Consider the following 144179-nt stretch of genomic DNA (forward strand, 5'->3'; position numbering starts at 1 on the left):
TTTTGGTAATGTCCCGTGAAAGATAAATTTGGTATAGACTGCAGAGGCTACTAGCAGAGATTGAAAGCGATATTGCTTTGTTAAGAGATGCTATCTCTCCCTACAGGCATTCAATCCTGGTTGACAGTACATTTTTTAGGTGTTTGGGATATATCAATGAGCAACTCTAGCAGGAGGAGATAGAATAATAATAGAAAAATTACAGAGTATGTTAGAACATTAGTGTTACGGAGGAAAGATCATTCAAAAGTAGCTAAGGAATATGAAAGTTTATGAAATGGACCATAGATAAGGAAAGATTCGAGTCAAGATTTGAAGATGTGAAGGAGTAAGTCAGTGGTTATCTACAGGAAGAGCACTGCAGACAGGAAAAGCTAGAACAAAGGCCCTACAATGGGATGATGCTGGTATACTTGAGAAACATTAAAGAAGCTATTGTAGAGGTCTGTGCAAGGGCGTTATAATTGAGGAAGATGGAGAGATAACAGGGCCATATCTTGTAAGTCACTGTAAGCATTTTGTAATTTTTTCTGATGGAAATGGCAGCCACTGGAGTGTTTTGAGCAGGGGATGTGATTTGATAGGCTGCTATTGTGTTGTTAAAAGAAAAAACAAGTAAATGGGCAAGAGGCTATGGCCTCTTAATTCAGATGAAAGATGATGTTGGCTCACACCATAGTGGTAACAATGGGGAGAAGTTGTTCAATTCTAAATATAGGGTAAATGTGAGCAAGCAAGATTTGTTTAAGGGTTGGATATCAGGTGAGAGAGAGGGGGTTCTGGGGTGACTTTGACTCACAGGTTTTGGTCTCAAACAATTGGAAAGATGGTATTCCCATCAGCTGAGATGGGGAAAGCTGCAATTCCATCAGGTTTGTTGGGGAAGTTTGGGAGTTCAATTTTGAACATGTTGAATTTGAAGTATCTTTTAGACAAAATGATAATATTGATTAGGCACTTGGATGTTTTAGCTTGTACTGTTCTAGAGATTATATGAATTTGGTAGGTATTGCCTATACTTACATAAAACAAGAGGCAGAATAAGATCATTAAAGACCTGGGTATAGATAAAGACTGATCCACAGTGCCTTCTAACATTAAGAGTTCAAGGATAAAAGGACAGACTAGCAAAGGATGCTAAGAAGGACCAGTGGGATGGAAGGAAAAACAGAATAGTGTGGCATTACAGAAGCTGAATGAAAGTGAGTCAAAGGAAGGATGATCAATGGTTGTAGATACCATTAGCAGATGACATAATACTAGAGAATACTTGAGAATTGACTTGAACTTATCCATGTTATTGTTGATCTTGAGAAGAGAAGGGGTATTTTTGTTTGTTTTGGAGTGGTTGAATTAAGAAACTGTTGAAAAATAGAAATTGGAGACAATGAATATAGACACAACTGCTTGGAGGTGTTTGCTGCAAACTGAAGCAAAAAAAACAAACAAAAAACAGTTAATTAGTGTGGCAACAGGAATTGGAGTGTCTCCAGGACGGGAGAAGTAATAGCAGTTCTGTATGCTGGTTGGAATAATACAGATGGGGGGAATAATTCATAACAAAGAAGTGAGAATTACTAGAGCAATGACCTTATGTCAGTGAGAGGGGATAAGATTTAGCAGATGGAGGGATCATTTTGGGTATGGAGAGTTTATTCCTGGCAATAGTATGGCAGAATATGGGGTGCTGGGAAGTAAGTAGATGAGGTGGGAGAAGTTTTGTGAAGTGTTCTTCTGATTCCTTCAGTGATTCCATGAGTGTTAAGGTTAGCTGAAAATATGGGGGATGAGAAGTTTGAGGTCCAAAAGAAAAGATATGAAACATCACCAAAGTGAGATATTTAATGTGAAATATGATTGCCTAGCAACATTAAAGGGATAGAAAAAAGAAAGTACAAAGGGGCCAGTAAGCAAAAGAAATCAGGCTTAAAACTGTATTCACACAAGATCTTTTTTTTTTTTTTTAAAGATTTATTTATTTATTTGAGAGAGCGAGAATGAGAGAGAGAAAGAGTACACGAGAGGGGGGAGGGTTAGAGGGAGAAGCAGGCTCCTCGCCAAGCAGGGAGCCCGATGCGGGACTCGATCCAGGGACTCCAGGATCATGACCTGAGCCGAAGGCAGTCGCTTAACCAACTGAGCCACCCAGGCGCTCCTCACACAAGATCTTTGACATTGTAATTAAACAGTAGCAAATACTTTGAAAGCCTATTGAGTTTTTGAGGGAAATGTACTACTGTTAATGAAACCCAATCCTGGCCTGCAACAGTGTATGACTCAAATCCCCCAAACAGTTCCCAGGCTTTGGAACAAATCCATTAGGAAATGACCCACTTGTGTAATTTTTCCAAGGATATATATGAAATTGTATATTTCTAGCTATATAAGCTACTAGCAGAGATTGAAAGCAATATATGTATATATAGAGACAGCGAGCGAGCTAGGATGTACTTTCTCTTTTTTCACTTGCTTTTTAAGAATATATAAAAATTGTATATTTTAAAAACCTGCCTTGCTTTTTTCACTTACATATTTTGGCAATGATTCCAGTTGCTATTGCTGCATAACAACCACTCCAAACTTGGCTTAAGATACAATAATAGTTTATTTAGCTCACACATCTATAAAAATATGGACAAGGCTTGACAGCAACTGCTCATCTCTAATTGACATAGCCTCAGATGGGGTGGCTTGAAAGCTTGATGGCTGAAGGCTGGGATCATCTGAAGATTCACATGCTCACATGTCTGGCAGTTGATTCTGGCTGTCAACTGGACCTTAGATAGGGTGGTCAGCCAGAATACCTACATGTGATATCTCTATGTGGCTGCTTAGCATGGTGTCTTGGGTTCCAAGAATATGCCCTAAACAACAAGGTCAAAGCGCATGTAATTTTTATGATCTAGCCTCAGAAATCACATAACCTCACTTGTGTCATACTCCATTGGTTGAGGCAGTTACAGCTCTGTGAAAGAAGTGTCACATTTTAAGAAGAGCTTGTAGGATAGGATATACTGTGGCCTGTTTGGAAAATGCAATATGCCATAAAGATCTTCCATACCTAGCCTGGGAAGTTGCATAATCTCACTTCTGCCATTCTCTGTGTAGGCAGCTACATCTTGATAGGAGAGTGTCACGTTGTAAGTAGAGCATATGGGGTAGGATATACTTTGGTGGGCCTTTTTGGAAAATATATTCTGTCTCAGAGATCCTCTCCTACATGAAATTACCTCATTTTTATGGTGGCATATTGCTACAACTATATATTCTTTTAGTGATACACCATAATTTTGGCAGACTGCTAGAATTTTCAGTTTTTTCCTGGGTGCTTGGCTGCCCTGCTAGGTACCAAATTTCCCATTCTCCCTTGCCAATTGTGGCCCCATGGCTAAGTGAAACATTATCAGAAGTGATACATAATTTCCCTCTCATTTGCTCAAAAATTTCCATAAGAGTAGGGTGCCTGGGTGGCTGAGTCAGTTAAGCATCCAGCTCTTGATTTTGGCTCAGGTAATGATCTCAGAGTCGTGAGATTGAGCCTTGTGTTGAGCTCCATGCTCAGCAGAGTCTGTTTAAGATTCTCTCTCTCCCTCTCCCTTTGCCCCTCCCCTCTTTCAAATAAATAAATCTTTAAAAAAATTTCCATATGAGTATAGAAATAACTCCCAATACATTATTAATTACAGTTAGTGTAAATATTCAATGCAGCTATTAAGGATATATTTTACTTCCAGTTCTGGACCAAGATGGAGTATAAAGAAATATGAAGCTATTGTAAAAGAGTAACTATAAGATATAAAAGAACTCTGAAAAGTACCCAAAGACTGAAGGAGAGTATCCAGGGAAGGATAAATTTTGAAGATGGGCCCCATCTCTAAACCTGGGGTTCAGATTTCATCATAGAAGGTATGGTTTCAGCCCCACTGAATGGTGGAGAATTTTGATGGGGTGCCAGGGCTAGAGCTAATCTATACTTGTTGAGCAAGCAGGAAACAAACCTTTGGGACACAAATGAGTTGCAATATTAATAGTAGGGGACTTTAACACACTTAGATCAATGGATAGATTGTCCAAACAGAAAATCAATGAGGAAACAGTGACTTTGAAAGACACATTGGACCAGGTGGATCTACAGATATATTCAGAACATTCCATCCTAAAACAGCAGAATACACATTCTTTTCAAGTACACAAGGAAAATTCTCCAGAATAGATCACATATTAGGCCACAAAACAAGTCTCAACAAATTAAAAAAACATTGACATCATACTATGCATCTTTTCTGGCCACACCACTATGAAACTAGAAGTCAACCACAAGAAAAAATCTGGAAAGAGCACAAATACATGAAGGTTAAATAACATGCTACTAAACAATGAATGGGTCAACCAAGAAATTAAAGAGGAAATAAAAAATACATGGAGACAAGTGAAAATGAAAACAGCCCCAAATCTTTGAGATGCAGCAAAAGCTGTTCTAAGAGGGAAGGTTATAGCAATACACACCTACCTCAAGAAGGAAGAAAAATCTCAAACAACCTAACCTTCCACCTAAAGGAACTAGAAGAAGAACAAACAAAACTCAAAAACAGTAGAAGGAAGGAAATAATAAAGATTAGACCAGAAATAAATAGAAACTAAAACAATAGATCAATGAAACCAGGGCTTCAAACTAACACTAGTCCCTCCCATTGGTACATACCTTAGATCACAGCCCCTAGCTTCACAAATAACTTCCTGATAGGACTTCCCCAAATGGCCCTTGTAATAAACAGTTTCCCCTGCTTCCCAGAGCCCTCCCCCCTTGTGTGGCCCTTCTATAAGACCCCCATGAAGCTTATATAAACCCCACTCTTTTTTATTTGAATTAACCAATCTGGCCTTAGCATTAGAATCCTAAAACACACTACCTACAGACCCTAATGAAAGCATGTGCCCTAGGTCCTGCTGCACTTTCTGTCTGCATTCTGCCTGGACCTACCTGCGTTGTCCCTGGTGGCATGCTGTGTACTTCCTCCCGGACCGTGAGTAATAAACTCTATTTCAATTTCTTTTTGGCCTTTTGTTGAACCCCAGCTCACCAGCCAACATTGTGGCACTCTACTTCATAAATATTAATTTAACAAAGTTAAAACAGAGGTATGCTAGTAACAACTCCCTCAGCTTTTGTTTACCTGGAATATCTTAACTTCTCTTTCATTTTTGAGGTTAGTTTTGCTAGATATAGATCATCTGTCAGGGCTTTTTTCTCTTTTGGAATGTTGAATATATAATCTGATTTTCTCCTGACTTCCATGGTTTCTGATGAGTAATCAGCTGTTAATTCTATTGAAGCACCTTTGTATGTAGCAAATTGATTGCCTCCTACTGCTTTCAAGAATCTTTGTCTTTGCTTTTCAATAATTTAATTGTAACATTTCTCAGTGTTGATCCCTTTGAGTTTATCATGCTTGCAGTTGATTGAGGGTCTTGAAAATGTGTATTTCATGTCTTTATCAAGTTTGGGAAGATTTTGGCAGTCATTTCTTCAAATATTTTTTCTGCCTCCTTCTTCCTCCCTTCTGGACTCCCTATTATGCATATATTGATGTGCTTGATTGTGTCATACTCTTTTTTCATTCTTTTTGTTTCTAGTCTTCAGACTAGATCATTTCAATTGCCCTATCTTTAAGTTCACTAAGTTTTCTGCCTCCTCAGATCTGCCATTGGACTCTAGTGATTTTTTCATTTCAGCTATTGTACTTTTCAGCTCCAGAATTTCTTTTTGGTTCCTTTTTATAGTTTCTATTTTTTAATCAACATTCATTTTTTTCATATATTGTTTTCTTGATTTACTTTAGTTTTTTGTCCAGTGTTTTACTTAGCTCATTTAGCATATTTTGCATAGCTGGTTTAATGTATTTGACTAGTAATTTCAATGTCTTCATTTCCTCAGTGATAGTTTCTGTCAGATTCTTTTTTATATGTGAATGGTACATACTTTCCTGTTTTTTAATGCTTTGTAATTTGTTGCTGAGATGTAGACATTTTGAGTAGTATAATGTTTTAAGTTTGGAAATCAGATTATTTCCCTCCTTGGGGATTGCTGATTTCTGTTTGTTGAGGACAGCAGCCATTCATTATTTAGTGACTTCTCCAAACTATTTTTGCAAAGTTTGTATTCCATGTTGCGTCTCATCACTGAAGTTTCTGTTACATTATCTCTGAGGTCAGGCAGAGATATTGATTAAAACTTCAAGAAAATATAACAGTTATAATCATATGCATTGTCTTAGCTTGGGCTTCTATTAAACAATACCATAAACTGGGTGTCTTAAGCAACAGAAATTAATTTTCTTACAGTGCTAGAGGCTGGAATTTGGAGATCAGGGTCCCAGCTGGTCAGTTTCTGGTGAGAGCTCTTTTTTTTTTTTTAAATGAGAGCTCTTTTATTGGATTGCAGATGGCTGCTATCTTGCTGTGTGCTCACATGACCACTTCTTTGTCCAAATGCAGAGAAAGCAGATTAAGCTCTCTGGTATCTTTTCTTATACGAGCACTATTCCTGTCACGAAGGTTTGTCCCTCATGACTTTATCTAACCCTCATTATCTTCCAAAGGCCCCATCTCCATTACAATAGGGGTTAGGGCTTCAACATATGAATTTGCGAGACACACAAATATTCACTCTATAATATGTATCTAACAACAGAGCTGCAGAATATATGAAGCAAAAAAATGACATTATTGAACATACAAATAGTTATACAATAATACCTGGAGTCTTGACTACTCCACTTTCAATAATGAATGAAACAATGAGTCACTAAATTCTACACCTGAAACTAATATTACACTGTATGTTAACTAACTGGAATTTAAATAAAAACTTGAAAACAAAACAAAATAATGAATAAAACAATGAAATAGAAGATCAGTAAGGAAATAGAAGACTTGAACAATACCATAAGTCAACAGACAAAACAGAATACTCAACCCATTAATAGCAAAACACTGATTTTTGTCTTAAGTGCATTTTGAACATCCTTCAGGATAGAACAAATAATTAGTCACAAAACAAGTCTTAATACATTTTAAGAGACTGAAAATATACCACATATCTTTACCAATTACAATGGAATGAAACTAGAAATAACAGGACAATGGGAAAATTCATATATATGTGGAAATTAAGCAACACACTTTTTGAAGTATAATTAATAAGCAATTAGTTCTGTTAGTTTCAGGTGTACAAACATATGGATTCAACAATTCAATACATTACTCAGTGCCCACCACACTAAGTGTAGTAACCATACAACATTATTACAATAGTATTGGCTGTATTCCTTATTTTTTATTTCTCATCTCTGTGACTTTATAACTGCAAATTTGTACCTTTTAATTCCCTTTGTCTATTTAACCCACACCCACACCCATACCAGCCTTCCCTCTAAGCAAATACCAGTTCATTCTCTGTATTTAAGAGTCTGGGGTTTTTTTTAAAACAACATACTGTTAAGAAAACTAGACTAAATAAGAAATCCAAAAATGAAATTATAAAACCATTTAGGATAAATGAAAATTAAACACAACTTACCAAAAGTTATAGGATGTAGTGGGCCCAGTGGAATGAAACTAGAAATCAATAGCAGGAGAAGTGGAAAATCCACAAATATGTGGAAATTAAAGACTTTTAACCAGTGCATCAAAGAATAAATCACAAGAGAAATCACAAAAGATCTTGAGACAAACTGAAAAACATAACATACCAACACTTACAGAATGCATCCAAATCAGTGCTAAGAGAAATTTATTGCTGTAAACATTTACATTTTAAAAAAGAAAGATCTCAAATCAATAACTTAACTTTATATAATATGGAATTAGCAAAAAAGAACAATTTAAACCCAAAGCTGTCAGAAGAATGGAAATAATAAAGATTAGAGCACAGATAAACAAAACAATATATAAATAAAGATCAACAAACCCAGGAGTTGGTTCCTTGAAAATAACAGCAAAATTGAAAAACTTTTGGCAGTTGACTATTAAAACAGACAAGAGAGAGAAGACTCAAATTACTAAAATTAGAAGTGAAAGTAGGGACTTTACCAATTTTACAGAAATAAAAAGGATTATAAGAGAATACTATAGCAATTGTAGGCTAAGCAATCTGATAATCTTGATGAAATGGGAAAACTAGAAATATACCCCTAGAAATACACAACTACAAAAACAACGCAAGAAGAAATAGAAAATCCAAACAGACCTATAACAAAAAAAGGAAATTAAATCATTAAGCAAAAGCCTCCTAACAAAGAAAAGCCCAGGTCCAGATAGCTTCACTGGTGAATTCTTCCAAACATTTAAAGAATTAACACCAATTCTCCTCAAACTCTCCCAAAACTTGAACTAGAGGAATCACTTCCAAACTCATTCTATGAGGTCAACATTACCTTGTTATTAAAGCCAAAAAAAAAAAGAGGAAAAAAAAGGGGGCGCCTGGGTGGCTCAGTCATTAAGCATCTGCCTTCGGCTCAGGTCATGATCCCAGGGTCCTGGGATCGAGCCCCGCATCGGGCTCCCTGCTCAGCGGGAAGCCTGCTTCTCCCTCTCCCACTCCCCCTGCTTGTGTTCCCTCTCTCACTGTGTCTCTATCAAATAAATAAATAAAATCTTTAAAAATAAAGGGGGGGGAGACAATACAAGGAAAAAAAAAAAAACTACAAGCCAGTATCCCTTGTGAATACAAATGAAAATAGATACAAAGATCCTCAACACAATACTAGCAATAATAACATGCTAGTGAATTCAGCAACCTAGTAAAAGAACTATATGCTATGACCAAATGGAATTTATCCCAGTCCTGTGAGGGTGGTACAACCTATAAAAATCAATGTAATGTTAGGCACCTGGGTGGCTCAATCGGTTAAGCCTCCAAGTCTTGATCTCAGCTCAGGTCTTGATCTCAGGGTCATGAGTTCAAGCCTGGCATTGGGCCCCACACTGGGTGTGGAACCTACTTAAAAAAAAAAAAAAATCAATGTAATGTGCTACATTAAAAAAATGAAGAGAAAAACTATATGATCAATTATGTGTCAGCTTCTCTCTGAAGAGAATGGTGAATATGGATGGGAACACCAGTGTCATGCCTGAGGTATAGTAAGGAAGTAACTTGGCAAAAGCAAATATTTAAATGTTCTTTATTTTTTTTTTATTACGAAAGATACAGAGAATAAGAACCTATCTATAAACCAACAACCAGCTTTATCAATTTATAAGAATTGGCCATATTTGCTTATTTTTTAAAGAAGTAAATGATTAAAAGATATCTCCCTTTGCATCCTTTTCTCAATCTCATTTTTCTCCCCCTGCAGACAGATGTCACCACTGTTTTGGATTTAATTATTATTTCCACGAATGTTGTAACATTAAATCTATATGGTATTTAGCCATATACCCATAGCATCAATTTGCATATTTTCAAACTTTATATAAGTGGTACCATCTCCTTCAAAATACTCTCTAGTTCAATTTCATTAATATTGTTTTAACATTTATTCATGTTTGGTTTTTGTTTTTTGGTTTTTTTTAGATTTATCCATGTTGAAAGAAGTATCTCTACTTCATTCCTTTTAACTTGGGCTATAACTTACATTCACCCTAATGGTTATTTTGATTGCTTTAAACTTTTCATTCTCAAATAATGCTGAAATAGACTTTCATGTACATCACTCTAAACACATGAGGAGAGACTATAAGAGGTTTAAGTATGGAACTGCTGGGTTAGAGAGTAACCACATTTTCAACTTTACTAGATATTGCTAAATTATCCTAAATACAACTACTTCCAATAACACTGTATGAACATTCCTACTGCTCCACATCTTTCCAATAATTGGCTCTGTAACGCTTTTGCCAATATGATGATTTTGAAATACTTCACTGTGGTTTTATTTGCATTTCCCTTACTGTAATGGATACAATTATTCTAATAAACCCAAATCCATCCTTTATTTACAGGTATAAACCATCTTTATCATATGCAGAATTTCTACAAGTAGGTCAGATTCAACAATTCTCTTGCTGTCTTAAGAATTCACACTTCATAGATGAATTTCAGAACAAAGTTGTGAAATTAAAGGGCAAAAAGACCTGAGGAATTTTGTTCTAATTGCAGTGAATTTGTAAATTAGGAATAACATAACATTATTATCCTGAGTCTCTTCAGCCTAGATTATATGCTACTCCTCAGTTTATTATTCTTCATTTTGCTGAGTCTAGAGAATCTATTGTTTTATATTTAACTATAAACAATTTCAATTTCAGCTTTAAATAACTTTAAATAACTCCATGAGGACATAGTCTTAGTATTGGTCACTATTGTCTCCTCATATCTAAAACAGTGTCCAGCAAACGGTAGCTACTCAATATTCACTGAATGAGTGGAAGCATATATTTCAAATATGTAAAAGCCTATATATATTTGTCTGTAACTTTTTTCCCTCAATCCCCTTTTCATTTCAATTTTACAGCCACTGGTTAAAAATTTTACAAACTTTAGACTTCTTCTGTGGTATGGAACAATTTAAATACTTCTTAAATTTACCTAGATTCACCCAATACAATTGCCTGGGCCTGGTGCCTTTTTTGAGTTAATTGTGATACTCTGTTCTTTTTCTTGATCTAAATTGAGTTCTATATTCCTCTCTGTGAATCCTCATTTTCTTTATATTGATTGGTTTATCCAATTCTCTTTAGAAACTTCCTAAAACTGGTTGTAGGTGTAGGTCTACTACTTGTGTCTATATTGATTACTTATCTAGAGTATGAAGACTCCCACTTATGTTTCTAAAATTTTGGGGTTTTCTCAGTTCTGACCTGCTGCTTCCCAGGGATGTTCTCCTTTGTCCACTGAGGAATCTTGTTCTAGCTGTGAGGAGTAAGCGAGTTAATATATGTTGAGTATGTAGAACAATGCCTGGTGCATAGTAGGTACTCAATACATGTTAGCTATTATGATTTATTGAATATCTGCTATGTTTGATGTGCTATGTGAAGCACTTTACATGCAAATTTATTAATATGCATCAATCTACAACAGACACTATTTCATTTAATAATCACATTTCTACAATACAGTATCCTTTATTATCCCTATTTTAAGAATTAAAGAAAACCCTGAGGTTTAGATAAGTCAAACAAATTACTCAAAGTCACATAATACCACAGTAGTGGTAGAGCTATGATTTTCCAGAATCTAAGCTCTTAGTCCTGGGAAGTGCCTAGTGCTCAGAGAAGGAGACTGGAATAAAATAAGGCTGAAAGGTATAGAACCAGATAATGAAGTGCCTCATAGACAATTTTAAGACTGTGGATATTAGCTTAAGAACAATAGTAAGCCCCAAAAAAGTTTTAATTGGAGGCAGTGATGTATTCTTACACTCAAAAAAATCAGCTTGGGGCATGACAGGAAATGAATTTAAAGGGACCAAAAGTTGATACGGGAAGACCTGTTAGAAAGCTACAGCATGGTGATCCAGGTGAGATGAATCTTAGACTAGGGCAACAACATTTGAGACAGAGAAAAGAGTATAAATTCTGGAAATATTTATGAGATAGTGTCTAGAGGACTTGGTGATTGACTGGATTGGGTGGTGAGAGGGACTCCCCAAGATGGATTCTCTGATGATGAGCAAGGTGTGCATGCTGCCTGAAAGTTTTCTTGCATTCCTTACATTCATAAGGTCTCTCTCCAGTATGAATTCTCTGATGTTGGGCAAGGGATCCACAGTAACTAAAAGCCTTTCCACAAACGTTACATTCATAAGGCTTCTCTCCAGTATGAACTCTCTGATGTTGAGTAAGGGATGAGTCATTGCTAAAAGCCTTCCCACATTTAATACATTCATAGGGTTTTTCTCCAGTATGAACTCTTTGATGTTGGGCAAGGTAGGCAATCTGGCTGAATGCTTTCCTACATTCTTGACATTTATAAGGTTTTTCTCCAGTATGAATTCTCTGATGTTGAGCAAGATGTGAATTCTGGCTGAAAGCCTTCCCACATTCCTTACATTCATAGGGTCTCTCTCCAGTATGTATTCTCTGGTGTACGGTAAGGTATGCACGAAGGCTAAATGCTTTTCCACAGACATTACATTCGTATGGTTTCTCACCAGTATGAACTCTCTGGTGTTGAGCAATGGATGATCTATTGCTAAATGCTTTCCCACATTCAATACATTCATAAGGTTTCTCTCCAGTATGAACTCTCTGATGTTGAGCAAGGTAAGCAAACTGGCTAAAGGCTTTCCTACACACCTTGCATTCATAAGGTTTTTCTCCAGTATGAACTCTCAGATGTTGAACAAGGTGTGCATTCTGACTGAAGGCTTTCCTACATTCCTTACATTCATAGGGTTTCTCTCCAGTATGAATCCTCTGATGTTGAACAAGATTTGATCTCTGGCTAAAGGCTTTTCCACATTCTACACATTTATATGGTTTCTCTCCAGTATGAATTCTTTGATGAAGTGTAAGAGATGAGCTCTGGCTAAAGACTTTTTCACAGTCATTACATTTCAAGAGTTTCTTCTCTGTATAGATACTCTTGGGCTTAATGGCCATTAAATTTTTTTTAAAGCTTTTCTTATGTGTATCATGTTTATGTACTTTCTCCTCTTTGGTGATTATCTGTTGTGTATGAAGCAGTGTGTTCGGATGGAAACTTCCCCAAGATTTGTTATATTCTTGTGCTCTTTTATTAACGAGGGCTTCTTCATGAGTGATTGTCTCTTCCTTGAAACATGCTTTCTGATTTACTGGCTGTCTCTCAAAATGGCCTTCGCATTTCCATTCTTCTCTCAAACTGGAATACTCAAGGCCATAGCTTGTGAGTTTTTCTGTTTTCTGTGATGATTGTGCTTCATAAATGTCCTGCTTTGAAGTTAATTCTTCAGTCTCACACATAGATTCCCAGCCTGAAAAACAGTAATTTAAAAAAATGTCTGTTCTATCATGTACCAGAAGGAACATTTGTGAAAGTACATTCATAAAGTGAAGTATGTGAATTTAATAAATAAATAAATAATAAATTAATAAATTTAATAAATAAAACTACAAGAACATTTGCTTTTGTAATTCTGATGTTTGCAAGAAACTGAAAATAGGTCACACAGAAACTTGAGGAGGAATGAATAGAATTTTAAGAAAGTCAGTAAGGTAAATCTCAGGTCAATAAGGAATTATAGAGGGGGAAGGGCTTGGTTATAATTTTATGCATGTATGAATAACATAGGCAGTGAAATAACCTCCATTTTTATAGTTGCTTCTTTCAAGAATATTCATTGAAACTTGTGCCATATATTCTCCTAAATGCTTTTGATATTATAGTAAACAAAACAAAGATCCTTACCTTTGTGGACCTTATATTCTTAGGAGAGATAGGAAATAAATGCTAAATGAGTAAATTTTATTGTATATTAGGAAGTACTAAGTGCTACAGAAAATGAAAGGCAGGGTAAAAGAGATTAGGAATGTTGGTGAAGCAAGAGGTAGGAATAATTAGTAAGTTAACATTTAAGCGAAGATTTGAAGGAAGTGAAGAAGTTTGTCACTTAGTTATATGGAGAAAGAGCATTCTAGGCAAAGGAAACAGCCTAAAAGTAGAAGCATGTTTGCTATGTTTGAAGAATAGCAAGAAGGCCAGTGTTGCTGGAGAGGTGTAGTAGATAAAGTCAGGAGAGAAAAGATTATTTAAGCTTTATATGCTTTCTAAGGAATTTGGCTCTTACCCTGAGTGGGATAGAGAACTACTGAAGTGTTTGTGGAGTAGAGGAGTGATATCTATTTACAATTTAATAAATATACTGAAAGGTGGCAAATAGGGAAGAAGCAAGGGGACCTATGATTTTAGTAATCCAGGTGAAGATGATAAGTAACCAGACCAAGGAGCTATCAGTGGAGGTATAGCGAGATGGTCAGATTCTAGGTATATATTATAGGAAATGCCAAGAGGATATCCTGACAGATTGGATATGAAATGTAACAGAAAAATGAGATAAGCAAGCCATCAAAGTTTACGGTCTGAGCAATGGCAGGATGGATTAGCCATCAGCAGTGAAAGGGAAGGCCATGGGCACAGCAGGTTTAGGTGGAGAGATATGGAAGATCTGGAATTCAGTTTTGAATATAATAAATTTAAGGTGTTTTTTATTTATTTTTAAGGTTTTATTTATTTATTTGACAGAGAGAGAAACACAGCGAGAAAGGGAACACAAGCAGGGGCAGAGGGAGAGGGAGAAGCAGGCTTCCCATGGAGCAGGGAGCCCAATGCAGGGCTCAATCCCAGGACCCTGGGATCATGACCTGAGCCGAAGGCAGACACTTAACAACTGAGCCACCCAGGCACTCCAGTTTTTTGTTTTTCTTGATAAATGTACTTGAAGCTGCACTACTACCCTCTACTACATAGGTTGTGTCCTACAATTTTGGCAGTTAGTGTTTTCATTGTTATTCATTTCCACGTTTTGTAAATTACTTTAGGTGTTCTTTTTTTTTTTTCTAAATCCTCTATATTCCTGGAAGGAGTGTCACTGTTATTCATAGTGAGCCCCTTGGACCACATCTGCTAGTTTATAACTATAGTTTATGACTCATGACATGCCCCTGTATAGTTTTTGCTAATTTGATGATTTAGGATGGAGGCTAGCCATGCCAGAAAGACCAACCACGTGACTTAAAGGGTTGGTGCTTTGAGCCACCATGATACCAGTTTGACTTTTGGGAAGGGAAGGAGGCTGGTGATTGAATCATGTTGGGCACTGGGCAATGACTCACTCAATCATGCCTACATAATGAAACCGAAACACAAACAACCCTGTACAATGATGCTCGCTTGAGAGCCTATTCTTTTGAACACTGAAATGTCTGGAGGGCCCCTTCGTGTTTGCAGCTCTCGCAGACCTTGCTCTTGGTGTCTTTACTTTTGGCTGGTTCTTTGTATCTTTTGTTAAAATAAAACTGTAATCATAATATAGTTCTTTCCTGACCTCTGTGAGTCACTGTTGTGAATTATCAAACGTGAGGGTTACTGCAGGTACCCCCTTATCAGTAGCCAGCATGTCAGAAATGAGTGTGGCCCTGAAGATCCAAACTTGCAGTTGGTGTCTGAAATAAGCACAGTCTTGTGTAGACTGTTCTCTCAGATTTTGCAGTTTGGCAAACTGACTGTAAGAATTTTTTTAAATCCTAAAGTATATCAAAAAAGTAAACATGTATCTAGGATAGACTATGTGTTGTCCATAAAAGATGCATTAATTTTAAAAGATTGAAATCATACAAATTATCTTTCTCAATCATAATAAAATGAAACTAGCAATAAATAGCAAAATGAAAACTGGAAAAAATCCACAAATATGTGGAAATTAAACACTTAAACAACCAATGGGTCAAAGAAGATATCACAAGCTATCTTGAAACCAATGGAAATAAAAATGTAACATACCAAAAATTATGGGATGCATCAAAAGCTGTGCTAAAAGGGAAATGTATAGCTGTTAATGTAAGTTGACTGAATCAGTAATCCAAAATCTTCTAACAAGAAAAGTCCTAGGACCACATAGTGTCTGTGGTGAATTCTATCACACGTTTAAAGAATTCACACAAATCCTCCTCAAACTTTTCCAAAGCAATGAAGAGGAGTGAAGACTTCCAAACTCCTTCTATGAGGCCATCATTACTCTGATACCAAAGCCAGACTAAGATACCATAAGAAAACTAGAGACCAATATCTCTTATGAGAATTGATGTAAAAAACATCAACAAATACTAGCAAACTGAATTCAACACCATATTATATGGATTATACACTGTGACCAAGTGGAATTTATTGCTGGAATGCAAGGATGGTTCAGCAAAAATTAATGTAACACACATTAACAGAATGAAGGAAAAAAACATGATCATTTCAATTGGTGCAGAAAAAGCATTTGACAAAAGTCCAACACCCTTTCATGATAAAAACACTCAACAAACTGGCAATAGAAGGAAACTACTTCAACATAATACAAGCCATATATGAAAAGCCCATAGCTAAAATCATATTTAATGGTGAAAGACTGAAAGCTTTCCTCTAAGATTTCCAGAAGCAAGGCAAGAATGCATACTTTCACCACTTCTAGTCAATATAGTACGGATGTTCTAGCCAGAACAATTAGTCAAGAAAAATAAATTTTAAAAATCCAAATTATAAAGGAAGAAGTAAAATTATGTGTTTGTAGATGACATTCTCTTATATTAGAAACACTAAAGACTCCACATGCCCCCACCACCCATTAGAACTAATAAACAAATTCGGCAAAGTAGCAGGATACAAAGTCAACACACCCAAATCAGTTGCATTTCTATACATGAACAATGAACAATCTGAAAAGGAAATTAAGAAAACAACTCTATCTACAATAGCATAAAAAAGAAAACAGGAATTAATCAAGGAGGTGAAAGACTTGTATAGTGAAAACTACAAAACATTGCTGAAAGAAATCAAATAATATGTAAATAAATGGAGATATCCTGAATTCATGGATTAAAACATTAATATTGCTAAAATGTCAATACTACCTAAAGCTATCTACAGATTCAGTGCAATCCCTATCAAATCCCAATGATGTTATTTTTTTCCAGAAATAAGAAAAATTGATCCAAAAATTCATATGGAAAATCAATGGACCCCAAATAGTGAAAATAATCCTGAAAGGGAAGATCAAAGTTCCAGAACAAATCTGGAAAAGGAAGAACAAAGTCTCACACTTCCTGATTTTAGAAATTTCTACAAAGCTACAGTAGTCAAAACAGTCTGATACTGCCATGAAGATAGACATACAGACTAATGGAATAGAAAATAGAAAGCCCCAAAATAAACCCTCACATGTATAGTCAAATGACTTTTGATAAGGGTGCCAACATATATGAAAAACCCAGCTATTATCATCCTCAGTAGGGAAAAACAGCACTCTTCCACTACAGTTAGGAATAAGACAGGGATGTCCACTCTCACCACTGTTATTTTTTTTTAAAGATTTATTTATTTATTAGAGAGCACGAGTGGGAGGGGCAGAGGGAGAAGGAGAGAGAAACTTAAGTAGACTCCACACTGAGTGCAGAGCCCAACATGGGGCTCTATCTCATAACCCTGAGACCATGACCTAAGATGAAACCAGGAGTCAGACACTTAACTGACTGTACCATCCATATGCCCCTCTCACCACTGTTATTTAACATAGTACGGGAAGTCCTAGCCATAGTAGTCAGACAACACAAAGAAATAAAAGGCATCCAAATCATTAGGAAGAAGTCAAACTTTCAGTATTTGCAGATGATATGATACTCTATATAGAAAATCTAAAAGACTCCACCAAAAAATTGCTAGAATTGATACATGAATTCACTAGAGTCACAGGGCAAAATAAATGTATAGAAATCTGTTGCATTAGTGGCTAAGAGACATATGAAACAATGCTTAACATCACTTATCATCAGGGAAACACAAATCAAAACCACAATGATACCTGTCAGAATTGCTAAACTAACAACTCAGGAAACAACAGATGTTGGCAAGGATGTGGAGAAAGGGGAACCCTCTTACACTGTTGGTGGGAATGCAAACTGGTACAACTACTCTGGAAAACAGTATGGAGGTTCCTCCAAAAGTTAAAAACAGAACTACCGTACGACCTAGCAATCGCACTATTAGGTATTTATCCAAAGGATACAAAACTACAAATTTGAAGGGATACATGCACCCCAATGTTTATAGCAGCACTATCAACAATAGCCAAATTATGGAAAGAGCCCACATGTCCATCGACTGATGAATGGATAAGGAAGATGTGGTATATATATATACAATGGAATATTACTCAGTCACCAAAAAGAATGAAATCTTGCTATGTGCAATGGCAGGGATGGAACTAGACTGTATTATGCTAAGTGAAATAAGTCAGAGAAAGACAAATACCATATGATTTCACCCAAATGTGGAATTTAAGAAACAAAGAGATGAACATAGGGGAAGGGAAAATAAAATAAGATAAAAACAGAGAGAGAGGCAAATCATAAGAGACTCTCTCTCTCCCTTTTTTTTTAAGTAGGCTCCATGCCCAGTACAGAACCCAGTGTGGAGCTCAAACCCACAACTGTGAGATCAAGACCTGAGCCAAGATCAAGAGTCAGATGCTCAACCGACTAAGCCATCCAGGAGCCCCAGGAGTCTCTTAACTATAGAGAACAAACTGAGGGTTGCTGGAGGACAGATGGGTGGGGGAGATGGACTAAATGGGTGATGGGCATTAAGGAGGGCACTTGTGATGAGCACTGGGTGTTAAATGAAAGTGATGAACCACTAAATTCTACTCCTGAAAGTAATACTAGAGTATATGTTAACTAACTTGAACTTAGATAAAATCTTGGAAGGAAAAAAAGAAAGAAATCTGTTGCATTTCTATATACCAATAATGAAGCAGCAGAAAGAGAAATCAAGGAATCAAACCCTTTAACAATTGTACCAAAAACCATAAAATACCTAGGAATAAACCTATCCAAAGAGGTGAAAGACCTGTACCTAAAAACTATAAAACACTGATGAAAGAAATTAAAGATGACACAAAGAAATGGAAAAACATTCCATGCTCATGGATTAGAGGAATAAGTATTGCTAAAATGTCTATATTACCCAAAGCAATCTATAGATTTAATGCAATCCCTATCAAAATACCAACAGCATTTTTCACAGAGCTAGAACTATCCTAAAATTTGTATGGAAACACAAAAGACCCCGAATAGACAAAGCAGTCTTGAAAAAGAAAAGCAAAGCTGGAGGCATCACAATTCTGGACTTCAAGTTATATTACAAAATGTAGTGATCAAGACAGTATGGACTGGCACAAAAATAGACATACAGATCAACAGAACAGAATAAAAAATCCAGAAATGAACCCACTACTATATGGTCAATTAATCTTTGACAGAGCAGGAAAGAATATCCAACGGAAAAAAGACAGTCTCTTCAACAAATGGTGTTGGGAAAACTGGACCATTTTCTTATATCATACACAAAAATAAATCCAAAATGGAGGAAAACCTAAATATGAGACAGGAAACCATTAAAATCCTAGAGAAGAACATGGGCAGTAACCTCTTTGACATCAGCCATAGCAACTTCTTACTAGATATGCCCTGAGGCAAGGGAAACAAAAACAAAAACAAAAAAAAACTCTTGGGACTTCATCAAAATAAAAAACTTCTGCACAGCAAAGGAAACAATCAACAAAACTAAAAGGCAACCTACCGGAGATGATATTTGCAAATGACCTATCTGATAAAGGGTTAATATTCAAAATCTATAAATAACTTACCAAACTCAAAACCCAAAAAACAAATAATCCAATTCAGAAATGGGCAAAAGACATGAATAGACATTTTTTTTCCAAAGAAGACAAACAGATGATAAGGGTGTCAAGACCATTCAATGGGGAAAGGACAGGCTTTTCAACAAATGGTGCTGAGAAAATTGGATATCCACATGCAAAACAATAAAGCTGGGCTCTTCCTTTACATCATATACAAAAGTTAACCCCAAATGGATCAAAGACCTAAATGTAAAACCTAAAACTAAAATACTTTTAGTTGCAAACATAGGGAAAAATCCTCATGACATTGAATTTAGCAATGATTTCTTGGTTATAATATCATAAAGCATAGGCACCAAAGGAAAAGTAAAACTGAATTTCATGAAAATTCAAATCTTTTATGCATTAAAGGTTATAATCAACAAAGTAAAAAGGCAACCCACAGAATGGGAGAAAACATCTGCAAATCATGCATCTGAAAATGCATATATATCCAGAATATATAAAGAACTCCTACAACTGAACAAGAACACAATTAAAAAATAGGCAAAGGACTTGAACAGACATTTTTCCAAAGAAGATATACAAATGGCCAACAAGGATGAAAAGATGTTCAATATCATTAATCATTAGGGAAATGCAAATCAAAACCACAAGATGCTACTTCATACTCATTAGGATGGCTACTATTAAAAAAGAAAGAAAGAAAGAAAATAACAGGTGGTGATGAAAATGTGGGGAAATTGGAACCCTTGGCACTGTTGGTGAGAATGTAAAATGGGAGAGCCTCCATGGAAAACAGTATGGCAGTTCCTCAAAAATTAAAAATAAGATCCAGCAATTTCTCTTCTAAGTATATACCCAAAAAAATTGAAAGCAAGGTCTCAAAAAAGTATTTGTGCTCCTGTGTTCATAGGAGCATTATTTACAATAGCTAAAGATGGAAGCAACCAAAGAGTCTGTCATTAAATGGATGGATAAACAAAATGTGGTATATACATACAATCGAATGTTACTCCACTTTTAAAAAGGAGGAAATTGTGACACATGCTACAACATGATTCAACTTTGAAGACATTATCCCGTGTAAAATAAGCCAGTCACAAAAAGACAAATGCTGTATGACTCCACTTATATGAGGTATGTATATAATGAAATTCATAGAAAGAAGGTGGAATGGTGGTTGCCAGGGACTAGGGAAGGGGAGAATGGAGAATTACTGTCTAGTGCATATAGAGTTTCAGTCTTACAAGATGAAAAGAGTTCTGTGGAAAGATTCTGGTGATTGTAGCAAAACAATATGAATGTACTTAATGCTACTGAACAATATACTGACATCTCAATAGCAACAATAGAAGCCAGAAAAGTATGGAGTGGTATCTTTAAGGTACTGATAAAACTAGTAACTGTCAATTTATGCGTGCATATATTTAAGATTCTTACATGCATGAAAGCAAAATAAGTATACAAAACAAATGAACAAATTAATAATAACAAAATAGTTTGTATAAATAGTATATTTATTGATAAAGGAATTAATACAGGAAGAAGTTCTGGGATATAAAAAGGAATGGTGAATGAAGAAAATGAAACATGGGTAAATCTAAACAACACTAACTAAACAAAATAATGGTCTAATTTTGTAACTTCATAAAACAAAATAATCATTTATGGGATTAAAAGAAATAACTAAAAAGAGGGTAAGTGAAATTAAAACATTCTAAGGTTCTTATATTTTTAAGGGAGGAAAATAAAGGTAAGGATTAACTTTAGACTTTATTAAGGTGACTATAAATGTTAACTTTTTTTTAAAGATTTTGTTTCTCAGTAATCTCTACACCCAACCTGGGGCTCAAATTTACAACCCTAAGATCAAGAGTCACATCCCACTGCCTGAACTAGCCAAGGCGCCCCATAAATGTTAAATTTTCTAAGCTAGCTAATAGAAGAATAGAAATAGACTGTTTAACTTTCAAATTAGCAGATGGAGTAAAAGTCAAGAAACAAGGAAAAAATAGGAAAAGAATTTATAAAAGAAAATGAGATGTGGAAATAAGTCCAGTTCTATTAGTAATACCAAAATATGTAATTGACTATCATCATTTAGTTAAAAGATACAGATTATCAGAGTAGACTAAAAAACTCTTTAGCTATATTTACTCTTTACAAGACAAACACAGAAAGTAAGGGAGTATAGGGATAGAGACACTACACCAAGGAAGTATTAACAAAAGAAGGCTAGTATAGCTACACTAATATCAAGCAATATAGTTAAGGGAAAAATCATCACTAGATTTTAAGAGGGAACAATAATATAGGGAAGAATTTACCAGAAAGATAAAACAATTCCAAAAACATGTGATCTAATAAAATAGTTTCAAAATATAAAAAATCAGTAGTCAGAATTACCAAAAAAATTTATGTATTCATCATCAGAGTTCTTTAACATGTCTTCCTATAATTGACTTCTCAGAGATTTTTTTTTTTTAAATCAATAAGGATACAGAAGATTTGATAGCAAAATTAATGAGCTAATCCAAGGAACATATATCAAATGCTGTATATTGCACAACCAGAAACATATTATTTCCTAGGACACACCAACTATTTACCAAAATTAACCACTGAGACATAAAATAAGTTTTAAAGAATTTGAGTTAAATAGAAATATTCTCTAACCACAGTGCAGTTAAACAAAAAACTTGAATTTGGAACCTAAAAATTCCAAGTAATTCATGGGTCCGAAAAAAACTTAATGGAAATTAGAAAATGCTTAGATATACATGATAACAAAAATGCAACCTATCAAAATATGTGAAATACAGTCCTAATATAGTCTTAAAAAAAAAAAGATTTTATTTCTAAGTAATCACTATACCCAGTATAGGGCTTGAACTCACAATCCCAAAGAGTCACATGCTCCACTGAGGGAGCCAGTCAGGTGCCCCTATTCCTAATAGTCTTAAGTGCTTATAATAGAAAAGAGAAAGCCTCAAAAACAATGAATTATCTAACTTTATTTATTTATTTTTTTTTTAAAGATTTTTATTTATTTATTTGACAGAGAGAGACACAGCGAGAGAGGGAACACAAGCAGGGGGAGTGGGAGAGGGAGAAGCAGGCTTCCCACTGAGCAGGGAGCCCGATGTGGGGCCCGATCCCAGGACACTGAGATCATGACCTGAGCCAAAGGCAGACGCTTAACGGCTGAGCCACCCAGGCGCCCCAATTATCTAACTTTAAAAGTGAAAAAAAAAGTAGGGATAGCATAAACAAACATAGGAAGAATTAAATAATAAGAGAAATATATGAAAAAATTTTAAAGATTTTTATTTATTTATTTGACAGAGAGAGAGAGAGCACAAGCAGGGGGAGAAGCAGGCAGAAGAGATGGAGAAACAGGCTCCCCACTGAGCAGAGAGCCTGATGTGGGGATTGATCCCAGGACCCTAGGATCCTGAGCAGAAGGGAGATGCTCAACTGACTGAGCCACCCAAGCACCCCCATGAAATTTTTAAAAAGATAAATTAGAGAGGATCAGTGAAGTGAAAAATGTCTGAAAACACACACACACACAAAAAAAGATAAATCCAGGGCGCCTGGGTGGCTCAGTTGGTTAAGCAACTGCCTTCGGCTCAGGTCATGATCCTGGAGTCCCGGGATCGAGTCCCACATCAGGCTCCCTGCTCAGCAGGGGGTCTGCTTCTCCCTGTGCCCTCTTCCCTCTCATGCTCTCTGTCTCTCATTCTCTCTCTCTCAAATAAATAAATAAAATCTTAAAAAAAAAAAAAAAAAAAAAAAAAAGATAAATCCATGGAAAAATTTGTTTCTCCCTTTTTGGAAGAAAAAAGAGGTCATAATTATATACACTGCCAACTTCAGATAAGAGAAGATAATGGACAACTTCAATCTAATAAATTTGAATATTTACATAGGTCATAAAAATTCTTAGAAAAATACTATAACTCCATGATTATAGGAGAAACAGGATCTTATAACAAATTGAATTAGTTGTTTAAATTCTTTTCATAAGAAAAAAATCACAGGCCAAGGTGAACAAAGTTCTACCATTCAAAAAACAAAGAATTTTTATTTTACACAAATTATTCTAAGGAAGAAAAAAGAGGAATACCCACCAATAAATTTTATGAGACTAGTATCTTGATTCCAAAATCTGACAAGAAGAGTACATGAAGGGAAAACTGAACATCAGCCTTACTCACTGATTAACGTAGATGCAAAAAACCCTAAACAATATATTGGCAAACAGCAAGTAGCCATAAATGAAAAAGATATAAAGATGGGTTTACCTCAGGACTACAAAGTTAGTTCAACATTAAAAATGTAATATGTAATTCACCACATTAACAGATGAAAAACTAAAAACCATCTAATCATCTACAGAGAAAAACATTTGTTAAAACTCCAAAGCTTTCTATAATGAAACTCTAAAAAACAGAAACAAAAAGATATCTACCAAAAACCTTTAAATGTCAGGGTTATTTATAACAAAATATGAAAGCACTCTTTCAAAATACGAAAAGCACTTTAAAGACCAAAAGTGAACAAGAATGCCTGCTATCATCACACAACAAAATGAAATAAAAAGCATCCAAATCGATAAGGATGCCTTCACTATTAGATGACATACTATATGTAGAAAACTCAAAAGACTTCACCAAAAAATTGCTAAAACTGATAAACAAATTCAGTGGTGATTATAAGTGTTGCAGGATACAAAATATACAGAAATCTGTTGCATTTCCATACACCAAAAATGAAACAGCAGAAAGAGAAATTAAGAAAACAGTCACATCTACAATTTCACCAAAAGTAGTAAGACACCTAGGAATAAACCTAACCAAAGAGGTGAAAGACCTGTGCTTTGAAAACTATCAAACACTGATGAAAGAAATTGAAGATGACACAAAGAAAACATCCCATGCTCATGGACTGGAAGAACAAATACTGTTAAAATGCCTACATTGACCAAAGCGATCTATACATTTAATGCAATCCCTATCAAAATACCAACAGCATTTTTCACAGAAGTAGAGCAGATAATCCTAAAATGTATATGGAACCACAAAAGACTCCAAATAGCCAAAGCAACCTTGAAAAAGCAAAGCAAAGCTGGAGGCATCACAATTCCAGACTTGAGTTATATTACAAAGCTGTAATAATCAGAACAGTATGGTACCAGGGGCACCTGGCTGGCTTAGTTGGTGGAACAGGCAACTCTTGATCTCGGGATTGTAAGTTTGAGCGCCATGTTGGGTGTAGAGATTACTTAAAAATAAAATCTTAAAAAAACCAACAGTATAGTATCAGCACAAAAATATACACATAGATCAATGGAACAGAATAGACAATCCAGAAATAAAACCACAATTATATATATGGTCAATTAACTCTGACAAAGCAGGAAAAACTATCTGATGGAAAAAAGACAGTGTCTTCAACAAATGGTGCTGGGAAAACTAGAGAGCAACATGTAAAAGAATGAAACTGGACCACTTTCTTACACCATACACACACCAAAAAACCTAAAAATAGATTAAAAACCTAAATGTGAGATCTGAAACTGTAAAAATCCTACAAGAGAGCACAGACGGTAATTTATCTGACATTGGCTGTAACAACTTTTTTCTAGACAGGTTCCCTGAGGGAAGGGAAATAAAGGCAAAAATAAATTATTGGGACTACATCAAAATAAAAACCTGTACAGCAAACAATTAACAAAACTAAAAGTGAGGGGAGGGGCAGAAAGAGAGAAAGAAGCAGACTCCCCACTGAGCAGGGAGTCTGACTCAGGGCTCACTCTCACAACCCTGAGATCATGACCTGAGCCAAAATCAAGAGTCAGATGCTTAACCAACTGAGCCACCCAGGCACCCCTCAGGAACATAATTTTTTTTTTTTAAAGATTTTATTTATTTATTTGACAGAGAGAGACACAGTGCGAGAGAGAACATAAGCAGGGGAAGTGGGAGAGGGAGAAGCAGGCTCCCCACTGAGCAGGGAGCCCGATGCGGGGCTCGATCCCAGGACCCTGGGATCATGACCTGAGCCGAAGGCAGACGCTTAACGACTAAGCCACCCAGGCGCCCCAGGAACATAATTTTGAGTTGAAAAAAAAAAAAGAATTACATGCACCATGTATTTTCACATGTAAAAAGTTGAAAATACACAAATATAATATTTTGTTTAAGGGTAATGGCACAACTATTAAGAAAAGTCAAGGAAAGATAAGCAAAATTGTAGAATAATGGTTTCCCCAGTAAGGGGTGGGGATGGGCCATGGATAGGGAATGGTTTATCATCAGGCGGGGGCCCTCAAAGGCCTATAATGGCATTGACAATTTTCTCTCTCTTTTTTTTTTTTTCTTAAAGTCATCTCTATACCCAACATGAGGCATGCTCTACCAACTGAGCCACCCAGGCACCCCCAAAATTTTCTATTTTTTAAGCTAAGAAGTAGGTACATGGGTTTTGTTCTATTATTATTTTGTTCTATTATTATATTATCAATATGTATATTGATATATAGATATAGATATCCTAATATACATTCATGCATGTGAGATTTATTTAGTAATAATAATTAATAAATAAAATTTAACCATATATTCTTTGACACTACAGTTCCACATCAAACATTGTTCTTAAAAAGCTGAACAAGGACATAAAAGACTGGGGAGAAGTACTGGAGGGGGTGAGTTGGGGAGTGGTATTAACAGACATATTGGGCACCTGGGTGGCTCAGATGGTTAAGCGTCTGCCTTTGGCTCAGGTCATGATCCCAGGGTCCTGGGATCGAGTCCCGCATCGGGCTCCCTGCTCCTTGGGAGCCTGCTTCTCCCTCTGCCTCTCTCTCTCTCTCTCTGTTTCTCATGAATGAATAAATAAAATCTTAAAAAAAAAAAATTAAAAAAAAAAAAAAAACAGACATATTTACAGTGACCCTCATTTTCTTTTGAACTTTAGTCTTCCATTTTACCTTAATGCTTCCTATGTCTATCTAAAAATCCTTCCTATGCCACAAACCTAAACTCTTCATTTCTTCTGTCTCAAATGTTTCCTAGCTTCTCACCTGTGTTTTTGTTAGAGACCATCTTCTCCATTACCCAGACTCCTTGGCCTCTCACCTTTCTCTGGGCTTCCTTGTGTCAGCTTTTCACATATGCCATTTACAGCTAATACTGTATCTCTGCTACTAGCCCATCAATTGTTTGATAACTTCTACAAATATGTAGCACTCTAGCATTTTGTGGGTACTGTTTAAAAATTCAATAAATGTTGATGAAAGGAATGAAAGAATGAACTTACCATTCAGAGAGAAACGAGGCATTTGGAGATACACTACTACTACAATAGCAACTAACAGCCTTTGAGTTCACAATATGAGAAAGGAACTGTTTTTTTGTTTTTTTTTTAAAGATTTTATTTATTTATTTGACAGAGAGAGACACAGCGAGAGAGGGAACACAAGCAGGGGGAGTGGGAGAGGGAGAAGCAGGCTTCCCGCTGAGCAGGGAGCCCGATGCGGGGCTCAATCCCAGGAACCTGGGATCATGACCTGAGCCGAAGGCAGACGCTTAATGACTGAGCCACCCAGGCGCCCCGAGAAAGGAACTGTTAAAGCACTTTAAAAGTATATCCCATTTTACAGATGACAAAATAAAAGTACAGAGAGGTTAAGTAACTTGCCCAAAATTTTACTGCATGTAAGTGTCAAGACTTGAACCTGGCACTTTAGTTACAGCTGTCTGTACTACTCAAAAGTTTATCAGATTAGGAAAAGTTTTTTAAAGACTGGAAGAGACTTATGAAACTGGGAAGGAATGTGACTCAGAATAGATAAATGAGTTCTTAGAAAGGAGGGAGCAAAGTATTAAAGGAGGGACAGTGAAGAATAACAAATTTGGGAGAACACTCTAAAAGGCCTCAAGTTTCTAGTAAGACCTAGAACATCTGAGAACATGCCAACAAAGAAGAGTGAAGAGGTGCCTCTAAGTCAAGCTGAGCCGTCACCTCCAGAGGTTTTTGCCTGCCTATTTCCTCTTCACTCACCTGAGCACAAGCCTTTTGCCAGTTCTCTCTTCACCATCCAGGGCTCTTTCCCTTGTTCCAACAATAATATCACACTGGGCTTAGAAAAGCAAAGTCCTGCAATGTATGAGAAGAAACAATTTAGTCATGCTGTAGATATCCCAGAACTCATAACCAATCCTTTGATCAACAGGGAAGGGGAGTTTACAGTAAGACAGGGATAAATGTGTAAAGGATGTGTATTCAAAATATAGGAAAGCTGAAGCTTCCAACACAGATTAATAACAGACCCGTCCACTGGCAACTTTATAAATATTAAACCATTGCTTTGGCACAGCAACAGACATTCAGCCAAGCACTGAGGATGCCATCCAAATATTCACAGTGGTGGTAGCAAAGAGGCCCTTATGTGTAGAAACTCAATTTTACACGGACAAGATATTCTTACCCAGGGACACCAAGATCCTATAGTTCTCCAACATCACATTACTGTACAGATGCCTCTGGGAAGAATTTAGACAGTCCCACTCCTCTTGGGAGAAATCTACAGCCACATCTCTGAAGGTTACCAACTCCTGAAATAAAACAAATAAATGAATGAAATAACTTCATCTCTTACCATATTCACCTTACTTGTTCTGCCCTAGGCATACTGGGCTCTCCCTGACATTACATCCTCAAACCAAAGATGTCAAGCATGTTCCCCCTCAGGCCTTTTGTACTTCTCAAATCATTCTGTACAAAAAAAGCAAGCTCTTACTCCTGTTCCCTATTTCCCTAACCCTCCTTTATTGTTCGGCATGGCACCTAATTATTTTGTTACTGTCTGCTCCCAGCCTCCACTAAAATGTGAAGTCCATGAGGGCTTTGCTCACTGCTATATCCCTTGTTATAGGGCAGTATTTGCCACACATGACGCATTCAAATATTTGCTGAATAAACTGAATTAATGAATGAATGGTTTGAAAAGTTCAAGAAACTATGGGAGGATCAAAAATGAGACCAGAAAGTGCTGGGGTGCCTGGGTGGCACAGTCAATTAAGCATCCCACTAGTGGCTGTTTCTGCTCAGGTCATGATCTCAGGGTCCTGAGATCGAGCCCTGTGTCAGGCTCTGTGCTCAGCACGTAGTCTCTCTCTCCCTCTGCCCCTCCCCTTGCGCACATTCTCTTTCTCTCTGAAATAAATAAATAAATCTTTTAAAAAAATGAGACCAGAAAGTGCTTGCTGTATCTCTGAAAATTGTGCTAGACCAAGGAGAGCAAATCATCAATTCTATTAAAATTCAAATACTTTAATTCAGAGTACTTAAAATTTTGTATAAAGAAATGGGTGTTCTGCTCAGAATACTGCTTCTGCCTGTAGGCTGGGCAAAGTTCTTAAAAACTTGGAGCTATGCTGTGATTCAGCTGGATTCTAGGTTTCTATAATGTGACCACCTGCTGATGAAAATTAACGTGTGTGTGTGTGTGTGTATACACACACACACACACACACACACATATATATATATATAATTTTTAGAAGAGGTGAATCTGTCAAGGCAAGAAAACATTTATTGGGCATTTGATACAATTTTGTCATAGTTAAACTGTCTCTACAGAATAAAAATTATTAAAGTGTTTTACAGGGGTGCCTGGGTGGCTCAGTCGGTTAAGTATCTGCATTCAGCTCAGGTCATGATGCCAGGGTCCTGGGATTGAGCCCCATATCGGGCTCCCTGCTCAGCAGGGAACCTGTTTCTCCCTCTCCTCCCCACTCATGCTCTCTCTTACTATCTCTGTCGCTATCTCTGTCTCTCTCTCAAATAAATAAAACTTTAAAAAAATTCTTTATTTCTTAAGGGCGCCTGGGTGGCTCAGTCGGTTAAGCGGCTGCCTTCGGCTCAGGTCATGATCCCAGGGTCCTGGGATCGAGTCCCGCATCGGGCTCCCTGCTTTGCGGGGAGCCTGCTTCTCCCTCTCCATCTGCCTGCTTCTCTGCCTACTTGTGCTCTCTCTCATCTCTCTGTCAAATAAATAAATAAATAAAATCTTTAAAAAAAATAAAAATAAAAATAAAAAATAAAAAAATTCTTTATTTCTTTCAAAGTTATTTTAAAAAAGTGTTTTACAATACTCAGTAACTTTTTTCTTATTTATAATTATATGAAGTAGTTTGTGAGTTTCTTCATCTCTGCCCTACCAATAATATAACAGGAACATTTGTTGCAGAAATGTTCCTGTTAAGAGTTTGGTTCATATGCCATATATGCTTCCAAAAATGTTTTCCTTACCTTACATAAACATATATAATAAATGTATAACTATTTTTTAATATATGACATGCATTTTTCTTTTTTTTCTTTTTTAAGATTTTATTTATTTATTTGACAGAGAGAGACACAGTGAGACAGGGAACACAAGCAGGGGGGAGTGGGAGAGGGAGAAGCAGGCTTCCCGTGGAGCAGGGAGCCCGATGTGGGACTCGATCCCAGGACCCTGGGACCATGACCTGAGCTGAAGGCAGTTACTTAGCGACTGAGCCACCCAGGCGTGCATGACATTCATTTTTCAATGATTCTTTTAATGAAAGTTAATGAAAATAATGACAATGTCAACATAATGAGCTTAAATTATTACTTTAAAATATTTGACCTCTAACAAATGATCTCTTAAAATATTTGACCTCTCTCTATACATACAATGGAATATTATTTAGCCATAAAAAAAATGAAATCCTGCCATTTGCAACAATATGATGGAGCTAAAGAGGATAATGCTAAGCAAAATAAGCCAGTCAGAGAAAGATAAATACCATATGATTTCACTCATATGTGGAATTTAAGAAACAAAGCAAATGAACAAAGGGGAAAAAAAGAGAGAGAAACCAAAAACAGACTCTTAACTATAGAGAACAAACAGATGGTTACCAGAGGGGAGGTTGGGGGGGGCAGATAGGTGAAATAGGTGAAGGGGATTAGGAATGCACTTGTCTTGATGAGTACCAAATAATATATAGAACTATATATTATTATAGAACTAATATATAGATCACTATATTGTACACCTGAAAACTAATATAGCACTGTAAGTTAACTACACTGGAATTTTAAAAAAAATTAAAAATAAATTTTGATCTCTAACCAAATACTTGGTTTCAAAATCCATTCATAATTGTAATCAAACCAGGATGAAGAAAGTCAACAGTTCTCTTCACCTTTCTGCCCTCATAGAAACAGGTTTCCCAGCTGAGAGGACTGACTACTTCCCTTGAATCCCTGTCATGTGGTGACTGTCTTATTTCCCACATTCCTTGTACCACAGCACCTGGAGGTAAGGCAGGTAATCTCTTTGCTCCTTACCTTTGTTTCTAGACCATTACCCCTCCCACCTCCCTAAAAGACACCTAGTTTTAAATGTCATGAAATTAGACTCTGTCATCCCTCCCTGTTTTAGTTGTCTACCAATTCCTGGTAGATACCAATACTCTGTCATTCCTTGAACACTTCAGCGCCTGGCTCACTGTCACTCTCTCCAACGCTGCTCCTATCACACATAATCTTTGGTCATTTCAATATCTGTATAAATAATCCAACAACCAGGCCTCTCCATTCTGTGTCCCTTCTCTCCTCCAGTAGTCTTGTCCTCCACACTTCAATAGTCATTCACTTCCAGTGCCATGCCCCAGACTTTGTCATTACCAATAAGTAGCAAACCCTCCCTAATCTCAACTCTCCCACTCTGACTTCTACCTCCTATATTCCAACTTTTGCCCTCTGGTACCCCAATTAGGATAATTCTTTGACCCCACTAGAACCTACAAATCACTGACTTACCACATTTTCACTGTTCTCAATCCCACATCCTCTCACTTCCTAGCACAGCCATTTATTATTAATCACCCCCATGCATATACCCTCAACTTCCCTGCCCTTACCCACCTGGTTAAACCACTGCCATCTCTCAGCATACTCTATTTCTGTACCCTGAACAGCTGTACTTTGCTGGAGAAAATCACACCAATCATGCTAACTGGTCTCACTTTAAATTCATGACACTAACTTCAAGAAGGCCAAAATGCCTATATGATACATTGGTCCAGTCCATTCATGTCCCACTCCCCTAAATGACCATTCCATACTTTCCCTCTCTCCTCAAATCTTCAATACCTTTTTCCTCATCCTTACTAATGATCTTGCTTTCTGTTTCACTCAAAAAACAAAATCCATTCTAAGAGAATTTCCACAAACTCCCACAATATCTACACATCTATCTGCACTGTCCCAACATACTTTAACTTGCTCCTATTACTAGTCTATATGAACAGCCACTTTCTCAGCAAAGGCCAACCCCTCCACTTGTCCACTAGACCGCAGGTCCTCTTCCTCCTCAAGCAGTGTTCCAGCAGTCCCCTCTTCACTTCTCTTCATCTTCAAATTTCTCTTTCCACTGAATCTCAAACATCAGAATACAGCTATAAACCCATCTTGAAAAAACCTTGTTGACCACACTTAAGTTACCACAGCTAAACTATTTGAAAGAGTTGTCTATACTTTCTATTATTTCTATTCCTGCTGTGAAGAATCATATAATACGACATGTGTAACAGAATCACTTTGCTCTGTTAAGAATAGACTTAAAAGAGAGGAAGGGTAGAAGTAGACAGAAAAGTTAGAAGAGCATAGCAATAACCTAGGTGAGAGATGACAGTTTGGACCAGAACAGAAGCAGTGTGGTAGTAAAAGTGGTCAACTTCTGGATATGTTTTGAACATAGAACAAACAGAACTTCATGATGGAAAACTTTTAGCTTGAGCACCTGAGGTAGGGAAGTACGTAGAAGTTCCCTAATTGGTTTCCCTGTTTCTATCCTTGTCCCAATCAGTTTATTCTCAATAGCAGCCAGAGTGATTCTATTAAGTGAGAAATAGATCATGTCACTTCTATGCCCCCAAACTTCCAATGGCTTGTTTCACTAAGTTTGAGACATTTGAGTTTGAGGTATCATTATACAACCAAATGAAGATGCTAAGTAGGTAGTTGGATATACAAGTATGGATTTCAGGAGAGAGGTCTGGACTATATATAATTTGGTGGTTGTTGGCATATAGATGGCATTTAAAGCCATGAGACAGAAGAAGATTACCAAAGGAGTGAGTGTAGGTGAAGAGGACCAAGGACTAAGCCTTCTTACTTAACAGGTGCTCAATAAAAATTGTTGAGGGAATGAATATTTGGGCAGAGACTATAATGAAGAAGTTAGTCTGTATCTTGGGGAACAGCATTCCAGGCAGAGGGAACAGCAAGTGCAAGGCTATGAGTTAAGAATGTACTCAGCTCAGGGACGCCTGGGTGGCTCAGTCAGTTAGGCAGCTGCCTTCAACTCAGGTCATGATCCCAGGGTCCTGGGATCAAGTCCTGCATCAGGCTCCTTGCTCAGCGGGGAGCCTACTTCTCCCTCTGCCTGCTCTGCCTGCCACTCCCACCTGCTTGTGCGCTCTCTGACAAATAAATAAAATCAAAAAAAAAAAAGAATGTACTCAGCTCAAAAAAAAAAAAAAAGTGCTTAGCTCACTACAAGGAAGTTAGAATGGCTAAGAACTGAGTTACAAATGGAGTGATTAGCTGAGCTCAGAAAGATAGTCTGGGACCAGATTAGGTACCGCCTTGCAGGCTAAGGCAAGGACTTCAGCATTTATCCTGAATGAGGTGGGAATCAACTGCTGGAGGGTTTTAACAAGTGACATGATTAGTTACCCAGAAAAGTTTCAGCAAAAGCAAAGTTAATGTCTGTTTGGTTTAAAGAGCAGGAAAATATTTCAGGAAATAGGAAACACCAACTCACCTGGTACATGGCTTTAAGAAGTCCAACAGCCATTCTTTCTTCTTCTTGGCTCTTCTCTTGGGAAATGGCAGTGTCCTCAGATGACTGAGATGGGGAACAGAACATGAAAAACTAGGGTTTCCTTGCAGCATCCAGAATCGCCAGCCTAGAATTTTTCAGCTTCTCTTTCCTTCTGCTGCACCCTTCCTTCCAATAGAGAGAAAGCATACTGGAGACCTAGAAATTTGTTTGCATGCAATTTAACTCATGTCTAAATCACTTCCTAATTTATTATTTTAGCAATAGATTTTCCTAGATTTTTACAAATAAAGACTACAAGGAATGTAATCATTTACATAAAGGCACACAACTAATGAGTAACAGTACCCAGATCAAACAAAGGTCTTCCTGACTCCAGGCTTTCTCCTCTCCAACAGACCAGTGGTTCTGAAACTTGGTGGCACACTGGCATCACCTGGCTAGCTTCAAAAGATATTGGTGGCACACAGTCTCACTCAGTCCCCCCACATACTCATTCTTAAAAAACTACAGCGCCAACCACGGTCTTACACACAGAACAATCAGCGGCCATGGGTATGGGCTGTCTCACACCGTCACGCTCTCCCACAGCCCCAAGTCTCAAAAACTAGGCTATCACAACCGACGTTTACATTCACACAACCCCAGTCACAAAGAGGCCGTGGGTACTGGAACAACGGGGGACACAATACCCTCCCACCCCCACTCACAGTCTCACACTCCGTAGCATCAACCATCGACTCGCTCGCACCCACAGTCACATATACGACGTGCACAGGCACATCGGATGACAGTCTCACACTGTGTGACAACCAACCACCATCTCGCACCTACAGTCACACCGAGGGCCCGGGCACCGACGTCCGGGTGACCCTCAGGCCACTCCTCAGCCCATTCCCTACCTGCAGAAGTGAACTGCGGGAAGATCCCGTCCCCGCCCCGAAGGCTCTGGCTATCTCAATTCCGGCCCACCTCCTGCCCTGAGAGTCTGATGGGAACCCACCCCCGCGGGCCCGGAAAGAAGCGACTGGGCCTCCGGAGGACACAAAGGGGCCGCCGGCCCAGTGCTCGCAGGGGCCACTGGGAAATGTAGTCCAGACCAGAAAAAGCGGCGCTGCGGAACCCGACTGCCCTGGCGCGGCGCCGCTGGGGCTTGGTAACGCCGCCCCCTCTGCCCCGGGTCCTCCCACGCCGGCCTCTCTCTGGCCCTACAGAGGGAACCCAAATCTCACTTCGGGGCCTGGGTCCGTCAAAGGAACCCGGTCGAGCGTCAACTAGACGGACTGGGATTGAAGTGCGCAGGCACAAGTGCTTGGTCCCCCTCCCTTTGCAACGGGGCGGAGAACTTAGAGGCGCCGAGTAGCCGCGGGGGGTGCGGTTCGTGTGTGCGCGTCCACACAGATGGGGTGAGGGGCGAGCTCCTGCCGTTGAGCTGAGGTACCCGAAAAAAGTGTGTAGGACGGGGACAGCAGAGAGTAGAGTGCGCAGGGGCACTATACTTCCACCCAGTCTCGCCCTCCCTGGTGTTTTTGGTTCGGGAATGGGTTACCTTGAAGATCGGAGAGGAGAATGTCACCTTTTGCATACGGTTCTTGTATTTGTGATTTGGTGATTATGGGTGTGAATGTGTCCCCCCTTCCTAAAATGGCTCTTCTGCTGGGTATCTTCAAAGTTCTCTTATTCTTTCCTTTCAGATACAAATGTCATATCCCCAAAAAGGCCTTCCCTGATCACACCTCTCTGGCCGCCTTGATCTGATCTATACTCCCATAGAACAATAGTGTTTATATTTTAAGTTTTTATTTATTGTCTCCCCACAAGTTCTGTCACATGACTGTAATTTTGTGAGTTGGTATGTGACTCTTTGATTCTGTCATTGTGTGTGTTTCTGTGTAAAACTCTGGGTGTCAGGGTGGGCATGCTGGTTGTCTGTGACCATGTGTAAGATTGTGTTATTGTGTAACATTTGTGATGTTACCTGTGAGAATGTGTTATAATAGAAAGGGACTGACTGGTGGAGAGTGGAGTAGGAATGTAATAGGATAGTGTGTGTGACAGGTCCTGAGCATTAGTCTAATGGATGTGGTTATGTGTGAAATTTTTCTCTGTGGTATCGGGATTAGAAGGCACCTACTGTGTGCCAGATGCTCTTCAAAGTGCTGGGATACATACAGACAAAATAAACTTCAAAAAATAGCTAATAGAATACTACTGAGCAGAAGGACAACCTCAAGAGGCTAAATATTTGTATAATTGAATAACAGATAGAAATCTGGATCTACACAAGAGAATGAAGAACATTAGAGATGATACTACAGGGTAAATACGTAAGACTTTTTTGTTAATTAAATCTCACCAAAAGATAAATTACTGTTTAAACAAAAACAAAAACAATGTAGCTTTGGATGTATATGCAAATCATATAACAATAGTACAGAGGCCAGGAGAAGTAAATGGAAATAAACTATCCTAAGGTTCCTACATTATTTTTTTTCTTTAAGATTTTATTTATTTAGGGGCGCCTGGGTGGCTCAGTCGTTAAGCGTCTGCCTTCAGCTCGGGTCATGATCCCAGAGTCCTGGGATCGAGCCCCGCATCGGGCTCCCTGCTTGGCGGGAAGCCTGCTTCTCCCTCTCCCTTTACTTGTGTTCCCTCTCTAACTGTGTCTCTCTCTGTCAAATAAATAAAATCTTTTAAAAAAAAAGATTTTATTTACTCATCTGAAAGAGAGAGAGAGCAGGGGGGAGGAACAGAGGGAGAGGGACAAGCAGACTCCATGCTGCATGCAGAGCCCAATATGGGGCTCCATCTCAGAACCCTGAGATCATGACCTGAGCCAAAATCAAGAGTCGGATGCTTAACCGACTGAACCACCGGTACCTGTAAGGTTCCTACATTCTATGTGAAGTAATATAGTATCACTTGAACAAACACTATAATAAATGAAAGATGTACCCTCTAAGCCCTACAGCAACCACTAACCTAACAAAAAGTTATAGCTGATAATCCAACAAGGGAGATAGAATGGAATCAAATTATCATAAATCACTCAATCCAAAAGAAGTCAGGAAGAGAAGGGAACAAAAAACAGATGGAAGGTTTATATCAATAATCAGACTAAATATAATTTATCTGAACATCCAATTAAGAGGCACAGAGTTTCAGATGGCATAAAAAAGCATGACTCAACCATATGCTGCCTATGAGAAATTTAATATAACTCTACCAATAGTTAGAAGTACAAGGATGGAAAAAGATACACCATGCTAATGCTGTGTAGAGAAAGCTGGAATGACCTTGGATTTGGCAATGGATTCTTAGATATGACAACAAAAGCACAAGCAACCAAAGAAAAAATAGATATACTGGACTTCATCAAAATTAAAAATATTAACAAGAAAGGACATTATCAAGAAAGTGGAAAGACAGCCTACAGAATGGGTAAAAATATTTGTAAATCATGTATTTGACAAGGGTTTAATATATAAAGAACTCCTAAAGCTCAACAAGAACACAACCCAATTAAAAGATGACCAAACACTTGAATATATATTTCTCTAAAGAAGATAAAAATGGCCAATAAACACATACAAAGATGCTCAATATTATTAGTTAAGCAAATGCATATAAAACTATGAGATAACACTTTATACCTACTAGGATCAGTATTATCAAAATAACAAATGTTGATGAGGACATGTAGAACTTGAAACCTTTGTACGATGATGGTGAGAATATAAAATGCTGCAACTTGTTATAGAAAAGAGTTTGGCAATTCTTCAAAAGCTTAGCATAGATTTACCATATGACCCAGCTAGTCCACTCCCAAAGGAATTGAAAGCAGGGACTTGAACAGATACTTGTATTCCTTTTTTTTTTTTAAAGATTTTATTTATTTATTTGACAGAGAGAGACACAGAGAGAGAGGGAACACAAGCAGGGGGAGGGGCAGGGATAGAGGGAGAAGCAGGCTTCCCGCTGAGCAGGGAGCCCAATGTGGGGCTCGATCCCAGGACCCTGGGATCATGACCTGAGCCAAAGGCAGATGCTTAATGACTGAGCCACCCAGGCACCCCAGATACTTGTATTCCAGTGTTCATTATAGCATTATTCAAAATAGCCAAAAGGTGGAAACAACCCAAGTGTCCATCAAAAGACGAATGGATAAACAAAATGTGGTATGTACATACAATGGAATGCTACTCAGCCATAAAAAGGAATAAAGATGTGATAACATGCTACTATATGGATGAACCTTGAAACAATTATGCAAAGTGAAATAAACCATACACAAAAGGACAAATATTGCATTCTGTTTATATGAAATATTTGGATTACGCAAATTCATAGAGGAAGAAAATAGAGGTTACCAGGGGCTGTGGGGAGGGAGGAATTGAGAGTTGATTGCCTACTATGCTTAGTGATTACAGAGTTTCCATTTCAGGTGATAAAAATTTTGGAAATAGACAATGTCGGTTATTGTACAACATTGTGAATGCACTTAATTGCACACTTAAAAATTGTTAAAATGGCAAATTCTGTTATACATTTTATAGTAATACAAAATTTAATAATTTAACATACCAAAAATTGAATTGTACACTTTAAAGGGTGAATTGTATGACATGTGAGTTATATCTCAATAAAGCTGTTAAAAAAAACTGGAGTAGCTGTATTAATATCTACAAAGTAGATTTCAGAACAAAAAATATAGGGATAAAGAAGATCATTCTATAATAATGAAGGTCAGTTAATCAAGAGAAAATAACAATCATAAATGTTTATGCACCCATCAAAATACATGAAACAACAACTGATTAAACTGGAAGGAAGAGATAAATCCACAATGGTAAGTCAGAGATTCCAATACCACGCTCAGTAATTGCTAGAAGAAGTAGACTGAGAAAATAAGCTAAAACATAGAAGATTTGAAAAACACTGTCATTTGAGCTAATTGATATTTACAGACCACTACAACCAACAACAGCAAAAAAAAAAAAAAAAATCCTGTTTTTCAAGTGCACATGGGGCATTTACAAAGATAGAATATATTCTGAACCACAAAACAAACTTCTTTCCAAAATGAAACTGAATTAGAAATCAATAGCTGAGGGGCGCCTCGGTGGCTCAGTTGGTTAAGCATCTGCCTTAGGCTCAGGTCATGATCTCAGGGTCCTGGGAGTCTGCCCCACGTCGGACTCTCTGCTTAGCGGGGAGTGTGCCTCTCCCTCTCCCTCTGACCCTCCCCCCTGCTCATGCGCTCGCTCGCTCTCTCTGTCTCTCTCGGATGAATAAATAAAAAATCTTTCTTTAAAAAAAGAAATCAATAGCTAAAAAATATGTGGTTAATTCTCTAACATGTGGAAACATATACATTTTTAAATAACCCGTGGATTAAAGAAGAAATCAAAAAGAAATTAGAAAGTATTTTGACCCAAAAGAAAATCAAAACATATAAAAATTATGGGATGCCACTGAAGCAGTATTCAGGGGGAAATTTATAGAATCAAATACTATGTTAGCAAAGAAGAAATCAAAGTCTCAAATCTAAGACTTCATTTTCCACTTTAACATACTAGGAAAAGGAAAATTAAACATAATGTAAGTAAAAAACAAAGGAAATAATAAATATCAGAGCAGAAATCAATGAAATAGAAAACTGAAAAATAAAGATAAATCAGTGGAACTAAAAGGTAATTCTTTGAGATTAATAAATATGATAAAACTAGCCAGACTGATCAGGAAAGAAAGGGAAATAAACTATGCATACCAGGAATGAGAGAGGTGACATCACTACAGATTCTACAAATATTAAAAGGACAACATAGTATATCATAGCAACTTTAATCCAATAAACAACTTAGATGAAATAGAAAGATTTCTTTTTTTTTTTTTTTTAAATTTTATTTATTTGACAGACAGAGCGAGAGAGGGAACACAAGCAGGGGGAGGGGGAGAGGGAGAAGCAGGCTTCCTGCCGAGCATGGAGCCCAGTGCAGGGTTCGATTCCAGGACCTCATGATCTGAGCTGAAGGCAGCCGCTTAACAACTGAGCCACCCAGGTGCCCCGAAATAGAAAGATTTCTTGACAGACACAAACTATTAAACCTTACTAAAGAAAGCAGTTAACCTGAAAAACCTTATATGTATTTAAATAAATTGCATTTGTAATTAAAAACCTTCCTCCAAAAAAAAAAAAAAAAATACCAGTCCCAGATAGCTTCACTGGTAAATTCGATTACACATTTCTATTTCATTTTAATTTCTAGTAAACATTTAAAATTCTCTTAAGCATTTAAGGAAAAAAAATGATAATTCTATATATACTCTTTCAGGATACCAAAAAGATGGAAAAATCTTCCCAGCTCACTCTAGGAGTTATCTAGACAAAAATATTAGCGCCCCACCCCCCCCAAACTACAGACCAACATCCCTCATGAACCTATTAATAAAACTTTAGCAAATTGAATCCAACAATATATAAAAGTGATAATGCACAATGGCCAGGTGGTGTCTACCCCAGGAACCTAAGATTGGTTTAAGATTTGAAGCCCAGTGTAATTCACCATATTAATGAACTAAAGGAGAAAGTCAATATTAACATCTCAATAGATGCAGAAAAAGCATTTGACAAAAATCAACATCCATTCTTGATAAATACTTATCAGAAAAAGAAAAAAAACTTTTTTTTTTTTTTTAAGATTTTATTTATTTATTTGACAGGGAGAGAGATAGTGAGAACAGGAACACCAGCAGGGGGAGTGGGAGAGGGAGAAGCAGGCTTCCTGCCGAACAGGGAGCCCTATGCAGGACTCGATCCCAGGACTCTGGGATCATGATCTGGGCCAAAGGCAGACACTTAATGACTGAGCCACCCAGGCACCCTAAGAAAAAAACCTTCTTAACTAAATGAAGGCCATCTAGCAAAAGCCTTTTAGCTACCATTTCACCTAATAGAACAACACTGAATACTTTCCCTCTAAGATCAGGTACATGACAAAGCTATCCCCACTTCTATTCAATCTTGTATTTAAAGTTTTTGCCAGTGAAATCAGGAAAAGAAATAAACAGCATACAGATTTGATAATGTAATGAAGAGTCTAATTCCATTTTTTGATGTTTGCTCATAGCTCTTAAAAAAAAAAACCCATAAATTTTTTTTTTTTTAAACAAGACACTTGACACAAAGGGAAAACTATCTAGGATTCATTTCTTTTAGAGTAATTTATCCTAACTTAAAGACAGATTGCCTTACATGTAACAGCTATGTACAAAGAAGTTATAAAATTATCCTTGGTTTAACAATGATAAATGAAAAAACATTAAAATTATCCAAACAAGGTATACAAGGATTTTTGTTGTTCTGTTTTTTGTTAAACAGCAAAATAACTTACAGAATATAAAGATAAAAGCTGAAGAGTATACCACTAATGGAAAGGGGGTATTTTCACAGAACCAGTATTTTTCTCCATCCCATCTCCATTTGATGTTAATCAAAACATACCATCAGCCATTTAGTTTTTTTTTAAAGCAATATGCTCATGCACATACACCAGTTCCTTTATGTACAATAAAGGAATAAGGAAGAGGAAAATGAAAGACTAGAGAAAACCATACGGTAGTAGTTAAGATGTGGTGGAACCAGATTGCATTTTTCTAATTGAGAATGTCTTCTTTGTCTGGAGAAACAGAGTTCTGGAGTAACGTAGCAGATCCTTTTTTAGTAGGCATCCCCTGTCTGCTGCTGGAACACATCAATTATGTTTTAATCCTCCATTTCCAACTGTGCAGATGAGTCTGTTTCACTGATTGGCTGCCTGTCAAATCAGAACCTAATTCATCTCGTTAACAAACCCTATTGTTCACAATAGGCTTTCATTCGTTTATTAAGTATTGTATGCCCTCTTAATCTTAAAATTGCACCCACGGGACCATCCTGTTCTCCCACCTCAAATGAATATGATCATTGTTCTTGGTCTTGACTCCTTCGATGCGCTGTTTGCCAGCTGCGGTGAGGTCTTGAGTCTCCTCAGCTGCTGCTTCACCAGGTGTGCACTGAAGGAACATGCAAGCAGCCCCAGAAGTGGCAGAAACTCCTGGCTTTTAAGCCTCACTCCTCCTTTCTCTTGTGCCCCACAAGCTCAGGTGCTCCCTCCTTTGGCACTTGCAGGAGATTTAAACCACACAAGCCTCTGCCATAAAAACTCCCTGCCAGGGCGCCTGGGTGGCTCAGTTGGTTAAGCGACTGCCTTCGGCTCAGGTCATGATCCTGGAGTCCCTGGATCGAGTCCCGCATCGGGCTCCCTGCTCGGCAGGGAGTCTGCTTCTCCCTCTGACCCTCCCCCCTCTCATGTGTTCTCTCTCATTCTCTCTCAAATAAATAAATAAAATCTTAAAAAAAAAAAAAAACTCCCTGCCAATTTCAGTTCCTTGCTTTTGCAAACCACTTACAGACTTTCTTGGGAAGCCTGCCCTGCTTTTCTAGGAAGCTTCATTATGTCAGTAATAAAACTTTTCATAACCCGCTTGGGGTGTGTGTGTGTGTGTGTGTTCATCAGTCTTAACATCCCAACCAAATTTTGCGGGTAGTACCTGCAGATTGGAAAAGAAATGGGTATCACTATTCGCAACAGATAGGAATAGGTACCGATGTCTTTTTTCACAGGTGACAAGATCACCTATGTAGAAAATCCAATGGAATCTCCAAAATTCTAGTAGAAACACTAAATGACTTTAGCAAAGTAATAGGCTCTAAGATCAACATACAAAAACCGATTGTATTTCTATATGCTGGCAAGGAACAATTGGAAATCGAAATTTTTTAAAATGCCATTTACAATAGCATCAAAAACTCTGAAATAGGGGTAAATCTGACAAAAGATTTCATTACCTTTATGTAAAAAACTACAAAATATTCCTGAGAGAAAGAAGATCTAAATAAATGGAGATATATACTGTGTTCATGGGTCACAAGATTCACCATTTTAAAGATGTCAATTCCTCCCAAATTCATCTGTATTTTCAACACAATCTCAGTATCTCAGATAGGTTTTTTTTTTTTTCATTTCTGTTTTTGGTATAAATTGACAAATTCCTTCTAAAACCTTTCCTAGGTGTTTACCTAAAAGAAATGAAAATTTATATTCACACAAAAAATTGTACATGAATGTGTATAGCAGCTTTAGTTATAATGGCCAAAAGTTGGAAACAATACATGTCCTTCAATAAGTGATTGACTAAAGAAAGTGTAGTATATCCACATGGATATCCACTCAGCAATAAAAAGGAATGAATTACTTAAACATGTAACAACATATCTGAATCTCCAGGGAACTAAACTCCATGAAAAACCAATGTTTAAATTACATATTTTATCATTCCATTTATCTAATATTCTTGAAAGGTAAAATTACAGAGATGGGAGAACAGATTAGGGTTGCCCAGCCTTAAGGAGGCGGCTGTGGGCAGAAAGGAAGTGGGTGTGGCTACAAAAGTACACATGGAGTATCTTCATGATGATGAAAATATTCTAAATCTTGACCGTATCAATGTCAATATCCAGGTTGTGATATTATATATAATTTTGGAAGATGTTACCACTGGGAGAAACTGGATAAAGGGCACATGGGATCTCTGAATTATTTCTTACAACTGCATGCAAATCTAGAATTATCTCAAATAAAAAATTGAAATTTTAAAAAAGCCAGGCCAAAAATAAAATAAATTCTAAAGTAGTAGACCAAAACCCAAATACATTAAATGTAAATTCACTAAATATGTCAAATTAAAGAGTAAGATTGTCATTATTTTTAAAATAATGCTGTTTAATAACAGACACACCTTAAAAATAAACCAGGTTAAAAGCAAAAGAGTAGAAAGAGATAAACCATGCACTAACCCAAAGAAGGATGGTGAAACTATAGTAATATCAAAATAGACTAAGATAAAAAAGCAATTATTATAAATAAAGAGTAAATTCCATAATCACCCTGTTGGATCGATCCATAAGAAAAGTTATCACAACTCAAAATATCTATCATCCATAAGAGAGCTTCAAAATATGTAAAGCAAAGTTAACAGAAATAAAAGGAGAAATAGACAAATCTACAACTATAGAAAATTAGGAAGCTGGAGGGACATAGAACAACTAACTGTTCTTTTATCATCTCAACAAAATGATAAGCAAAAATAATTCTTTCAGTAGACAGAAAAAAATTTATTGGTAGAGACAAAAGACAAGCAAAACTTATTTGGAGGACATGTTCTCTCTCATGTAGTGTTTGACTGGGAGTCTCTTGTCCCTCCCCAGACACAGATTCACACTACTCGGAAAAAATGCCCTTTATCATCTAGTGAAAGACTATCTTCTGCATCCTAGAGGTAACATAGTCATATGGCCTTTTTTTTTTTTTTAAGATTTTATTTATTTATTTGACAGAGAAAGACACAGTGAGAGAGGGAACACAAGCAGGGGGAGTGGGAGAGGGAGAAGCAGGCTTCCCGCTGAGCAGGGAGCCTGATGTGGGACTTGATCCCAGGACTCTGGGATCATGACCTAAGCCAAGGGCAGACGCTTAACGACTGAGCCACCCAGGCGCCCCATCATATGGCTTTTATATAGCTTCATGGTAAGCTTCTGAGTCAGAAGCCTCTCCCATACCTTCAACAACCACAAGCCTCTGATACTTAGCATGCTGTAGTCTGCGGCATTTTGTTCTCTTTGCCAACATACCATGGCAGAAAAGCATTGGGCTAGTGTTTACATAGACATTTTCTCCATTTTAGTCTCTACTGCAAAATTATTGCAGAGTCTTCAACTCTCATTGTCAACTGTTTTTTAATTTTTCTGAAGTCAGAGCCGAACCCACATGAAATGCTGAAAAAAAGAATGAGATCTTTAGGGCAGAAGTGACATCTAGTCTGGTTTGCTAGATTTTTAGGTTTTTGCTCCTGGTTCTTTCTCTGCTTTGTCCCGTACACTTTTCACTCCCGATGTTGCGGCTACTTAGAATTCCATTTGATGGCTCAATGTCTTTGCCCTCTTCAACAATATCTTTCTAAATTACCAGTATCACCTTTGTCCATGTGACACACACCGAATGTGGACTAACACAGAATTAAAAAGCTTGGGTGTTTCAGTAATATGGATTCACAAACCTCTAAGATTCCTCCCATTTATTATCTTGGTGGCTGTGGTTTATCGGGGTAACCTTTTAAGTTTCAATATTGTAACAGGGGCCAGTCAGAAAAGCAGAAACACAAAGAATTAACACAAGCACACTGTCTCTGAAAAAACTGCAGGGTCGGAATCAAACGGTCACAAGAACATACAACGCGACCATGGTCACACAAATGGTCGCAAATTCGCACGACCCCCAAAGTCCCTGGACCTCAGAGTCTCTCCACTCCTTAGACACCCTACCCCAAGCTCCACGGCCAATATCTCCCGTACACGGTCACACAACGCCACGCCTCTCTTTTCTGACTGCCGCCAGAAGCTTGAGGCTCAAGCTGGTCCGGCCACAGGCCCCTGATTTTTTTCCCACACCTTCACCCCCCTGAAGTCCAGGTGGGGCCTGGACCAGACGGAACCAAACCGACTCAGCGGTGCTTCCTTCACGGATCAGGCACCATAACCCGGGAACAGGAGACCCAGCCAACCACAAGGAGAAAGACTTTTCGCAGAAAAGTGACTTGGCCGTGAAGGCCTCTGGGAAATGTAGTCCGTAGCCTGAAAGTTGCGAACATTTCCAGATTCTTCTCAGCACCAAGTTGCACTCCCGGGCTCCGAGTGGAGTGCCGGGCTCAAGCGAAGCAGCTGCAGCAAAACTCAGCTGAACCTCCTCGGCAGACCTGGGCGTCCTTAACCGCAGCGGTAGATTATTCCGGCTACTCGCCGGCAGAAAAGCCGACCCGCCCCCTTGAGCCGCAGGGGCCTCTGGGAAGTGTTGTCCGGCGTCTAACGGACCGAGGCTCGTGCTGCCCTCAGCCGCAGCCGGCGTTGACCTTAGAGGCGTCTCTGACTCGGTCCGCACCGGCGGGGCCACTTGGGCGGCGTTGAGCTGTGGAATTGGGCCTGTGTCCGCGGGCTGCGTGGTGAGTCTTCGGGAGGCCGCCAGCTCCGTGTCTGGGACCCTTTGTGCTGGCTGGGAGTAGGGGCCTGCGGACCCCGTGCCTGTGTTGTTGGAGGAGGATGCCGGCAGGGCTGTGCCGGCGCGGCTGGTTCCCTGAGGCCGTGGGAGTGGCGCGTGAAGGACTGTGAGTGTGGGGAGTGATATGACCGTTTGCCAGACATTTGTCTGTGACTGAGTGTGGCCGTGAGAACGTGTGTGTGAGCGCATTTTGTGGATGTGCTTTTCCTTTTATGTTTCATTATGAACGTGGATGCGAACGTGCGTGATGGGGGTTCGTGAGTGCATGAGAAACTCCGTGGATGAGAGGTAGAGCACGGTTGCGGGTGTAGATTTGTGCGACTGTTTGTATCTGGGCTTCTTTGCTTTGCTTTATGGTCATTGGAAATACGTTTTTATGAGAGCCATCAATGCCCCCAACACTTGTAGTATTTATTTGTCTTAAATTTTATTTTTGTGTATTAGCTACGTTGTTTTGTGTGCGTACTAACTTCTTGCTCCTTGCCCCCGACTGCCCGCCCCAAATCGCAAAACACAGAAAAGCTCAAAGAAAACAAAAATCATTCATAAGTCTGCCAGCAACTATCAAAATTCACTTCCCATCTTTCCCCCCTCTGCGAATACATACACATGCATTCATATATTAATATCCAATTATTCTCCTGTAAGGTTCAAATAATTTACACTATTATTTTTTTTTTTTTTTAAAGATTTTATTTATTTATTTGACAGAGAGACACAGCGAGAGAGGGAACACAAGCAGGGGGAGTGGGAGAGGGAGAAGCAGGCTCTCCGCCGAGCAGGGAGCCCGATGCGGGGCTCAATCCCAGGACCCTGAGGTCATGACCTGAGCCGAAGGCAGACACTTAACGACTGAGCCACCCAGGCGCCCCTAATTTACACTATTATTGGCATAGTATAAGATTGCCTGTATTCATACACCCTTGATAACAATGGTTATCTACTATTAGTAATCTTTGCTAACTTCATAGATGTAAAATTAATTTGCAGTTGTTTGGTTACTACTGGTCAAGCATTTTAAAAATCTTTTTGTGTGGGGGCGCCTGGGTGGCTCAGTCGTTAAGCATCTGCCTTCGGCTCAGGTCATGATCCCAGGGTCCTGGGATAGAGCCCCGCATCGGGCTCCCTGTTCCGCGGGAAGCCTGCTTCTCCCTCTGCCACTCCCCCTGCTTGTGTTCCCTCTCTCGCTCTCTCTCTCTCTCTCTGTGTCAAATAAATAAATAAAATCTTTAAAAAAAAAAAAATCTTTTTGTGTGACTTATGTATTTTCTAAAATATTTTTCTAAAGCAGTATTCTGTTTTCAAATTTATTTTCTAGGTTCTTCAAGTATTCATTTATTCATCAACACACCATTTATTGAATGCTGTCTGTGTGACAGGAACAATTCTAGATGCTTCAGATATAGCATTGAGCAAAAGAGAAACTCTGCTGTCATGGTACTTACATTGTTGTGGGCCAGATAATAAATGAGGTAAGTGAGTTAAATGTAACATATAAGGACATATAGAATTAGAGAAGGGAATTAAGAGTTTAGATGGGGTAGCCAGGGAAGGCATCCTGAAAAGGTAATAATAAAGATTTGAAGGAAGTAAAGGAGCTGTTCATGCATATAATTGAGGAAAGGTTATTCCAGGCAGCGTGAACAATAGTTACAAAAGTCCTGAGGTGGGAACATACCTGTTAACAGCAAAGAGGTTGGTGTGACTGAAATAGAGCAAATGAGATGAAGACTAGTGAAATGAGAGAGGGTAAATGGAGGGAAGGAGGGCAGATCAGGTTGGATCTGGATAGGCTATATTATGATTTTGGCTTTTACTGTGAATGAGATGGGAAGCTGTTGGAGAGTTTTGATTATGGGAGTGATATTATTTGCTTATGATATAAGTGGATCACTTTGGCTGCTCTGATAAGAGTACTACAGGAGGAAGGATGGGGTGAGGGGCAAGGGCAGAAGCAGAGAGACCAGTTAGGAATACAACACAATAATTACAGTAATCTAGGGAAAAGATGTCAATGACTTGGACTAGAGTAGTAAAAATGGTGAGAAGTCATCATGCATTAGATATAATTTAAAGATAGAGATGATACAATTTGCTGATGGAAATCTGATGTGGAATGTGTGACAAGATGACACAATATTTTTTAATCTGAGCAACTTCAAGAATGGAGTTATCATTAACTGAGAAAGGAACGAAAGTAGGAAAAACTGACTTGGGGCATAGGGAGATAGATTTCAGTTTGGAATTTGGTATATGAAGCATGAGATGTCCACTAGACATTCAAGTAGAGATATTAAGTTGGCAGTGGGATATACAAGTCTGAAGTTCAAAAGAAGGATCTAAGATCTAGGCTGAAGACATAAATTTGGGAATTATCAGTATATAGATGATATTTAAAGCGAATGGACTGAATGAAATCAGTTAGAGGGTAGGGTAGGTAGAAGAAGGTAGAGGTGAAGGACTTACCTCTGGGTCACTCCAACAAAGTCTGGGAAATGAGAGGAACCAGCAAAAAGGACTGAAAGGAACTAGCTTGAATGGTTGGAGGGAAGCTAGGTGAGTTTGATATACTGGAAACCAAAGGAAAAATGTGTGTTAATAAGAACTGTGTCAGTGCTGCTGATAGGCCAAGTAAAATGGGGACTGAGAAAGGAATGTTGACATTAGCAACATGAAAGTCATTGGTGATCCTGAAGAGCAGTTTCACCGGAGTATGGGGCTAAAGAGAGAAATGGAGGAAAAAAAGGGAGATACCAAGTATAGACAACTCAGGTTTTTCTTTAAATGGAAGAGGGGAGGGAAATGGAGGGGTAGATGGAGTTGGATTTAATCAGTGTTTGTTTCGTGAACTAATTAGGAACAATGTGAGAGGCAAGAGTGTCTAAGTTGGCAGGAATTAATTAAATTGTGAATTTTAGGCCAGGTAGGTAGAAAAGTCAGGACAGGAAGGTGAGGGACAGTGGAAAATTGGTAGAACGAAGGAATGGAAGTTTCTGATGGGGTTGGAGAACTGTTCGGTTGAAATACTAGAGGAAGTAAGGCAGAGAGGAGGATATTTTTCCCTTTAGTTGTCAAATGTTTTCAAAATAGAACAATCCTTTTTACCACCATACCAGTTTAAGAAAACATGGAAGATTATTAGCTATATTTCAGTAGGGGTTACAAAATGATGGTATTCGAGTTTTATATCCCTTCATTTACTGGCTGGAATATTTTTTTAAAGAAAAAATTTCTGTCATCAATTCTTTGGTTACCTTGAGGAAAGTTTTTACAGGAAAAGCAGAATAAATTGATTCTTTCCCTTTATAGGTTTCAGGCTATTGAATTGGTTCCTTAGCATTTTCCAGTGAGTTATTATTTTACTGTTATATACGCATAGATTTTAACATATTTGGTATGATTCAAACCATTGTGGTTATTTTCTTTGTGAAGCTCAAATTTTCCCATCTTTGGTTATCTCTTTGAGATGGTTTATAAGTCTTTCCAACACATCTCTAGAAGTCTTTGATAGTGTTCTACATTTCTGGTATGAAAGGTTATTCCAAGATCATTTTGAACATTTCCTGCCCTAGGCATGGAATCAAGCATTTCTTTATGGTGCCCTCCTGATTCCTTTTATTGGGAAATGATATTTTGAAACCACAGTTACAGGCTTATTGTTACTGGCATGGTCATTGTTTCTAACTTTTTTTTCTTGGTGGACAGAGCTAGGAAATGCATTCTTTTTATTTTTTTTAATTTTTAAAAGATTTTATTTATTTACTTTAGAGAGAGAGAGAGTGGGGGGGGAGGAGCAGAGGGAGAGGGACAAACAGACTTCGTGCTGAGCACAGAGCCTGACTCGGGGCTTGATCCCACCACCCTGAGATCATGACCTGAGCTGAAATCAAAGTCGGATGCTCAACCGACTGAGCCACCCAGGCACCCCCTTTTTATTTTTTAACAGCTTGATACATTTTATCCATCTAAGGTGTATAATTCAGTGTTTTCTTTAAAAAATTCACAGGTACACCCATTACCATAATGTAATTTTAGAGCACTTTTGTCCCTACTAAAAGAAATACCCATTAGCAGTCAGTGTCCTGTTCCCCTCCCTCATCCCAGTTTAATCAACCACTAATCAGCTTTCTGTCTCTATAAATTTGCCTATTCTAGACATTTCATATAAATGAAATCATACAATATGTCATCTTTTGTGACTGGCTTCCTTCACTTGGCATGTTTTCAGTGTTCATTAATTTTGTAGCAGGAAATATATTCTTAACTTAATGAGTTCATATGGCTATTTCCAATTCTAAAAATTTAGAATTACCCGGTTTTTACTTTGGTTTTATTTTTATATGTTTTATTTGCTCGTCTATCCATCCATGTTTTTATTTCTATGGTATTGGTTGTTATTTCTCCTCTCTCATTGTGATTTTATTTATTTGAGTCCTTTCTCTTCTTTTCTCAATAATTCTGGCAAGAGGTTTATCAATTTTATTAATTTTTTCAAAGAACCAGCTCCTGGTTTCATTGATCTGTTCTATTGTTTTTTTAGTGTCTGTGTCATTTATTTCTGCTCTACTCTTTATTATTTCCTTCCTTCTGCTGGCTTTAGGCTTCGTGGTGTTCTGCTTTCTTGCCTTTTTTTTTTTTTTTTAAGATTTTATTTATTTATTTGAGAGCGAGAAAGCATGAGAGCGGGGAGGGTCAGAGGGAGAAGCAGGAGCCTGCTGCGGGACTCGATCCTGGGAGTCGATCCTGGGAGTCCAGGATCATGACCTGAGCCAAAGGCAGTCGCTTAACCAACTGAGCCACTCAGGCGCCCTCTGCTTTCTTGCTTCTTAAGGTAGGCCTGTATTGCTGTATACTTCCCTCGTAGGACTGCTTTTGCTGCATCCCAGGGGTTTTGAACCATTGTGTTTTTATTTTCGTTTGTTTCCAAGTATTTTTTAAAAATTTCTTCTTTGATTTCCTTGTTGACCCATTCATTGTTTTGTTTTTTGAAGATTTTATTTATCTGTGTGCGTGAGCAAAAGTGGGGGAGGGGCAGAGGGAGAGGGAGAAGCCGACTCTGCACTGAGCAGGGAGCCCGACACGGGGCTCAATCCCAGGACCCTGGGATCATGACCTGAGCCGAAGGCAGATGCTTAACCGACTGAGCCACCCAGGCACCCCAGCCCATTCATTGTTTAGTAGCATGTTTAACCTCCATGTATTTGTGGTCTTTCAAGATTTTTTCTTGTGGTCAACTTCTAGTTTCATAACATTGTCAGAAAAGGTCAAGGAGTCTTGTTTATATTCTATTTTGCCTCTACCATCTTGTTTCTCTCTACTCTTTTTTTTTTTTAGTAACTTTTAAAAATGTTTTAGTGTCACATTTCATTTTTTAATATGAGCAAATATGCTTAATGTGTGTATATTCATGCCATCCCTCTTAGATAAATTTAGGTTACAATTTCCATGTTTTTTTAATCTCACTGTTCTTAGCTCATCTTAAATTTGAAGATTGGCTTGACAAGTTGAATAAAAAACGTTTTTTGAATTGTTATTGGAATTATATTAATTTTATAGATAATATTGGGAAAAGTGTTATCTTTATCATGCTCACTTCTATTTTTAAGCATGATATTTATTAACACTACTTTTATGAACATCAATAAATTGAATAAATTTTCTTGATTAGGCTCTTACACAGCTTTTGTTTGCAATATTCCTAGTACCTTAGTGTTGTTCTTGCTTTTGTGATTGTGAATAGGTTAGTTAAAATGCCACACAGATCTCCTACTGTGTTTAATTCACCTCTCCTGTTTAAGCATTTACTTTGTAACCTTTGACTATTTTCCAGAGTTACTGTAAGGTTGATTCTGACAGGTTTTGCCAGCTCTTTCAGTTTCTGGGCAGACATGGAAGCCTAGAGTTTCCTACTCTTACATTTTTGCTGATGTCACTCCTATTCCTTTACTTTTCACCTGTCGGAATGTTTATATTTAAAATGTGTTTCTTGTAGGCACATATAGTTGGGTCTTGGTGTAAGTAGGCTCCACGCCCAGATTGGAGCCCTACATGGGGCTTGAACTCACGACCCTGAGATCTAGACCTGAGCTGAGCTCAAGAGTCGGACACTTAACTGACTGAGCCACCTAGGCACCCCAGGTTCTTGGTGTTTTTATCCACTTAACAATCTGTTTTTTCATTGGTGTGTTTAGACCATTTAGACTTAATGTGATTATTTATATAGTTGCATTAATATCAACCATCTTTGTAACTGTTTTCTGTTTGCTCCATTTGCTATCTTTTTTTTCCCTTCCTTTGACTTCTGTTTTTCACTGAGCATTTTGTATGTTTCCATTTTGCCTACTGTTTTACTATATCATTTATCCTTTTAAGAAGAAAATTGGTGTTACTCTAGAGTTTACAATATATATTTTTAACTAATCCAAGTTCACTTTCAAAATGCTATAGTACTTTGGATATAGTGCAGGGAACTTTATAACAGAGTACAGTTGACCCTTAAACAACATGGGAGTTAGGGGTGTCAAGCCCTGAGCAGTCAAAAATCCACCTATAATTTTTGACTCCCCCAAAACTTAACTACTAATAGCCTACTATTGACCAGAAGCCTTACTGACAACACAAACTGTTGATTAACACATTTTTTTTTTTTAAGATTTTATTTATTTATTTGACAGAGAGAGACACAGCGAGAGAGGGAACACAAGCCGGGGGAGTGGGAGAGGGAGAAGCAGGCTTCCTGCAGAGCAGGAAGCCCGATGTGGGGCTCGATCCCAGGACCCTGGGATCATGACCTGAGCCGAAGGCAGACACTTAACGACTGAGCCACCCAGGCGCCCCAACACATTTTTTTTTTAAGTTATCTGTATTATACACTGTATTCTTACAGTAAAGTAAGCTGGAGAAAAGGTTAAGAAAATCATGAGGAAGAGAAAATACATTTACAGTACTGTACTGCATTTATTGAAAAATATCCCTATATAAATAGACCTACACAGTTCAAACCTGTGTTGTTCAAGGGTTGACTGTATTCCCAAGTCCACCTTCTCATTCCTGTGACATTCCTGTCATCATTTCACTCATGCATGTGCTATAATCACCTAATGCATATAAGCACCTAATCACCTAGTACAATTATTTCTTTAAATAAACATCTTTTATATTTATTTATTTAAAGGTTTTATTTATTTATTATGGAGAGAGTGCATGAGCCGGGGGAGGGGCAGAGGGAGAGGAAGAAGCAGACTCCCCACTGAGCTCAGTCTCAGGACCCTGAGATAATGACCTGAGCCAAAGTCAGATGCTTAACCAACTGAGCCACCCAGGCCCCCCAATAAACATTATCTTTTAGATAAATTAAGAATGAAAGAGCCAGAAGATTTTATTTTACCTTCATTATTTCTTCTCTCATGTGCTGCTTTTCTTTATGTAGGTCCAAGTTTCTGACCTATATCATTTTTCTTCTGCCTAAAGAAGGCAGACACTTAACCGACTGAGCCACCCAGGTGTCCCTATTTCTCCTTCACTTTTTTTAAAGACGTTTATTTAAATTCCAGTTAGTTAACATACTGTGTAATATTAGTTTCCTTCACTTTTGAAGGATAATTTCCTCGGTTAGTGAATTCTAGGTTGGTGGGATTTTCTTTTAATACTTTAAATATTTCACTCCACTCTTGTTTTGCTTATATGGTTTCTGATGAGAATTCTGCTGTAATTCTTATCCTTGTGGCTGTATCCAGAAGTTGTTCTTTTTCTCTGGCTTCTTTGATCATTTCTCTCTCTCTCTTTTTTTTCTTTTGGTTTTCTTTAATTTCTGTATGATATGCCTGTGTATGGATTTTTGGTATTTACCCTGCTTGGTGTTTTTTGAGCATCCTGAATATGGGAATAAAATAGATCCAGAGAGGGAGAGATCTCTCAGTCAAGGGATAAAGTAGTTCTTAATTTGACTTCTTATAGGACAAGAAGGAATTGGTTTAGTGAATGATGGAGCTGATCAGTAATCAGGACAGGGTTTCCAGGTGGTGGGGAAATGATATACAGTGGCTTTTAAAGGGAACAAGTGCTCTTTTTTTTTTCTTTTCTTAGCTTTTTTTAAAAAAAATTTTTAAATGTGAGTGTAGTTGACAAATGCTCTCTACTTTTAAAGAAAGACACAGAATTATAAATGGCACATCCTGCATGTGATTTAAACATTTGTTGCCCAATGGAATCCACAGACACATGAAAGTAGTGGAGTGAAGACTGGGGAAAAGTTTGGGTGGTGGTGGAAATAAAATACTCAGTTACCACCATGGAGCCAAATCCCCAGTGTGCAAGTTAGCTCAGGCTATCTAGAGAATTGCTGTGTAAATGTAGCCAGGGGTAGGGCTCTCAGTGATTTTTGGATATTAGGCAAAATTTGGATTCAGGCGGGCATAGATGGTGATGGTGGTGTTGGCGATGCCTAAATTGTTATGTGTATTTTAACTGTATTGGAGCTCATTTTAGGAGGTAATAATACATGGTAGTTCAGAAATTGAACAAATTGCTATATATCACAGTAAGTTCTTTGCAAAGGAGGAAGAAAAATAACATTTGCCATGACTAGCACATCTCGTCTGAGATGTTATGACAACTATAGCACAAAGGATGGGAGGGAGGAATTTGGAATGGATCATTATAAATTTACTCTAGTACAAGTAAAGCAGTGTAGTATATTGTAAAACCTAGGGAAACCACTAACATTTTTTTAAAGAGGTACAAATAATAATTCAGTACAAGAGAAAAATGGAATAATAAAAAGTACTCAATTAAGCCAAGCCAAAGCAGAAAATGTGGGGACAAAGAAACGGAACAAATGGAGCAAATAGAAAACAGCTAAGATGATAGATTTTAATCCAGCTATACCAATGATTATGTTAAATGTTGATCTAAACACACCAGTTAAAAGATAAAGATGTTTAGCAACATTGGATAAAAGATCTCCTAAATGCTGTTTACGAGAAACCCATTTTAAATATAAAGATTGATGCATTGAGAGGAAATGACAGAGAAAAATATATCAAAGATATATGAACCAAAAGGAAGATAGAGTAGCAATTTTAATATTAGACAAGTAGATTTCAAAACAAGGAATATTTATCAGGGATGAAAAGAGACATTATGTCATGATAAAGGGGTCACTTCTCTAAGAAGACATGACAGTTCCAAAATGTAGGTGTAGCTAACAAATGAAGCAAAACCTGATAGAACTGAAAGGAGAAATAGACAGATGCACACTTATAATTGGGAGCTTTAAAGCTCCTCTCTCAGTAATTGATGAAAAAAGGAGGCAAAAGGTCAGTAAGGTTATAGAAGACCTAACAAACATTTATCAGCCAACATTCAAGTGTTTAATGTCAATTTTTTGGTGTTCAGATGTTAATGATCTTTATAGAACACTCCACCCAACAAGAGCAAAATATGTGTCTTCCTCAAGTACACATGAACGTTCACCAAGATAGATCATACTCTGGGCCATAAAACAAACTTTAGTAATTTCAAAGCAATAGAAGTCATTTAAAATGTGTTCTCAGACCATTCCAGAATAAAGCTAGAAATCAAGAACAGAAAGATATCTGGGTCATCTTCAAACACTTGGAAATTAAACAACATACTTCTAAATAGCCCATGAGTCAAAGAGGAAATCTCACAGGAAATTAAAAAATATTTTGAATGGAAATGCAACATATCATAACATGTGGGACAGCTAACTCAGTACTTGGAGGGAAATTCATAGTACTAAAATGCTATAAGTAATTAGAAAAAGTTCAGATCACCACTGACTTCCACTTAAGAAACTATGGGAGAAAAGGAGCAAATTAAACCCAAAGCAAATAAAAAGAAATGGATATTAAAGACTACAGCAGAATTCAATAAAATTGAAAACAAATAATGGAGAAAATCAGTGAATCAAAACTAGTCCTTTGAAAAGATCAATAAAATTGTTAAACCTCTGGATGGTCTGACCATGAGAAAAGGAGACAAAACACAAATTGCCATTTTTGGAGTTGAAAGACAGGGTCTCACTCACCTGATAGACCTTGAAAGGGACACTAAAGGAATACTACAGATACTCAAAGTCCATGAATTCTCCAGTGGACCCACAACTATATGGTCAACTATCTTCAACAGAGCAGGAAAGAATATCCAATGGAAAAAAGAAAGTCTCTTCAGTAAGTGTGTTAGGTAAAATGGGTACTTTTTTTGAAAGACACAAACTACCAATATTTACTCAATAAGAAATAACCTGAATCATTGTATTATTAATGAAATTCGAATTTGTTGTTTAAAAACCTATGATACAAAAGCAACAAAATTAAAAACAAACAAGTGAGACTACATAAAACTAAAAAGCTTATGCATAGCAAAGGAAACCAACAAAATGAAAAAGCAGTCTACTACAGGGGAGAAAATATCTGCAAATCACATACCTGATAAGGAATTAATATCCAAAATATATAAAGAACACATAAAACTCAATAGCATAAAACCCCACAATATCCAATTTTAAAAATGGGCAGGAGATCTGAATAGACATTTTTCCAAAAAAGACATACATATGGCCAACAGATACATAAAAAGATAAAGTGATATTCAGTGATTAGTGATCTTCAGTGTTTAGGGAAATGCAAATCAAAGCCACAATAAGGTGTTACCTCACACCTGTTAGAATGGCTATTATTGAAAAGATAGGGAATAACAAGTGTTGGCAAGGATGGAGAGAAAAGGAAACACTTATGCATTGTTGATTGGAATGTAAATTGGTAGAGCCAGTATGGAAAATAGTATGGAGGTTCCTCAATAAAAATAGAAATGCCATATGATCCAGCAATACCACTTCTTGGTATTTTTTTTTTTTTTAAAGATTTTATTTATTTATATTGGTAGAGCCAATATAAACCCCCAGGCGCCCCTACCACTTCTTGGTATTTATCTGAAGAAAACAAAAACACTAACTTAGATATATGTAACCCCATGTTTGTTGCAGCATTATTACGATAGCCAAGATATGGATGCAACCTAAGTGTCCCATTGATAGATGAATAGGTAAAGAAAATGTGTGTGTGTGTGAATGAATGTATACATACATACAATGCGATATTATTCAGCCATAAGAAAGAATGAAATCTTGGGGAGCCTGGGTGGCTTAGTCGTTAAGCGTCTGCCTTCGGCTCAGGTAATGATCCCAGGGTCCTGGGATCGAGCCCCGCATCGGGCTCCCTGCTCCGTGGGAAGCCTGCTTCTCCCTCTCCCACTCCCCCCTGCTTGTGTTCCTGCTCTCACTATCTCTCTCTGTCAAAAAAAAAAAAAAAAAATGAAATCTTGCCATTTGTGACAACACGGATGGACCTTGAGGGCATTATGCTAAGTGAAATAAGTCTGTGAAAGAGAAGTACTGTATGATTTCACTTATATGTGAAATCTAAAAAAAAAAAATAGACAAATGCCACCCTAAAATACCAAGCTCATAGATAAAGAGAACAGACTGGTGGTTGCCAGAGGCAGAGGGTAGGGTAGAGGATGAGAGAAATAGGTGAAGGTAGTCAAAAGGTACAAACTTCTGGTTTTAAGTCCTAGGGATGTAATGTACAGCATGGTGACTATAGTTAACAGTACTGTATTGCATATGTGAAAGCTGCTAAGAGAGTAGATCTTAAAAGTTTTCACACAATAAAAAAATTCTTGTAACTATGTAAGGTGTTAGATATTAACTAGACTTATTTTGGTGATCCTTTCACAATGTACTCAAATGTTGAATCATTATATTGTACACCTGAAACCTATATAATGCCATATATCACTTATACTTTTTTTTTTTTTTTTAAGATTTTATTTGACAGAGGGAGTGAGCACAATCAGGGGGAGCAGGAGAGGGAGAAGCAGGCTTCTCACTTAGCAGGGAGCCTGATGCAGGGCTTGATCCCAGGACCCTTGGGATCATGACCTGAGCCGAAGGCAGACAGACCCTTAACTGCCTGAGCCACCCAGGCGCCCCTCAATTATATCTTAATAAACAAAAAGACTTTCTAAAAAGGAAACTACACACCCGGATAATTTCACAAGTGAAATAGCAAACATCTAAGGAAGAAATCATAACAATAGTATGTAAACTTTTCCAGGAAGTAGAAGAACCGGAACACTTTCCAACTCATGTTATGAGACCAGCCTTACCCTGATATCAAAACCAGACAGAGACATTACAAGAAAAGAAAACTGCAGACTAGTATTTCTCATGGACTTAGAAACAAAAATCCTCAACATTGAATTGAAAAATTGAATCTACCAATATAAAAAGGATAATATAACATGTCTAAATAGGTTCATTTTGGAAATACAAGATAATTTTTTTAAAGATTATTTAAGAGAGCATAAACAGGGAGAGAGAATCCTCAAGCAGACTCCCCACTGAGTGGGGAGCTCAACACAGGGCTCAGTCCCAGGACCCTGAGATCATGACCTGAGCCAATATCAAGAGTTGGCCACTTAACCAACTGAGGCACCCAGGTGCCCCAAGATAAATTTTAAGTTCATTATTTGAAAATTAGTTACTGTAATTCACCAGAAGAGACTAAAGAAGTATTGTATGATCATCTTGATAGATGCAAAAGAAGCACTTGACAAAATTCAGTATTTATTAATGAAAAAAATAATTCTCAGCAAATGAACAGCAGAAGGAAATGTTCTTTACTAAAGATCATTTAAAAAAAAAAACAAAACAAAAACCAAATCCTAGAGCTTATATTGTACTTAGTGCTGAGATAATGCTTTACTTCTAAGATTGGCAACAAAGTGAAGATGTCCTCTGACACCACCATTGTTCACCATTGTATTGGAAGTCCTAACTAGTGCAATAAAGCAAGAGAAGGACAGAGGCATACAAATCAGAAAGGAAGAAATACAGCTGTTTCTGTTGCAGACAACACAATTATTTAGATAGAAAACCTCAAAGAACCTACAAAAAAGTTCCTAGACCTCTTAAATGAATTTAGCATGGTTATAGGATACATAATCAGTATATAAAGTTAAATCATTTTTATATTCCAGCAATGAACAATTGGAGTTTAAAATAAAAATTTATTAACACACCCCAAAATAAAATACTTAAAAATAAATCTCACAGAATATGTGTAGGCAGGGGCGCCTGGGTGGCTCAGTCGTTAAGCGTCTGCCTTCGGTTCAGGTCATGATCCCAGGGTCCTGGGATCGAGCCCCACATCGGGTTCTCTGCTCAGCGGGAAGCCTGCTTCTCCCTCCCCCACTCCCTCTGCTTGTGTTCCCTCTCTCGCTGTCTTTCTCTCTCTGTCAAATAAATAAAATCTTAAAAAAAAAAAATATGTGTAGGCACTATATGCTGAAAACAAAACTGTGATGAAAGGAATAAAAAATAAGTGGAGAAATATACTATATTCATGGATTGGAAGACTCATTTTTTCATTTCTCTTTAATTTGATCTATAGATTAAATGCAATCCCAATCACATTCCTAGCAATCTTTTTTATAGATTTCAATTGAGGATGGAGGTGGAACCCAAAATGGAAGGCAGAATGAGACAAATTTATTTACTTGTACTATTATATAAATGTAGGACATAACTGTGTTGAAGGTGACAGAGAAGAAACCCTCGTTAAAAGCTCTCATTTCTTTTCCTCATTTGTAAGTCCTTAACAAAATATAAAGTCATTTTTGTTGAACCATCCAGTTCACATACTGTTGCTATTAGAAATTCTTTTTTTTTTTAGGGGCGCCTGGGTGGCTCAGTTGGTTAAGCGACTGCCTTCAGCTCAGGTCATGATCCTGGAGTTCCGGGATCGAGTCCCACATCGGGCTCCCTGCTCAGCAGGGAGTCTGCTTCTCTCTCTGACCCTCCCCCCCTCATGCTCTCTCTCTCTATCTCATTCTCTCTCTCAAATAAATAAATAAAATCTTAAAAAAATAAAACCATCATTAGGTGCTTCAAAGAAATTAATGGAGTCATTTTTTCCCCACTTTCTGTTTCTTGCCTTGAGAAATTTAATGATTTAGGGAAAGAGGAAAGAGAGTTGGGGGAGTCCTAATTGGTGTCCACTCTTAAGCTGGTTGATGACTTCAATTCACTGTAAGCAATTGCTCTTAATATAATAATTCCTTTTTTATCTGTGCCCACATAGACCCATGCCCAGTACTAGAACTGGAACAGTCCTGACAACAGAATGTGCTGGTATACACCCCCAGGTCCAAGGGGCTGCTATGTTCAGGAGATAATATGCAGAAAAAATAAATAAAATATCACAAATTTTTCCATAACCCTTCCCCCCTAATAAATACCTTAACTCCTGTTAGCCAATATTGTGTCACATTGTAACTCATAGCTGCAAGGGATGCTGGGAAAGTGTGTAACTGGAAAAGGGGAATAGGATTACTTTCACTGACCTAGATCAATCATGATTCATCCTTGGGAGGAGGTATATTGCCCTGTGAAAAAAATTAAGGTTTAGTTTTCAAGGAATAAGGTGAGGACAATGGCTATTTTTGGTAACATTATCTGCCACATATGGCTTGGAATATGCTGGTTCTCTATCCTTAGCAAGGTATCAAATTTTCTTTACAGGATTTTGCACTGTTGTTGCTGGGGAACTACTGAGACATCCATCTTATTCTGCTGTCCTCTTTTAAAGATTGATTATGATGGTTCTAAGAATGTGGGGTTCCCAGGGTCACAGTGCTTATTAGTGGTAGAGAGACTAGAAAGCAAATCTCAGGTCACTGTTCTTTTCCACTATAATTCATCTGTTCTAGTGATTTTTTAAAAAGATGCTTTAAGAAAAAACTTGAAATGAGTGACAAAAATCAATTACAAGCCAACAACAACCAAAAAAAATTTTTTGCTGAATAAATTAATAGATTAATTTTCCTTAATCAAATTAAAACTGGGAAAGGGACTGTGCATGGGGACAGGGGAGGACATCTGTGTTGTTCATTATACACTGTAGTATTGCTTGAATTGATTGCAATGATACGTGTTTTCTTGATTAAATTTTATTTTGGGGAAAATATGTGAATTTTATTTTAAAAAACGAAATAGTGCTACTAGACTTGTAATAATATGAAAAACTATACCCTGTTTCTGTTTTCCCCATCCCTAATTGCTGATCCCAAAGAGAAGCACTTTCAGCTCCTAAGTGTGATTTCTTATATTTCTTCAGTTTTTCCAAATCATGTTGTTATTTGACACTTTTCAGATTTATATATATATATTTTACTATAGCAAATAAGAATATAACTCTCTTACCACCACCAATATCTCTGATACACATCACTCAGACACAAACTTCTCCTTACTCCTTCCTTGAAATATATTACCATTTTGGTTAAATTCCCATTTAGTTGGTAATGTCTCAATACTTTAAAATACCTTAGTTATTTTGTAAATTTCATAATTTTCTTGGTTATGTTCTTTCATGAAGCTATATATCTTCCTGTTCCTTATGAACTGTTTTTTTTCTGATACAGAACTATTGACAAATTCATGGGACATCTCCCACATATGAACTTTTATTCTTATCCACCTTATGCCTAAGCTAAGCATAATCATACCAGTCATCCTTATACCTATCAGCACCTCTGGTATGAATATTCTTGGCCTTTCTGATGGATCCAAGAATCATTTACAGGGTGACCTTTAGTCCACCTTGTGGGTGCAGGTTCTGAAACCACAAAGCATGCCTGGTCTAATGGCTTTTCTTCTCTTTCCCAGTTCTGCCTTTTCAAGCCCTGTCTTTTACCAGAAAGAAGAGGAAATGACTGAATCCCAGGTAAATTTTAAGTAGTATGTTTGTTCTCTGCTTTATTCTACAGTGTAGTTTAAAAGAATTATAGTAATCCATATAGTAAATTGGAAAATCCTCTATAGATAAAGCTTTTTCAGAGGAAATAGAGTTGGAAGATTAAGACCAGGAAAGAGTTAAAATATGGTAATGCAGGAATGCCTGGGTGGCTCAGTTGTTAAGGGTCTGCCTTAGGCTCAGGTCTTGGTCCCAGGGTCCTGGGATTGAGCCCTGCACTCCTGCTTGGGCTCCCTGCTCATGCTCGGCAGGAAGCCTGCTTCTCCCTCTCCCACTCTCCCTGCTTGTGTTCCCTCTCTCCCGGTCTATTTGTCAAATAAATAAATAAAATCTTTAAAAAAAAAAATATGGTAATGCAGAAAGGTGTTCATTCAGAGAGATTAAAGTTGGGCTTCAGTTTTCAATTTCATTATTATAGGTGAAACAAACCAGAGCAAAAAATTCATTACATAATTTGCATTGTAAATAAAAATGAACTTTTCCATTTAGGTAGTTTTTATTTGAGGACAATAATTTGCATTGTAAATAAAAATGAACTTTTCTTAGGAGAAGTAAGCTTTTCTTTGGTACCTAGGGCAGTAAATATAGTGTGACCTCTTGTAGTTGACAAACCCAGCTATTTTGATGGTCTGTTTTGATAAAGGATAAAATAAAGAATATATGTTAAAATAGCCAGCATTGGAAAGAATGCAAATGAAGATTATCAGAAAAAGGAATAAATTATCCCTTTCGTGAAATGGAAGACCACACAACAATTAAAAAAAAAAAAAAATGACAGATACTGGTTACTCACAACAATATAGATAAATTTCACAAACATTGGAGTGAGAGAAGCCAGAGACAAAATAGACGGTTCCATTTATATGTAGTTTGAAAGCTGGGAAAACTAATCTGTGCTAGAAATCAGGATAGTAGTTACCCCTAAAAGGATGTTAACTGGGAAGGGATATGAGAGAATCCTCTGGAGTGCTGAAAATGTGGTTATTTTGACCTGATTACATAAATATTTAAAGGTATAAAAGTGTATCATGTTGTACACTTAAGATTAATGCATCTTAGGGGTGCCTGGCTGGCTCAGTCAGTAGAGCATGTGACACCTGATCTTGCGGTTGTGAGTTTGAACCCCACGTTGGGTGCAGAGATTACTTAAAAATAAAATCTTAAAAAAAAAAATTAGTGCATTTTACCACATTATTCTATATGTGTCATACATAATTTTAAAGAATACTAGAATATCTGAAGAAATAGATACGTGTCTCTCAAATGACCCTACATAATTATATTTTTCAACGAGTATTTACTATAGATTGGGCCACAGTCTAATAATTTCTGGTAAATTATTATAATTTTAGGCACTGAAATGTGAACAGAGAATATGTTTTATTTGGTTTACTGGTGTGTTTCCAACCCCTAGAACATTCTATGCCTGGTATGCATAGTTTTTGTGAATATTTGTGGTTTTAGTGACTTGAATCCATGGTTCCTTGTTTATTTTACTCTTAAAGTAAGTGATATCAGGACGCCTGGGTGGCTCAGTCTGTTAAGCATCTGCCTTCAGCTCATGTCATGATCTCAGGATCCTGGGATCAAGCCCTGCATCGGAGCCCTGCATGGGGCTCCCTGCTCAGCAGGGAGTCTGCTTCTCCCTCGGCCCCTCCCCCCTGCTTATGCCTTCTCTCTCAAATAAATAAAATCTTAAAAAAAAAAAAAAGAAGTTGATGTCTGCCTCCTCTTCAAGGATAATTCCTTTTCCTCAGAACTTCATCCTTCATACTTCCTTTGGAATCTTTCTCTTTACAGATTTATCCTGCACTCTTAGCTATTAAACATATCTCACTTTACTGCTATTTCACCCTCAGCTCAAAGCTTTCATATACTGAGATATACCTTTCTTTGATTATGTGTCCCAATTAGCAGCTTCTCTACTTATCCAGTTTTTTCTTCAAACTCAGTTAATTTTCAAAGTGAACACACTGTGTAACTTACAAAAGCAATAGATCAACAATTAGAACATTACCCTAACAGCCATGAGATTTCTTCTGCACCTTTCCAAGGTCATCACCCCTATCCCAGGGCTAAGCACTATTTAACTGCTATCACCACAGATTATCTCTGCCTAAGTTTGAACCTTATTAATGTATATACTCTGTGTCTGGCTTCTTTTGCCTAATACTATGTTTGTCAGATTCATGTTGAATTATTGCATGTAGTTGGTAGTTTGGTTAATTTCATTGCTTTATATTATTCAATTATGTGAATAAAAGACAATTTTATTTATCCATTCTATTATTGATTGCCATTTAGGTAGTTTTTATTTGAGGACAATTACAAATATTATTGCTATGAACTTTCTTGTAGATGTCTTTTGTTGCACATATGTACACATTCTTTTGTATATAAACCAAAAGTAGAATTGCTCAGTTATAGGTCACATACATAGGTTACCTTTTATTGATACTGCCAAGCAGTTTTCCAAAGTGGTTGTCCAAAATTTCACTTTAAAAGAAAGGAAAAGTCTGTGTTAATATCAGGTAAGATAAAAGTCAAACGTAGGCTTTAAACAAACAAAAAGAACAGTGTTTTAAAATGAGTGCAATAGATAATAAAGATAAATAGTTTAGGACTGCTTCCTTATCAAATAACCTGCAGCAAATTTACTATAAGGAACACTGAAAATAAGAAGATACATATCAGTAGGGAAACTTTCATCTGTCTTAGCTCATGCTAGATGAGCTAGACAAAAATATATATATATATATCTACCAATAATAATTTGATAGAGCTAATAGATTAAGATAGCTTATAGCCTGGAAACAGTTACTATCTCTTATTTGGATATTGAAATAACCTAGAAACTGACCGTGTATTAGGTGTGAATAAAATTCAATAAATTTCAAAAGTAGAGGGGCGCCTGGGTGGCTCCGTTGTTAGCGTCTGCCTTCGGCTCAGGTCATGATCCCAGGGTTCTGGGATCAAGTTCCACATCAGGCTCTCTGCTCAGCAGGAAGCCTGCTTCTCCCTCTCCCAGTCCCCCTGCTTGTGTTCCCTCTCTCACTGTCAAATAAATAAAATAAAATAAAATCTTTAAAAAATTTTTTTTTCAAAAGTAGAAACTATACATGGGAGTAGTTCCACAATGCAATTAAATATGAAGTTAATAATAAAAGATTCAAAAAGAAAAACATTCACATGGAATTTTTTTAACTAGCATAAGCAACTCAGATCAATGGGGGCATAAAATTTGTTACAGAACATCTTAAAAAATAACAGAAGAAAACCTACAGGCTGAAAAAAATATGTTAATAAACATAAAAGAATGAAAGTAAATGAACAAAATACACCATTCTAGTAATTAGAAACAAAATGAGAAAATTAAAAAAGGAATTGGTAAGAATAAAGTTCAAGTCAGTGAGTTAGAAAAACACAAAATAGAACTAATAAAGAGCTGCTTCTTCCTCTGTCTCTCTTGTTTTTCTTCTTTATTATTTTAAAATCTAGGAAAAGGGAGGGAGAAGTAGAATAAGCAGCCACATACCCAGCTCCCCAAATTAGCATGTTTTAATATTTTGTCATTTTGCCTCAGGATTTTTTTCAACAAAATAATCAGAATATTACAGATACTTTGTCCCCAGAGGCAGTCACTCTATATCCATAGAGTTCATGGTTTTATATTTTTACCACATAAATTTGTATATATGAACACTACTTAATGTTGCTCTGTGTTTTAGATTTTTAAATAACTGGGAACCTGATGGACTTACAGTTCTGCAACTCATCTTTTTTTTCCACTCCACATTGTGTTTTCAGACCTATTCATGTTAATATATGTTTTTCTGACTTTATGTCCTTTCCCATTGTTTTGATTTCCTGTGTCAATCCCACTCTATCTTAATTACCATATCTATATTATAATAAGTCTTGATCTGATAATGCAAATGAATCCTCCATCTTTTTCTTCTTCAGCATTGCCTTAGCTGTTTGTAGCTATTTATATTTCCTTATAAATTTTAGAATTAGTCTATTTCCACAATTAAAACTGCTGAGAATTTGACACTGAATTATGTTTACAAATATATTATCTGCATATGAACAGTTTTCTTCATTTTAAATCCTCATACCCCTCTTTTTTCTTGCCTAATTATGATTGTTAAACGTAGTAGAAGGTTGAATAGATGTGGTGGTGAGTGATCTTTGTCCCATTCTCAGTCTTAGGGGTATATATTCAGTAATTCATGAGTAAGTATGATAATATGGTGTAGGTATTTTTGTAAATACTCTTCTGGTTCAAGGAAATTTCCTTTTATTCCTAGTCTGCTAAGAGTGTCATAAATTGGTGTTAAGTTTTGTCAAATACTTGTATATATGATCTTGATCAGCGTTTTCTCCGTTTTTCTGTTAATTTGGTCAATTACAAAACTAACCCGGTTAAACTAACCCTGGTGGGTGTATACCCACTTGGATATTTTTTTTTTCCTGGAGAGTGAATACAGTAATTTATAATAAGGTATATTTGACAGATATCAGAACTTTTTTTTTTTTTTAAGATTTTATTTATTTGACAGAGAGAGACACAGCGAGAGAGGGAACACAAGCAGGGGGAGAGGGAGAGGGAGAAGCAGGTCCCCTGCGGAGCAGGGAGTCCGATGCGGGGCTCGATCCCAGGACCCCGGGATCATGACCTGAGCTGAAGGCAGACGCTTCAACGACTGAGCCACGCAGGCGCCCCCAGAACTTTCTTGAAAGCAGAATTTTGTAGGTTGACTTCTGGCATTAGAAGGTAGGGTGGAACCAAGATATAAGCGCCTTGCAAACTTGTTTTATTTAGCAGAGTTCCTGTAGCTCCTACCACGAGTACTCAGTGAATGCTCTTTGGACAGAGATGTCCAAAACTATGAAGATGAATTTTGCCCAATGCCAGTGCTATTCTAGTAAAGTCAATTTTGTGCTTATAAATTCTTTAGAGAATTTGAACATTGTCTGACTCTCATTTACCTCCTCACATCTTACTCCATATTTTTTTGTCCATTAACTTTATTCAGTGATTTCATATGTATAAGGGTCACAGAATTACTCATACTACACTGAGATGTGCATTAAAAATATAGTTTATTAAAAATATGTTATATCCTTTATGAGTTCTGTTTAATAGAATGAAAAAAAGCTAGTTTTAAAGCAGTCTGGTTCAAAACTTAGTACATTGTAAATTGTTTCTTTGAATAATTATTCAGTCATTTAGATTCCCCTCTCTACGCCCATCCTCTGTTAAGGTGGTGTCTGAGGTATGGAAAAAGATCTTTATAACTTGGGGAGGAGGATGGTCCCTGGTCCCTTCATGAATGTGAGCTGGCTGGTATCCAGTGAATCTGCTTTAGCTGGCTCCTTTTTTTTGGCATTCTGTAGCTGAAGAATTTGTGTTATGTTTCATCTCAGTCATGGTACAAGAACCTCTCCTTTTCAACTGTCCTCCTTTGGATCTTGCTCCCTCCATAGATTTCTTGAGTCTCTGTCATGTCCTTCAAAGAGTTCCTGGATTCCATATATCCCGCAACTTGTGGGGCCCCCTTGTCTTCTGCAAGGGCCCTATCACACCCTACTCAGGATGTATCCTATAATGGGAACCAAAGGCTACTTAACGTCCTTCCAACTTGACGATGACACTTTGCCCTCCTAACTACTGCCTATCTCACTCCATCTTAATGTGCTGGAGTGTGGGGAGTTCTGAGCACACATTTCACTGCCTACCTCTCTACATCCATGGTCTTTCTTTTCTCTCCCAGGCCTCCAAGGGGAAGGAGAAGGTTTTCCTCTTCCAATTTACCCTCTGTCTTTTTCAATAGAACTAAAATGGAAAAAGGGCACAAGAAATAAGGAAACCTAATATAGCTACACATATTTGGAGTCTGTGAGTGCCAGTGTGAAGCCTGACGTAGTATAAAAGAAGGCCATGGAAGGACCCAGGGTATTGATGACAAAGTGGATCTATTCAGAAGTAAGAAAATTAGGCACTAGAGAAAGAATATCCCATTTTGTGCTTTTCTTGCCATATTATCTGTTTTTCATCTGGAAATAATAGGTTCATTTCTCCAGAAACATAGAGCAGAGTGCCTAGGAAAATTAAATTGACAAGCCTACTGCGTAATCTGCATTTGGCTAAGTCCTTTACTTGAGCTACTCATTTTTTCATGAGGATTTTAACTAATGTTAGGTGTCACTTCCTTTGAGTCTGAGGAACTTGCTTTATTATTTCTGGTGAGGCCAGCCTGCTGTGAATTCTCTGTTTTTGTTTATCTGGAAATATATTTCATATTCCTTTTCTTAAGGTGAAATTCACAGAATATAAAATAAATATTTTAAATCGAACGATTCAGTGGCATTCACTGTGCCATTCACAATGTTGTGCAGCCACCATCTCTATCTAGTTCCAAAACATTTCATCACTCTAAAATAAAACCCCATGCATTAAGCATTTACTCCCCCATCCCATTCTCCCCCTAGCCCTTGGCAACCACCAATCTGCATTATGTCTCTATAAAATTGCCTATTTTGTATAATTCATATAAGTAGAATCATAAAATACGTTACCTTTTCTGTCTCACTTATTTACTATAATCATCTTTATTTTTGAAAGATCACTTTGCTAGATATATGATTATTAGTTGAGGGACACCTGGGTAGCATAGTTGGTTCAGCGTCTGACTCTTGGTTTCGGCTCTGGTCATGATCTCAGGGTTGTGAGATCAAGCCCCACCTTGGGCTCTGCACTGAGCGTAGAGTTTACTTGGGACTCTCTCTCTGTCTGCCTCCCTTCAGCCCCCCCACCCCCCGTGCATGCGCGTGCTCTTTCTCTCTCTCTGTAAAATAAATAAATCTTTTTTTTTTATTATGTTAGGTTAATCACCATACATTACATCATTAGTTTTTGATGTAGTGTTCCATGATTCATTGTTTGCATATAACACCCAGTGCTCCATGCAGAACGTGCCCTCTTTAATACCCATCACCAGGTTATCCCATCCTCCCCCCGCTCCCCTCTAGAACCCTCAGTTTGCTTTTCAGAGTCCGTAGTCTCTCATGGTTCATCTCCCCCTCTGATTTCCCCCCATTCATTCTTCCCCTCCTATCTTCTTCTTCTTTTTTAACATATAATGTATTACTTGCTTCAGAGGTACAGATCTGTGATTCAACAGTCTTGCACACTTCACAGCGCTCACCATAGCACATACCCTCCCCAATGTCTATCACCCAGCCACCCATCCCTCCCACCCCCCACCACTCCAGCAACCCTCAGTTTGTTTCCTGAGATTAAGAATTCCTCATATCAGTGAAGTCATATGATACATGTCTTTCTCTGATTGACTTATTTTGCTCAGCATAATACCCTCCAGTTCCATCCATGTCGTTGCAAATGGCAAGATTTCATTCTTTTTGATGGCTGCATAATATTCCATTGTATATATATATATACCACATCTTCTTTATCCATTCGTCTGTCGATGGACATCTTGGCTCTTTCCACAGTTTGGCTATTGTGGACATTGCTGCTATAAACATTGGGGTGCACGTACCCCTTCGGATCCCTACATTTGTATCTTTGGGGTAAATACCCAGTAGTGCAATTGCTGGATCGTATGGTAGCTCTATTTTCAACTTTTTGAAGAACCTCCATACTGTTTTCCAGAGTGGCTGCACCAGCTTGCATTCCCACCAACAGTGTAGGAGGGTTCCCCTTTCTCCGCATCTCCGCCAACATCTGTCATTTCCTGACTTGTTAATTTTAGCCATTCTAACTGGTGTGAGGTGGTATCTCATTGAGGTTTTGATTTGGATTTCCCTGATGCCGAGCGATGTTGAGCACTTTTTCATGTGTCTGTTGGCCGTTTGGATGTCTTCTTTGGGAAAATGTCTGTTCATTTCTTCTGCCCATTTCTTGATTGGATCATTTGTTCTTTGGGTGTTGAATGTGATAAGTTCTTTATAGATTTTGGATACTAGCCCTTTATCTGATATGTCATTTGCAAATATCTTCTCCCATTCTTTCGGTTGTCTTTTGGTTTTGTTGACTGTTTCTTTTGCTGTGCAGAAGCTTTTTATCTTGATGAGGTCCCAATAGTTCATTTTTGCCCTTACTTCCCTTGCCTTTGGCGATGTTTCTAGGAAGAAGTTGCTGCGGCTAAGGTCGAAGAGGTTGCTGCCTGTGTTCTCCTTTAGGATTTTGATGGACTCCTGTCTCACATTTAGGCCTTTCAGCCATTTTGAGTCTATTTTATGTGTGGTGTAAGGAAATGGTCCAGTTTCATTCTTCTGCATGTGGCTGTCCAGTTTTCCCAGCACTCTTTGTTGAAGAGACTCTCATTTTTCCATTGGATATTCTTTCCTGCTTTGTCAAAGATTAGTTGACCATAGAGTTGAGGGTCCATTTCTGAGTTCTCTATTCTGTTCCATTGATGTATGTGTCTGTTTTTGTGCCAGTACCATACTGTCTTGATGATGACAGCTTTGTAATAGAGCTTGAAGTCTGGAATTGTGATGCCGCCAGCTTTGGTTTTCTTTTTCAACATTCCTCTGGCTATTCGAGGTCTTTTCTGGTTCCATACAAATTTTAGGATTATTTGTTCCATTTCTTTGAAAAAAGTTGATGGTATTTTGATGGGGATTGCATTGAATGTGTAGATTGCTCTAGGTAGCATTGACATCTTCACAATATTTGTTCTTCCAATCTATGAGCATGGAACATTTTTCCATTTCTTTGTGTCTTCCTCAATTTCTTTCATGAGTATTTTATAGTTTTCTGAGTACAGATCCTTTGCCTCTTTGGTTAGATTTATTCCTAGGTATCTTATGGTTTTGGGTGCAATTGTAAATGGGATCGACTCCTTAATTTCTCTTTCTTCTGTCTTGTTGGTGTATAGGAATGCCACTGATTTCTGTGCATTGATTTTATATCCTGCCACTTTACTGAATTCCTGTATGAGTTCTAGCAGTTTTGGGGTGGAGTCTTTTGGGTTTTCCACATAAAGTATCATATCATCTGCAAAGAGTGAGAGTTTGACTTCTTTGCCAATTTGGATGCCTTTTACTTCTTTTTGTTGTCTGATTGCTGTGGCTAGGACTTCTAATACTATGTTGAATAGCAGTGGTGATAGTGGACATCCCTGCTGTGTTCCTGACCTTAGGGGGAAAGCTCTCAGTTTTTCCCCATTGAGAATGATATTTGCTGTGGGTTTTTCATAGATGGCTTTTATGATATTGAGGTATGTACCCTCTATCCCTATACTCTGAAGAGTTTTGATCAAGAAAGGATGCTGTACTTTGTCAAATGCTTTTTCTGTATCGATTGAGAGGATCATATGGTGCTTGTTCTTTCTTTTATTAATGTGTTGTATCACATTGATTAATTTGCAGATGTTGAACCAACCTGGCAGCCCAGGGATAAATCCCACTTGGTTGTGATGAGTAATCCTTTTAATGTACTGTTGGATCCTATTGGCTAGTATTTTGGTGAGAATTTTTGCATCCATGTTCATCAAGGATATTGGTCTGTAATTCTCCTTTTTGATGAGGTCTTTGTCTGGTTTGGGGATCAAGGTAATGGTGGCCTCATAAAATGAGTTTGGAAGTTTTCCTTCCATTTCTATTTTTTGGAACAGTTTCAGAAGAATAGGAATTAATTCTTCTTTAAATGTTTGGTAGAATTCCCCTGGGAAGCCATCTGGCCCTGGGCTTTTGTTTGTTGGGAGATTTTTGATGACTGCTTCAGTTTCCTTAGTGGTTATAGGTCTGTTCAGGTTTTCTATTTCTTCCTGGTTCAGTTTTGGTAGTTGATACATCTCTAGGAATGCATCCATTTCTTCCAGATTATCTAATTTGCTGACATATAGTTGCTCATAATATATTCTTATAATTGTTTGTATTTCTTTGGTGTTGGTTGTGGTCTCTCCTCTTTCATTCATGATTTTGTTGATTTGGGTCATTTCTCTTTTCTTTTTGATAAGTCTGGCCAGGGGTTTATCAATCTTGTTAATTCTTTCAAAGAACCAGCTCCTTGTTTCGTTGATCTGTTCTACTGTTCTACTGTTCTTTTCGTTTCTATTTCATTGATTTCTGCTCTTATTATTTCTCTTCTCCTGCTGGGTTTAGGCTTTATTTGCTGTTCTCTCTCCAGCTCCTTTAGGTGTAGAGTTAGGTTGTGTATTTGAGACCTTTCTTGTTTCTTGAGAAAGGCTTTGCTATATACTTTCCTCTTAGGACTGCCTTTGCTGTATCCCAAAGATTTTGAACAATTGTGTTCAGTTTTCATTTTCATTTGTTTCCATGAATTTTTTTAATTCTTCTTTAATTTCCTGGTTGACCCATTCATTCTTTAGTAGGATGCTCTTTAGCCTCCATGTATTTGAGTTCTTTCCGACTTTCCTCTTGTGATTGAGTTCTAGTTTCACGGCATTGTGGTCTGAAAATATGCAGGGAATGATCCCAATCTTTTGGTACCGGTTGAGACCTGATTTATGACCTAGGATGTGATCTATTCTGGAGAATGTTCCATGGGCACTAGAGAAGAATGTGTATTCTGTTGCTTTGGGATGGAATGTTCTGAATATATCTGTGAAGTCCATTTGGTCCAGTGTGTCATTTAAAGTCTTTATTTCCTTGTTGATCTTTTGCTTAGATGATCTGTCCATTCAGTGAGGGGGCTCTTAAAATCCCCTACTATTAGTGTATTGTTGTCTATGTGTTTCTTTGCTTTTGCTATTAATTAGCTTATATAATTGGCTGCTCCCATGTTAGGGGCATAGATATTTACAATTGTTAGATCTTGTTGGACAGACCCTTTAAGTATGATATAGTGTCCTTCCTCATCTCTTATTACAGTCTTTGGTTTAAAATCTAATTTGTCTGATATAAGGATTGCCACCCCAGCTTTCTTTTGGTGTCCATTAGCATGGTAAATGGTTTCCCATCCCTTCACTTTCAGTCTGGGGGTGTCTGCGTCTAAAATGAGTCTCTTGCAGACAGCATATTGATGGGTCTTGTTTTTTTATCCAATCTGATAGCCTGTGTCTTTTGATTGGGGCATTTAGCCCAATTACATTCAGGGTAACTATTGAAAGATAGGAATTTAGTGCCATTGTATTGCCTATAAGGTGACTGTTACTGTATATTGTCTCTGTTCCTTTCTGGTCTATGTTACTTTTAGGCTCTCTCTTTGCTTAGAGGACCCCTTTCAATATTTCTTGTAGGGCTGGTTTCGTGTTTGCAAATTCCTTTAGTTTTTGTTTGTCCTGGAAGCTTTTTATCTCTCCTTCAATTTTCAATGACAGCCTAGCTGGATATAGTATTCTTGGCTGCATATTTTTCTCATTTAGTGCTCTGAATATATCATGCCAGTCCTTTCTGGCCTGCCAGGTCTCTGTGGATAGGTCTGTTGCCAGTCTAATGTTTCTACCATTGTAGGATCTCTTCTGCCGAGCTGCTTTCAGGATTTTCTCTTTGTCTCTGAGACTCGTAAGTTTTACTATTAGATGTTGGGGTGTTGACTTATTTTTATTGATTTTGAGAGGGGTTCTCTGTGCCTCCTGGATTTTGATGCCTGTTTCCTTCCCCAAATTAGGGAAGTTCTCTGCTATAATTTGCTCCAATATACCTTCTGCCCCCCTCTCTCTTTCTTCTTCTTCTGGGATCCCAATTATTCTAATGTTGTTTCGTCTTATGGTATTGCTTCTCTCTTGAATTCTGCTGTCGGGATCCGGTAGTTGTTTATCTCTCTTTTTCTCAGCTTCTTTATTTTCCATCATTTGGTCTTCTATATCGCTAATTCTCTCTTCTGCCTCATTTATCCTAGGAGTTAGAGCCCCCATTTTTTATTGCACCTCATTAATAGCCTTTTTGATTTCGACTTGGTTAGATTTTAGTTCTTTTATTTCTCCAGAAAGGGTTTCTCTAATAACTTCCATGCTTTTTTCAAGCCCATTTAGTATCTTTAAAATCATCATTCTGAACTCTAGTTCTGACATCGTGCTGATGTCCATATTGAGTAGGTCCCTGGCAGTCAGTACTGCCTCTTGTTCTTTTTGTTGAGGTGATTTTTTCCGTCTTGTCATTTTGTCCAGAGGAGAACAGATGAATGCGAGAACAAAATGCTAACAGGGTAACAATGTCCCCAGAAAATATACTCTAAACAAATCAGAAAAGACAGGGGAAAAGTAGGGGAAAGAAAGAAAAAAGAAAAAGAAAAAAAAAAAGATAAAAACAAACAAAAACAGAACAAAACCAAAAAAACCAGAATATGATCAGGATGGTGCATAGATCAGTGCCACACACTAGATTTTGGGTGTATTTTGGTCTGTTAGAAGGAAGTGCCTCCCAAAATTTTAAAGAAAGGAAAACTTATATATGTACAAAAATAAGGGTTGTATGATGAAGGGATGGAATATTACTGTAAAGATGAAAATTATAAAAGATTTTATAAAAGGAATTGATAAGATAAGTTGTTTGAAAAAAGAAAGAAGAGGATTTAAAAAAAAGAAAAAAAAAAGAGAGAATGTGATCAGGCAGGAGACTAGAGAAAAGCCATACAGTAGAGATTTAGGGTATGTTTTGATCTGTTAGAAGAAACTGTATCTCAAAATTTTAAAGAGAGAACAACTTATATCAAAAATCAGGGTAACTACTATGAAGGGATAGAATATGACTCTAAAAATGAAAAATAAAAATGTTTTTTAAAAAAGGGATTGATAAGATGTTGGTTGAAAAAGGGAAAAAGAAAAATTCAAAAAAAAAAAGTTAAAAAAAAATAATTAACTTTGAAAGACTAAAGAATCATGGTAAAAAAGCCATGAATTGTATGTGCAGTATTCCCCTAGCGCTGGAGTTCTGCTGTTCTCTTTGATCGGTAAACTTGGTCTTGACTGGCTGTTCTTGCTGATCTTCTGGGGGAGGGGCCTGTTGCCGTGGTTCCCAAATGTCTTTGCTGGAGGCGGAATTAGTCCGCCCTTGCCGGTCCGGTGCTAAGTAATTTGCTTGGGTTTGCTCTCGGGAGCTTTTGTTCCCTGCAAGCTTTCCGTTGGGCTTTGGAGGACGAGAGTGAAAATGGCGGCCTCCCAGTCTCCGCCCCGGAGGAGCCGAGAACTCAGGGCCCCACTCCTCAGTGAGTCCCAGATAAAAGCAGTCAGTCACTCCCGTCTCCCCAGTCTCCGGCCGCACTTCGTGCTCACCCAGCCTGTGGCCTGTGACCGAGTGCTTCTATCTCTGGCGCAGGACCCTGTGTGGAGTCTCCAAACCCAGCAGATCCATGCGGCGCGCTCTCGCGCCGCTCCTCCTGGGGGAGGAAGGGGAGTCTCCCCGGATCTGCCGCTTGTTGGGTCCCTGCTGGAGGAGCAGTGGCCCCACTGTGCCGCGGATCACAGTTTATGGCAACTCCGAGCTGAGAGCCTGCGCCTCGGCTCTGTCTCTGCAGCCGGCTTCCCCGCTCCGATACCTGGGAGCTCTGCCACATTCAGGCACCCCCGGTCTTTCTGTGACCCCGAGGGTCCTGAGACCACACTGTCCCACGAGGGTTCCACCCCCTGCTTAGCCACCGGAGCGACGTCCCTCAGTGGTGCCAACTTCTAAAAATTGCGATTTTGTGCTCGCTGCTTTATCACTTGCCAGAAGTGGCGGACGGAGGCCCCCTCCCCCACCGTCTATCCTCCTGAATATCTAATATCGCCTTGGATTCACTTCTCCGCACGTCCTACCTTCCAGAAAGTGGTCACTTTTCTGTTCAGAGAGTTGTTGCTATTCTTTTCTTCGATCTCCGGTTGAGTTCTTAGGTGTTCAGAATGGTTTGATCCCTATCCAGCTGAATTCCTGGGACCAGACGAAATCCGGGTCTCCTACTCCTCTGCCATCTTGCTCCACCCCCCAAATAAGTAAATCTTTTAAAAAAATATTATTACTAGATAGTGTTTTTTCTTTAAGCATGTTGAATATACTGTCTCATTGTCATTTGGCTTTCATTGTTTCCGATGAGAAGTCAGCTGTCAGTTTTATTGTGGCCTGTAGATAATGGATTATTTTTCTCTCGCTGCTTATAAGGTTTTCTCTTTATCTTTACTTTCAGCATTTTTAAAGTTTTATTTTATTTTATTTTTATTTTATTTTAAAGCCGGTATAACATACAGTGTTATATTAGCTTCAGGTGTATAATACAGTAATTAAGCAATTCTGTATACTACTCAGTGGTCATTATAAGTGTACTCTTAATCCCCTTCACTTATTTCACCCATCCCTCCTATCCAGCTCCCCTCTGGTAACCATTAGTATGTTTTCTAGAGTTAAGAGCCTGTTTCTTGCTTTGTCTTTTTTTTTTTTTTCCTTTGTTTTGTTTCTTAAATTTCATACATGAGTGAAATCATATGGTATTTGTCTTTCTCTGACTTGTTTCACTTAGTATTATGCTCTCTGGTTCCGTCCATGTTGCTACAAATGGCAAGATTTCATTCTGTTTATGGTAAGTAGTATTCCATTGGGTGTGTGTGTGTGTGTGTACTACATCGTTTTTATTCATCTATCAATGGGACACTTGGGTTGATTCCATAATTTCGCTATTATCAATAATACTGCAATAAACATAGGGGTGCATATATCTTTTCTAATTCGTATTTTCTTAATCTTCGGGTAAATACCAGTAGTGTAATAACTGGGTCATATGATAGTTTTGTTTTTAATTTTTTGCCGAACTTACATACTATTTTCCACAATGCCTGCAACAGTTTGCATTCCCACCAACAGTGCATGAGGGTTTCTTTTTCTTTACATTGTTGCCAACACTTGTTGTTTCTTGTGTTGTTGCTCCCAGCCTATTACTAAGGCCACAGTCTGATTGTTGCGTGGTTATCTTCCCCTCTCACCAGGGCAGGGGTCACTTTGGAGTGGTGTTGGCCCCTATGAGGGCTGCTTACACACTGCCAGGCTTGTGGCACTGCTTTGGATGGGCTCTCCTAAGAGCATATTGCAGGGGGGGTATCCACAGAAGCGGGTAGGAGGAGTTCAGGATGCATGCTGTTAGCAAGGTTTGCCCGGGTCTGCTGTGTAAGGGGACCTGGAGCTGAGGCCTGCCTGGAAGGAGTGTGTCCGCAGAGGCATGTGGGAGCAGGGCACACTGTTAGCAAGTTAGGTAGCCAGTGTCGCCACTGTACTGGTTCTTGATATTTCTGGAGAACCCTCCCAAGGATCCCTGCCTCTCTAGCACACACTCTGAGATTAGTAAACAAATCTCCCTCCCATATACCCTGGGAGTTTTTTTCAGACTGCTGTTTCTATGTTATATCTCTGTGGGGCTTTTTATGCTCTTTATGGGTGGGGGCTCAGTTTCCTCTCACCGACCTCTCCCAGAGCTGAGCCTACTCATTTTTAAAGTTCCAGGATTTGAGTCCCACTTACGTTTTTTTTTTTAAGATTTAACTTATTAATTTGACAGAGACACAGTGAGAGAGGGAACACAGCAGGGGGAGTGGGAGAGGGAGAAGCAGGCTTCCCGCGGAGCAGGGAGCCTGATGCGGGCCTCGATCCCAGGACCCTGGGATCATGACCTGAGCCAAAGGCAGATGCTTAACCGTCTGAGCCACCCAGGCTCCCCTTGAGTCCCACTTACTGTAAGAACTTCTGAGTCTTAGCCCCTTTTGTTTTCAAAGCCAATGTTTTGGGGAATTCATCTCACTGGACCTCCCCAGTGAGAGAGTCTGTTTCTCTCCACTGTCTGTGCCAGCAGCATCCTTTCCCCTCGAATACAGTTCCATGGGCTGTTTAGTTCCTGACCATGTCTCCACCCTTCCTACCCTCTTTGATGGTGCCTCTTCTTTATACTTAGCTGTAGCGAGTTGTTCTGACATTTTCTGGGTTACTTACACTCATGTGAGTTGTATTTGTAGGACAGGTGAGCTTAGGGTCCTCCTGCTCCACCATCTTCCCTGGAATTCTACTTTTAGCCTCTTGATTATGATGTGTTTAGGTTTGTATCTGCATGTTCATCCTGCTTAGGGTTCATTGAGGGTTTTGGATTTCTGTATTAGGGGGTTTTTAAAAATCAAAAACTAGGAAGTTTTCAGCCATTTCTTTCAATATTTTTCTGTTCTTTCCTCTCTGATGTTCATATATGCATATGTTCATGTGCTTATTGCTGTTTCACATTTCTCTTAAGTCTGCATTCATTTTTAAAATTTTTCTTTCTTCCTTAGATTGCATAGTTACTTTTGATCTATTTCTTTCTAAGCTTGTTGATTTTTCTTCTGCTAACTCAGATCACCGCGCAACTCTGACAAAGCCTTAGCCAGGCCAGTGGAAAGTTGCTGACCAAAGCTTTCCCATTAGAAGAGTCTCATATCAGGTAGAAATGGTTCAGGCTTTAATACCCTCACTGTCTTGGCTGGGAGTAGCTTGGGAAGATCATGGTCTCAGCATGAACTCAATAGTAGAAGCAAAGATGAACAGCTGGAGGATGTTCACCAACTATGCTTCTCAAAGCTGGTTCTCTTGAAGGGGATCTAAGAACATACCTCCATGGTTGCTGCAAAGATAGTACTTTGAAATGCTCCCTGTCTCGCATGAGCATTTTTATGTCTCTATAGATTTGCCTATTGATGGCTTATGACAGCAATTCTAGATAACAGATGCTTAAACAAGACAGAATTTTATTTGTCCCTCATGTAGAAGTTCAGGTACCAACAAACAGATTTAGTCCTCTATCTCCAAGGAATAGGGAACCAGAATCCTTCTGTATCATTGCTCTTTCTCATTATCCTCTAATAGTTGGCTTCGCTTCATTGACCCAAATGACTAGATTTGCCTGGTTATCACATTTCCTTACCAAGCCACAGGAAGTAGGAAGACAGAAAAGTTATCACCTCATCCCTTTAAACTCACCAGTAGTTGCACATATTTCTACTTTCATCTCATTATCTAGAATATGACTGTATAAAAATACGTAGATTCCAGGAATTGAAGAATGATTAATTTTTTTCAGGAGGCCATGAGCCCAGCCAATACTTTGGAAAAGAGGAAGAATACATCCTGGGGTAGAAGAGTAACATTCTATGCTACAGTAGCACACTATTACACTATTTCTTCTTTTTCTATTTTCTATTTCTTCTTTTTCTTTTTAGATCATGTATATTTCATACTTCTTTTACTATTGGAGTGTAATTCACAAGTTATTTCAGTTTCAAGTGTATAGTATATTGATTCAGCAATTCTTACATTACTCATTGTTCCCCATGATAAGTGATTACCATCTATCGCTGTACAAGAATATTACAAAATTATTCACTGTATTTTCTATGCTGTACTTTTCATCTTTGTGACTTACTCATTTTATACCTGGGAGGTCATACCTCTTAATCCCCTTTATTCCCCCCACCCACCTACCCTCTGGTAACTACCAGTTCCCTGTATTTGAGTCTTTATTTTGGGTTTTTTTATATGTTCATTTGTTTTGTATTTTAGATTTCACATAGAAGTGAAATCAGCTGATATTTGTCTTTCCCTCTCTTGCTTATTTCACTAAGCATAATACCCTCTGGATACATTTATGTTGTTGCAAATGGCGAGATCTCCTTTTTTATGGCTGAGTAATCCATCATATATGTATGTATGTATATATATCACATTTTCTTTATCTGTTCATCTATCAGTGGACACTGAGATCTTGGCTATTATAAAGAAAGCTGCAGTAAACATAGGGGTGCATATATCTTTTTGAATTAGTGTTTGCATTTTGCATTTTGCTGTCCAGTTTTCCCAACACCATTTGTTGAAAAGACTGTCTTTCCCATTGGATATTCTTTCCTGCTTTGTCAAAGATTAATTGACCATATAATTGTGGGTTCATTTCTGGGTTTTCTGTTCCATTGATTGTGTATGTGTTTTTGTGCCAGTACCATACTGTTTTGATTATTGCAGCTTTGTAATATAACTTGAAGTCCAGAATTGTGATGCCTCCAGCTTTGCTTTTCTTTTTCAAGGTTGCTTTGTCTATTCTGGGTCTTTCATGGTTCCATACAAATTTTAGGGTGTTCTAATTCTGTGAAAAAATGCTGCTGATATTTTGCTAGAGATTGCATTAAATGTAGATGGCTTTGGGTAGTACAGACATTTTAACAGTATTTGTTCTTCCAATCTATGAGCATGGAATATCTGTTTCTTTGTATCATCTTCAATTTCTTTCATCAATGTTTTATAGTTTTCAGAGTACAGGTCTTTTCTCTCTTTTGGTTAGGTTTATTCCTAGGTATCTTAATTGTTTTTGGTACAGTTTTAAGTGGGATTCCTTGATTTCTCTTTCTGCTGCTTCATTATTGAAGAATAGAAATGCAACAGATTTCTGTAGATTTTGTATCCTGTGGCTTTACTGAATTCGTTTATCAGTTCCAGCAGTTTTTTGGTGGAGTCTTTGCATTTTCTCTATATATAGTATCATGTCATCTGCAAATAGTGAAAGTTTTACTTCCTCCATACCTGTTTGGATGCCTTTTATTTCTTTTTGTTGTCTGATTGCTGTGGCTAAGACTTCCAGTACTATGTTGAATAAAAGTGGTGAGAGTTGACATCCCTGTCGTGTTCCTGACAGTAGAGGAAAAGCTCTGTTTTTCCTCATTTAGGATATTTGTTGTGGGTTTTTCATATATGGCCTTTATTATGTTGAGATATGTTCCCTCTAATCCTACTTTGTTGAGGGATTTTAGTATGAATGGATGCTGTACTTGGCTCAAATGCTTTTTCTGCATTTACTGAAATGATCATGTGGTTCTTATCTGTTCTTTTATTAATGTGATGTATCATGTTGATTGATTCGTGAATATTGAACCACCCTTTGCAACCCAGGAGTAAATCCCACTTCATCACGATGAGTGATATTTTAAATGTATTGTTGGATTCAGTTTGCTAGTATTTTATTGAGAATTTTTGCATCTATGTTCATCAGGGATATTGGCCTGTAGTTCTCTTTTTTAGTGATGTCTTTATCTGATTTTGGTATCAGGGTAATTCTGGCCTCATAGAATGAATTTGAAAGTTTTCCTTCCTTCTCTACTTTTTGGAATAGTTTGAGAGGAATAGGTGTTAACTCTTCTTTAAATGTTTGGAAGAATTCACCTCTGAAGCCATGTGGTCCTGGACTTTTGTTTGTTGGGAGTTTTTTGATTACTGATTTGATTTCTTTTCTGGTTCTTTATCTATTCAGGTTTTCTATTTCTTCCTGTTTCAGTTTTGGTAGTTTATATGTTGGAGGAATTTATCCATTTCTCCAGGTTCTCCAATTTGTTGGCATATAGTTTTTCATAATTCTCTTATAATTATTTGAATTTGTGTGGTGGTGTTATTTCTCATCTCTCATTTGTGATTTTATTTATTTGGGTCCTTTCTCTTTTTAATTTTTTCAAAGACCCAGCTCCTGGTTTCAATGATCTTTTCTATTGTTTTTTTAGTTCCTGTATCCTTTATTTTTGTTCTAATCTTTATCATTTCCTTTCTTCTGCTGGCTTTAGGCTTCATTTGTTTTTCTTTTTCAAACTCCTTATGGTGTAAGATTAGATTGTTTATTTGAGATTTTTCTTGTTTCTTGAGGTAGGCCATTTATCACTATAAACTTCTCTTTTCTAACAGCTTTTGCAACATCCCCTAAATTTTGGACTGCTGTGTTTTCACTTTCATTTGTCTCCATATTTCCTCATTTGATTTTTTTTAATTTCCTCATTGATTTCTTTGTTGACCCATTGGTTGTTTAATAACATGTTGTTTAGCCTCCATGTGTTTCTTTTTCCCACTTTTGTTTTTTTTTTCTATTTTCATACTATTGAGATTGAAAAAGATGCTTAATATGATTTCAGTCTTCTTAAATTTATTGAGATTTCTTTTGAGTCTAAATGTGATCTGTCTTGGAGAATTTTTCATGTCCCCTTGAACATAATGTGTATTCTGTTGTTTTGGGAAGTAATGTTCTGTATATATCTGTTAGGTCTGTCTGGTCTAATGTGTCATTCAGAGCCACTGTTTCCTTGTTGATTATCTGTCTGAATGATCTATCCATTGGTGTAAGTGGGTTGTGGTTGTTAAAGCCTTTTCTACTATTGTATTATTATCAATTTTTCCGTTCATGTCAATTTCTTTCATATATGTTTTGGGTGCATAGATATTTATAATTGTTATATCCTCCACTTGGATTGATCCCTTTATCATTATGCAGTACCCTTCTTTGTCTCTTGCTAGTCTTTAAGTCTGTTCTGTTTCATGTAAGTATTGCTACCCTAGCTTTTTTTTGCGGGGGGGGGGGGGCTTCTATTTGCATGGTATATGTTTTTCCATCTGTTCACTTTGACTCTTTTTGTTCCCTTAGGTCTGAAGTGAATCTGATAGGCAGCATATAGATAGATACTGGGTTTTTTATCCTTTTAGTACCCTGTGTCTTTTGATTGGAGCATTTAGTCTAGTTACATTTAATAGGATTATTGATAGGTATGTACTTATTACCATTTTGTTAAGTGTTTTCTTATTTTTGTAGCTCTTCTGTTTTTTCTTCTCTTGCTCTATTCCCTTGTGGTTTGATGGTTGCTGTTATGCTTGGGTTTTATTCCCTTTATTTTTTGTATAGGTATTATATTGATTTTGTAGTTACCCTTTGGGTTCATATATAACATCTTTTGTGTATAGCAGTGTATGTTAAGTTGTTGCTTGAGTTTGAACACATTCTAAAAGCACTAAGTTTTTACTCCCCCTTCACATTTTATGTATATGATGTCATATTTTACATCTTTTTCTTTTGTGTTCCTTGACTAATTTTCATAGATATAATCAATGTTGCTACTTTTGTGTTTTAATTTCTGTACTAGTGATTAACCTACTACCTTTATTATATGTTTGCTTTTATATGTGAATTTTTTTCTTACATAATTTCCTCACTTCTAGTTTTGGCCTTTTCTTTCCACTTAAAGAGTTCTCTTTAACATGTCTTGTAGAAATGGTTTAGTGGTGATGAACTCATTTAACTTCCTTTTTTTTGGTCTGGGAAACTCTTTATCTCTCTCTCTCTCCTTTTTTTTAATTTTTTTTATTTTATTATGTTAGTCACCATACAATACATCATTAGTTTTTGATGTAGTGATCCATGATTCATTGTTTTCGTATAACACCCAGTGCTCCATGCAGTACGTGCCCTCCTTAATACCTATCACCAGGCTAACCCATCCCCCCACCTCCTCCCCTCTAAAACCCTTAGTTTGTTTCTCAGAGTCTATAGTCTTTTTATTCTGAATGATAACCTTGCTGTGTGGATTATTCTTGGTGTAGGTTTTTCCCTTGCAGCACTTCCAATATTTCATGCCACTTTCTTATGGCTGCAAAGTTCTGCTGAAAAATCAGCTGAGCCTTATGAGGTTTCCCTTGTGTGTAACTCTTCTTGTCTTTTGCTGCTTTAAAATTCTCTCTTTATCAACTTTTTGCCTTGTAACTGTGTGTCTTGGTGTGGACCTACTTGGGGTCATCTTGTTTGGGGCTCTCTGTAGCTTCTGAACTTGGCTCTTTCCTTCCCCATATTAGGAAAGTTTTCAGCTATTATTTCTCCAAGTTTTCTGCCCCCCTCATCTCTCTCTTCTCCTTCTCAGATACCTGTAATATAAATGTTATTTCTCTTAATGATGTTGCAGAGTTCCCTTAACCTATTATTCTGCATCTGCTTCTTTCTTCTTAAATCTCTCTTCTTCACTTTTCTTCTTCCTTCCTCTTCCTCTCCTCCTCCTCCACCTCCTTTTTCACATTATTATTTTGCTGTTCACCTTGTTTCATTTCTCCCAGATCATTGATCCATTCTGCATTCTCTAATCTGCTGTTAATTCCCTCCATTATATTTTTTTATATCAGTTGTTGAATTCTTCAGCTCTGACTGGTTTTCATATTTTCTATCTCTTTACTGAATTCTGAGTTCATCCACTCTTAATGTCCAGTCAGAATCTTTATGATCATTACTTTCAATTCTTTATCAGGCATATTGCTTATCGCCATTTAGTTTACCTTTTTTACTCTGATTTTGTCTTGTACTTTCATTTGGGACATATTCTTCTATCTCTTTTTGTCTTACTTTCTGTGTATGTTTTTTGTGTATTAGGTAGGCCAGCTACATCTCCTGATCTTGAAAGTTGAGGACTTATGAGAAAAGGCCCTGTGGTTCCCTGTAATGCAGTCCTTACTGGTGACCAGAACCAGGTGCTCCAGTGTTGTCCCCTGTGTAGGCTTCATGCTCTCTCCTGTTGTGCCTGAGCTGTATTTGCCTTCAGCCAAGCCAGTTGCAATGATCTGCTTTGCTTTTTTTTGAGATTTTATTTATTTATTTAATAAGAAAGAGCACAAGCAGGGGGAGTGGCAGAAGGAGAGGGAGAAGCAGGCTCCCCACTGAGCACGGAGCCTGATGTGGGGCTCAATCCCAGGACCCTGGGATCACGGCCTGAGCCAAAGGCAGACACTTAACCAGCTGAGCCACCCTGGCGCCCCCTGCTTTGCTTTTTGTGGGCACACTGAGCAGGATTTGCTCCCTGAGTCATTGAGGGACCTGGCTGCCACCAACATGGTCGTCTTGGTGGGTAGGGCCAACTCTTAGCCTACCTGTCTACAATTAGCCTATCACAGTTGTAGGTGCACTGAAGGGCAGGGTTTGCTCCCTGTACAACCAGCTAAGAGACCCTGCTGCAGGAACTGCATGTGCACTGGTGTGTGGGGTTATTGGTCCTCCTCCCCAGGGCAGGAGTCAGTTGGAGTGGCACAAGTCTGTCCAGGGCTACCTGCCAGGGTGTCGAGGTAGGAGCTGCTTTAGAGGGATGCATGCTGAGGTGGATGAGTTGGATGGGGAAGGTTGGTATGTGGACATCAGGTGGGGGCACACAGTGCTAGCAGGCTAGATGGAGAGGGTTAGTGTTTGTCTGCTTCATTATTTATGTTTAAAACATCAACTTTTAGGGACGCCTGGGTGGCTCAGTCATTTAAATGTCTGCCTTCAGCTCAGGTCATGATCCCAGGGTCCTGGGATGGAGCCCCGCATCCTCTCTCTCTGACAAATAAATAAAATCTGTCTAAAAAATGTCAACTTTTAAATATGAAGATTTATGTATATAAATTCTAGATTTCTCATTTTAAGACTATATTTTCATGTTTACAAAATTATTTTTCTTAAGTATTTTCAAGATTATTTTAATGATTTCTTTTTGAATTCTCTCACTCTTGAGCTGGGTGCAGTTAGGATTTTCTTGCCAAATCTGTGGTGTTGGTTTTTTATTTACTAGTTTATTGATCCATCTTAGGAGAAATCTGAGGCTGAGGCAGTATTATCAAGAATTCATCTTATATGCTTCCGTCCTTCAGTGTGATTAGTGAAACCATTTTGCTGAAACCAGCTTTCTGCATTATGTTTTTTCCTCAGTCCTACTTCTTAACCAGGTCCTTTGTTCAGGCTTAGTTTGGTCATTATCCCAGTTAAGGGGAATTCCCAACAACTCCCTGAATTTCAGGGTCTTAAAAATTTGACATTTTGCTTTCTTTTTTAAATAATTTTTTCTTCAGCTTTATTGAGATATAATTTACATATAATACTGTGTTAGTTTAAAGTGTACAGTGGTGGGGTGCCTGGCTGGCTCAGTCAGTAGAGCATGCAACTCTTGATCTCAGAGTTGTGAGTCTGACCCCTACATTGGGCACAGAGCTTACGTAAAAAATAATAAATGGTGTTGATTTGATGTACTTGTGTATTACAAAATTATTACCTCCATAGGATCAGCTGACAATTACCATTTCTTTCTGTGTTGAGAACATTTAAGACCTACTCTCTTAGCAACTTCCAAGTATATAGTACAGTGTTCTTAACTGTAATCACCTTGCTCTGTACATTAAATACCTAGAAATTATTTACCTTATAATGAGAAGTTTATACCCATTGACCAACATTCCACGTTTATACCCATTCTCCCACTTCCCAGCTTCTGGTACCACCACTCTACTCTGTTTCTAAGAGTTTGGCTTTTTAAGAGTTCACATATGAGTGAGATCACAGAGTACTTGTCTTTCTCTGTCTCACTTCACTTAGCATAATACCCTCAGGATCCACCCAATGTTGCAGATGGCAGGACTTCCTTTTCTCATGGCTAAGTAAACTCCTGTGTGTGTGTGTGTGTGTGTGTGTACGTGTACATACCACATCTTCTTTATTTATTCATCCATAGATATTTAGGTTGTCTCCATATCTTGGCTATTGTGAATAATGTTACAGTGAACATGGGAGTGCAGATATTTTTTCAAGATTCTGATTTTATTTCCTTTGGATATATACCCAGAACAGAATTGCTGGATCATATGGCAATTCTATTTTTAATTTTTTAAGGAATCTGCAAACTCTTTTGCATGGTGGCCGTATCACCGAAGTGCACAAGGGGTCCCTTTTCTCCACATGCTCATCAACTCTTAATCTGTTGTCTTTTTGATGATAGCCATTCTAACAGATGTAAGATGATACCTCATTGTGGTTTTGGGGTAATCATCATTTCTCTTATGACTAGTGATGTGATATATCTTTTCATATACCTTTTGGCCATTTGTAGGTTTTCTTTGGAAAAATGTCAATTCAGGTCTCTGGTCAATTTTTAACGAGATTGATGTTTTGCTATTGAAGTGTATGAGTTCTTTGTATATTTTGGATATTAATCCCATATCAGATACATGTTTTGCAGATACTTTCTCCTATATTCTATTGGTCACCTTTTCACTTTTGTTTATTGTTTCCTTTGTTGTGTAGAAGCTTTTTAGTTTGCTCTCGTCTCACTTTATTTTTGCTTTTTGTTGCTTGTGCTTTTGATGTCGTATCCAAAAACTCATTGCCAAAACTAACATCAAGGAGTTTTTTCCCCATGTTTTCTTTTAGGAGATTTATAGTTTCTGGTGTTATATTTAAGTTATTAGTAACCCATTTTGAATTAATTTTAGTGCATGTTGTACTAGGGGTTCATTTTCATTCTTCTGCATGTGATTTTCCAATTTTCCCAGCACCATTTATTGAAGAGGCTATCCTTTCCCCATGAGTATTTTTTACTCCCTTGTCAAATATTAATTGACCTTGTATGCATGGGTTTATTTCTGTACTCTTGATTCTGATTGGCCTATATGTCTGTTTTTATGCCAGTACCATACTGTTTTGATTATTATAACTTTGTATTATAGTTTGAAGTCAGGAAAGGTGATTCCTCCAGCTTTGTTCTTTCTCAGGATTGCTTTGGGTATGTGGGGTCTTTTGTGGTTCCATACAAATTTTTTTTTTTTTCCTGTGTCTATGGAAAAAAGCCATTGGATTTTTTTTTTTTTTTTTTTTTTTTTTTTTAAAAAAAATTTTTTTTTTTTTTTTTTTTTTTTTTTTTTTTTGAGTACTAAATCTGGTTTTATTTACCCAGGCCATGTGGTACTTTCCTTAGTAAACTAAAGAATTTATAGACATTGGAAATTGAGGTTTTATTGTGTAAACTTAGAATGTGCAATCATGAACACATGACAGAAATAACGTGGAGGGAAATGGCTGCGGTATTGTTCCCATAAATTCTCCCAGGACCTTTGCACATTGGGAATTTTGATAGGGATTTCACTGAATCAGTAGATGGCTTTGGGAAGTATGCACATTTTAACAATATTAATTCTACTGATCCATGAACATGGGATATCTTTCCATTTGTTTGTGTCTTCTCCCATTTATTTCATCAGAGTATTGTAATATTTACTATACAGATCTTTCACATCCTTGGTTAAATTTATTCCATAGTATTTTATTGTTTTTGATAGTATTACAAGTGGGATTTTCTTTATTTCATATTTTTACAGATATCTTGTTAATGTATAAATGTAACTGATTTCTGTATGTTGATTTCATATCCTGCAACTTTACTGAATTCACTGATTAGTTCTAACAGTTTTTTGGTGGACTCTTTAGGAGATTTTTTTATATGGTCATATCATCGGCAAACAAAGACAGTTTTACTTCTTTCTTTTCTCTTTGGATACCTTTTATCTCTATTTCTTGCCTGATTGCTGTGGTTAGAACTTCCAGGACTGTGTTGAATAGGAGTGATGAGAGTGGGCACCTTCACCTTGTTACTGACCTTTTATTTTTTTTTATTATTATTTTTTTTTTGTTACTGACCTTTTACCATTAAGTATGATGTTACCTGTAGGCTTGTCATTTATTCATTTATTATGTTGAGATATTTTACTTGAATACTCATTTTCTTGAGAATTGTTATTGTAAAATGGTATTTTTCTCTACCTTTTTTCTGCACCTATTGAGATGATCATATGCTTTTATCATTCTGATAATATGGTGTATCACATTTATTGATTTGCATATGTTGAACCATCCTTGCATCCTAGGAATAAGTCCAACTTGACCATAGTGTATGATCCTTTTAACATGCTGTTGAATTTGGTTTGCTAATATATTGCTTTACTAATATATTTGGCTTCCTATTATATTGGCCTATAGTTTTCTCTTCTAATGTCCTTATATGGTTTGGTATATCAGGGTATAGCTGGTTTCATAAAATGAGGTTGGGAGTATTCTTCAGTTTTTAGAAAAACTTCAGAAAAATTTTTGCCAGTTCTTCTTTAAATGTTTGCTGGAATTCACCAGGAAAACTATCCAATCCTGGCTCTTCTCTTTTGGGAGATTTTTGATTACCGATTTAATCTCTTTTCTTGTTATGGGTCTGTTCAGATTTTGTTTCTTCATGATTTGGTTTTGGTAGGTGGTATGTTTCTAGGAATTTATCTATTTCTTCTAGGTTATTCAGTTTGTTGGTGTATAATTGTTCATAGTAGTCTCTGACGATCCTTTGTATTTCTGTGGTATGAGTTGTAATTTAGTCTTCTCTTTCAGTTCTGATTTTATTTGACTCTTCTGATTTTTCTTATGTCTGTCAGAAAAATCCTAACCCTTAGTTTCATTGATCTTTTCTGTTGTTTTCTTGGTTGGTGTTTATTTCTGCCCTGGTCTTTATTTCCTTACTTCTGCTAACTTTCAGCTTGGTTTGTTCTTTTTCCTAGGTCCTTCAAGTATACAGTTATGTTTATTTGTGATCTATGTTTTTTTCTTAATGTGGGTATTTATTGCTTTTAACTTCCTTTTAGTACTAATTTGCTATATCCCATACGTTTTGGTATATTGTGTTTCCATTTTCATTTCAGGTATATTTTAATTTCCCCTTCGATTTCTTCTTTGACCCCACTGATTGTTGGGTGTGGTGTTTAATTTTCACTTATTTGTGATTTTTCTAGCTTTCCTCCTGTTATTGTTTCCTAGTTTCATTCCATTTTGGTCAGAAAAGATACCTCATATGATTTCAGTCTTCTTCAATTTACTAAGTCTTGTTTTCTGACCTATCAAAAGATCTGTCCTGGGGAATGATCACTGTACATTTGAGAAGAATATGTATTCTGGTGCTTTTGGATGGAATATTCTGTATATGTCTTTTAGGTCTATTTGTTCTAAAGTATAGTTGAAATCCAGTGTTTCCTTATTTGATTTTCTATCGGGATGATATATCCATGATTAAAAGTGAAGCCCCCTACAATTCTTACATTGTCGTCGAGTTCTCCCTTCAGATGTTAATATTTGCTTAATATTTAGGTGCTCCAATGTGTGTGTATATGTATTTATGATTGTTATACCTTCTTGATGAATTGATTTTTTTTATCATCTTATAATGACCTTCTTTGTCTCTTGTTAACGGTTTTTGGCTTAAAGTCTGCTTTGCCTAAGTATAGCTACCTCTGCTCTCCTTAGGTTTCCACATGTGGAGTATCTTTTATCATAACTTCTCTTTGAACCTATGTGTGTCCTTAAAACTGAAGTGAGTCTCTTGTAGACAGCATATAGTTGGGTCTTATTTTTTATCCATACAAACACTCTATGACTTTTGATTGAAGAATTCATCCACATTTGGAATAATTATTAATAGGTAAGAACTTATGTCATTATATTCATAGTTTTCTGGCTGTTCTTTAGTTCCCCTGTTGTTTTATTCTCTCTTGCTGCTTGCTTTTGTGAATGATTTTATGTAATGGCATGCTCTGATTCCCTTCTTTTTATCCTCTGTGTATCTGCTGTAGGTTTTGCTTTATGGTTACCATGAGGCTTACATAAAACACTTTATGGATATTCTATTTTATGCTGGTGACAACTTAACTTTAATCACAGACAAAAATAATCTACCTTTTACTCCCCTTTTTAATGTTTTTGATGTTGCAGTATTGTATTCATTAACAAGCTATTGTAGCTATCGTTAATTTATAAATTTTTTTATTTAAATTCAGTTAGCCAACATATAAGTACATCATTAGTTTTTGATGTTCTTGTCCTTTATACTAGAGTTAAGTGTTTAACACACCACGATATTACAGTATTAACGTTTTCTGAATTCATCTATATATTTACTTCTACCAGTGTGTTACATACCTTTGTCTTCATGTTACTAATTAGTGTCTCATTTCAGCTTGAACTTCTTTCAGCATTTCTTGGGAGATAGTTCTAGTGGTGATGGACTCCCTCAACTCTTGTTGGGAAAATCTTTCTCTCCTCTTCTTCATTTCTGAAGGACAACTTTGGTGGATATAGTGTATTCTTGGTTTGTGGATTTTTTCCTTCAGTACTTTGAATACATCATCCTGCTCTCTCCTGGCCTGTAAGATTTCTGCTGAAAAATCTGTTAGCCTCATGGGGGTTCTCTGTAAGTTACAAGCTTCTTTTCTCTTGCTGTTGTTAAGATTCTTTTTGTTTTTGATTTTTGTGTGTCTTGGAGAAGATTTTTTAGAATTGAGTTTGGTGACCTTTGAGCTTTATGAATTTGGATATCAAAATCTCTCCAGATTTGGAAGTTTTTAGGCATTATTTCTTTAAATAGGCTTTCTGCCCTTTTTCTCACTCTTCACATTCTGAGATTCTCATAATGTGAAAATAGTTTCGTTTGATGATGCACCATAATTCATATAGACTTTCTTCACTCTTTTTCTCCTCTGGCTAGATAATTTAGTTACTGTCTTCTAACTCACAGATTTTTTCTTCTGCTTAATCCATTGTGCTGTTGATGCTCTTTAGTGCATTTTCATTTCATTTATTGTATTCTTCTCCAGAATTTGTTTGGTCCTTTTTTTTTTTTTTAATTTTATTATGTCGTTAGTCATCATACATTACATCATTAGTTTTTGATGTAGTGTTCCATTGTTTGGTTCTTTTTTTATGATTTCTCTGTGAAATTTATCATTTTGTTTTCCTAATATCATTGTTATGTTTCTGCATTTTTTTGTAGCTCTTTGAGTTTCCTTAAAACAGCTATTTTGAATTCTTTATTGGAAAAATCACATTTCCATGTCTTTGAGATTAGTTACTGGTAGATTATTCTGATCCTTTTGCAGTATCATGTTTCCTGATTTTTTCATGTTTCTTGAAGTTTTGCATTGCTATCTTCGCATTTGAAGTAGCTCTCCCCTCCTCCAGTCGTTAACTACCTTCAGGAGAGAAATAACTTCCATCAGCATTGCTAGGGATTCTGAGGCTTTCTCAGAACTTCTATCAATAAACCTGCCTCACTATTCTTGATCTCTCTTGTGGCAGAATTCTTTTTTTTTTTTTTATTTTTTTTTATTTTATTTTATTTATTTATTTGGCAGAGAGAGACACAGCGAGAGCAGGAACACAAGCAGGGGGAGTGGGAGAGGGAGAAGGAGGCCTCCCGCGGAGCAGGGAGCCCGACGTGGGACTCGATCCCAGGACCCTGGGATCATGACCTGAGCCGAAGGCAGACGCTCAACGACTGAGCCACCCAGGCGCCCTCTTGTGGCAGAATTCTTAAGCTTCTATGCCTTTTCTTCATCCTGTAGCACACCAGGGTGCTTGCTGACAGCCTCTTTTTTGTTTTTCCAAAGGTGGCACTAAAGCTCACGTTTGTGGTCTCTCCCTGGTCTGCATTCAGACTGGCTCTCTGCTACAGGTGGGAGTTTGTGGGGGTGTGGTCTGCAGAGCTCTGAGGGTGCCCATGGGGGAGGGGATCTGTAGGCAAAGTACATGGAGCAGCTCATGAGCAGGCTTCTTAGTGGAGTTTGCAACACAGTAGGATCTGGATCCCTTTCATGCCTTATGAGACTCCTATCTGTTATTCAACCAGATTCATTCTACCCTCCAGTCATGCAGGTCAGAATTCAGTACTCTAGATGGGGTGAGACAGAAGTGAGCCACTTTGGCACTGTCCCACACAGCTAGGAAACCGAGTGCTCACTCATACATTTTCACTTTCCTCCACAGATAAGTTCATTGACCATGAACATCTCTCATGGTCCTAAGCTGTGCTGCCTTGGGAGATAGGTGATGTGAGTAAAATCAAACTGTTCCTCTTACCCTCTGTGATGGGTCCAAACTCATATTTTTTGCTCCCAGCAATACATTGGAACTTCTCTGCTGCAGACTGGATTTCCACAAAAGTTCTCTTATCCATGGATGATTGTCTAAGACCGTTTTTTCCAAGGGTTCTGGACCACCGCCAAGAGGGGCAGAGTTGGTTCATGGATCATTACAGAATCTACACCTGGGGCTGAGCTCTTATATGCCTGTTACCCAATGCATGAGTAGGCGAGTCTCCTCCTTAGTCTCTTTGTGTATGGTGCTCTATCCGACAGCTCCCACAAAGGTACTTTTGTCCATAGATGGAAACCAAATTGTTGTGGAGGCAGGAAAACAAATGGGGGATGTCTTATTCAGGCATATGGCCTTCGGTTTCTTAAACCAGTTTATTTCAAAAACCTTGATATTTATTAGAAAGGATTCCAAAAGAGGATTTCAGTCCCACAGCCTACTCTGAACCCTTTGTGTTAGTAGATGTTCCTGTTCATAGGGTCCTTTTATTTATTTTTTAAGACTGTATTTATTTATTTGACAGAGACACAGCGAGAGAGGGAGCACAAGCAGGGAGAGTGGGAGAGGGAGAGGAGAAGCAGGCTTCCCACCGAGCAGGGAGCCCGATGGAGGGCTCGATCCCAGGACCCTGGAATCATGACCTGAGGCGAAGGCAGACACTTAATGAGTGAGCCACCCAGGGCCCCCCTTTTATTTATTTTTTAATATCTTATTTATTTGAGAGAGAGAGTACAAGCTGGGGAGAGAGGGAGAGGGAGGAAGAGACTCCCCGCTGAGCAGGGAGCTCAATGTAGGGCTCGATCCCAGGACCCTGGGATCATGACCTGAGCCAAAGGCAGATGCTTAACTGACTGAGCCACCCAGGCGCCCCTCATAGGGTCCTTCTGGACCTACAAATAAATTCTTAAAAACACTGATTGTGAATTAGCTCCTGGTGATTTCTTTTTATCTCACCCAGTCTCTCATAGAAATTCCTCAAAGGGTAGGAAATTTGGACAGATCTTTGTTCTGTTGCTGTTGAAGATTTTTTTCTTATGTTTATACTGTTGAACATTTCAGTTTTTAATTAGGAAGATTGCATTATATTTCTATATATAAATCATATTGCTCTCATGAAACTTGTCACCAGCATCTCATTTCTGGAACTTATTCTAAAGCTTTCTTGATACTGTTTTCTCATGGTTCTAGTTGTAATTCTAGTTCAGACCATTTAAAAAACTTTCTTAATGAATCTTTTTTTTAATTTATCTGTTATTTGTATGATACTGTCTGTTCTTTTTAATATATGGGAACTTTGTTAGCAGTCATATCCCATTTTCATGGCTTCAGACACTTATAGGCTTATGAACAATACAGCCTCATTTTTCTAGATTTCTCCTGATCTAATGAATAGTACATCCAGCTGCCACTGTACTTCAAATTGTGCATTTCATTCCCTCCCTGCTTCTGCTTCCATCCAAATCCAGTTTTCATTTTCTCCTGCCTCAATGAGTCACAGGCATCTAGTGAGTTCCCAAACCAGTTGAGTAAAGTTGTATATTCCTCCCTTTTCCACACTCAGTATAAATTGGTGCCCAAGATCTCTTTAACCCATGGTAGGTATTAAAGATACGTGCTTGCTGATTCTGTGAATGAACATAAACTGATAGAATATTGCTAATCTGTTGTTGTTGTTAGAAAATAACAAAACCAGGTAAATTTTTAAATAACCTCTTACCTTTGGATACTATGAGAACATGGTTCAGTATGTTTTGTCCACGTCATTTAAAATGGATGACTTCAGATTGAGTAGGAGTATGTTGTTACAGGGAACAGTGACATTCAAAGATGTGGCTATTGACTTCACCCAGGAAGAGTGGCAGCAGTTGGATCCTGCTCAGAGGAACCTGTACCGGAATGTGATGCTAGAAAACTATAACAACTTAATCACAGTGGGTAAGGGTAGTTTCTTGTGTAACTCAAATTCTGGGAGTAAAGTACCTTTTTTCCCCCCCCAATTTCTGAAATGTGTGGAACCTTTAAATGTTAAGAGTGAGTTTGGCCTTTAAGTGCCTTTACTCACATGAATGTGGGTGCTGCAGCTTTCAAAACAAAAGGTCATCCTTGCTTATGTTTCAGGGGCAGTATCCCCACAAACCATGTCCTTATCCTTCAGAAAGCCTGATTTCCCCGGGCCAGTGTCAATTCTTGAATGATTTTTTTGTTCCTGGTATTTATGCCCACATTTTATGTTACTTCCCTCTGACAGGCTGTCCATTCACCAAACCTGATGTGATTTTCAAGTTGGAGCAAGAAGAAGAACCTTGGGTGGTGGAGGAAGAGGTGTTAAGGAGACACTGTCCAGGTTAGTTAGGGAGGGAACAGATGGGTGAGGAGGAGCCATGACTCTTTAATGATTAATCAGTGACTAGTTGACCCCTCTGAAATGTTCTTCAAAGATATTTTCCTAAAGACTGTAGACTTTTAAGTGATAATTTGTGTGAATAATTTATTAACCTAAGATGTCTTTTCTAGATAACATTCTTCTTTCCACAGAACTTAAAGGACTAGTTGGCCTTTTTACCTGTGTGCTAGATACCAACATTTCCTAATTTCCAGCTTTACCTTGACAATCATTTTATTATTAGCATCTTCAGTCTCTCTGCCCACCTTGTTACATAGGATCCTTTCCTTTTGCATTCACATATTCACATAACCAGTTCAAATAAACTGTTATGTTGAAGACTTTCTCTTCTTTCTGTTATAAATGCCTTAGCATTATATTTTGTACTCGTAGTCACATTTCCCACTGTATTTTTGGCTTTTGCTCTCATACTTCAGTAATGGCTACAGCTGTTTTACTCAATAAGTTTTAAAGTTAGTGATACTTTTCCGATAGTTTTCTGCTACATTTGTCATGTATTTGTGCACACAAGTGTCTGCATATTTATACACACACATATACCTACATACACATATATATACATGCATACACATATAGACAGTATGTATAAACACACACACATGTATATTTCTAATTTGGTAGATATTGCCAAATCTTTTTTTTGCCCTCCAAAGAAACTACATTTTTATTTCTACCAGTGATTTCTGGCAGCATAGTCTTAGCATTTTTAAAAACTTTCCCAATTTGATAGGTGAAAACAATTCATTTTAGGTTGGAATTTGTATTTCCTTTATTATGAGTGAAGTCAAGGATGTTTTCATATGTTTAAACTCTGTCTATATTTTTCTTTATAAACGACTTATGTCTTTTGCCCCCTTTTCTGTTGAATTCTTAATTTGTATGAATATACTGATGTGATTATGATTAGCCTTTTATCTGTTGTATGTTTTTCCAGTATTTTTTCACAGTTGGACATTCCTCTTTGAAGTACTTTTGCCACCTTAAGTTTTTTTTAATGTTCCTTTAGCTAAAATAATCTTTTCTTACAAGAGATTATCCTATGATTTTTTTCCTTTATGTATATAGGTGAATTATGTCTACATACTTCTTAGTAGTTACCCATCCTCACATTTTTGCCATGAATGTAAATAACTGTTCCAGCTTTTTCAGGCTTTGAATTTATTGTTACGCTGGTTTCATAAATAGAATTTAAAACCATTTCTTCTTGTTCTGGAATACTTATAATAGCACATAACTCCCTTAAAATTTTGGCTTATCTTACTTGTTCACCTTTTTGGACCTTGTGGATTATTGAGGGAAAATGCTCTTGGACAGCTTTTATCCTTTGTTACTTTGTAACTGTTCTTTGTAGATGTTTTGTCTCTTTTGGCATTAGTTTTTGGTAATAGGTTATATTGTTCTAGAAAATTACCCACTTAATTCTGGTTTTCAAATTAATTTTTACAGAGTTGAACAACGTAATTTCTGTAAATATTTAAGTTTGCTCTGTATCTGTAAATGTGTTTACCATATACTGATGTTCCAAGGTAGTCTGTTATATTTAACAACTTGTTTCATCTTTATTTTCCAATCTGTTGGTATAAAATTTCCCATAGTGTTCTCTTATTTTTGTCTTCATTAACTCTGCAGACTTCTTAGCCAACACCATCAGATATTGGCTTTCCTTCATTCTCTCTACACTCTCCTTCTGGGACTCCTAAAGATAGAGGCTAGATCTTTTTTCCTCCATCTTTTTTTTTTTTTCATTTCCTTTATTATTTTCTGCCTCTTTCTATGTTGACTTCTCAGTAATTACCTCAGATACATCTTCAGATTTACTCATTCTCTCTTCAGCTGTGTTTATTCATCTTTTATCTCATTTGCTTAAAAAAATTCAGTAGTACTATTTTGTATTTTTAGAAATTCCTCTCTTTTTTTGTTGTTGTTTTTTTGTTTTTGTTTTTGGCGCTTTTTTCCCCCTACGTCTTTCTGGCCCTTTCTATTGATTTCTGTGGCTTGTTCATGTTTTTGTTTTTATCATTTGCTTCTTTAAAAATATTCTATATAGCTCTTCTGTTTTTTGTATCTGACAATTCTAGTATTTTAGGTCCTTGGTTAAATATCTTGTTTTGATGATTTGCTTATTGTACTTGATTCTTCACATGCTTGATCACTACTGATTGTGAATTTGGCATTTTTAAACCTTTTTTGCAATAATCTTACTGTCCTAAATTGGGGTTGCATTCTTCTGAAGATGATTCACATGCGCTTCTGGTAGGTGCCAACAGGCATTACCAAGTGAACACCAGTTGACCTTCTTTGAATGTCCTGGCTTTTTGTAGCAACCTCAGTTGATCTTTTTCCTTATTCCTGGCCTGAGGCTTATGCTTCAGTTAATCGGGCCTTCATTTGCCTAGGTAGTCAAGTCAGATTCATCTTCCAGCTTGCTTTCTAAATCCCTCTTGCAGACCTGATTTTGGCTAATACTTGTTTATTTTTGTTTTTCTCATTTTTTAGTGTATGATACTCAGGTGTGGTTGACGGAGAGTATTGTGGTGTTCTTGGAGATTTATGCTATTTTCTACAAGCCCAGTAATGCATCAAAAAAAAAAATTTTTTTTTTAAAGATTTTATTTATTTATTTGACAGAGAGACAGCGAGAAAGGGAACACAAACAAGGGGAGTGTGAGAGGCAGAAGCAGGCTTCCCACTGAGCAGGGAGCCTGATGCGGGGCTTGATCCCAGGACCCTGGGATCATGACCTGAGCCGAAGGCAGACGCTTAATGACTGAGCCACCCAGGCATCCCGCATCAAAATTTGTTTTACCATTATCTTATTTTTCAGTGTGAGGTTATCATACCATAAATTCAATACTGAAAGTACTATCTAGTCTCTTTCCCCCCCCGACTTGCATGGTATTCTTTGTTTTGCTTGTTTTTATTTTTCTCTTCCATTTCTTTCCTTGGTTCTGCCATTTTTGTTCCCTATCCCTTTCTGCTTTCTTATTGTTTCTTCCTCATTTATTTATATTTATATTTTGAGCTGTTGATGTATAGATTTATTTTCATTAAGCTTTTCCATTCATGGAAATAGTCAGCATTTTCATTTACTGTGTGCCATAATTGTTTTAGCTGGTGCCTTTTGTCTGCTTTCTTTATATTATGTTTCTTTTATGTTTTTTTTCTTGTAATACTTTTTATAGATCTGAGTTTAGCACCTTCTCATTTTTAGTGGTAGGCTAGTTCTTCCTTTTTTAAAAAAGGGTAATGTTAGGGAAAGAAAATGAATACTCTGATCTACAACAGGGATCATCAGCAAACTATGGTTTGTAGGCCTGCCACTTATTTTTGAAAATAAAGTTTTATTAAAACATAGCCACACCCAGTCATTTACATCTTGTGTAGGATTGCTTTCACATTATAATGGCAAAATTGAATAGTTGCATCAAAGATTGTGTGACCCACAAAACCTAAAATATTTACTATCTGACACTTTAAGAAAAAGTTTACCAATTCTTGATGTATATGAATGCATTTGTTCTTCATACTGAAGCCCTTTATTCTACATGGTTTTATGTATAAAGTATGTTTAGGCTTTATTTTTCCTCATCCAAAAAGGAACTGCAGCTGCAACGTTTCTCATAACTCTGAGGTCAGTCTTTGTCTTTATTTTCACACTACCACCCCAACAGACTTCTTCCTAAAAAAGTAAATGTTACGGTGCTTCCTTGTTCAGTCCTGGCTGGGATATCTTGGGATAACAAGTCTCCTGTAACCAGTCTACACTCCCAAATTTCATTGTTGTAATCATGGGATAATTAATTCTAACCTTCAAGGTGTGATATCCATTTTGACACTGTCAGCTGCCTGTTCTGCCCAAGATCAGCATGAACAGCTATCTTTTAGAATCCTTCTTCCCCTGTTCCAGCCTTCACTGTATTTGTCAACACTAACTCATTTATTATAGTTGGGGTTACAGCCACCCCTAGGATCATTCAAGAGTCAATGAGAATTCATTCCCATTATTTGTAGAAGGGAAAAGACATCAGCTGCTTTTCCATTCCACCATCTTAAAACATGGAGTCTTGTGTCACATATGATATTTTGATTGTGCCCTTGGAATTCTTTTTCATTTCTCTTTGGATGGTACTTTGACAACCTAATCTTACCTTCTTCAACATCATTTGCTTAATGGAACTTCTCTTTTTCCCCTAAGTGACCCAAAAGGTTAGTATTCTGCCTTCTTTTCTACATTTGCAATCTGTAACCAAGTCTCTAACTTTATCTGCTTTACAGTTGCACAGGAATTTTCCTTCCTTTATTATCAATCTGGCAGAGAGGGAGAACAATCTCCATTTTCCAGTTTTGGAGCTCAGCAGGAACAGGGAACTGAATGTTATCCTTCAGTATGTAGGCTTGCACTTACTCTGTGCTTGAGCCAATTCTTTTATTTTGTATCCTCTGCCTCATGTCCCTGACTTGATAGCATTTCTGCTTCCATTTCTTTTTTTTTTTTCTTCTTTGGACAAAACTGCAAAACTTTATTGAGAGAATTTTAGCCACTTTTCAACACAAGAACTGCCCACGTGGCTTCAGCTTGTCTTCGTTTAAACCTGTGGTTTCCATTCACCTGCCTCTAGCATCTCAAGGGGCTCTAGATTTGCAAGTCCCCTCCCTTTGACAGCAGGACCATCTCCACTGGGCTCATGCCCAGTCTTTTCACCAGCCAGTTCCTTTTGATTAGGTTCTGAGGCAGGCCCTTGAACCACAGATGCTCCTTCTTTTTTCTCTTGATCAGGTATAATATCCTGGTGCTTAGTCGGTGGCTCCTCCCATTGAGGTTGCTCAGCCTGAGGCAGCTGGGCAACCACAGGCCCAACTGGCTGCAAAGATTTTTCATCATCTCGTCTTGTTCTAGGTCTGAATGTTGACTTTACTTGCCAATTCATATTTCGCACAGTTGGGTCTCACACACCAAGAACAAATCCAGATGGCAAGACGTGACCTGCACAGTTCTGCACCCAGACCACACCACCTCTGCTTCCATTTCTTAAGAGAGTGATCTTCCATCTCCTTTTGGGTAGTCTTTGTTAGTTTATGCATTTTTCTTTGTTTATCTCACATTGGTGTGATTTGGGGTGGGATGAAATAAATTCATGTATTTATTATACCATATTTAAGCTCAATTTCTCCCTCTTTGTTTTCCCTTGCTCACAGTACTTACTCCCTATCCAGTCATGCTAAGTAGGCTCTTCCAGTTTTATGTTCCAACTCTTTGATCCAATTTTTACCTGCCCATTGTTTGTTCTCACTTTATTACTGCAGTATTCAGAACAATTTTACTTTTTAAAATACATAATACATCTCTGAAGTACAAAAGGATACATATTGAAAGTAGCTCTTACACATTTCCTCTCTAAGGTGGCAACCCGTAGCATCATTTTCCTTTGAGCTGTTACCTGTATTTTCAAACATTTTTATTGAAATTACTTTGCTAGGTTAGCTTGTGAATAAGTGTCATTTTTGCTGTTGAATGTTCTTTTCCAGCAATGTGATATACCTTTTTTCTTAGTTTCCTAGGGCTGCCATAACAAAGTACCCCAAACTGGGTGGCTTAGAATAACAGGAATTTATTCTCACAGTTCTGGAGGCTAGAAATACTAAATCAAGGTGTTGGCAGGCCATGCTCCGTCTGAAACTGTAGAGGAAAGACCCTTCCTTCCCTCTTTCAGCTTCTAGTAGCCCTAGACATTCCTTGGCTTTTGATGGCATAAGGTCAGTCTTTGTCTTTATTTTCACATAGTGTTCTCCCTGTGTTTCTGTCTGTTCATGTTGCATCCTTTCTATAAGAACACCAGTCAGATTATGAGTTACCCTACTCCGGTATGACCTCATTTTAACTAATTCCATCTTCAGTGACCCTTTTTCCAAATAACTTCACGTTCTGAGGTACTGGGAATTAGGATTTCAACATATCTTTTTTGCAGTACAAACAATTCAACCTGTAGCACCTTTCCATTTGGTCAAATCTGTGTGTGCATTTTAGTTTTCTGAAGATCTTGGATTCCCATATTTTTCATATTTTTTGTTGTGATTGTAAGTATAGTCTTATGTTTTCTAAATAGTTGTTTGTATATATGAATGCTATTGAAACTAAGTATTTCCGATATATAGTGACTTTAATGACGTTTTTATCTTTTATAATAATTTTTCACTTTTGATTTTGCAGGTAAATTGTTTTATTGTTGACAAAAATGTTAATCTTATCTTTCCTTTCTACGTTTTTCTACTTCTGATTTCTTTCTCTTAATGCACTATGCAGTACTGTAATAATAGTGGTGATAGTACTTATGTCAGTTCTTTGGGATTTTTCTTTTTTTTTGGCTGGGGGGGTGGATTTTTTTTATTAAATATGGTGCTCATGTTTAAGTTGCAGAGTACTTTTTCTCAAGTTAAATAAGTATTCCCATTTTTTTGAAGTTTTCTTTATGGAAAATAGATGTTTAGTTTTATCATTTTAAAAAATGTCTTTGGAAATGATTACTTGATTTTTTACTTTGACCTTTTAATATATTTGCTTATAGAAGTAGATTTTTCTAATAGTAAAACATACTTTTGTATCTATAAAAAAAACAGCACCTACTCAAGTATGATGTAGCTTATATTTCACGTGTTCTAGGTCACTTTTTTTTCCTTCTGGGTTATTTTGATATTTTAGGTAGAAACTTACCTTGGTATTCATAAGTAAAATTGGTGTGTAGTTTGCTTTTTTGGTTGTTATCTTTTTCAGGTTTTGGTATTAATGTTATGTTTCTGGAAATTCTCTTTTTTATAACATTTTGCAAATCATGAAAGCAAATGTCCCCTAAGTGTTCAAAGTCCCATGTGAATCTCTCTGAGCCTTTTTGATTTGTTTTTATGGGATTGCTTTTTCATTATTTTTCTCTTTATTTTGTGGAAGTTGGTTCATACAGGTTTCCTGCCTGTTACAGGTTCAGTTTTGGTAATTTGCATTTTCCAAAAAATTATATCAAGAAGTTTGTAACAAAGTTTATTTTAATAGAAAAAATGATTTTTTAACTTCCTATTTTTGTTTTTTCCTATCTTCTTATTTTATTTGAACATTCTGCATTCTCCCTTTTATTTACCCAACAGTTCATCTATTTTGTTTCAGATCCCATTTTTAAACACAATCAAAGCTATTTGTATTCTTATTTTCCTCTACTCCTATTTTTCCTGGGATCTCCTAAAGCTTAGAAAACAGGAGATCTATGCACATGAAATTTGCTTTATAATGGGAAACTAAGCCTTAAGCCAAGAATCAATCCCATGATAGCATATTTTCTGAAATTTTCTTCATTTTACAATATTGGAAAAATTTTTCAAGTGATTATTTATTTGCAATCTGTTTTAGGAGAAATGTGGGGAATTGATGAACAGAAAATCCAGGACAGACTTTTGACACAATTTGAAGATAAATTCACAAAAACAATGACTGAAGAAAAAGTCAATGAATGTCGTAAGAAATTTGCAAATGCATTTCCTCTTAACTCGGACTTTTTTCCTTCCAGTCACAATCTCTATGAATATGACTTGTTTGGAAAGTGTTTAGAACATAATAATTTCGACTGTCATAATAATAATAGAATCTTTATAAGAAAGGAACATTCTGAATATAATGAATCTATAAAATCATTTTGCATTAATCCATCCCATCTTGCGGTAACCCCCTTTAAGTGTAATCATTGTGGGAAAGGATTCAGTCAAACCTTGGACCTCATCAGACACCTGAGAATTCATACTGGAGAGAAACCTTATGAATGTAAGAAATGTAGAAAAGCTTTCAGCCAGAAGGAAAAACTCATTAAACATCATAAAATTCATAGTAGGGAACAGGCTTATGAATGTAATGAATGTGGGAAAGCTTTCATTAAAATGTCAAATCTCATTAGACATCAAAGAATTCATACTGGGGAGAAACCCTATGCATGTAAGGAATGTGGGAAATCCTTCAGCCAGAAATCAAATCTCATTGATCATGAAAAAATTCATACTGGAGAGAAACCGTATGAATGTAATGAGTGTGGGAAAGCATTCAGCCAGAAGCAAAGCCTCACTGCACATCAGAAAGTTCATACCGGGGAGAAACCTTATGCATGTAATGAATGTGGTAAAGCCTTCCCTCGAATTGCATCCCTTGCTCTTCATATGAGAAGTCATACAGGAGAAAAACCTTATAAATGTGATAAATGTGGAAAAGCCTTCTCTCAGTTTTCCATGCTTATTATACATGTAAGAATTCATACAGGTGAGAAACCCTATGAATGTAATGAATGTGGAAAATCCTTCTCTCAAAGTTCAGCCCTTACTGTACATATGAGAAGTCATACTGGTGAAAAACCTTATGAATGTAAGGAATGTAGAAAAGCCTTCAGCCACAAGAAAAACTTCATCACACACCAGAAGATTCATACTAGAGAGAAACCTTATGAATGTAATGAATGTGGGAAAGCTTTCATTCAGATGTCAAATCTTGTTAGACACCAGAGAATTCACACTGGAGAAAAACCCTACATATGTAAGGAATGTGGCAAAGCCTTTAGCCAGAAATCAAATCTCATTGCCCATGAAAAAATTCATTCTGGAGAGAAACCCTATGAATGTAATGAATGTGGTAAAGCCTTCAGCCAAAAGCAAAACTTTATTACACATCAGAAAGTTCACACTGGAGAGAAACCTTATGATTGTAATGAATGTGGTAAAGCCTTTTCTCAAATTGCATCCCTTACTCTTCATCTGAGAAGTCACACAGGAGAAAAGCCTTATGAATGTGATAAATGTGGGAAAGCCTTCTCTCAGTGCTCATTGCTCAATTTACATATGAGAAGTCATACTGGTGAGAAGCCCTATGTATGTAATGAATGTGGAAAAGCTTTCTCTCAAAGAACTTCTCTTATTGTGCACATGAGAGGTCATACAGGTGAGAAACCCTATGAATGTAATAAATGTGGAAAAGCCTTCTCTCAGAGCTCATCCCTCACTATACATATACGAGGTCATACAGGTGAGAAACCCTTTGACTGTAGTAAATGTGGAAAAGCCTTCTCTCAAATCTCATCTCTTACACTTCATATGAGAAAACATACAGGTGAGAAGCCTTATCATTGTAATGAGTGTGGTAAGGCTTTTAGCCAGAAGTCACACCTTGTTAGACACCAGAGAATTCATACTCAGTAGAAATAGAAACACTATGAATATTGTGAAGATGGAAAAGCCTTGAGAATTAGCACCTCCTTTCACATTACATAATCGGTTCTAGAGCAGAAAACTATGAATGTGGAAAGCCTTTGGAAGAAGTCACATAATTGTGAAACATGAGAATTCTTACACAACGTGACAAATTGTGTAATGAATAAACTGAACATCAAAAACCTTCGTAGACCTCTATTGATATTTATTCAGCATTCTTATTAAAATATGAAATGAGATATCTGCTACCAGCATATCAGCATCACAGCTGAGCTCCTATCCTAGCCATTGTATTAAGAAAAAGAAGATTGGGGGAAAAAGAGAGAAACTATAAAAATATCCTCTTACACAAGAAATAGTTAATTCAAAAATGTGTTGATATAAAATGTCTAAGGATAAACACAACAGTAATTACAAGACACACACATATATAAAGTTACAAAACATTTTGAAGGGCACAAAATAGGACCTGAAATTTTGAGAAAAATAACATCTGAAAACACATTTTCAAAAATATAAATTCATAAGTCTCTAAGGTACTTCCACTCAAAAGTTTTCACTAAATTTTAAGAATTTCACAAACTGATTTAAAATTTTATATGAGAATATAAAGGACCACAAATAGCTGAAACAAGTGAAAAACAAAAGAGAAGACACAGTCTACCAGGTAGCATCACATATTTATTTAAAGCTGGTGTGTCTAAATAATGTGTTCCTGTTAAGTAAATAAATCAGTGGAAACAAAACAAGGATTGAAGAAAGATAATGGAAATTTTGTGTATGGTATTGCTATTGAAGTCACTGGAGAAAGAATGGCCTATTGAATAAATGGAAGAGTCATATGAACAAAAATGATAGCTCTCTACTCTATACCATATCCAAAAATAAAATCCAGGTAGATTGAAGACCAGAATATAAAAAGCAAAATTCTAAAACTCTGATGAAAATGAAAAAGATTGATTACTTTAGAGTAACTGGATCACTCTAAAAACACATAAATATGAAATAGTCTTTTCTACTTTGGTGTATTGCCTTCAGAGGCACGCAGATATGGGCACGAAGATGTACATCCCTATGTTCGTCGTGATTTATATTACAAAATTGGACAACAAATTCTCATTAGAAGGATAGACTAATACCATGTAATTATTGCCATGATAGAATGCAGTATTTAGAGAGAAGGTACAAATTTAACATATAGTTACATAGATCACAGTATAAATATTGAGAGAAAAAAAGCAAAATGTACAGTGAAAAGATGTAACATTTGTATTAATAAAATAATGCAAAGAACAGTACTGTGTATTGGTCATAGATCCATTTATGACATTGGTTGCCTTTCAGGAAGTGGGAGAGGTTTAGATGGAATTGTTATATTTATCTGTAACATTTCTTTAATAAAAGAATGAAAGCAAATATGCTGGTAACAAATCTGGTTAAGATTATGTTGCTATCTTTTGTAGTCTTTCTTGCCTTTATTTTCCTATTTCTCTAAGAATCAAATGGGTGAAGGACACGACCTATAGAAACAACTTAAAAATGGATTATGATCAAATACTAACATTTATAGAAAATTATCTTTAATAATACACAAACCAAACTGAATTAAGATGATACTTTGCTTACCCTCTCCTCACAATGTTAATTCAGATAATAAAAACCAGCAGTATATACATAGCATTTACTTGATGCAAATTTAAAATTTTTTATTTCAAACACAAATTCTCTAGTTGAAAGCAGTGAAGAAACAAAAGAAATAGTCATTTGTTGAGATAATTGGCTCTCCATCTGGAAAAAAAAAAATCACCTACATTTGGCTTGGTTTCAAATTGAGGAGAGACCATTCATACATGTAAAACATGATTAATATTCTGACAGTGTCGGGGCACCTGGGTGGCTCAGTCGTTAAGCGTCTGCCTTCGGCTCAGGTCATGATCCCAGGGTCCTGGGATCGAGTCCCACATCGGGCTCCCTGCTCTGCGGGAAGCCTGCTTCTCCCTCTCCCACTCCCCCTGCTTGTGTTCCTGCTCTCACTGTGTCTCTCTCTGTCAAATAAAATCTTTAAAAAAAAAAAAAAAATTAAAAAAAAAAATATTCTGACAGTGTCAAGCCAAGTATAGATGCCTGCATCAGAGCAGACGGAATTTTAGCATATCTCAGCAAAGCTTTATTTGGTTTCTGAATCCTTAAATGAGGATGCAGATGCTGGTGATTTTAGACGTGTGAGGTATGTGCCCAGTGGATATGAAAGCTCACTTCCCTGTACCACATCTAAAATGTTTTATATTTACACCTTGATTTCAAATATTTATGGAACTCAGATTTCCTTTTCTGTGAATAGCTCATTCATATATTTTGTCTGTTTTCTACTGGGACTTTCAAAAGATGTTTTAATTGGAGCACCTGGGTGGTGCAGTTGGTTGAGTGTTGAACTCTTGGTGTCAGCTCAGGTCATGATCTCTGGGTCCTGAGATCGAGCGCTGCGACAGGCTCTGTGCTCAGCTCGGGGTCTGCTTGAGATTCTCCCTCTGCCCCTCCACCCCTCCCCCCACTCTCAGATAAATCTTTTTTCTTAAAAAGATGTTTTTATTTAGAAATAATTATAGATTTATAAGAGGTTGCAGAAGTAATACCCCATAGTACTGTTTAGTTTGTGTATCCTACATCCAGTTTCCCCTAATATTAACATTTTACATAATTAAAGTACTGTATCAAATTTGATACCGGCACAATCTGTACATGTTATCAGATGTCAGTGGTTCTCCATGCACTTGTTCATGTGTCCATGTAGTTCTATATGGTTTTATCTTGTGTAGATTTCTCTGCCATCACAATCAACATACAGAACTTCCACCACCACAAAGATCCCTTGTTCTGTCCCTTTGTTGTCACACCCTTAACCCCTTCCTCCCCCTGCTTCCCACTCCTAATCTTTGGTAAGCAGTAATCTCTTCTATAATTTTGTCATATCAAGACTGTTTTATAGGGGTGCCTGGGTGGCTCAGTTGGTTAAGCGTCTCTGGATTTTGGCTCAGATTATGATCCCAGGGTTGTGAGATTGAGCCCCATGTCAGGCTCTGCACTGGGCATGGAGCCTGCTTAGGAGTCTCTCTCCCTCTGCCCCTCCCCACTGCGTGCCCGTGCTCTCTTAAACAGAGCTTTATAAATGGAATCGGGGTGCCTGGGTGGCTCAGTCAGTTAAGAATCTGGCTCAGGTCATGATCTCAGGGTCATGAGATTGAGTCCCACGTCAGGCTCTGTGCTGAGCACAGAGTCTGCTTGAGACGCTTTGCCCCTCCTTCCTCTTCCCCCTCTCTCTCAAATAAATAAAATCTTAAAAAATAGATGGAATCGTTACTATATAACCTTTTGAGATTGGTGTTTTTCATTCAACATGATTACCCTGAGATAAATCCCCATTGTTCCAGATACATTAATTTTTGTTTTTTTAATTTCTCAGTATTTTTCCAAGGTATGGATATACCATAGTTATCTCTAACCATTGAGCCTTTGAAATACATTGGGTTTCCAATTTTCTTTTTTTTAAGATTTTTTAATTTTTTATTAGGGAGAGAGTACAAGCAGGGGGAGTGGCAGGCAGAGGGAAAGGGAGAAGAAGGCTCCCTGCTCAGCAGGGAGCCCTATGTGGGGCTCGATCTCAGGACCCCAGGATCATGACCAGAGCCGAAGGCAAATGCCTAACCGTCTGAGCCACCCAGGCGCCCTCCAATTTTTGGTTAGTACACAAACCTGCTATGAACATTAATCCGCCACTTTATTGGTTGGTCATTCCCTCTATTTTGTTCCTCTGTCCTTTTCATGCCTTACTGTGGGTTACTTTAGCATTTTTTAGAATTCTACTTTAGAGTTCTTGAGTGTATCTCTGGATTTTTTAGTAGTTGCTCTAGGTATTACATTATACATATATAACTTCCATAGTCTACTTGTGTCAACATTTAACCAGTTCAAAACCTTATCTCAACTGAGATTCTTTCATTTCCCCTCACTTTATTATATAATTGTATCAAATATTTCCTCTATATACCTTAAGAACTATATGAGACAGTGTTACCATTTTTGCTTTAACCATCTAGCATAATTTAGGAAGCTCCACAGGAGAAAGATAAATCTATTAAATGTACCTTTATCTTTACTTTTTCTGTTCTTTCCTCATTCCACATGTTCCATGTTTCCTTCATTTCTTTTTTGCTGAAAGAACTTCCTTTAGCTACTCTTTTAGTGTAGGTCTCCTGGTGACAAATTATCTTAGTTTTCCATCATCTGAGTAGGTTTTCATTTCACCTTTGTTCCTAAAGGATACTTCTTGCTGATGGAAAATTCTGATTGTTCAATCTTCCAGCACTTGAAAAAGGTGCCACTTCATTCTGGCCTTCACATTTTCTACTAAGAAATCTCATTTGGGGGAGCCTGGGTGGCTCATTAGTTAAGCAGCTGCCTTCAGCTCAGGTCATGATCCCAGGGTCCTGGGATCAAGACCCTGTTAGGCTCCCTGCTCAGTGGGGAACCTGCTCCCTTTCCCTCTGCCTGCTGCTTCCCCTGCTTGTGCTCTCTCTCAGTCAAATAAATAAAATCTTTAAAAAAAAAAAAAAAAACAACTCTCATTTGGACCATTCTTCTCTATGTAATGTGTTGTTTCTCCCTAGCTGCTTTCAAGAATTGTTTCTAGTCTTTAGTTTTCTTAAGTTTGATTATCATGTATCTTGGCATGAATTTCTTTGGGCTTACACTGTTGAGAGTTTGCTCGGCTTCTTGAATCTGTAGGCTTATATTTATTGCCACAGTTGGGGAATTTTCTGCCATTATTCCTTTGAATGCTTTTTCAGCCTCAAACTTTTTATCCTTCCCTTGTAAGACTTAGCATATTTTCCCTCTCTGTTGTTCATAATGGGTAATTTATCTTGTTCTATCTCCAATTTCACCGATACTTCCTCTGTACTCTCCATTCTGCTCTTGAGGACATCCACTGAGTCTGTTTTCTTTACTGTATTTTTCATTTCAAAATATTTCATGTCCTTTATGTTTTTCCTTGAGGTTTTTTCCACTTGGCTTAAGTATGTACATAATTTTTTCACTGAAGCACTTTTATGATGATTGCTTTAAATTCCTTGCCAGATAACTCCAATCACCTTGGTGTTGATGTCTTTTGATTGTCTTCTCATTAAATTTGAGATTTTCCTGCTTTTGATACGATGAATGATTTTCATTTCTATCATGGACATTTTGTGTGCTGCATTCTGAGACTCTAGATCCTATTTAACCTCCCTTTTTGCAGGCAGTCACCCTGTTTAGGCATAGCTTGAGGGTCCAGGTGGGGGTGGATGCTTGGCTCCCTACTGAGGCCCACTGACTCAACTCAAGCAAAAGTGGAGCACTGATGCCCACCCTATTTTCAATGGATAGGGGTGGAAGTTCAGTTTCCCATTCAGCCCAGCTAAAACGGGAGTGTGAAGAATGGAGACGAAATAGTGATAACTAGCGCCACCTTGTCGCTAGAGCTTGTTGGATGGGAGTAGAAATTCAGTTCATTGGGCTTTGATAAAGGGGAGGGTGAAAAGTTGATTGCTTTTTTTCTCTTTAATTAAAATGGCCAGAGCCACAAACAAGCTGAGTGGTGTTAGGATTTGAATCTCTTGAGCAGAAGATATACAAATGTCCAACAGTTACATGAAAAGATGTTCAACATCACTAGTAACTAAGGAAATGCAAATCAAAACCACAATGAACTAACACTTCACTCCTGTTAAAACTGCTGTCACCAAAAAGACAAAAGATAAATGCTGGCAAGGATGTGGAGAAAGGGGAGCACTTGTGCACTGTTGGTATTGAGGTTGGTTCAAGCCACTATGGAAAATAGTATGCAGATTCCTCAAAAAAAAACAAAAACAAACTACCATATAATCCAGCAATTCTGTTTCTGGGAATACATCCAAAGGAAACAAAAACACTATGTTAAAGAGGTATCTGCACTTCCATGTTCACAGCAAGATAATTTACAATAGCTAAGATGAGGGAGCAAGCTAAGTGTCTACCGATGGATGAATGGATAAAGAATTTGTGGCACGTGCACACATACAATGGAATATTCAACCACAAAAAAGGAAATCCTGCCATTTGCGACAACATGGATGGACCTTGAGGGCATTACACTAAGTGAAGTTAGTCAAATGAGAAAGACAAATACCATATGCTCTCACTTATATAAGTGGAATCTAAAAAACAAAACACTCAGAGATCAATTTTGTGGTTACCAGAGGTGGTGGGAGGGGGAATTAAGGTGGCCAAAAGGTACAAACTTTTAGTTATTAGATAAATAAGTACTAGGGGTGTAATGTACATCATGATGACTGTGGTTAACACTGCTATATGGTATATTTTAAAGTTAAGAGAGTAAGTAGATCTAAAACTTCTCATCCCAAGTTTGTTTTTTTTTTTGTACCTATAGAAAGTTAGATTTCAAAATATATTTAAGTTAGATCGTTATGTTTTAAAACTTATACAGTGAAGTATGTTGATTATATCTCAGTAAAACTGGGGAGAGGCAAGAATGCCAGTTAACTAACTTAATAATTTCTGGGTAGGTGTAGATATTTTCAGTAGATACTTTTAAATCAGCTTCATTTCCCTGTTCTTTCCTTACTAAAATCAAATAAAAAGCCAACCAGAAGATGACAACAACAAAAATTTATGATTTGCAAACATTTTTTCCCATTATATATGTTGTCTTTTCATCTTTTTGATAACGTCCTTTCACAGATAATAGATTATGATTTTTTTCGACTCCAATTTGTCTTTTCTTTCTTTTGCTTCTAGGGTGAAATCTAAATCCATTGACAAATCCAAGGTCAGGAAGATTTACCCCTATTTCTAAGAGTTTACACTTTTCATTTTTTTCCCCTTCTTATTAAATTGAATAAATGACACACAATATTAGTTTCAGATGTACAACATAGTGATTTAATATTTATATACATGACAAATTGGTCACCACAATAATCCAATTATTGTCACCATACAAAATTTTTATAGTATATTGACTATATTCTCTATGCTGTATATTACATCCTGTGTCTTATAACTGAAAGATTGTACCTCATAAGACCCTTCACTATTTTATCCAAACCACCTGCTCCCCACTAACCATCAGTTTGTTCTCTGTATCTATGAGTGTCTATGTTTGTTTTTTCATTTGTTTTTTAGAAGTCACATATAAGTGAAATCATACAGTATTTGTCTTTTTCTGTCTGACTTACTTCACTTAGCATAATATCCTCTAGGTTCATCCATGTTGTTGCAATTGGCAACATTTTGTTGTTGTTGTTGTTGTTGTTTTTTATACAAGCCATTCTGATAGATACAAGGTAATATCACATTGTGGTTTTTATTTGCATTTCCCTGATAGTTAAGTGTTGTTGAGCATCTTTTCATGTGTCGTATTCCTTGGAAAAATGTCTGTTCAGATTTTCTGCCCTTTTAATCAGATTACTTTTATGTTGAGTTGTATGAGAACTTTTTAAATATTTTGAATGTTAACTGTTTATTGGACATACTACTGGCAAATGCATTCTCTCATTCAGTATGTTGCCTTTTCTTTTTATTGATGGTCTCCTTTGCTGTGCAACAGCTTTCTTATTTGATGTAGTCCATTTGTATATTGTTGCTTTTGTTGTCTTTGCCTAAGGAGATCCAAAAATATATTGCTAAGACTGGTGTCAGAGTTTACTGCCTATGTTTTCTTCTAGGACTCTTACGGTATCAGGTCTCAAATTTAAGTCTTTAATCCATTTTGAGTTTATTTTTGTATACGGTATAAGAAACTGGTCCATTTATGAAAGAGACTGTCTTTCACCATTGTGTATTCTTGCCTCCTTTGTCATAGATTAATTGACCATATTAGCCTGGGTTTATTTCTGGGCTATCTATATTGTTCCATTGATGTATATGTCTGTTTTTGTGCCAGTATCATTCTATTTTGATTACTATAGCTTTGTAGTATAGCTTGAAATAAGACAGCACAATACCTCTAGCTTTGTTGTTCTTTCTCAAGATTGCATTGGTTATTTGAGGTGTTTTGTGGTTCTCTTCAAATGTTAGGATCATTTGTTCTAGTTTTGTGAAAAATGCCATTGATATTTTGATAGGGATCACACTGAATCTGTAGGTTGCTTTGGGTATAAATTCTTCCAATCCATGAGCACAGTATCTTTCCACTTGTTTGTGTCACCTTCAATTTCTTTGATCAGTGTTTTATAGTTTTCAAAGAACAGTTCTTTCACCTCCTTGGTTAAATTTATTCCTAGGTATTTAATTCTTTCTAGTGCAACTGTAAATGAGACTTTTCTTAATTTATCTTTATGATAATTTTTATTAATATATAGATAGGCAATGGATTGTTACTAATAAATACTAAGTTTAGATTTTTCTGTATTCACTTTGTATCCTGCAACTTCACTGAATTCATTTATTCTAATAGATTTTTGGTGGAGTCTTAGGGTTTTCTATATACAATATCATGTCATCTGCAAATAGTGACAGTTCAACTTTTTCCTTTCTGATTTGGATGCCTTACTTATTTTTCTTACCTAATTGCTATGGCTAGGATTTCCAATACTATGATAAATAAAAGTGGTGAGAGTGGGAATCCTTGTCTTGTTCTGATCTTAGAGAGGAAAGCTATTAGCTTTTCTCCACTGAGTATGATGTTTACTGTGGGTTTATCATATATAGCATTTATTACGTATTTATGTACATACCCTGTATAAACACTTGGTTGAGAGTTTTTATCATAAATATGTGATGAATTTTGTCAGATTGGTTTTTCTGGATCTATTGATGATCACAAGATTTTTATACTTTGTTTTGTTAATGTGGTGTATCTCATTGATTGATTTGCATGTATTGAACCATCCACTTGACCATGGTGTATGATTCTTTCAACGTATTTTTGAATTCAGTTTGCCAATATTTTGTTGAGGATTTTAGCATCCATGTTCATCAGGGATAATTGCTGCTAACTACCTTCCTCCCTCCCTCCCGTCCTCCCTTCCTTGTCTGGTTTTGGTATCAGTGTAATGCTGGCCTCACAGAATGTTTGGAAGCTTTCCTTCCTTTTCTTTCTTTACCTGGGCCTATATTGGTATAAACTTCTCTTAGAACAATTTTTGCTGCATCCCATGGATTTTGAATATTGTGTTTTCATTTTTATTTGCCTCAAGCTATTTTTTTAATATCCTCTTTGATTTCTTCATTGACCCATTGGTTGTTTAGTAGCATGTTGTTTTGTCTCCACGTTTGTGTTTTCTTCTTATCCTTGATTCCTAGTTGCATACATGTGGTTGGTAAATATGCTTGATATGACTTCAATCTTTTAAATTTATTGAGACTGTTTTCTGCCCTAACATGTGATTTATCCTGGAGAATGTCCTCTGTCCACTTGAGAAGAATGTGTATTCTGGAGTGGAATGTTCTGTATATATCTGTTAAATCCATCTGTTCTAATGTGTTTAAGGCCAATGCTTTTTTTATTAATTTTCTATCTAGGTGATCTACCCACTGATGTAAGTGAGGTGTTAAAGACCCCTACTCTTATTGTATGACTGTCAGTTTCTTCCATTGTGTCTATTAATACTACCTTTATATATTTAGGTACTCCAATGTTGAACACATAAATATATACAAGTGTTGTATTTTATTGATCAACTCATTTGTTACCTAATGCACTTGTCTCGTTACACCTTGGTTTTAAACTGTTTTGTTAAATAAGTATTGCTACCCCAGTATTATTTTCATTTCCATTTGCATAGAATCTTTTCCCATCCATCTGCCTTAGTCTGTTTCTTTAGATCTGAAGTGAGTCTCTTGTAGGCAGCATATAGGTTCTTCTTAATTTTTAATCCATTCAGCCACTCTATCTTTTGATTGGAGCATTTATTCCATTTACATTTAAAGTAATTATATATGTATTTATTGCCATTTTGTTGTTTTTTTGTTTTAGTAGTTCATTTCTTCTCCCTCTTCCCTTGTGACTTAATGACTTTCTTTAGTGTCCATGTTTGGATTCCTTTCTCTTTACTTTTGTAGATTGCAATATACTTTAGATTGGTGATCTCTTAAGTTCAAACACATTCTAAAAGCACTACATTTTTTTCACCACCCCCCTCACATGTAATAAGTTTTTTGTCATATTTGACATTTGTATGTATCCCTTAAATTACTGTTGTAGGTATGATTCATATTACTTTTGTCTTTTAACTTTAATAGCAGCTTTATAAGTGGTTGGTCCACTACTATATGATCACCTTTGCCAATGAGATTTTCTCTTTCATATATTTTCTTATAACCAGTTATGGCCTTTTCTGATTAAAAAAGTCTCTTTAATATTTCTTATGAAGCTCATTCAGTGGCAAACAATTCCTTTAGCTTTTGCATATCTGGGAAACTCATTATTGCCTCTACAAAGGTTTTTATACTTTTCTTATTTAACTGTAGTTGACACACAATGTTACATTATGTTCAGGTGTACAACATAGTGATTCAGCTTCTCTCTGTTATACCATCTGGCACCATACAGTGGTATTACATTATCACTGATGAGATTCCCTATACTATGCTTTTTATTCCCATGATGTATTCATTCCATAACTGAAAGCCATATCTTCCACCACTCCCCTTCACCCTATTTTACCCACCTCTCCTCTGGCAACGATCACCTTGTTCTCTGTATTTATAGGTATGATTCCATTTTTATTTCTTTATTCATTTCTTTTTTAGATTCTACATATGAGTGAAATCATATGATATTTATGTTACTTGGTCTGACTTATTTCACAGCATAATACCTTTTAGGTCCATCCATGATGTTGCAAATGGCAAGATCTAATCTTTTTGTAGCTACATTATATTCCATTGTGTTATTCCATTGTACCACATCTTCCTTATCTGTTCATCTATTGATAAACACTTGCTTCCATATTTTAGCTATTCTAAATAATGCTGCCATAAACATAGGGATGCATATATCTTTTCAAATTACTCTTTTCATTTTCTTTCAGTAAATACCCAATAGTGGAAATATTGGATCATATGGTATATCTATTTTTAATTTTTTGAGGAACCATGGTATTGTTTTCCACAGTGGCTGTACCAATTTCCATTCCTACCAGCAGTGAGTGCATGAGGGTTCGTTTTTCTCCACATCCTTACCAACATTTATTATTTTTTTGCCTTTAGTTTAGTCATTCTGACAGATATAAGATGATAGCTTATTGTGGTTTCGATTTTTTGATAATTAGTGATGAGGAGCATCTTTTCATGTGTTTGTTGGCCATCTTCGTATTCTTTTGAAAAATATCTATTCAGGTCATTTGCCCATTTTTTTCATCAGATTACTTGTTTTTAGGTTAAGTTGTATAAGTTTTTTATGTATTTTGGATATAAACCCCTTATCAGGTATATCATTTGCAAATATCTTCTCCAATTCATTAAGTTGCTTTTTCTTTTGTTAATGGTTTCCTTTGCTGTTCAAAACTTTCATTTGGTATACACCCAATTGTTTATTTTTGGTTTTGTTTCCCTTGCCTTAACAGATCTATCTAGAGAACTTGTACTATGCCCGATGTCAGAGAAATTACTGCCTGTATACTTTTCTAGAATTTTATGGTTCACGGTCTTATATTTAGGTCCTTAACTCATTTTGAGGTTATTTTTGTGTATGGTTTTAGAAAGTGGTCCAACACCTGCGTCCTTCCCATGAGGTAGCCACATGAACAGTTTATTTATCCTTCCAAATATATCTTATGCATGCACAAATAACAAAAAAAAAGTCCAAGTACATTCTTTTGGAGGTAGTTGTCCAGCTTTCCTAACACCATTTATTAAAGAGACTGTCTTTTCCCCCATTGTAAATTCTTGCCTCCTTCATCATAGATTAATTGGCCATATAAGTGTCAGTTTATTTCTGGGCTCTCTGTTCCATTGATCTATTTTTGTATCAGTTTCATACTGTTTTGATTATTATAGCTTGTAGTATATCTTAAAATCTGGCATTGTGTTACCTTCAGCTTTGTTCTTCTTTTTCAAGATTGCTTTGAGTATTCTGTCTTTTGTGGTCCCATACAAATTTTAGCATTTGTTCTAGTTCTGTGAAAAATGCTGTTGGTATTTTGATAGGGATTACATTGAATCTGTAGATTGCTTTGTGTAGTATGGACATTTTAACAATATTCCAGTCCTTGAGCATGGAATAGCTTTCCATTTGTGTCATCTTCAGTTTCTTTCATCAGCGTTTTAGGGATTTCAGAATATAGGTCTTTAACCTCCCCAGTTAAGTTCATTCCTAGGTATTTTTTCTTTCTGGTGCAATTGTAAATGGAACTGTTGTCTTAATTTTTCGTTCTGCTATTTTGGTATAACCATACAGACAACCTATTTCCAGGTATTAACATTGTATCCTGCAACTTCACTGAATTCATTTATTCTAATAGTTTGTGTGTGTGTGTGTGTGTGTGTGTGTATGTATGTATGTGATCTTTAGGGTTTTCATGTACATTATCATGTCATCTGCAAGTAGTGACAATTTATTCTTTCTAAAATGGATGACTTTTATTTCTTATTCTTCTCTAATGACCTAATCCTAGAAGAACAGAAGAAAAGCTCTATTTTCACCATTGCGTATGATGTTACCTGTGGATTTTTCATATGTGGCCTTCACTGTATTGTGGTATGTTCCCTCTAAACCTACTTTGTTCAGAATTTAATCACGAATCATGTTCAATACTTTTTCTACATCTATATGATCTTCATCCTCCATTTTGTTAATGTGGTGTATCACACTGATTAATTTGCAAACACTGAACCATCCTTTTATCCCTGGAATAATTCCCACTTCATCATGGGGAATAATCCTTTTAATGTATTGTTGAATATAGTTTACTAATATTTTACTGCAGACTTTTGCATCTATGTTCATCAGAGATATTGGCTCTTTTCTTGCTTTGGGGTTTTTTGTTGTTGTTGTTTCTTTGTCTGGTTTTGGAAGAGTAATGCTGGCTTTGTAGAATGTATTTGGAAGCTTTCCTTCCTCTTCCACTTTATGAAATAGTTTCAGGAGAAAAGGTACTAATTCTTCTTTAAGTGTTTGGTAGAAGTCCATGAAAAAATATTTGATACAGGACTTTTATTTTGGGTAGTTTTTTAAATTGCTGATTCAATTTTATTACTAATAATTGGTCTGTTCAGATTTGCTATTTCTTCCTTATTCAGTTTTGAAAGATTGTATGTTTCTAGGAATGTATCTCCTTCTAGATTGTCAGATAGGTTGACATATAATTTTTCATAGTACTCTTATAATCTGTTGTAGTTCTATTTTGTTGGTTATTCTCCTCTTTCATTTCTTTTTTTTTTTTTTTTTAACTGGGTAATTGCAATATTTATTGCCTTTACGCTCAGCTTTCCAGATAGCCTCTTTCAGAGCTCATGCTAAATACAACCTCTTTCATTTCTGATTTTATTTATTTGGATGCTTTCTCTTTTTTTCTTGATGAGTTTGGCTAAAAGTTTATCAATTTTGTTTCTCATTTCAAAGAAATAGCTCTTGGTTTCATTAATTGTTCTTTTTTTCCTTCTGTTTAGTCTCTACATCCTTTATTTCTGCTTTCTTTATTTCCTCCTCTCTACTCACCTTGGGCTTTGTTCATTCTTTTTCTTATTCCTTTAGGTGTAAGATTGAGATTTTTCTTGCTTTTGAGGTAGGCCTGTATCCCTATATATCTCCCTCTTAAAACTGCATTCACTGTATCCCAAAGATTTTGAACCATTGTGTATTCATTTTCACTTGTCTTTATGTATTTTTAAAATTTCTTCCTTGACCAATTGCTTGTTATGTGGCATGTTGTTTAGCTTCCGTGTGTTCATGTTTTTTCCAGTTTTGTTTTTTTCTTGTGATTTCTAGCTCATAACATTGTGATCAGAAAAGATGCGTGGTATGATTTCAGTATTCTTAAATTTCTTGATACTTGTTTTTTGGCCTAACATGCAATGTATTCTGGAGAATGTTCCATATGCACTTGAAAAGAATGTGTATTCTGTTGTTTCTGGATGGAATGTTCTGTATATATCTGTTATGTCCATTGGGTCTAATGTGTTGTTCAAAGACACTGATATCATGATTGATTTTCTGCATGGCTGACCTATTCATTGATATAAGTGGGGTGTTAAAGTCCCCTCCTACTATCAAATTACCAGCAATTTCTCTATGTCCATTAATAATTGCTTTCTGTATTTAGATGCTCAAATGTTGGGTGCATAGATATTTACAATTCTTATTATATCCTCTTATTGGACTTATCCCTTTATCATTATGTAATGACCTTCCTTTTGTTACAGTCTGTTTAAAAGTCGATTTTGTCTGATATTAGTATTATACAAATTTTTAAACTTCCGTTTGCATGGTAAATGTTTTTCCATCCCTTCATTTTCACTTGGTAGGTGTCTTTAGATCTGAGCTGAGCATCTTGTAAGCATTATATAGGTAGGTCTTGTTTTTTTTATCCATTCTGGCATCCTGTGTCTTTTGAATGGAGTATTTAGGCCATTCACATTTAAAGTAATAATTGATAGGTATGTGCTTTATTGCCATTTTGTTGTTGTTTTTGTAGTTCTTCTCTATTCTTTTCTTCTCTTGCTCTCTTTCTTTGTGATTGATGAGTTCCTATATATAGTGTTACATGTGTGATGTAACGTGATCTATCAAGGAGAATGTTTCATGTGGAGTTGAAAACACTGTGTACTCTGTTCTTTTTGGATGGAATGTCCTGTAGTTGTTATGTCTATCTGGTCTAATAATTTGCTTAAAGACATTGTTTCTTCATTGACTTTCTGCCTGGTTAATCTATCCATTGATGTAAGTGGGGTATTTAGGTCCCCCCTGGGGCACCTATGTGGCTCAGGCGTTAAGCGTCTGCCTTCGGCTCAGGTCACGATCCCGGGGTCCTGGGATTGAGCCCTGCATCGGGCTCCCTGCTCAGTGGGAAGCCTGCTTCTCCCTTTCTCACTCCCCTTGCTTGTGTTCCTTCTCTCGCTGTGTCTGTCAAATAAATAAATAAAATCTTAAAAAATAAAGTCCCCTCCTATTATTGTAGTACTATCAATATATCCCTTTATGTCTGTTAATATTTGCTTTACATATTTAGTGCTCCAATGTTGGATTTTCTGTTGGATTGATTCCTTTATCATTATGCTTTTTTTTTTTTAAGTCTATTTTGTCTGATATAAGTATTACTACCCCAGCTTTTGCTTCGCTCCCATTTGCCTGATAAATGTTTAACCATCCCTTTACTTTTAGCCTGTATGTTTCTTTGTCTGAAATGAGTCTCTTTTTTTGTTTGTTTGTTTTTTAAGATTTTATTTATTTATTGGAGAGATACAGAGAGAGAGCTAGAGAGCACAAGTGAGGGAGAAGGAGAAGCAGGCTCCCCATAGAGCAGGGAGCCCGACGTGGGGCTCGATCCCAGGATCCTGGGATCATGACCCGAGCCGAAGGCAGATGCTTAACGACTGAGCCACCCAGGTGTCCCTGAAATGAGTCTCTTGTAGATAGCATATAGCTGGGTCTTGGCATTTTTATTTATTTTTTTAAAAGATTTTATTTATTTATTCATTCATTCATGCATGCATTCATTCATTCATTCATGAGAGACAGAGAGAGAGGCAGAGGCAGAGAAGCAGACTCCCCACAGAGCAGGGAGCCCGATGTGGGGCTCGATCCCAGGACCCTGGGATCATGACCTGAGCTGAAGGCAGATGCTTAACTGACTGAGCCAATCAGGCACCCCAGGTCTTGTTTTTTTGTTTTGGGGTTTTTTTTTTAACCACCATATGTCTTTTGAGTGGAGCATTTAGCCCATCTACATTTAAAGTAATTGTTGAGAGATATGTGCTTATTGCCATTTTGTTGTTTTCTTGTTTTTGTACTTTTCCGTGTTCCTTCTTTCTTTGTGATTGGTGAGTTTCCAGTGTTGGGCTTTCTTTTTGTTTCTTTTTTGGGTGTCTATTATAGGTTTTGAGTCTCTGGTTACCACAAGGTTCATATATAATATCCTAAGTAAATGGCAGCATATTCTAAGTTGATGGTCATTTAATGTCAAACACATTCTTTGAAATCAGCTTTTTTTTTACTCCCTCCTCCAGGTTTTATTGTATATGCTGTCATATTTCACATCTTTTATTCATAATTTTCCTACCTCTATAGTCATTTCTTTTCCCCTTGAAGAAGTTCCTTTAACATTTCTTGTAAGGCCAGTTTGGTTGTGATAAACTCCTTTAATGTCTGTCTGTCTGGGAAACTCTCTCTCCTTCAAAAATGAATGATAATCTTCCTGGATTATAGGGTTTTTTCCTTTTAGCACTTTGAATATATCATACCACTCAATTCTGGTCTGCAAAGTTTCTGCTGAAAAATCAGCTGATACCCTTAGAAGGTTTCCCTCATACATAATGTTTTGCTTTTCTCTTGCCACTTACAAAACTCTTTATCTTTAACTTTGGCATTTTAATTTTTATGTATTATAGCATGGACCTCCTTGGGTTCATCTTGTTTGGAACTCTCATGCTTCTTGAACCTGGGTATCTATTTCCTTCCCTAGGTTAGGGAAGTTTTCAGCTGTTTTTTCTTCAGATAAGTTTTCTGCCCCTTTCTCTCTTCTTCTGGGACCACTATAATGTGAACCTTTTTTCATTTGACGTTGTCCAAGAGATCCTTAACCTACCTTCATTTTTATTTTTTTTAATTTCCCACCTACCCTCTTTTAGTTCTCTACACATAAAGCATTTCACAAAACCTGAAGCAGAGGGGTCATAAAATTCTTTTTTTCTTTTTGCCATTCACCTTCAGTGATTCCCATTATCCTGTCTTCCAGATTGCTGATCCATTCTTCTGCATCCTCTCTCTAATCTGTTGATTCCCTTTAGTGTATTTTTCATTTCAGTTATTGTATTCTTCAACTGTGATTGGTTCTTTTTTATGTTTTCTCTTTTTTGAAGGTCTCAGAGTTCTTCTACTCTTCTTTCCAGCCCAGTGAACATCTTCACAGTTATTACTTTAAATTTTTTGTCAGGCATATTGTTCATCTCTGATTCACTTAGTTCTTTTTTTATGGTTTTGTTGTGTTTTTTCTTTTGGAGTATATTTCTCTGTCTCCCCATTGTGCTTGACATTTCTGTGCTTGTTTCTACGAGTTAAGCAGAACAGCTACTTCTCCTAAACTTTAAGGAATGGTCTCATGTATGGTCACCCCTGTAGACTGTGTGTACTTGGTGACTTTCACTGGATGGCTGGAACTGTGGCTTGCATGGGCTGGGGGTTGTGGAGTACTCTGTTCTGGGGCTGCCCTGGCCGGATGGCTGGGACTGAAGTGGACATACACTGGGGTGTTCCTGAGGCACTCCACATAGAGTGTTCCCTGGCAGGAAAGCTGATGTAAGTGCAAGGTGAGGTGTCCTGGGACCCTACGCACAGAAGGCACCTTGGTAGGATAGCAGAAGCTGAGTGGGTGTAAACCAGAACTCTGCACAGATGATGCCTTGGAGGAGTGGCTAGTATGTTGCGGTGGGGTAGAGGCCAGAGGGGAGTTTGGGGTGCCCTGCATTTGGGACACTCTGCTAGGACAGCCAAAGCTAAACTTGGTGCGAGCCGATGTGGTTTCTGGGCTCTCTGTGCAAAACGTGCCATGGCAGGATGGCTGAAGTTAAGTGGTTACAAGCTGGAATGTCTCAGTGTGCTCAGAGCATGGGGTGCCCTGGCTGAGGCAAGTGCAGGCAGCAGTGTGGCAGGGCACTCCATGCAGGATGTGGCCTGGCAGGGTGGCTGCAGCCACAGTAGACATGGGCTGGGGATTCCCAAGGTACTCCACACCAAGGCACCCTACCAGGGCAGCTAGATCCAAGGCAGATGCCAGCCAGGAGTCTCCGAAGCTGTCTATTGCCAGGGGTGCTCTAGCAAAGAAACCGAAGCTGACTTGGTGAGGGCCTGGAGTGTTGCAGGGTCCAATGTGCCTGTATCACCCCAGTGCAAGGCTGGGGCTGCAGTGCATGTTAACCAGGGGTGTCCTGGTGTGCACTGCCCAGTGGCTTCCCTGGTGGGATAACTTGGACTAGTGTGGGCCATGAGCCTGTGGCTTACTGAGGCATCAGGCTACAGGCTAGTTAAGGTACCTGGACCATTGACTGGTCCGTGCTTTCCGTGTGGAGGGGGAGCACAGACCATGTCCATCATCAGCCCTTCCCACCAGGGGAAAGTTCCAGCAGCTCCCTCGTTATTTGGTGGAGTTCTAGGGGTGGCTCCATGCTGCTTGTTCTTTCAAACCAGAGCTTTTTTTTTCTGTTCCTCAGTGCAACCAGGGCTGGTGTGGGCTAGGGATCCCCAGTGTTCTCTGAGGCAGCATGCCTGTTAGGGTGCCCAGGCTCTATTCCTGTTCATGTTTTTAAGCTGGAGGGGGAGTGTAAACCAAGTCCTCCAGTCCCTCCCACCTGTAGAGTTTTCCAGCAGTCCCCCACCCCCCACCACCATTTGGTGGAGTTCTAGGGCTGGCTTTTTTATATGCTAGTTGCTCTTAAACAGTGGCTTTTTTTTTCCTGTGCCCCAGTGCATCCAGGGCTGGTGTGAGCTAGGGGACCTGGCCTGAAGTGGCAGGCCAGCTATGGTGTCCAGACCCTGCTCCCATCTGCACTTTCAAGGTGGAGGGAGGAATGTAAACCTCCAGTCCCTCTGACCCCACCCCCCACAATTGTTCCAGCAGCTTTTCTGCTATTTGGCAGAGTTCTGGGGCTGGCTGTTTTATAACCTAGTTGCTCTTTTAAACCTGTGCCCAAGGATAGATGGACGAATCTGTTCCCACTCGCTCAGTTTTATCCCTCCCCACTGCAGTTCACAGCAGTGGGGATGGGAGTTCTGTACATTACCATGTCTCCCATCTCTCTTGCTGTTCTCTTTTGCCATTCTATATTTTGTTGTGTAGAAGCTGTTCAGTCAGCCCTCAGTTCTTCTTTAGGAGGAACTGCACTATAAATAGGTATAATTTGGTGTGTTCTGTGGAGGAGGGGAGGTCAAGGTCTTACTTCACCATCTTAGACCAGAACCTTCCTCTTCAATTTTGAATGATAAACTTGCCAGGTAGTATATAGTTGGTTGTATGTGTTTTTTCTTTTCAGCACTTCAAATACATTGCACCATTCCCTTTGGCCTGAAAAGTATCTCCTGGGAAAAAAAAAAAAAATCAGCTGATAATCTAATCTTATGGGGGTTTCCTTATACATAATGAGTTGCTTTTCTCTTGCTGTTTTTAAGATTCTCTTTATCTTTAATTTTTGACATTTTAATTATGTGTCCTGGTGTGGATCTCTTTGCATTCATCTTGTTTGAGACTCTTTATGCTTCCTGGCCTTGTGTTTCATTTGCCAGGTTAGGGAATTTTTCAGCTATTATTTCTTCAAATAAGGTTTCTGCCCTTTCTCTCTTCTCCTTCTGGGACCCTTATAATGTGAATGTTAGTATATCTGACATTGTCCCAGAGGTCCCTTAAACGATCCTCATTTTTAAAAATTCTTTTTTTCTTTTTGCTGTTCAGTTTGCAAGATTTCCTCTATCCTGTCTTCCAGATTGCTGATCTATTCTTCTATATCATCTGCTGTTTATTCCCTCCATTTTTCATTTGTTATTGTATTCTTCAGCTCTGATTGGTACTTCCTTATATTTTCTATCTCTTTAAGTTCTCACTGTGTGCATCCATTCTTCTCCTGAGTACAAAAACCATCTTTATGACTATTACTTTGAACTCCTTATTAGGTTCACTGCTTATCGCCATTTAATTCAGCTATTTTTATGAGGTTTTGTCTTATTCTTTCATTTGAAACATATTTTTCTGTCTCCTCATTTTGCCTCTTTGTTTCTATGTATTAGGTAGTTCAGCTACATCTCCCAGACTTGAAGGAATGGCCTTAGGTGGAGATACCCTATGGGGCCCTGAAGTGCAATCCTCCCTGGCCACTAGAGCCAGGTGCCCAGGGATATCCAGTTTGTGGGTTTTGTGCACCCTCTTGTCCTGGTGGAGCCTTACTGCTGCATATGTGCTGGTAGGTAGGGCTGGCCCTCAGCCTGGCTGAAATTGCTGTGGGCATGCTGGCAAGCAGGGTTATCATCCTGTTGGCTGCAAGGCCTAGCCAAAGTGCAGGATTATGTGGGGCACTCAGCGGCCTATGCCCTCTGGCATTAGCAGTCTATAGGGAGGATTAAAGAATGGCACCTGACACAGCAGAATCATCAGGGCAGAACAAGAGAGCAAAAATAACTTCCACCAGTGTCTCAGTCCCCAGGGAAAGGCCCAGGTTCCTTTTGCCTTTCCAACAGATGCTCCAAGATTAGTAAGTGAATCTCCTTCATGTATGATCTATGCACTTTTGATCTGGTGTTTTTCTACTGGTTTCCAGGCCAAGTGAGTCTTTGTAAGCCCTTTAAAAGTGAGTTTCTTTATCTACATTTCTGTAGTTTCCCTAGACATATTCCCTGTTGGTTTTCAAAGCAAGGTGTTTTGATCTCTTCTCTCTCCTGAATCTCTTGTTCCTCTGATAAAAGTTCTGTACCTTTGAGATACCTCCCAACCATGGAACACCACACCTGGGGTGTGTTTTTTCCCCTTAGCAAAACCGTATCTGTGTTTATTTTACCCAACTCGGTTCATCCAGTTTCTAGTTCAGAGGGAGTTATTCCCATGTGTAGTCATAGATTTGTTGTGTTCACTGGAGGAAATAAGCTCGGGATCTTCCCATGCTGCCATCTTGAACCATCCTACTTTTAGCTCTTAAATTTGAGTCATTGGTCAATTCCAAGTTAATTTTTATATACGGAGTCAGTCAAGGGTCCATTTTAATTCTTGTATGTGTACTTAGCCAGTAGTCCCAGCACCATTTCTTAAAGAGACTATTTGTTCCCCCATTGAATGGTCTTGGTATCATCATCAAAAATCAATAGAATATAGATGTTTGGGTTTATTTCTAGACTCTCAACTCTCTTCCACTGGTCCCTATGTCTTTCCTTACATCAGTACCACAGTGTTTTGATTACTGTAGCTTGGAAGTAAGTAGTGAAGTTGCAATGTGAATCTTCCAACTTTGCTTTTCCTTTTCAGTATTGTTTTGGCTATTTGGGGCTGGTGAAATTCTATATGATTTTGAGGATCAGCTTTTCCAGTTTGCAAAGGAAGACTGAATTTTAATAGGAATTGCATTGAATCTGTACATCACTTTGGGGAATGTTGATATCTTACCAGTTGTTATAAACTGAATTGTGTCCCCAAAACTCATATGTTGAAGCCTTAACCCATAATGTGACTGTATTTGGAGATGGGGCCTGTAAGGAGTCATTTAAAGTCAAATGAAGGCATAAGGGTGGGGCCCTAATCCAATAGGAATAGTGTTCTTCTAAGAAGAGACACCAGGAAAGCACACATTCAGAGAAAAGGCCATGTGAGGACACTGCAAGAAAGAGGCCATCTGCATGTCAAGAAGAAAGACCTCAGGAAAAATCTGCCAACACCCTGATCTTGGATATCCAGCCTCCAGAACTGTGAGAAATGAATTTCTGTTTTTTAAGCCATCTAGTCTGTGGTATTTTTCTATGGTAGCCCTAGCACACTATTACAGTATTATGTCTTCCAATCCATGAAAATGAAATGTCTACATTTAATTATGACTAAAGTTTTGTTCAGCAATATTTTGAAGTTTTCATTTCCTTAAATTCATTCCTAGTTTTTTTATTCTTTTGGATGCTATTATAAATAGAATCATAGTCTTAACTTCCTTTGGGGATTGTTAATTGTTGGTGAATACAAACACAATTGATTTTTATGTGCTGATCCTGTACCCTATATTTTGCTCAGTTTGTTAGCTCTAATAGCTAGTTTTTTTGTGTGGATATCTTAGGCTTTTCTATATTTAGAATCATGTCATCTACAAACAGAGCTAGTTTTCCTTCATCCTTTCTAATTGGAATGCTTTTTATTTATTTTTCTTGATTAATTTTTCTGGCTACAACTTTCAGTACCAAACCTGAGTATCAGTGGTAAAAGCTGACATTCTTGTTTTGATCCTGATGTTAAGGAGAAAGATTTCAGTCTTTTATTACTGGGAATGATGTTAGCTGTGGGTTTTTCATAAATGCCCTTTATCATGTTAAGGAAATTCCCTTCTTTTCCTAGTTTGCTAAGCACTGTTATCCTGAAAAGGTGTTGACTTTTTTCAAATGCTGCTTCTACATCAATTGAGAGGATGATGTGGGGTTTTCCCCCTTTGTTCTATTAATGCAGTGTGTTATGTAGATTTATTTTCATATGTTGAACCACCTTGCATTCCTGGCATAAATCCCACTTGATCATGCTGTATAATCCCTTTAATGTGCTACTGGATATGATTTGCTAATATTTTGTTCAGGATTTTTGTATCTGTGGCCATGAGAGATATTCATCAGTAGTTTTCATATCTAGTGGTATTTTTGTCTGGCTTTGGAATCAGGATAAGGCTGGCTTCACAGAAGGTTAGGAAGCATTCCCTCCTCTTCTTTTGCAACAGTTTGAGTAGGATTGGTGTTACATTTATTTAAATGTTTAAAATTCACTGATGATGCCATCTAGTTCTTGACTTCTTTTTGGAGGGTCTTGAGCTACTGATTCAATCTTTTGTTACAGGTCACTTTAGATTTTCTATTTCTTTTGAGTCAATCTTGGTAATTTCTGTGTATGTAGAGTTTTGTTTTGTTTTTTTAAAGATTTTATTTATTTATTTGACAGAGACACAGCGAGAGAAGGAACACAAGCAGGGGGAGTGGGAGAGGGAGAAGCGGGCTTCCTGCGGAACAGGGAGCCTGATGTGGGGCTCGATCCCAGGACCCTGGGATCATGACCTGAGCTGAAGGCAGATGCTTAACTGAGCCACCCAGGCGCCCCTAGAGTTTTATACATTTAATCTACATTATTTAATTTGAGGTACAATTGTTTGTTATTCACCTAAAATCCTTTTAAATTTTTGTAAGGATGGTAACCTTCTCACTTTTATTTCCAATTTTAATTATTTGCATTGTCTGTCTTTTTTTCTTAAGCAGTTTGTCTAAAGTTTATCAATTTTGTTGATCATTTCAAAGAACCAATTTTTGGTTTCATTGATTCTCTATATTTTTTTATTCTGCATATTTTTTTATCTGTTTTAATTTATTTTCTAACTTCCTCCAGCTATGGATTTAGTTTGCTCCTCATTTTCTAATTCATTAAGATGTAAAGTTAGGTTGACATTTTCTTTTTTTGTAAGTAGGAATTTACAGCTGTAAATTTCCTTCTGAATTTTGTTTTCATTGCCTCTCATAAATTTTGGTATATTGTTTTTATTGTACTTCATCTCAAAGTATTTTCTAATTTACACAGTGATTTCTTTGACTAACCAGTTAAGAGTATGTTGTTTAATTCCCACATATTTGTGAAATTTACAGTTTTCCTTCTATTATTGATGCCAAGCTTCATTCTATTGGTCAGAGAAAATACTTTGTAGTCTTTTAATTGTTTTAAATAAGAATTGCAATGTTCACGTGAACTTGAGAAGAATGGGTATCTGCTGTTGTTGGGTGGAGTGTCCAAATATATCGGTTAGGGTTATTTGGGTTTTAGTATTGTTAAAGTCCTCCAGTTACTTATGGATCTTCTGTCTATGTTTTAAGTAAGGTATTTAAGTCTCCAACTATTGTTGTGGAACTATTTCTCCCTTCAATTCTGTCCATGTTTACTTCATATATTTTGAGTGTCTGGTGCATATATCTTTATCTTCTTGATGAATTGACCCTTTCATCATTATATAATTTTCTCTTTGTCTCTTGTAACAATTTAAACCTAAAACACATTTTGTATACTAATATAGCTACCCCAGAACTCTTCTGGTTGTTATTTGCATGGAATATCTTTTTCCATAATTTAATGTTGTATCTACTAGTGTCTTGGGTCTAAAATGAGTCTCTTCTGTGCAGTATATAGTTGCATTGTTTTTTCTTTCATTTTTTTGATCCGTTTTGACTCTTGTTTTTTAATTCATTAGTTCATTTACATTTAAAATGATTACTGATAATGCAGGACTCATTCTGCTGTTTTACTATTTTCCGTATGTCATATGATTTTTGTCCCTCAACTCTTCTAATACCTTCTTTTTCTAGTGTGGCATTTTTATTCCCTTTCCTTTTTAATACATTATTTTCTTAGAGGTTACTGTGGGGATTACAGTTAACATTCTAACTTTATGCCAATCTACTTTGAATTAATGCCAAATTAGTTCAGTAGCTCCTATCCACCTGTCCCAAATTTTTGTTATAATTTTGCAAATCACATCCTTATATATCATGTGCCCATTGACATAGATTTAGAATTATTGTTTTATGCATTTGTCTTCTAATCATGTAGGAAACAAAAAGAGATAAACCAGAAATACAATAATACTAGCTTTCATATGTACACCTATGTAGTTACCTTTGTTGGTAAACTTTCTTTGTATGACTTTGAGTTACTGTCTCGTGTCCTTTTATTTCAGCCTTTAGAACTCCTTTTAGCATTTCTTGCAGGGCAGGTCTAGTAGAGACAAATTCTCTTGCCCTTTGTTCATCTAGAAATATATTAATTTTTCCTTCATTTTCAAAGGGCAGTTTTGCCAATACACACTTGGTTGGAAGGACTTTTTCCCCCCAGTACTTTAATTTTTCATCCCATTGCCTTCTAGCCCATGTGATTTCTCATGAGAAATTAGCTGTTAATTTTATTGACAATCCCTTGTCTGTGACAAGTCCCTCCTCTCTTGCTGCTTTCAAGATATTCTCTTTGTCTTTCAACCACTTTATTTTACGTGTTTCAGTGTGGACCTTGGAGATTATCTTCCTTGAAGTTCATTGAGTTTCTTGGATGTGTAGTTTTAGGTCTTTCATGAAATTTGGGATGCTCACTATTATTCATTCACTTATATGAATGGCAGTTGATGACCTCAGCTGGTGCATTTGACAACACCACCTATATATGACTCCAGGTTGGCTTTGTTTTTTTATACAATGGTGGTTGGGTTCCAATATGGAGCATCCCAAGATTGAGTGTTCCAAGACAACTAGGCAGAAGCTACAGGCTTCTTATAACCTTGCTTCAAAAGTAAAAGAACATTAATTCTGCCATATTCTATTGGTCAACCAAACCATAAAGAACATCCCAGATTCAGGAGGTAAGGAATTAGATATTTCTCCACCATAAGAAAAATGTCAAATGACTCCTGGCTTATTTTTAATCCATCATAGATAACTTGTTGATTCCAGAAGAGTCATTTCCAGACCAAGCAAATGACAGAGAAGAAATGTCAAGGATAGGTCTCCCATTATCCTTCATGGGAAGGGCAGGATTTGGGAGTATCCTACACCTGTACTAGTGGGAGGAAAAGCCCTGCATGGGTGAAAAAAAATATCCTGCCTCCCCAAGATAAGAGTAAAAACTGCTACCTCAGTGATGCTCCTTGGAATGTGAAGAGGGAAGGAAGCATAATGATAGCTTCCAGGAAGTCAGAATATTTGAGCCCCTTCTATGGCTAAAACCTCCATCATCATCTTCCAGGTACCCTATGAGCAACCATGTGTTAAAGGCTCAGAAGAGAGAACATTAGCTGCCACTTTTTAGGTTAGCGAATGTCCCAGATGAGGCACCTGAGGCTGCATGTCATCTGGAATACACATACCACATTATTAAATATAACTTAATAAGTAATCTTCTAATTTAGTCAAATGATTTTACTCTGAAGAATATCTAACTCCCTTTTCATCAGGAATCCCTACTCACCCCCTATACCTAAATACTGTGCATCCTGTCTTTAATAATAATTGACCAATTCTTGGGTACAGTTAGCTTAGGTCTTTTTCCAATTTAATTCTCACAGCAACCCCATTTTACAGATAAGGAAATCGAGGCTTAGAGATGTAATTTTTTTCCAAGGACATGGAGAAAATGGCATAGCTAGGAATAAATTTCATATCTAGTTGGCGCCACAGTATATGCCCTTTACAATGTTTTCTCCTTAAGACTCAATAAAATTCATATTTGTCATAAGAATAGCCTATATGATTAATTCAGCAATTATGTAGTAATTAACCCTGCTTAGGAATATACCTTCTACCCCGTTGGTATAAAGAGGTACTTAAATATATTTAATTCATGAAAGTCCTGTCCAAGATTGTGATGTTGGAAGACACTGAATTCACTTCCTCCACAGACAGACCAGATCTATACCTATTTATACATCAGTTCCTCCTGAAGAACTGAGGGATGACTGAACAGCTTCTGCAAAACAAAACCTAGAACAACTGAGAACAGCAAGAGAGACTGAGACATGGTAATGGAGAGAACATTGATCTCCAATGAAGTAAATTGCAGTGGGAAAGGATAGTATGGAGGGACCAGAAGCAGATTCATCTGCCCTGGGGCACAGGTAAAAAGGTATGATTTAAAAGAGCAACTACTATATAAAAGATCCACCCCCAGGGGTGCCTGGGTGGTTCAGTGGTTTGAGTGTCCAACTCTTGATTTTGACTCAGGTCATGATCTCAGGGTCACAAGATCGGGCCCCATGTCGGGCTCTGTGCTCAGCAGGGAGTCTGCTTCAGATTCTCTCCCTCTGCTCCCCCCCCCCACTGGCCCTTCACACACACACTTGCTCTCTTGCTCTAAAATGAAGAAATCTTTAAAAAAAAAAAAAGATCCAACCCTAGAACTCCACCAAATGGTGGAAGAGCTACTGGAACTCTCTCCAGGTTTGTGGGGCTGGTGAGCACCATGATTTACACTACCCATCTACCTTGAGAGTGCAGACTAGAGCAGGGTCCAGATCCCATAGCTGGCCTGTCGCCTCAGAGTGGTGCATGTTCCTAGCCTAGACCAGCTGCAGACACTCAGGGGCACAGAAAGAAAGCCACAATTTAAAAGAGCAACTAACATATAAAAGAGCCAGCCCTAGAATTCTGCCAAATGCTGGAAAAGCTCCTGGAACTCTCCAGATTGGGGGGCTGGTGAGAAACATGGTTTACACTCTCCCTCCATCTTGATATCATGAATGTGAGCAGGATCCAGTGCCCTAACTGGTCTGCCACTTCAGTGAACCCCAGGCCCCTAGCCCACACCAGCCCCAACTGTCCCACCAAAGTAGACACAGGGCAGTACACACCAGGATACACCTGGTCATTGCTCCCTACAGCTCCAGCCATTACATCAAGGTGACACAGGCACAAAGCACCTTGGAACATACTAGGCCCACACCACTTCAGCTTTAGATGGCTTGCTAGGGCACCCCAACACAGAATACTGCAGGACCTTCCCATTAATACCTGCTTCAGCCCTGCCACACTGCCAAAGCACCTCCTGCATGGAGAGCACGGGACAGCCCCATCCTTCATGGAGCACCCCAGGAACCAATGGCCCGTGCCTGCTTTGGTTCATCCACCCCACAGAGGCACCCCCTGCGTGGAGAGCACTGGGATGGCGCTGCCTATACCAGCCTAAGTTCCATCACTCCACCAGGGCACACACTGCAATGAGCAATGAGCACCCAGGGACACCCCAGCTTGCATCCACCTCACTTTCAGCTGTTCTGCTAGGTCACCCTCAGTGTAGAGAACCCTGGGACATCCAGCTGGCATCCACCTCAGCTTCAGCTGTCCTGCCAGGCATACTTTTAATAGAGAGCCCAAAGACCACACTGGCTGATGCCCACCTCCGCTCCATCCGTCCTGCAAGGGCACCATCTACACAGAACAAGAAAACTCAGGCTTATACTGACTTTAGCTTCAGTTGTCCTGCCAGGGTGTCCCATGTAGAACCCAGGGACCACTCCAGTCTACATCCATGTCAGCTTTTGCTGTTCTGCCAAGCTGCCCTCTGCACAGAGAGCCCAGGGCCTGCATTGGACTGTGCCCACTTCAGCTTCTGTTATCCTACCAAGGTGCCTTCTGTGTGTAGGGTTCCGGGACACCTCACCCTGCACTTGCATCAGCATCAGCTTTCCTACCAGGGAACACTCTCTGTGGAGTGCCTCAGGAACACCCCAATGTGTGTCCACTTCGGCCCCAGCAAAGAGTACCCCACAACCCCCAGCCCATGTAAGCAACAGCTCCAGCCAGCCAGTGAAAGTCACCAAACACACACAGTCTACAGGGGATGACCATACATGAGACCAATGAATTCTACCAAACATTGAAAGAAGAGTTAGTATCTTTTTTCTTCAAACTATTTCAAAAAATAGAAGAGAAAGGAAAGCATCCAATTCATTCTACAAGGCAAACATCACCCTCATACCAAAATGGACAAAGAACCACCCCCAAAAAAATAAAATTACAGGCCAATATCCCTGATGAATATAGTTGCAAAAATCCTCAACAAAATATCAGCAAACTGCATTCAACAATACATTTAAAAGATCATTCACCACAATGAAGTGGGATTTATCTATGAATTCAAGAACGGTTCAATCTTGGCAAAATATTCAATATGATATACCACATTAAGAAAATGAAGGATAAAAATATCATCTCAATAGATGCAGAAAAAGTATTTGACAAAACAACATGCATTTATGATCAAAACAAAGTGGGTATAGAGGGAACATACCTTGACATAACGAAGGCCATATGTAAAAAAACCCATAGCTAACATCACACTCAATGATGAAAAACTAAAAGCTTTTCCTCTAAGATCAGGAACAAGACAAAGATGTCTATTCTCACCACTTCTATTCAACATAGTACTGGAATTCCTAGCCAAAGTAATTGGACAAGAAAAAGAAAAGGCATCAGTATCAAAAAGAAGTTAAACTGTCTCTACCTGCAGATGACATGATATATAAAACACCGTAAAGATTCCACCAAAAACCTACTAGAATAAATGAATTGAGTAAAGTTGTAGGATAAAAAATTAATACCCAGATATTGGTAGCATTTCTATATGCTCATAATGAAGTACCAGAATGAAAAATGAAAAAAACAATTCCATTTACAATTGCACCAAATACCTAGAAATGAACTTAACCAAGGAGGTGAAAGAGTGTACTTTGAAAACTATAAAACGTTGTTGAAAGAAACTGAAGATGACACAAAGAAATGGAAAGATATTCCGTGCTCAAGGATTGGAAGAATTAATATTGTTAAAATATCCATACTGCACAAAGTAATCTACAGACCCAAAGCAATCCCTATCAAATACCAAAAGCATTTTTCACAGAACTAGAATAATGCTAAAACCACAAAAGACACAGAAGAGTCAAAGCAATGTTAAAAAAGAACAGCTGCAGGTATCACAATCCAGATTTCAAGATACACTACAAAGTTATAGTAATCAAAACCATATGGGGGAATTTTGAAAAGATGGCGGAGGAGTAGGGGACCCTATTCCAACTGGTCCCCGGAATTGAACAGACCACTCTGAGCACCCACGAAATCAGCCTGAGATGTAAGAAGATCTGGATCTCTACAAACAGAATATCACAGGCAGTTGGTTTTGAGGTACGAAGTGGGGAGCTGTGATTCCGTGGGCAGATATCGGAGGATAAACAGCAACGGGAGGGAGCCTGGCCATGGGGATCCTACACCACTGGTGAGCAATAGCCTCCTGTGCTGGGGACGGGGCACAGACTTGCAGAGCGGTAGCAGCGGGGAAAGGACTTTAGGGCAGCCCCCCTGATGGAAACTGGAGCTGCGGGGTCACGCGTGGGAACTGGGCACAGCTGGTGGTTTTAGAAGCACAAAGGGCAGAGATGTGCCCCAACCTGGAGGCGAGGACTGGGAGCCCTGCTGAGGGGAGCACAACCCAGGACACTGCAATTTATAGTAGCACAGACAGAAATGGAGATAGTGTGGCCTGGAAAGCTCACTGAAGCACAGACTGCGATCTCTCTGCTCTGAGGCAGAGGGTTGGAAATGGGTCTCTTCTGGTCTGACTATCATAAGAGACAAAGAGCTGCCAGAGAACAAAAGCCCCCAAAAAACGGTTTTCACTGAGCCCATCCCCCACCACAGGGGGCAGGGCAACTCTGCCCAAACAGGGTTGCCTGAGTAACAGCACAGCACGCCCCTCCCCCAGAAGACAGCCTGGGAAAACAAGAGGCAGGCAACCCTAAGGTCCCTAGAAAACAGGTGCATCTTGCTTGGATTGTGGTCAGTAATTTGGACTCTATACATTCCCTCAACCACCCATCAACAGAATGACTAGGAGGAGAAACCCCCAAAATAGGAAAGACTCAGAGATTATGACTTATGCTGCAGATTTACAAATGGATTGAGATATAACCAAGATGTCGGAGATGGAATTCAGGCTAGCAATTGTGAAGACAATGGCTAGAATGGAGAAATCAATTAATGGCAACATAGAGTCTTTAAGGGCAGAAATGAAAGCTGAATTGGCAGAACTTAAAAATGCTATCAATGAGATCCAATCTAATCTAAATAATGTAACAGCTAGGGTAAGTGAGGCAGGAGAACGAATTAGTGACCTGGAAGACAATTTAATAGATAAAAAGGGAAAGAGGAGGCCAGGGGAAAAACAACTCAGAATCCATGAAAATAGAATCAGAGAAATAAGTGACACCATGAAGCGTTCCAATGTCAGAATTATTGGAATCCTGGAAGACGTGGAGAGAGAGAGAGAGAGAGAAGACTAGAAGATATATTTGCGCAAATCGTAGTGGAGAACTTCCCTAATCTGGGGAATAAAACAAACATTCGCATCCTAGAGGCAGAGAGGACCCCTCCCAAGATCAAGGAAAACAGGCCAACACCCCGGCATGTAATAGTAAAACTCGCAAATCTTAGAACCAAGGAAACCATCTTAAGGGCAGTTAGGGGGAAGAGATTCCTTACGTACAGAGGGAGGAACATCAGAATAACGTCAGACCTATCCACAGAGACTGGCAAGCCAGAAAGGCCTGGCAAGACATATTCAGAGTACTAAACGAGAAGAACATGCAGCCAAGAATACTTTATCCGGCAAGGCTTTCATTTAGAATGGATGGAGAGATGCAGAGCTTCCAAGACCGGCAGAAATTGAAAGAATATGTGACCACTAAGCCAGGCCTGCAAGAAATATTAAGGGGGGCTCTATAAAAGGAGAAAGACCCCAAGAGAGATATACAACAGAAATTAACAGGGACAATCTATAAAAACAAGGTCTTCACAGGCAACATGATGACAAATTATTCATATCTTTCAGTAATCACTCTCAACGTGAACGGCCTAAATGCTCCCATAAAACGGCACAGGGCTGAAGACTGGATAAAAAGACAGGACCCATCCATATGCTGTCTACAAGAGACTCATTTTGAACCTAAAGATACATCCAGACTGAGAGTGAAGAAATGGAGATCGATCTTCCATGCCAGCAGACCTCAAAAGAAAGCTGGGGTAGCAAGTCAGACAAATTAGATTTTAAACTAAAGACTGTAGTTAGAGACACAGAAGGACACTATATCATTCTTAAAGGGCATATCCAACAAGAAGATCTAACAATTGTAAATATCTATGCCCCCAACACGGGAGCAGCCATCTGCATAAGCCAACTGTTAACCAAAATAAAGAGTCATATTGATAACAATACGTTAATTGTAGGAGACCTCAATACTCCACTCTCAGCAATAGACAGATCATCTAAGCAGAAAATCAACAAAGAAACAAGAGCTTTGAATGACACCTGGACCAGATGGACCTCATAGATATATACAGAACATTCCACCCTAAAACAACAGAATACTCATTCTTCTCGAGCGCACATGGAACTTTCTCCAGTATAGACCACATACCGGGTCACAAATCAGGTCTCAACCGATACCAAAAGATTGAGATTATTCCCTACATATTCTCAGACCACAATGCTGTAAAACTGGAACTCAATCACAAGAAAAAATGTGGCAGAAATTCAAACACTTGGAAGCTAAAGACCACTCTGCTCAAGAATGTTTGGGTCAACCAGGAAATCAAAGAAGAACTTAAACAATTCATGGATATCAATGAGAACGAAAACACATCGGTCCAAAACCTATGGGATACTGCAAAGGGGGTCCTAAAGGGGAAATATGAGCCTCACTCAAAAAAACAGAAAAATCCCAAATTCACCAACTAACTCTACACCTTAAAGAACTAGAGAAAAAGCAACAAACGATACCTAAGCCACGCATTAGAAGAGAAATAATTAAGATTAGAGCAGAGATCAATGAATTAGAAACCAGAAACACAGTAGATCAGATCAACGAAACTAGAAGCTGGTTCTTTGAAAGAATTGATAAGATCGATAAACCACTGGCCAGACTTATCCAAAAGAAAAGAGAAAGGATCCAAATTAATAAAATTATGAATGAAAGGGGAGAGATCACGACTAACACCAAGGAAATAGAAACAATTACTAGAAATTATTATCAACAACTATATGCCAATAAACTGAGAAATGTGGATGAAATGGATGCTTTCCTGGAAACCTATAAGCTGCCAAGACTGAAACAGGAAGAAACTGACAACCTGAATAGGCCAATAACCAGTAACAAGATTGAAGCAGTGATCAAAAACTTCCCAAAAAACAAGAGTCCAGGGCCTGATGGATTCCCTGGGGAATTCTACCAAACATTCAAAAAAAATTGTATCTATTCTACTGAAGCTGTTTCAAAAAATAGAAACAGAAGAAAAGCTTCCAGACTCATTCTATGAGGCCAGCATTACCTTCATCCCCAAACCGGGCAAAGACCCCATCAAAAAGGAGAATTTCAGACCGATATCCCTGATGAATATGGATTCCAAAATCCTCAACAAAATCCTAGCTAATAGGATCCAACAATACATTAAAAAGATCATCCACCACGACCAAGTGGGATTTATCCCCAGGATGCAAGGGTGGTTCAACATCTGCAAATCAATCAATGTGATAGAACACATTAATAAGAGGAGGGAGAAGAACCATATGGTCCTCTCAATTGATGCAGAAAAAGCATTTGACAAAATACAGCATCCTTTCCTGATTAAAACTCTTCAGAGTATAGGGATAGAGGGAACATTCCTCAAGTTCATAAAATCCATCTATGAAAAACCCACAGCAGGTATCCTCAATGGGGAAAAGCTGAGAGCCTTTCCCTTAAGATCAGGAACATGTCAAGGATGCCCACTCTCACCACTGTTGTTCAACATAGTACTGGAAGTCCTAGCAACAGCAATCAGACAACAAAAAGAAATAAAAGGTATTCAAATTGGCAAAGAAGAAGTCAAACTCTCTCTCTTTGCAGATGACATCATACTTTATGTGGAAAACCCAAAAGACTCCACCCCCAAATTACTAGAACTCATACAGCTATTCAGTAATGTGGCAGGATACAAAATAAATGCACAGAAATCAGTTGCTTTTTTATACACTAACAATGCAACTGTAGAAAGAGAAATTAGAGAAACAATTCCATTTACAATAGCACCAAAAACCATAAGATACCTCGGAATAAACCTAACCAAGGAGGTAAAGGATCTATACTCTAAGAACTACAGAACACTCATGAAAGAAATTGAAGAAGACACAAAAAGATGGAAAAACATTCAATGCTCATGGATCAGAAGAATAAACATTGTTAAAATGTCTATGCTACCTAGAGCAATCTATACCTTCAATGCCATCCCGATCAAAATTCCAATGACATTTTTCAAAGTGCTGGAACAAACAATCCTAAAATTTGTATGGAATCAGAAAAGATCCCGAATCACCAGGGAAATGTTGAAAAAGAAAAACAAAGCTGGGGGCATCACGTTGCCCAATTTCAAGCTATATTACAAAGCTGTGATCACCAAGACAGCATGGTGCTGGCACAAAAACAGACATATAGACCAATGGAACAGAATAGAGAGCCCAGATATGGACTCTCAACTCTATGGTCAAATAATCTTTTTGACAAAGCAGGAAAAAATATGCAATGGAAAAAAGACAGTCTCTTCAATAAATGGTGCTGGGAAAATTGGACAGCCACATGCAGAAGAATGAAACTCGACCATTCTCTAACACCATACACAAAGATAAACTCAAAATGGATGAAAGACCTCAATGTGAGACAGGAATCCATCAAAATCCTACAGAACATAGGCAGTAACCTCTTTGACATCGGCCACAGTAACTTCTTTCAATATACAGCTCCAAAAGCTAGTGAAACAAAAGCAAAAATGAACTTTTGGGACTTCATCAAGATAAAAAGCTCCTGCACAGCAAAGGAAACAGTCAACAAAACAAAGAGGCAACCCACAGAATGGGAGAAGATATTTGCAAATGACACTACAGATAAAGGGCTGATATCTAAGATCTATAAAGAACTTCTCAAACTCAACACCCAAAAAACAAATAATCACGTCAAAAAATGGGCAGAAGACATGAAAAGACACTTCTCTGAAGAAGACATACAAATGGCTGACAGACACATGAAAAAATGTTCGTCATCATTAGCCACCAGGGAAATTCAAAACGACATTGAGATACACCTTACACCAGTTAGAATGGCAAAAATGGACAGGGAAAGAAACAACAAATGTTGGAGCGGTTGTGGAGAAAGGGGAACCCTCTTACACTGTTGGTGGGAATGCAAGCTGGTACATCCACTTTGGAAAACAGTGTGGAGTTTCCTCAAAAAATTAAAAATAGAGCTACCCTATGACCCAGCAATTGCACTCCTGGGTATTTACCCCAAAGACACCGATGTAGTGAAAAGAAGGGCCATATGCACCACAATAGCCAAACTGGAGAGAGCCGAGATGCCCTTCAACAGACGAATGGATAAAGAAGATGTGGTCCACATAGACAATGGAATATTACTGAGCCATCAGAAAGGATGAATACCCAACTCTTACATCAACACAGATGGGACTGGAGGAGATGATGCTAAGTGAAATAAGTCAAGCAAAGAAAGTCAATTATTATATGGTTTCACTTATTTGTGGAACATAAGGAATAGCATAGAGGACATTAGGCGAAGGAAGGGAAAAATGAAGGGGGGAAATCGGAGGGAGAGATGAACCATGAGAGACTATGGACTCTGAGAAACAAACAGGGTTTTAGAGGGGAGGGAGGTGGAGGGATGGGTTAACCTGGTGATGAGTATTAAGGAGGGCACGTACTGCATGGAGCACTGGGTGTTATACAAAAACAATGGATCATGGGTCACCACATCAAAAACTAATGATGTACGGTGACTAACATAATAATAATAAAAAAAAACCATATGGTACCAAAACAAAAACAAATCAATGGAACAGAATGGAGAACCCAGAAAAAAAGCCCACATTTATATGGTCAGTTAATCTATGACAGAGGAAACAAGAATATACAATGGGAAAAAGTCTCTTCAATAAATGTGCTGGGAAGAAACTTTGCAGGTCAGAAGGGAGGGGCATGATATACTGAAAGTGCTGAAAGGAAAAATTTGCACCCAAGAATACTCTATCCACAAACCTACCATTCAGAATAGGAGAGAGAAAGATTTTCTCAGATAAAAACTAAAGGAGTCATGACTACTAAACCAGCCCTACAAGAAATATTAAAGGGGATTCTATGAGTGGAAAGGAAAGAACATAAGTGAGAGTATGAAAAGTTAAATACACAAAAGCAGTAAAAATAAGTTTTTCTGTAAAAAAAAAATCAGTGGATGGATTCATTAAATACAAAGATGTAAACTATGACACTATATACCTAAAATGTAAAGGAGAAAGTAAAGAATGGGTTCAACTTAAACCACCAACTTAATATAGACTGCTTTATGCAGAAGATGTTATACACAAACCTCATGCTACCACAAATCAAAAACCAGTAATAGATATGCAGACAAGAGAAAGGAATTCAAGTATTTCACTAAATGAAGCCAACAAACCATAGAAGACAGCAAGAAAGGATCAGAGAAAATCTATAGGAACAACTACAAAACAAGTAACAAAATGGCAAAATATATCTATCAATAATTACTTTGAAGGGGGCGGAGCAAGATGGCGGAGGAGTAGGAGACCTGGATTTCGTCTCCTCTCAGGAATTCAGCTGGATAGGAATCAAACCATTCTGAACACCTACAAACTCAACAGGAGATTGAAGAAAAGAATAGCAACAACTCTGAACAGAAAAGCGACCACTTTCTGGAGGGTAGGAGTGCGGAGAAGTGAATCCGAGGCGATATTAGGGAGGACAGATGGCGGGGGAGGGGCTTCCGTTGGCCGCTTCTGGCAAGTGATAGAGCCGCGGAGCACAAAATCGGAACTTTTAGAAGTCGGCTCCGCTGAGGGACGTCACTCCAGTGGCTAAGTGGAGGGTGGAACCCTCGCGGGACAGTGTGGTCTCAGGATCCTCGGGGTCACAGAAAGACCGGGGGTGCCTGAGTGTGGCAGAGCTCCCAGGTATCGGAGCAGGGAAGCCGGCTGCAGAGACGGAGCCCAGGCGCGGGCTCTCAGCTCGGAGTTGCCATAAACCGTGATCCGCGGCACAGTCGGGCCACTGCTCCTCCAGCAGGGACCCAACAAGCGGCAGATCCGGGGAGACTCACCTTCTTCCCCCGGGGAGGAGCGGCGCGGGAGCGCACCGCAGGGATCTGCTGGGTTTGGAGACTCCAAACGGGGTCGGGTGCCAGAGATAGAAATGCTCAGTCAGGCCAGGTGAGCACGGAGTGCGGCCGGAGACCGGGGAGACGGGAGTGATCAACTGCTTTTCTCTGGGGGCTCACTAAGGAGCGGGACTCCGAGTTCTCGGCTCCTCCCGGCGGAGACTGGGAGGCCGCCATTTTCACTCTCCGCCTCCAAAGCTGGACGGAAAGCTTGCAGGGAACAAAAGCTCCCGAGAGCAAACCCAAGCAGATTACTTAGCCCGGACCGGGCAAGGGCGGGGCAATTCCGCCTCCGGCAAAGACATTTGGGAACCACGGCAACAGGCCGCTCCCCCAGAAGATCAGCGAGAACAGCCAGCCAAGACCAGGTTTACCGATCAGTGAGAACAGCAGAACGCCAGCGCTAGGGGAATACTGCACATAGAATTCATGGCTTTTTTACCATGATTCTTTAGTCTTTCAAAGTTAATTATTTTTTTTAACTGTCTTCTTTTCTTTTTTCTTTTTTTGAATTTTTCTTTTTCCCTTTTTCAACCAACATCTTATCAATCCCTTTTTTAAAAAAACATTTTTATTTTTCATTTTTAGAGTCATATTCTATCCCTTAATAGTAGTTACCCGTATTTTCGGCACATATATATAAGTTGTTCTCTCTTTAAAATTTTGAGATAGTTTCTTCTAACAGATCAAAATATACTCTAAATCTCTAGTGTATGGTTTTTTTCTACTCCCCTGCCTGATCACATTCTCTCCCTTTTTTCTTTTTCTTTTTTTTTTTTTATAAGTCCTCTTCTTTCTTTTTTCAAACAACTTATCAATTCCTTTTATAAAATTTTTTATAATTTCCATCTTTACAGTCATATTCCATCCCTTCATCATATCAACCCTTATTTTTGTACATATATAAGTTTTTCTTTCTTTAAAATTTTGGGAGGCACTTTCTTTTAACAGACCAAAATATACCCAAAATCTAGTGTGTGGCACTGATCTATAAACCAGCCTGATCATATTTGATCACATTCTGTTTTTGTTTTGTTTTGTTTTGTTCTGTTTTTGTTTGTTTTTATCTTTATCTTTTTCTTTTTCTTTTTTCTTTTTTTCTTTCTTTTTCTTTTTTCTCTCTTTCCCTTTCTTTTCCCACTGCTTCAGGTCTTTTCTGATTTGTTTAGAGTATATTTTCTGGGGACGTTGTTACCCTGCTAGCATTTTGTTCTCTCATTAATCTATTCTCCTCTGCACAAAATGACAAGACGGAAAAAATCACCTCAACAAAAAGAACAAGAGGTAGTACCGACTGCCAGGGACCTACTCAATACGGACATTAGTACGATGTCAGATCTAGAGTTCAGAATCATCACTTTAAAGATACTAGCTGGGCTTGAAAAAAGCATGGAAGTTATTAGAGAAACCCTTTCTGGAAAGGGAAGTAAAAGAACTAAAATCTAACCAAGTAGAAATCAACAAGGCTATTAATGAGGTGCAATCAAATATGGGGGCGCTAACTGCTAGGATAAATGAGGCAGAAGAGAGAATCAGTGAGATAGAAGACCAAATGATGGAAAATAAAGAAGCTGAGAAAAAGAGAGATAAACAACTACTGGATCACGAGGGCAGAATTCGAGAGATAAACGATACCATAAGACGAAACAACATTAGAATAATTGGGATCCCAGAAGAAGAAGAAAGAGAGAGAGGGGCAGAAGGTATAATGGAGCAAATTATAGCAGAGAACTTCCCTAATTTGGGGAAGGAAACAGGCATCAAAATCCAGGAAGCACAGAGAACCCCTCTCAAAATCAATAAAAATAGGTCAACATCCCGACATCTAATAGTAAAACTTACGAGTCTCAGAGACAAAGAGAAAATCCTGAAAGCAGCTCGGGAGAAGAGATATGTAACCTACAATGGTAGATTCATTAGATTGGCAACAGACTTATCCACAGAGACCTGGCAGGCCAGAAAGGACTGGCAGGACATATTCAGAGCACTAAATGAGAAAAATATGCAGCCAAGAATACTATATCCAGCTAGGCTGTCATTGAAAATTGAAGGAGAGATAAAAAGCTTCCAGGACAAACAAAAACTAAAGGAATTTGCAAACACGAAACCAGCCCTACAAGAAATCTTGAAAGGGGTCCTCTAAGCAAAGAGAGAGCCTAAAAGCAACATAGACCAGAAAGGAACACAAACAATATACAGTAACAGTCACTTTACAGGCAATACAATGGCACTAAATTCCTATCTTCCAATAGTTACCCTGAATGTAAATGGGCTAAATGCCCCAATCAAAAGACACAGGCTATCAGATTGGACTAAAAAACAAGACCCATCGATATGCTGTCTGCAAGATGCTCATTTTAGAACCAAAGACCCCCAGATTTAAAGTGAGGGGGTGGAAAACCATTTACCATGCTAATGGACACCAAAAGAAAGCTGGGGTGGCAATCCTTATATCAGACAAATTAGATTTTAAACCAAAGACTGTAATAAGAGATGAGGAAGGACACTATATCCTACTTAAAGGGTCTATCCAACAAGAAGATCTACCAATTATAAATATCTATGCCCCTAACATGGGAGCAGCCAATTATATAAGGCAATTGATAACAAAAGCAAAGAAACACATCGATAACAATACAATAATAGTGGGGGACTTTAACACCCCCCTCACTGAAATGGACAGATCGTCTAAGCAAAAGATCAACAAGGAAATAAAGACTTTAAATGACACACTGGACCAAATGGACTTCACAGACATATTCAGAACATTCCATCTCAAAGCAAAGGAATACACATTCTTCTCTAGTGCCCATGGAACATTCTCCAGAATAGATCACATCCTAGGTCATAAATCAGGTCTCAACCGGTACCAAAAGATTGGGATCATTCCCTGCATATTTTCAGACCACAATGCTTTGAAACTAGAGCTCAATCACAAGAGGAAAGTCGGAAAGAACTCAAATACTTGGAGGCTAAAGAGCATCCTACTGAAGAATGAATGGGTCAACCAGGAAATTAAAGAAGAATTAAAAAAATTCATGGAAACCAATGAAAATGAAAACACAACTATTCAAAACCTTTGGGATGCAGCAAAGGCAGTCCTAAGAGGAAAGTATATAGCAATACAAGCCTTTCTCAAAAAACAAGAAAGGTCTCAAGTACACAACCTAACCCTACACCTAAAGGAACTGGAGAAAGAACAGCAACTAAAGCCTAAACCCAGCAGGAGAAGAGAAATAATAAAGATCAGAGCAGAAATCAATGAAATAGAAACCAAAAGAACAGTAGAACAGATCAACGAAACTAGGAGCTGGTTATTTGAAAGAATTAACAAGATTGATAAACCCCTGGCCAGACTTATCAAAAAGAAAAGAGAAATGACCCAAATCAACAAAATCATGAATGAAAGAGGAGAAATCACAACCAACACCAAAGAAATACAAACAATTATAAGAACATATTATGAGCAACTCTATGCCAGCAAATTAGATAATCTGGAAGAAATGGATACATTCCTAGAGATGTATCAACTACCAAAACTGAACCAGGAAGAAATAGAAAACCTAAATAGACCTATAACCACTAAGGAAATTGAAGCAGTCATCAAAAATCTCCCAAAACCCAAAAGCCCAGGGCCAGATGGCTTCTCAGGGGAATTCTACCAAACATTTCAAGAAGAATTAATACCTATTCTTCTGAAACTGTTCCAAAAAATAGAAATGGAAGGAAAACTTCCAAACTCATTTTATGAGGCCAGCATTACCTTGATCCCCAAACCAGACAAAGACCCCATCAAAAAGGAGAATTACAGACCAATATCCCTGATGAACATGGATGCAAAAATTCTCACCAAAATAACTAGCCAATAGGATCCAACAGTACATTAAAAGGATTATTCACCACGACCAAGTGGGATTTATCCCTGGGCTGCAAGGTTGGTTCAACATCCGCAAATCAATCAACGTGATACAATACATTAACAAAAGAAAGAACAAGAATCATATGATCCTCTCAATAGATGCAGAAAAAGCATTTGACAAAGTACAGCATCCTTTCTTGATCAAAACTCTTCAGAGTATAGGGATAGAGGATACATACCTCAATATCATAAAAGCCATCTATGAAAAGCCTACAGCGAA

At 37.7% G+C, this 144179-nt stretch overlaps 2 protein-coding genes across 8 annotated transcripts; one reads left to right on the plus strand and one right to left on the minus strand.

The window, feature by feature from the left end:
• Positions 1 to 9055: 9055 nt before the first annotated feature.
• Positions 9056 to 34361, minus strand: LOC116623264 (zinc finger protein 570). Of its 6 annotated transcripts, none has more exons than XM_032390288.1 (5): positions 34182 to 34361; positions 33262 to 33345; positions 27886 to 28012; positions 27459 to 27554; positions 9056 to 12959 (listed from the first exon to the last, which is right to left on the minus strand). In XM_032390288.1, the coding sequence occupies exons 2-5, from the start codon at positions 33292 to 33294 to the stop codon at positions 11605 to 11607; spliced, it is 1611 nt and encodes a 536-aa protein (XP_032246179.1). In that variant the 5' UTR covers positions 33295 to 33345; positions 34182 to 34361; the 3' UTR covers positions 9056 to 11604. The 6 variants fall into 6 exon arrangements, with proteins under 6 accessions (XP_032246179.1, XP_032246177.1, XP_032246176.1 ...); XM_032390286.1 differs by having other exon boundaries at positions 33262 to 33443; XM_032390285.1 differs by having other exon boundaries at positions 33262 to 33447.
• Positions 34362 to 45219: 10858 nt separating this feature from the next.
• LOC116623242 (zinc finger protein 569) lies at positions 45220 to 104781 on the plus strand. Of its 2 annotated transcripts, none has more exons than XM_032390196.1 (6): positions 45220 to 45375; positions 46750 to 46903; positions 61186 to 61243; positions 93527 to 93653; positions 93967 to 94062; positions 101489 to 104781. In XM_032390196.1, the coding sequence occupies exons 2-6, from the start codon at positions 46899 to 46901 to the stop codon at positions 103336 to 103338; spliced, it is 2136 nt and encodes a 711-aa protein (XP_032246087.1). In that variant the 5' UTR covers positions 45220 to 45375; positions 46750 to 46898; the 3' UTR covers positions 103339 to 104781. The 2 variants fall into 2 exon arrangements, with proteins under 2 accessions (XP_032246087.1, XP_032246088.1); XM_032390197.1 differs by having other exon boundaries at positions 101516 to 104781.
• The last annotated feature ends 39398 nt before the right edge of the window (positions 104782 to 144179 follow it).

This window comes from Phoca vitulina, unplaced genomic scaffold (genome assembly GCF_004348235.1).
Source record: "Phoca vitulina isolate PV1807 unplaced genomic scaffold, GSC_HSeal_1.0 scaffold58, whole genome shotgun sequence".
Lineage (NCBI taxonomy): Eukaryota > Metazoa > Chordata > Mammalia > Carnivora > Phocidae > Phoca > Phoca vitulina.

Excerpts from the sequence above, each read along its gene's own strand:
- LOC116623264 (XM_032390283.1), bottom strand. The coding sequence starts at position 34,016 with ATGGTTGATGCTACGGAGTGTGAGACT. Across the intron at positions 33,346-33,989 it reads ATGCTACGGAGTGTGAGACT|TCATCTGAGGACACTGCCAT; the intron begins GTGAGTGGGGGT and ends TCCCCATCTCAG. Across the intron at positions 27,555-27,885 it reads TAGGATCTTGGTGTCCCTGG|GACTTTGCTTTTCTAAGCCC; the intron begins GTAAGAATATCT and ends CATACATTGCAG.
- LOC116623242 (XM_032390196.1), top strand. Across the intron at positions 93,654-93,966 it reads TAACAACTTAATCACAGTGG|GCTGTCCATTCACCAAACCT; the intron begins GTAAGGGTAGTT and ends TCCCTCTGACAG. Across the intron at positions 94,063-101,488 it reads GTTAAGGAGACACTGTCCAG|TGATTATTTATTTGCAATCT; the intron begins GTTAGTTAGGGA and ends AAATTTTTCAAG.